Source organism: Oryctolagus cuniculus, chromosome 4 (genome assembly GCF_051225735.1).
Source record: "Oryctolagus cuniculus isolate XC-2025 breed Fujian yellow rabbit chromosome 4, ASM5122573v1, whole genome shotgun sequence".
Classification (NCBI taxonomy): Eukaryota; Metazoa; Chordata; class Mammalia; order Lagomorpha; family Leporidae; genus Oryctolagus; species Oryctolagus cuniculus.
Genome location: NC_142870.1, coordinates 44,632,373 through 44,776,551, shown reverse-complemented (window position 1 = coordinate 44,776,551; position 144,179 = coordinate 44,632,373). Strand labels below are relative to the sequence as shown.

Here is a 144,179-nt window from a genome sequence, read left to right as displayed (position 1 = left end):
TGGTCAAATGACCAATTGTGGGGGACTGTGAAGCTGAGTGTGCATGGACCCTACGAGTGACATGGGAGCCACCAGAAGTTTTGGAGAATGACCTAGATAGATGTGTGCTTCCAAAAGGTCTTTAGTAGTATGGAACTGAGATTATACTATAGAAGAGAAGGCGAGGATTCCTGAACACCTTTTAGGAGGCTGCTGCAGGGGTGTAGCTGAGTTAATTTACAAGGTACCTCTCTGTATCCTTAATATGGTCAGCTGTGGGTGGTAGCTTGTCATAAGTCTTACACTCCCAGCTGGGGTATGGCTTCCTGAGTCCCTGACTGACTCTATTAATTGGTAATTTTACATCTCTAGACATTTTAGTCATCATCTAACCCTAGTTAGACTGCATAATGCAGTTCTAGGAAGTGTTTCAATCCACTTAGAAGACATACACATGCTTGACTGTCACTGGTAGTGGATATTAAGATAAAAGTTTTATTTTTATTTACTTTGTTCCAGATGTAGTTGAAAAACTTTGGATACAAACTAAGATTAATTTGTATGATTATCTGTAATTCAGTGTACAACTGTAAATGATTCCAATTACAAATATCATCAGCATGATTGAAAACAAGGCCAGATTTTAATAAATTTTCATCTGTGAAGCAATCTGTAAAAAGCATACTAAATCTATGCTTTGCTCAGTGAATTATCCATTAGAAATTATTTAAATCAGTTTCAATGTCAAGCTCTTATAATACTTTATTCTGACTTAACTTTTTTATATTTTTTTATTTTTTTTTAACTTTTATTTAATGAATATAAATTTCCAAAGTACGACTTATGGATTACAATGACTTCCCCCCCATACCGTCCCTCCCACCCACAACCCTCCCCTTTACCACTCCCTCTCCCCTTCCATTCACATCAAGATTCATTTTCGATTATCTTAATATACAGAAGATCAGCTTAGTATACATTAAGTATGGATTTCAACAGTTTGCTCCCACACAGAAACATAAAGTGAAAAATAATAGATGATTTTTTTTTAATGATGATGAAATCAGATCAGACCTATTGTCATGTTTAATCCCAGTGAGAGTCAAGTTGGGAATTGATAATTTCTTTTTTTTTTTTTTTTTACAGAGGATCAGTTTAGTATGCATTAAGTAAGGATTTCAACAGTTTGCACCCCCATAGAAACACAAAGTGAAATATATTGTTTGAGTACTCGTTATAGCATTAAATCTCAATGTACAGCACATTAAGCATAGAGATCCTACATGAGGAGTAAGTGCACAGTGACTCCTGTTGTTGACTTTACCAATTGACACTCCTGTTTATGGCATCAGTAATCTCCCTATGCACCAGTCATGAGTTTCCAAGGCTATGGAAGCCCTCTGAGTTCTCCGACTCTTATCTTGTTTAGACAAGGTCATAGTCAAAGTGGAGGTTCTCTCCTCCCTTCCGAGAAAGGTACCTCCTTCTTTGAGGACCTGTTCTTTCCACTGGGATCTCACTCACAGAGATCTTTTGCCAGAGTGTCTTGGCTTTCCATGCCTGAAATACTCTCATGGGCTTTTCAGCCAGATCGGAATGCCTTTAGGGCTGATTCTGAGGCCAGAGTGCTATTTAGGACATCTGCCACTCTATGAGTCTGCTGAGTATCTCACTTCCCATGTTGGATCACTCTCCCCTTTATTTACTCCATCGGTTAGCGTTAGCAGGTACTAGACTTGTTTATGTGTTCCCTTTGACTCCCAGTCCCTCCACCATGACCAACTGTGAACTGAAATTGATCACTTGGACTGGTGAGATGGCATTGGTACATGCCACCCTGATGGGATTGAATTGGAATCCCCTGGTATGCTTCCAACTCCACCACTTGGGGCAAGTCAGCCTGAGCATGTCCCAAATTATACATCTCTTCCCTCTCCCATTCCCACTCCCATGTTCAATAGGGATCACATTTCAGTTAATTTTCAACACTTAAGAATAACTGTGCATCAATTACAGAACTCAACCAGTCATATTAAGTAGAACTGATAAAAAAACTACTAAGAGGGATAATGTATTAAGTTGTTCATTAACAGTCAGGGCTATGCTGATCAAGCCACCGTTTCCCATAGTGTCCACCTCACTCCAATAGGTTTCCCTCTTGGTGTTCAGTCAGTCGTCACCGATCAGGGAGAACATATGGTATTTGTCCCTTTGGGACTGGCTTATTTCACTCAGCATGATGTGTTCCAGATTCCTCCATTTTGTTGCAAATGACTGGATTTCATTGTTTCTTACTGCGGTGTAGTATTCTAAAGAGTACATATCCCATAATTTCTTTATCGAGTCTATCGTTGATGGGCATTTAGGTTGGTTCCAGGTCTTAGCTATTGTGAATTGAGCTGCAATAAACATTAGGGTGCAGACCGCTTTTTTGTTTGCCAATTTAAATTCCTTTGGGTAAATTCCAAGGAGTGGGATGGCTGGGTCGAACGGTAGGGTTATCTTCAGGTTTCTGAGGAATCTCCAGACTGACTTCCATAGTGGCTTGACCAGTTTGCATTCCCACCAACAGTGGGTTAGTGTCCCTTTTTCCCCACATCCTGGCCAGCATCTGTTGTTGGTAGATTTCTGCATGTGAGCCATTCTAACCGGGGTGAGGTGAAACCTCATTGTGGTTTTGATTTGCATTTCCCTGATTGCTAATGACCTTGAACATTTTTTCATGTGCCTGTTGGCCATTTGGATTTCCTCTTTTGAAAAATGTCTATTGAGGTCCTTGGCCCATCTCTTAAGTGGGTTGTTGGTTTTGTTTTTGTGGAGTTTCTTGATCTCTTTGTAGATTCTGGTTATTAACCTTTTATCTGTTGCATAGTTTGCAAATATTTTTTCCCATTCTGTCAGTTGTCTCTTCACTCTCCTGACTGTCTCTTTTGCAGTACAGAAACTTCTCAATTTGATGCAATCCCAATAGTTGATTTTGGCTTTGACTGCCTGTGCCTCCCGGGTCTTTTCCAGAAATTCTTTGCCTGTGCCAATATCTTGAAGGGTTTCTCCAATGTTCTCTAGTAACTTGATGGTGTCAGGTCGTAGACTTAGGTCTTTAATCCATGTTGAGTGGATTTTTGTGTAAGGTGTAAGGTAGGGGTCTTGCTTCATGATTCTGCTCGTGGAAATCCAATTTTCCCAGCAGCATTTATTGAATAGACTGTCCTTGCTCCAGGGATTAGTTTTAGATCCTTGATCAAATAGGAGTTGGCTGTAGATGGTTGGATTGATTTCTGGTGTTTCTATTCTGTTCCATTGGTCTATCCATCTGTTTCTGTACCAGTACCATGCTGTTTTGATTACAACTGCCCTGTAGTATGTCCTGAAATCTGGTATTGTGATGCCTCCGGCTTTGTTTTTGTTGTACAAGATTGCTTTAGCTATTCGAGGTCTCTTGTTCCTCCATATAAATTTCAGCACCATTTTTTCCAGATCTGAGAAGAAGGTCTTCGGTATCTTGATTGGTATTGCATTGAATCTGTAAATTGCTTTTGGGAGAATGGACATTTTGATGATATTGATTCTTGCAATCCATGAGCATGGAAGATTTTTCCATTTCTTGGTATCCTCTTCTATTTCTTTCTTTAAGGTTTTGTAATTTTAATCGTAGAGATCTTTAACGTCCGTGGTTAAGTTTATTCCAAGGTATTTGATTTTTTATTTATTTCAAATATAGAATTTTCACTGGCTTATTTGTAAAAAAACAACCACCTCAAATATTTAATGCTAATGTTGTTTACACTGGCCTTCCTAGATATTCTGGGTTCACCATCTTTGGATATAATATTGGTTTTCTCAGTTTCAGGTATTAGACCAGCAAGACCAACAGGGGTCTTGTCAGTGCAAATGATTCAACTGTGTTCAGTAAAACAGCTTTCTCCTTTTGATTAGATTTCCTTTTCAAACAGCTGATCCTTTAGCAACAAAAATCCTCTAGCTAGTCAAATTCCATCATTCCGGATTAGAAGGGACCCTATTTCTTATAGTATATTAACATCCTAATTTATGAATGAGAGTCTTGTGAATTTAGTTACAATGAAAACAATCCCACAAAATATGATATTTTAGATAAACTGAAAAGCATTATTTTTTAAAATATGAAAGGCAAGTTTATCAATGGAATAACAGAACTCTCTTTAAATTGAAGCTGTAGGCCATACCACCATTTTTCTAGTTGAAAAGGAAGAAGAATAACCTTAAATGATAGCTTTATAAATCTATATAAATCTGCCAGGAGCAATTGGTTGTGCCACATATTTCATGTATTTCATCAGCATAAGGAGAAAGTAAAAGGATTCTTAGAGGTATTTCTTATATTTTTTTTAAAAAATTACGTATTTCAAAGTCAGAGTTATAGAGAGAGAGAAGGAGGAAGGAAGAGAGAGAGAGAGAGAGGTGCCTGCCATCTTTTGTTTCACTCCCCAAATGGTTGCAATGGCCAGGTCTAGGCCAGGCTGAAGCCAGGAGCCAGGAGCTTCATCTGGATATCCCCAGGGGTGTATTTGGGCCATCTTCCACTGCCTTCCAAGGGAGCTGGATTGAAAGTGGAATACACAGGACTCCAATCAGTGCCCATATGAAACTAGCATTGTAGATGGCAGCCTAACCTGCTCTGCCACAGTTCTAGCCCTCTATTAGTGGTATTTCAATGTCCTATAATGAATTCCTGTGTGAGTTTCTATATATTGCTGGAATGTTGCAGGTAAAATATTTAAATTTATTTCATTATAGTCTCAAATGGGGTTGAAATGGATCAGGAACCTTTTTTTTTAATGATTTGCTTTATTTCTTTGAAAGGCGGAGTTATAAAGACAGTGGACAGACAGAGAGTGAGAGAGATGGTCTATCTGCTGGTTTACTCACAGAATGACTGCAATGACCAAGGTTGGGCCAGGCCAAAGCCTGAAGCTAGAAGCTTCATCTGGATCTCCCTGTGGGTGCTGGGCCGAAGAATTTCAGCTACTTTCTACTGTTTTCCTAGGCACATTAGCAGGAGCTGGATCGGAAGTGGAGCAACCAGTACTCGAACTGGTATTTTTATTGTATGCCAGCATTACAGGCTGCAGCTGAACACATTAAACCGCAACTCCAGCCCTGGGAAATGCAAATAACCAGTGAGCCAGTCTAATTAACCATTTGTGGAGACAGAAAGTTCACAATGAATCTGAAACATAGCATCACTATAAATGGCTTTTTGCTTCATCAAAGATTTCTTATATTCTACTCCAGTTTTATATATCATTCTTTATTTTTTTAAGATTTTATTTTTTTGATTTTTAACTTTTATTTAATGAATATAAATTTCCAATGTACAGCTTATGGATTACAATGGCTTCCCACCCATAACGTCCATCCCACCTGCAACCCTCCCTTTTCCCACTCCCTTTCCCCTTCCATTCACATCAAGATTCATTTTCAATTCTCTTTATATACAGAAGATCAGTTTAGCATACATAAAGTAAAGATTTCAACAGTTTGCTCCCACACAGAAACACAAAGTGAAAAATACTGTTTGAGTACTAGTTATAGCATTAAATCTCAATGTACAGCACACTAAGGACAGAGATCCTACATGAGGAGTAAATGCACAGTGACTCCTGTTGTTGACTTAACAAATTGACACTCTTGTTTATGGCCTCAGTAATCACCCTAGGCTCTGTCATGAGCTGCCAAGGCTATGGAAGCCCCCTGAGTTCACTGACTCTGATCATATTTAGACAAGGCCATGGTCAAAGTGGAAGTTCTCTCCTCCCTTCAGAGAAAGGTACCTCCTTCTTTGATGACCCATTCTTTCCACTGGGATCTCACCCGTCGAGATCTTTCATTTAGGTTTTTATTTTTCCCCAGAGTGTCTTGGCTTTCCATGCCTGAAATACTCTCATGGGCTTTTCAGCCGGACCTGAATGCCTTAAGGGCTGATTCTGAGGCCAGAGTGCTGTTTAGGACATCTGCCATTCTATGGGTCTGCTGTGTATCTCACTTCCCATGTTGGATCGTTCTCTCCCTTTTTGATTCTATCAGCTAGTATTTGCAGACACTAGTCTTGTTTATGTGCTCCCTTTGGCTATTAGTCCTATCATTATGACCAATTGTGAACAGAAATTGATCACTGGGACTAGTGAGATGGCATTGGTACATGCCACCTCGATGGGATTGAATTCTAATCCCCTGGTATGTTTCTAACTCTACCGTTTGAGGTAAGTCAGCTTGAGCATGTCCCGAATTGCACATCTCTTCCCTCTCTTATTCCCACTCTTATATTTAACAGCGATCACTTTTCAGTTAAGTTTCAACACTTGAGAATAACTGTGTATTGATTACAGTATTCAACCAAAAGTATTGAGTAGAACAAACAAAAAAATACTAAGCGTTTTTTCTCCCCCCTTTGTTTTGTTTTATTTTATTTTATTTTATTTTTTTTTTTTGGTGGTGGTAGTGATGTTTAAATGAAGTTGCTTTTACAGCACCAAAGACTTAATCATCCATTTCCTATATAAAAGGTAGCTACTTTTTGCATAGACCTCAAGTATATTGTAGTATAGAGGTGGAATTTAAGGAAAGGTATTAAACTGAGGCTGTGTTTTAGCTTACAGGCAAGTAATAAATTGTATCATTTATCTTGAATGTATCATAGATAAGCTGCTATATAACGATTGCCACTTCAGATAGCTGTGAAATTAGGTGATTAACTAGTTGTTATTTAGCCTTCTGATTTCTGTATAAGTCTAATTACATGAAATAGAAGTTTGGGTTTGATTTTTTACTTTGCTTTTCTGTTTGGAGTGTCATTGTAACTACTGTATTGTAAATGATGGAAAATAATTGCATATGTTATTTTGGGTGTGTTATTTGCATCAGTATTTTATCTCTTAATGTTTGTGCTCATCACTGCGTATAAAATCTTGGATGTATCAGTGTAACTTAATTTTTTATTTTCATACTGGCATTGTAGACACTTGAGAAAGCTGTATCTTGCAGGCTTGACTTAACTTTTTTCCTTAAAAATCTGGAATATAATCCTACAGCATTTACTGGAATAAATAATACAAAACATTTGAGTGTAAAACTCTCCAAATGTTTTGGATTTATAGCATTTCTTTGATAAATGAATTGCATACCACTAGTACAGCATTGACAATAAGCTAATAATGGATAAACTTTTCTTTACTCCATTAACACAAGCAGTGTTTTATTTAATAATCATCAATGAAATAAATGTGCCTGAAATTGATTTTAAAATTTACAGTATTAGGTCATAAAACAAAAACCAGCAGTACATTTTTAGTCACACTGAAAATGAAGGACTTAATTTTCCCCACAAGTTTCAGTGTTTTTAGTAATCAATTCTATGCATTTTATATAATATAGAAATATATATAATACACATAAAGAAGTAGCCTAAGATTAATTTAAAAGATTATTTACAGATGATAAATTTATGGAGTCACTATTTAAGTACATTTGCTGCCCTCCGTAGCCTTCTAATTTTATTTATAGTCCAGCAAGTTACTGGTATCTGCTCACTCCTTGGAAAAGAATCAGTGTTGGCAATGGATGTTTCAGAAACACCAAATACAAAAGAGTGCTTGTATCACAACAGGTACAAAACCCGTGCAGTTCTTTTTGTTCAGGGTCATGTTTATGACCTTAAAACGTCGTTTTTGCTGTATTCAAGTTCTAAGGCTGAGGTTATCTTGTTAAACTGACAGCGAGTCATAAACTTCATCATTTTTATAAAACCATAGTAATGTTTGATAACGGCATATCCCAGTCAAGTACATTGCTCTTAACTGACTACAATCATGGACTTTTAAGTGTGTTTAAAATTTTTAAGTTTCAAAAACTTGCTACGAAGTTTAAATTTAGCCTATCAACAGAAAAATCTGAACTTACTTAAGATCATTTTAGTCAGATTTCTTTGTTTTTAATGCTTTCTTAAATAAAACACTGCATGATTTCCACGTTGCATATTTGCATACTAGTTTAATTTGCAAATTGTTTGTTATCAAATATCATGATACTTAGTTGTTTTTCTTTTCTTCAGGGTGTTTAATTAAATGTTTTTACTATATTTGCAAAAGTTTTTCATTTTTAAAATATCTATTGCTAATTTTAAACTTGGTTTGTGTTAAGTAAAAGTTAAATCATACACTGCAAGGTGTAGGAAGATTTGTTTTAATGAATCCAATGATATAGATTTGATTACTAAGTTTGAACTGTTAACTGTTTAACAATTTTAGACTTGTGGCTTCCTTTCTTTGGTTTGTTTGTTTTTGCTTTTACTTCTATGCTACACTAGTTTGCCATGTAGCAATTGCACTGTGCAATATTTCAATAAGGACTGGGAAAATTTTTATGGATGTAATGTCTATTACGGTTTGCGATAGTATTTCTCTCTAGTTCTCAGTGATTTAAATGTGACCAAGCCTTCTGTACTTTGTCACACAAAGCGGGTTTTCCAGGTGACTATTTTGGTGAGTGTCAAAATAAGAATTTATGGTGTATTACTGTCGATTCACTTTGAATTAAAATATATATATTGCAGCAAAAAAAAAATACTAAGAGGGATAACATATTAAGTTGCTCATCAACAGTCAGGGTGAGGGCTGATCAAGTCACCGTTTCTCATAGTGTTCATTTCACTTTAACAGGTTTCCTTTTTGGTGCTCAGTTAGTTGTCACCTATCAGGGAGAACATATGGTATTTGTCCCTTTGGGATTGGCTTATTTCACTCAGCATAATGCTTTCCAAATTCCTAACAGGGATCACTTTTCAGTTAAAATTTAAACACCTAAGAATAATTGTGCGTTAACCACAGAGTTCAACCAATAGTACTAGAACAAAAAAAATACTAAAATGGATAAAGTATTACTTATTTGAGAGGTAGAGTCACAGACAGTGAGAGGGAAAGACAGAGAAAAAGGTCTTCCTTCTGCTGGTTCACTCCCCCAATGCCCACAACAGCTAGAGCTGCGCTGATCTGAAGCCAGGAGCTGCTCAGGAGCTTCTTCCAGGTATCCCACTTGGGTGCAGGGGTCCAAACACTTGGGCCATCTTCTATCGCTTTCCCAGGCTACAGTAGAGAGCTGGATTGGAAGAGGAGCAGCTGGGACTAGAACTGGAGCCATATGGGTTGCCGGTGCCGCAGGCAGATGATTAACCCACTACACCACAGTGCCAGCCCCTCTTTTCTTTTTTTAAACAAATTATTAATTTATTAGAAAGGCAGAGATTCAGGGGAAGAAACAGGGATACATACACACACACAGAGGGAGAGGGAGAGAGAGAGGGAGACGGGAGGGAAGGGGAGGGAAGGGAAAGAGAGAGGGGGATTGGAGGGGAGGGCAGGAGAGGGGAGGGAGAGAGAGGAGGAGGGGAGGGGAAGAGAGGCAGAGGGAGAGGGAGAGGGAGAGAAGAGGAGAGGGGAGGGGAAAGGAGAGGAGGGGGAGGGGAGGGAGAGGGAAGGGGGAGGGGAGGGGAGGGGAGAGGAGGAGAGGGCAGGGGAGAGGGAGAGGGAGAGGGGAGAGGAGAGGAGAGGAGAGGGGAAAGGAGAGGAGAGGAGAGGGCAAAGGAGAGGGGAGGAGAGAGGGGAGGGGAGAGGGAGAGGGGAGGGGAGAGGAGAAGGGAGGGGAGAGGAGAAGGGAGGGGAGGGGAGGGGAGGGAGAGGGAGAAGGGAGGGGAAAGGAGATGGGAGGAGAGAGGGGTGGGGAGAGGGAGAGGGGAGAGGGGAGGGGAGAGGAGAAGGGAGGGGAGGGGAGGGGAGGAGAGAGGGGAGGGGAGAGGGAGAGGGGAGGGGAAAGGAGATGGGAGGAGAGAGGGGAGAGGAGGGGGAGGAGAGAGGGGAGAGGAGAGGGGAGGAGAGAGGGGAGGGGAGAGGAGAGGGAGAGGGGAGGGGAAAGGAGAGGGGAGGAGAGAGGGGAGGTGGAGGGGAGAGGAGAAGGGAGGGGAGGGGAGGGGAGGGAGAGGGAGAAGGGAGGGGAGGGGAGGGGAGGGGAGGGGAGGGGAGGGAGAAGGAGAGGGGAGAAGGGAGAGGAGAGAGGGAATGTTCCATCTGCTGGCTCATGCCCCAAATGGCCACAACACCCAGGGCTGGGCCAGGCCCCAGCCAGTACCTGTGAACACCATCTGGGCCCCTCATATAGATGCAGAAGCCCAAGTACTGAAGACATCTTCTGGGGCTCTCCCAGGCACATTAGCAAGGAGCTGGATCTGAGGTGAAGCAACTAGAGCATGAATTGGAGCTCATATGGTATGCCCGCATCACAGGCGGTGGCTGAATCTACCATGCTACAGCTCTGCCCTGCAACTTTCATCTTTTAAAAAATCAGACAGAAAAGTCAAATTCCAGGTAAATAATTTCTATTAAAATAGTCACATGAGATTCCCTACTTTTCTGAAATTTAACAATAGCAGTCAGGAGGCAGGCATCTACCCTAGCTGTTAGGGCAGCAGATAAGACACTTGTGTCCTATGTCAGAGTACTTAAGTTTGGTACTTATTTCCTGCTTCTGACCCCAGCATCCTGCTAAGGTAGACACAGGGGGGTGGTGAGGATAGTTCAAGTGATAAAGTTTCAGTCTCCCACTTGGGAGATCTGGATTTAGGTCCTGGCTTCATTCTATCCAGCCTCAGCCATTGTTAGCATTTGAGGAGTAAATCAGAGTATAGAAGTTCTCTCTCTCTTTTTGTGTCTCTCAATTTAATAAATAAAAATTAAAAAAAAAAAAACAGCAGTTCAATACATTAGAAACATCACATTTAAGGCTGGTGCTGCGGCTCAGTAGGTTAATCCTCCACCTGCGGCGCCCGGCACACTGGGTTCTAGTCCCAGTCAGGGTGCCGGATTCTGTCCCGGTTGCCCCTCTTCCAGTCCAGGTCTCTGCTGTGGCCCGGGAGTGCAGTGGAGGATGACCCAAGTGCTTGGGCCCTGCCCCTGCATGGGAGACTGGGAAGAAGCACCTGGCTCCTGGCTTCGGATCAGCGCAGTGCACTGTCCATAGCAGCCATTTGGGGGGTGAACCAATGGCAAAGGAAGACCTTTCTCTCTGTCTTTCTCTCTCACTGTCTACTCTGCCTGTCAAAAAAAAAAAAAAAGGAAAAGAAAAGAAACATCACATTTAACTCATATAAACTGATAATTAACCGCGCTACTCAAGGCATCTGTATATAGTGTTGAGAGTGTTGCTCAGTCTTGGCACTTCTAGAGAAACAATACATAGGGCGTACAAATCATAGCCTTGGAGCAGCCTTGTGCTGCAGTGAGTTAAGCCACCACCTGCAACACCAGCATCTAGTCCTGGCTGCTCCACTTCCTATCCAGTTTCCTAATGCACCTAGGAAAGCAGGGGAAATTGGCTCAAGTGCTTGACACAAACATGAATGAGAGACTTGGATGAAGCTCCTGGCTCCTGGCTTCAACCTGGCCCAGATCCAGCCATTGCAGCAATTTGGGAAGTGAACAAGTAGACAACTCTCTCTCTCTCTCTTGCTTTCTCTTTCTTTTCCACCATCTCTATGTGTGTTAGTGTGTGTGTGTGTGTTTGTGTGTATGTTTGTCTTTCCCTCTCTCTGTAATGATCTTTCAAATAAATAAATAAATAATTTTTTTTTAAAAAAATCATTGCTTAGTGGACAACATAAATTCATCCAATTCAATGAAGATAAGAATGGTTTATCCAATGCTAGTCATGAAAGGAATAAAAACTCATTCAATCAAAATTTTCCATTCCCAGCAAAGACATGATCTGTAAATCACTCGTGAAAACATAATTTTCACATAGGATGGTATACAAAATTCAGACAAAATAAACATTCTTAGTAAAGAGAATAAACTCAGTTTGAGTCAATAATTGGTTATAGTGTGATTACGATTCTCAGGCATGACTACACAAAATTTTTAACATATTTTTCTGATGCAATGTCTGAATTCTGATAAAAATAACAAGATACAACTTAGAACACTGAGCACTTTGAAATCTGAAGTCTGAGATTTGAAAAAGAGAAGATTTGAAAAAGAGAATAATTATTTCTGTGTTGTAACAAATTGCAACAAATATGGTTTCTTAACACAAATTTATTATCTTACATTGTAGTTCAATATCATCAGGGCTGCATTCTTCGTAGGTGCTCCAAGGGAGAATACATTGCCTTGTCTTTTCAATCTTTTAGAGAATAACATCATTCCTTGACTCATGGACCCCCTTCTTTAATCTTAAAAGACAGGTCCATCCCATCATTCTGACCCTCCTTCAATTGTTGACTCTGTCTCTGTTCTAAGTAGAAAAGGTCCTCTACATTCAAGTACTTCTGGTTAGATTTGGCCAGCCAGGATAATTTGGGATGATCTTTTCATTTTTCAGGTCTTTACTTTTACTTGCATCTGGAAACCCAATGTTAAGGTACTATCTTCACTGGTTCTGTGGATCAGGATATAGACAGCTTTGGAAGGCCTAGAAGAAATGCAGCGCAAGATCAAGGCAAATTACAGCTGTAGTTTCAATGGATCTTGGTTGGCACCGTTACTCCAAATCTTTGACAGCATTATCTATCGGGTCTCTGTTTAAATTCTTACTGAGTTTATGCAGAAGTTTAAAAAAAATGAGTAAAAAACTGTGTATCTTTCACAGGATATGAACATTTTTTCTTTCAGTTCTGCAGAAGATCTGCAGAATTTTCTGCTTTGTTCTACAGATTAAGTCGTTTGGAGGACACTCTCAAATTCTCACCAGTGACTGAAACTAAGAAAATTTAGTAAATACTACTTTGTACTTAGAAAAGGCTTCTACTTTGCATTTAGCAAGTCTTTTCTTTTTGGAAATAACTTTAAAAACAGTATGCTGTATATACATGTATTTAAAACAGCAATATCTACTTAATAATTGTGATGTTTGTGTAAATTACATGAAATTAGCCAATGTACTTATTTGCCTTATGCTTTGTTTTCTCAATTATGCCCCTTCTGGGGGTACCTTATCAAATAGGTTTGAGGGTCAAATGTACAGATATTAGATTTGTAAATAATAAAATGCTGTTCAGATGTTAGTTAACAATTTATTCTCTTAGCACACATTTGATAGGGCATTATCATTTCCACTTTAATTTAAATAGTAAAGGCTACCAGGGAAAGACTGGTGATTTGATTCACTAAATGGCTCAAGACCAAATTCTAGAATCCTTATATTTTCTGGCTTTCCCTCTAGAGATTTTCTTTATATTGAGACACTTTTTAAAAAACTCTCTTGAGATGGGCCTCAGGGCTGCAACAGGAGAAAGCATTAAATACAGCACTGGAACAGCATAAAATCAATTCTCAAAGACCCTAGGATGAAATAAGTGAAGCCTGTGTTAGAAGAAAGTATCTCACAACAAATCACAGACACTCAGAAAGAGTTCTTTCCTCAAGAAAGTGCATTTGCCTTTCCAGTTTGCCTTTAAGTTCAGAGGTAAAGGGAGAGGAGGGACCAATTGAATGTGCACAGTGTCTTTGTGGTGCTCACTTCAGATAATCAAAATACTCACTTTTGAGGCTTTGTGTGTACAGGAAATATAATTGGCAATTTGATAAATTATAAGAGAAATGCCATGCAATTGGATTTTCATAGCACCTTTACATTGAGGCTCAGGGCACCTGTTCCATTTCAGGCTCATATGATCCACCCACACTGGCACATAATGCTTCCCAAAAGATCCCTCTGCCAGGGGCTAGCAATAAATCCTTTCTCAGCAGACAAGTTGGCCTTTATTTTTTGTATTGCTATGGACATCTCACATGACATTCCCAAATAAGGTATTATGCTACAAGCCTGCTATGATTACTGGTAATGACTTAACTGCAAAGGAATTATAACAGTATGAATAACAGTGGTTTGCACTGTGAATGTCCTAGCCACTCCAAAAATGCCACAGCAACAAATAGAAAACGCTTCTCATTCGGCAGTTTGAAAGGAGTAAAAGTCAGTGGGCTACAACTGCTGCTAATCTGTAAATACTGATTGTTCATTCAATAGCAGGAAGCAAAACAAATGTAAAACTAGTGATGACATTACTATTCTACAGTGTGTACATTAAGGGAATGAAAGGAAAATAAAATTTATACTCAAATACAAGACACCTGGGAAGGAGCATGTAGTTGTGCATTTGTTAAACAGGAAAATCATGTACATTTCAATGTTGGGTTTGAGAATGATCGCAGCAGCAGCATCATGCAGCGCATGTCTTTTCTCATATATTCATGTATTCATATCTAGCATTATAGATTAATGATATAGAAGTGCAAAATTAAATTTATGCAGTGAGCTTTATCTCTATATCTATGTTTTTTTACCTTTTATGAAGGATTTTAGTTAGATGGCAAAATTCAATATAGCCTCACTTTAAAACAAGTGTTAAAAACTAATCAAAAGGAGCAAATTTTAGTTGACATTATTTATTGAATGGCATATACTGTTAAAGTGAATTAAAGACTTTTATTTCTATTAGCTATGTCTACTTCAAATACTCATTTATTTATTGAAATTATTTTTGTCCTATAGAATTGTAATCTACAACTAAAGATTATAGATAACAGGCTTTTTATAACATTATAACCTAAGGCCGTGAACTTAGCTAAAGTTCATTTCACAGAAGGGAAAATGAGAAAGACCTTCCAGTCTAGTAAAAGAAGTACAGTTTCTTATTTTCTATAGTTTAAAAATTGGTAATACCATCAAATATAAGGCTTTTAATGCTGTAGCAAACAACTTTTAGTTTACAAATGATTGGATGCTGAATTCCATGAATAAAAGGGAAGCATATACTGTTGTGCCAGATTATCTTAAAGCATTTTTTGTGCTCAGAAGTAGAACAGCTTTGTGATCTTTGAAACTATTTAATAATTCTATATCCTGGGGTGTTCCTTTTACCCAGAACTGATCCCAATTGGATGAGGGTGCTCACTTGTATAAAGACCTATCCTTCTTTTCATATGACACATTTAAAAGCAAACATTGTAAAGCCTTGGCAAGCCAGATGAACGAAACTAGGAAAGTAACTAAGAGGATGGGCTTCTGCACCCATATGGGAGACCCAGACGAAGCTCCTAGCTTCCGTCTGACCCAGCCTTGGATGTTGCAGTCATTTGGGGAGTGGACTAGTGACTGGAATATTCTCTCTCCTCTCTCTCTCTCTGACTCTGCCTTTCAAATTAAAAAAAAAAAAAAAAAGATTATGCTTGTCTTTTAAAATAATAGTTACCTACAGATAGCTGTTGGTAGCTCACCTTCCAGGTGGATTCTGGTTTGGGAGTGTTTACTCAGCAGTTAGAACTATGTTCCACCCAGGCTCTTCCTCTCTAGGTTTAATGCTTGGTAGCTGCCACAAGAGATAAGAGAATTATACTTGGAATTCTTGAATGATGGCCAAAGGAATTAACTCTGAGAATTGCCATTTTCCAGGTTCCCATAGTGTGCAGCTAACACAGATTATCCAAGTTGTGGGGTTAGAGACTGGGATGACATGAATACAAGAGAAAAGATCCAGATACATATCATAACAAGCTAAACAGTTGTTTTATGATGGTCAGGGATAGAAGGATCTATTATACTCCATTTTGATGCTTATAGAGATGATTAAAATTAATTTACGTTAATAGCTCCACATCACTGATTTCACGTAAAGGCTATGCTATAAAATGTATCAATCAATTTTGAATTCATGTATAAGTCATGAAACATTTCCTAAGTATTTTCTCATCTTTTAAACCAAGTCAGGGGTTGGTGGACCACAGGCCAAATGCTGCCTGCTATCTGTTCTGTAGGATAATGGGCTATAAGACAATTTTTTAAGTTACTGAAAAAAATTACAAGAAGAATACAGTTTCAGGGCCCATGGAAATTATGTGTAATGTAAATTTCAGTGTCCATAAATAAATGTGCTTTGGAACAAAGCCACACTCATTCATTTATGTTGAGTTGGCTAATTACGAAAGAGACTATATGGCCAGCAGAGCTACAGATGTTTGTTATCAGATCTCTCATGGCAAAGTAAATAAATAAATGAAATAAAAACTTTCCAGCATCTGAACTGGATTATTTACTCTTTAGGGTCAGAGATTGTATTTTGTACATTTCTAATATCCCTTGGATGAAAGAAAACACAGCAAGTACTCAATGATAATTCATTGCTGCTCATTCCCAAGCATAACTGCCAATTCAAAACAGACATCAGCTAATCTTGCCATTAGAGAACATTATGGTCCAGAGGAATTTTATACCATGTAAGTAGGGTTCCTGATATTCAAGATTCAGTGTCTGAATATAGAGAAAATGCTGTGTATAATTCATTGCTCTATGTGATCCATGTCAGTCTACATATAGAAACAGTAGAAATTTGAAGGAGAGATAATTTGGAAAAAGAGAACATATTTATACACATACCCAATAATAGGAAAAAATTCAAAGTAACACAGAGCAAAAAACCCAAGGTATTGGAAAAAATGCTAATTTCTAATATGAAATGATGGCTGACTACTTTATATGTATGTATTATCATCTGTTTCCCTTTGATGCTAACAGAAACCCTTGGGGTTGCTTTGCTAGTTTCCATATTAATGATGAAGAGACAAATTCGTTTTGATTAAGTAGGTTCCACAAGGTTTGAAAATTTGGGGAAACTAGGATACAATGCAGCTTTCACTCTTCCTTATTCAATATCTGTTTTGAGTAGTACTGTGCTCCTCTTCCCAAAATTCAAATGCTGAAGTTCTAAACTCTGATACATCAGAATGTGATTGTATTTCCCAATAAGATATTTAAAGGTGTAAGTAAGATAAAATGAGATCACTGGGGTGGGCCTTGATCAACGTAATTATTGCCCTTATTAGAACAGGAAATTTGGATACAACCAAAACAGTGGGATGATCCTGTGAAGACAGGGGGACAAAGTGACCATCACACCAGGCAGAGATGCAACAAAACAAACCATCAGGCCTGCTGACTTTTCATGTCAGACTTCTGGCTTGCAGAACCATGCAGAAACAATTTCTATTCTTCAAGTTACATAGTCTGTCCTTCTTTACTATGGCAGACCTAGAACATTAATATGGTATCTACCAAAGTTTAAGAGAAATGGGATTTGTGTGAGACCAAATATCTTTCATTAAGTATTTTTTCATGATATTTTCAAAAATTCTCTTTTAGAATAATTTTAATTATACAAAACAGAAATTGTAAGGTAGCAATACAAAGAGTTCCCACTTACCTTTCATTCCATTTCCCCCATTAGTTTCTAATATTGGTATATTTGCCTCAATTACTGGAATACAACCAGCTCCCCCTACTTTTATCCAAAGAATTGTATTCTCCTCATTTATTCCAGCCTCCAGGAATCAACATTCTATGCTCAGATTGAGGTTTTTTTTTTTTTTGAGAGAGATTTATTTATTTGAAACCCAGAGTCACAGAGAAGGAGAGGCAAAGGCAGAGAGAGAGAGAGAGAGAGAGAGAGAGAGAGAGAGAGAAAGAGAGAGAGGGAGCCATCTATCTGCTGGTTCACTCTCTAAATGGCCACAACGTTCAGGGCTGGGTCAGGTCAAGGACAGTTGTCAGGAGGTTCTTCTGGGTCTCCCACATGGATGCAGGGCCCCAAGTGTTCGGCCATCCTCTGTTGCTTTCCCAGGTGAATTAACAAGGAGCTGGATCAGAAGTCGAGCAGCTGGGACTCAAATGGCACCCATAAGGGATGTCGATGTTTCAGGTGGCAGCTTTACCTGCTACGCCACAGCTCCGGCCCCCTCCTCCTATTTTTTTCAAAGCTGAATAGTATTCCATTGTATGTGTGTGTTTGTGCGTGTATGTAAACCTTAATTTCATGTTTTTGCTATTTTGAACAGTTCTGCTACAAACATAATGGAATGTGTATGTCTTTGATACAATGGTTCAGGTTTTTTGGTTATAAAGCCAGTAGTGAAACTGCTGAATGATACGGCAATCTCATTTCCAGATTCTTAAAGAATCCTCTGTTGGTTCTCATAATGGTGACACTAATTTACATTCCCACCAACGGTGTAAAAGAATTCCCATTTCTCCACATCTTCATCAGGATTTGTTACTTTTTCTTTTATAATATCAATTCTGACAGGGATGAGGTGATATCTCATTGCGGTTTTATTTGCATTTCCTTTACAGCTATTGAAATTAAATGCTTTTTCAAGTATTTGTTGGTCATTTGTATTTCTTCTTTGGCTACTCTATTCATGTCTTTTGCACATTTCTTAACTAGTCATTTTTTTAACTGTTGAGTATTTTAGTTGCTTACATATTCTGTATATTAGTATTTTGTCAGATAAGTAGCTTGCAAATATTTTTCCGCATTCTGTCAGGTGTCTCTTCATTCTATTGTTTGCTTCCTTAGCTGTGCAGAAGCCTCTGAGTTTTATGTATTCTAATTTACCACTTTTATTCAATACGGTATTGGGAATGTTAGTGAGAGAAAAGGGAAAGAAATAAAGGACACTGAAATTGGAACAGAGGAGAACAAAATACTGATGTTTGCAGATGGCATGGTGTACATTTAAAACCCTAAACATTTCCACAACAGCTGCTAGATCTGATAAACCAATTCAGTAAAGTTGCTCAATAGGATAGTTAATCAATCTATGAAAAACAACATTGTATTCACTGAAATAAAAATCAGAAGAGAAATCCCATTCATGATGGGTACAAAAATAATCAAATATTTAGGTATAAATTTAACCAAAGAACTGAAAGATCTCGATAATGAAAATTATAAAACATTGATTGATGGGGCTTATGTTGTGGCATAGTGGGTTAAGCCCCTGCCTGCAACACCAGCATCCTACATGTGCATGGGTTCAATCCCTGTTTGCTCCATTTCTGATTCAGCTCCCTGCTAACATTCCTGGGACAGCTGCAGAGGATGGCCCAAGTGCTTATGACCCTGCCATCCATGTGAGAGACCCAGAAAAATCTCCTGGGTCCTGGCTTGGGTCTGGCCTGCTCCAGTCTTTGTGGCCATTTGGGGAGTGACCAAGTAGATGGAAGATCTCTCTCTCTCTCTGTCTGTCTCATTAACTCTGCCTTTCAAATAAAATAAATCAATTTTTAAAAGAAAAAAGGCAAGCTGGCCCCATGGCTCACTACGCTAACCCTCTGCCTGTGGTGCCGGCACCCCGGGTTCTAGTCCCAGTTGGGGCACTGGTTCTGTTGCTCCTCTTCCAGTCCAGCTCTCTGCTGTGGCCCGGGAAGGCAGTGGAGGATGGCCCAAGTGCTTGGGCCCTGCCCCTGCATGGGAGACCAGGAGGAAGCACCTGGCTCCTGGCTTTGGATTGGTGCAGCGCACTGTCCATAGCAGCCATTTGGGGGGTGAACCAATGGAAGAAAGACATTTCTCTCTGTCTCTCTCTCACTGTCTAACTCTGCCTGTCAAAAAAAAAAAAAAAAAAAGGCAAAGAAATTTATTAAATAAATAAATCACTAAGAATGAAAAAAAATAAAAAAGTTATTCCTTGCTCATGGATGGAAGAATTAATATAATTAAAATGTGTATAGTACTTAAAGTAATCTACAATTCCATGTAATCTCTACAAAATAACAATGACATTTTTTACAGAATTAGAAAAACAGCGCTGAAATTCATTTGGAGTCACAAAAGACCCAGAATAGCCAAAGTGATATTGAACAACATCATAATAACTGCTTTCGAAGCATGCCACAAAGCTATAGTAATTAAAACAATATGGTACTGACATAAAAACTAGAATATAAATCAATGGAACAGGATATGCAGAAATTAGTCCAGGTACATACAATTTTTGATTTTTCACAAGTGTGACAAATGGTATTGTCCAAATCGGATGGGTATACCTAGAAGAATAAAATTATTTCCCTACTTCTCACCATATACAAAAAAAAAAACTCAAGATGGAACAAAGATGTAAATGTCAGACCAAGGGCTAGTGTTGTAGCCTAGCTAAATAACCCGCCACCTGTGAAGCTGGCATCCCATATAGGCTCTGGTTCGAGACCTAGCTGCTCCATTCTGATTCAGCTCCCTGCTAATGCTCCTGGGAAAGAAGTGGACGGTGGCCCAAGCGCTTGAGTTCCTGCATCCACATGGAAGATTCAGATGAAGCTCCTGGCTCCTGGCTTTGGCCTGGCCTAGAGCTGGTCATTGTGGTCAATTGTATAATACACCAGTGGATAGAAGATCTCTCTTTCTTTCTGGCTCCCCCTCTCTCCACCTATGTAACTGCCTTTCAAATAAAAAAAAAATTAAGAAAATAAGTATTGGGCCAGAAACCATGAAATCGCTGGAATAGAACATAGGGGAAACCGTTCAGTACATTGTTATAAGTGAGTAAGTGACGCCTTCTTGGATTAGACCTCAAAAGCAGAAAACAAAAGCAAAACTAGACAAGTGATATTAAGTATTTTAATAAAAACAATTTGATGTATGATGGGACATTTATGATCAAAACCTTTACACTTTTATCTATAATGGGGATAGATTGTTCTAGGCCTTCTTAATATATTGGCAACACAGTGAGGTCAACTTCCTGACACCGTGAAGCCTACATTTAACTGGGAGATAGTTAATAAATGTAAAAAAAAAAAAAAAAAAAAAAAAAAAAAAAAAGCTATGTGCCAGCCCTGTGGCCTCGCGGGTAAAGCTTTTACCTGCAGTGCTGCCATCCCGTATGGGCACCAGTTGGAGTCTCAGCTGCTCTACTTCCTGTTCAGCTCTCTGCTATGGCCTGGGAAAGCAGAAGATGGCCTAAGTCCTTGGGCCCCTGCATTGTGTGGGAGACTCGGTGAAGCTCCTGGCTTCTGGCTTCTGATCAGCACAGTTCTGGCCATTGTGGCCATTTGGGGAGAACCAGAGGGTGGAAAACTTCTCTGTCTCTTTCTCTCTCTGATCCTGCCTTTCTGTAACTCTCCTTTTCAAATAAATAAATAAATCTTTTAAAAAATCTAACTATCTATATAATCTAACTATATATATATATAATCTAATATATTTCATGCAGAAATTGAAATTTCATGGAAGGTAATTTATCCATCTTGTTGTAAAGAAGTATGAAGATTCTGAGGTGGACTTAAGGCTTGCGAAAGCATTTAAAATATTGAAGAAAAGTCTTCCAGAAAAATCCCAAAGGTTTCATGATACAAATGATTTTGGTGTAGATAAGTGATGACAGAATGGCCATTACTCATAAAACATAATGAAAAAAGGGAAATGTGTTGGGAGCTGTAAATGGAGAGTTAACCAAAAGGACAATCTGATAGGACCTTTTTCTTCAGTGAGAGAGAGGGTGGAGCTTTTAGCTATGGGAAATAATTACATAATTTACAATTTCAAAGTTTGCCTTGTCCACTCTTCAGGTCAGGTAGACACTGATAGCTTGGATTAGAGTTTTATCTGTGAAGATCCAAGGTGTGTGGTAGTAGTAATATAAATGACAATGATGATGCATCAGTTATCGACAATATGGTAAATAGAGGAAATAAACATAAGCATTATTTTTTAAAAAATGAACTATTAATGTTTTTTTAAAAATTTTTAAGATAACAATTTTATTTTAATTTACATTGTAGTGAAAGGCTTAGTGCTCCACTAAATAAAGAGTTCAACAAGTAAAAAGCAAGAAGACATAATTCAGCAGGAATATAGGCAAAGGCTATAAATAACAATTAAATGAAAATATGTCAAGCAATTCAATAATTTTATATTGATTATATGTTGAATGATAATGTTTGGAATATATAAGAATTGATGAGTAAATTATGCAACTAGTAAACAAAGTGAAATATCTTGAGGCCAGTGCTGTGGTTCAGTGGGTTAACGCACGACCTGCAGTGTTGGCATCCCATATGAGCACTGGTTTAAGTACTGGCTGCTCCACTCTGATCCAGTTCCCTGCTAATGACGTGGGAAAGCAGCAAAAATGGTCCAAGTGCTTATGGCCCTGTACCCACATGGGAGTCCAGGAAGAAGATCCCAGTTCCGGGCTTCAGACCATCTCATCCAGTTTGTTGCAGCCATTTGTGCAGTGAACCAGCGGATGGAAGATATCTCTCTTTCTGTGTCTCCTTCTCTCTGTCTACAACTCTACCTCTCAAATAAATAAATAAATAAATAAAATCTTTAAATAAAAGAGAGAGAAAGGTCTTTTACCCACTGGTTCATTTTCCAAATGGCTGCAATGGTCAGAGCTGGGCCAATCTGAAGCCAGGAACTGGGAGCTTCTTCTGGATTTCCCATGTGGGTTCAGGGAGGAAGCTTAGCTTACCATGCCATACCACTGGCCCCATACAAATAAATACATCTTAAAATAAATAAATACCCAAACTGTCTTTAACTTCTAGTGAGAAAATGAGAAGAATTATTTTTATAAGTTTGCATATTAAGTATACATGGTAAGATACGAAGTAGATAGTAAGATGTACAATTACGGAGGCTTAAAACACTAAAGATGGAAAAAAGATTCAAATGCATTTTGAGGCATCAATCTGAGTAAAATTCTACAAGGAAAATTGTAACATGAACAGAAAAAGTGGCTTTGAAAGAAGCCTGTAGGAACAGAGCATTAAAAACTACAGAGGCATCTGAGAAGAGATCTAAGAGGAGACTGGTGAGTAAAGAAGACACCAAGAGCGGCGCTACCAGAGCTTAGAGAGGAGATGGCCAAGAAGGAGGCAATAGACAACCATGAAAAAAGCTTATTGAGATTAGATTTTATGAAGTGGGTGTGTAGCTCAGTGGCTAAGTCACTACCTCCTGCATCAGGGTGTTTGGCTTCAGTTTCCTACTCTGCTTTGTCAATGGAGGGTATAGGTAATGTCTGCTGGCCCTCACATGGGAATTATGGATGAGTTTCCAGCTCCTGGTTTCAGCTCCAGACACTGTGGGCATTTGGGTAGTGAATTACCGGATGGGAGCATTATGTGTTTGAAGTGAGAAAAATATATGTAATGGTAATTTAAGAATTTGGAAAGTATACTAGAATATTTCCTTACTGAAATGAAGTTTATTGTTTTATAAAAATTGCATATATCTATGGATATCAAATACATACACCTTACATAATGTTCAAGTCAGGATAAACATATCTATCTTTTCAAACATTTTTCATCTGTTTGTGGTGAAGGCATTCAATGTTCTTTTTTTTTTAACTGGTACTTTTAATACATATATAGCACATTATTGTTATCTGTTATTAGCCTTCTGTGCTATGGAATGCCGGAACTTCTTTCTCCTATCTGACTAAAAGTGTTCTATAATTTGTATGTGTGCTGAATGTCCATTGAGATTTGCAAATATAAATCTAAAAAGAATCAATCTGCACAGTAGAAGGATTTTCTCCTTCCAGCTATATACAGCTGCTGAGAAGACAGTGGGTGAATGGTTGGATTTAACCACAGTTGGGGATTTGCCAACAAGTAGGTCAGAGGGTGAGGAGAACAAGGAAGACCAGGGCCTTAGCGACTCATTGGTCATGGTACCATGCAGCCATCCAAGGAATCTAAGGCATCTCAGTTGGGAAAGAAGGGTGGAGAGGACAGGGGTGGGGAGGAAGGTAAAAGAAAGATGGATTTGGAAAGGAAAATCATGGAGTCAGTTATTGGAAGGTCGTGAAATTTAAAACATAACGAGTGAAATCTCCATGGTAAAGTAAGCCATAAAGTTAAAATGTGCAAGTGAAGTGGAATATTTAAAATGCAGCTTTTAGTGGTGGAACAGACAGAGATGAAGACAAGATTCAGGAAGGAATAAGTTTAAGAGTTGAGGACATCAGAGATTTTGAATGGGTAGCTGTTGAATTTTCAAGAATGATAATTGGAGAAGCAATGGGAAATCAATGAGCCAGATGCTAAAGACCATGGCAAGTGAGGAAAGTTAATATGCACTTTCACTTTTAAAGTTACAGAATGAGAGATTCACTATATGTTAAGAAAGCACTGTTGGTTTTCTTTCTGGAAACTGCAGAATAATGGCTTAATTTTGAATATGAATAAATTCTGTCTTTTCATCATACCAATAAAGAGTGAACAAGAATTACATGAGTGAGTTTGTACAGCATGCTGATGGAAAGCTACTTATGAAACTTGACATTAATTGGCACATATACACATTTATGAGACACTCTGATTGCTTTGTTTCTTTTCTTTTTTTAAAGATTTATCTATTTGAAAGGCAGTGTTACAGAGAGAAAGGGAGAGAAAGACAGATCTCTGTCCATTGGTTCACTCCCCTAGTGGCTGCAACAGCCAAGACTGGCCAGTCTGAAGCTAGGAGCCAGGAGATTCATCCAGGTTTCCCATGTGGGTAGCAGTGACCCAAACATTTGGGTCATCTTCCACTGCTTTCCCAGCTGCATTAGCAGGGAGCTGGATGGGAAGTGGAGCAGCTGGGACTCGAACCAGCGCCCACATAGGATGCTAATATTGTTGCAGGCAGCAGCTTAGCCTGCTCTGCCACTACTACACTGCCTGCTGCTTGGTTTCTTTACCAAAAAGTTAGAGAACATTTCTCAGAAATAATCTGTGTATTTGCATGTTATTTGGATTTTTTCCTAATTTATAACTAAAGTTCAAGCAGGAGAGTTTTAAAAATTCAAATAATTGTAGTCTGGAATATAAAGTTCTCATATATGCATCTTTGTAAATAATCAATAAACTAAGAAATATCTCTAAAATACAGTCAACTTAGCTGTGTGTGGAAAGTTGAGAAAAGTGATAAGAGCACATTTTACATTGAAGAGTAGATTTGAATCACTTATTAACAGCTTACTGTGATCTAAAAATGTATGGCAGAGTGGTATGAGATAGGGCCAGAGAAAAAACTAGCAGTCGTATGAAAGGATATACTATGAAGAATCAAATATATATAACTGGATTGTGTATGCCATTATGTAACATTGTCTCTCTAAAGTAATATATAAGATATGGACAGAGCTTATTCAGAAGGATATCTCATTTCCTGATTGGCAAAAATATTGATATGGTTTACAACTTACTGCTCTACATATTGGCAGGTGATTTGATTTCTTTCAAAAGCAATCCATAAGGAAAGATAAATTTTCCATTTATAAAGGATAGCTTATTTGAAAACAGTGTCATATTCTAAAAGTTCCAGTAAATGGAGCCTTTCTGTAGGTAACTAGATTGTTAAATCATGAAACTATAAGCAATAAGTGTGCCATCTATTGGCAAAACAAGCACAGTGTAAGTATAGCAGGAAACTCACAGTTAAGGGCAAGTTGTGCAAACATGCTTTTACATGTCATACTAAAAAATAACATTTTATCACATAAAGATATCCTGATTTATCCACACAAGAATTGGGATCATTCCTGCTGTGCCATTATTCTAGTCACAGAAAGTACATAAAATCAGTAATGAGTGCATCACGGTTCATGTCTCAACTTTCTGCAATGTGTTGCATAAGTATACATATGTTGTTTAACTTTCTACAGCCCACATTCTTTCTCCATAAAAATAGATTATGAGCATGATAGCAATTATCTATCAGTTAATTTAAGTTCTAATATTTTGGAAATTTTATGTCTTGAATCTATAATTAGGGCAGAAATAACATCCAATGGAGTTTACCATGCTTAAAAAATATTTACGTATTTGAGAGAGAGAGGGAAAGGCAGAGAGGGAGAAAGGAAAGGAGAGGGTGAAGGAGAGTTTTTCCATCCTCTGATTTACTCTTCAAATGCTCTCAGTGGCTGGGGCTGGGTTATACTTGAAGCCAGTACTGGGAAACTCAACATAGGGACCTACCTATGTGAGCAGTCATCTGCTGCCTCCCAGGGTGCATACTAGAAGGAAGCTAAATTAAGCAGAGGAGCCAAGTATACAACACAGGCACTCAGGATGTGATATGGGCATTCCAAGTGGTATCTTAACAGATAGATCCATCACCCACTTCGTAATTTTTACTCTTAAGTTGATCACATACAATTTCCTCTGATATGAAGTCATTGCACACAAGATCTTAATTACAAAGGTGTAGAAATTATATATTTTAGTTGAATGGGAAAAATGGAGAGTCTACAAAATGAAGCGTATTCAAAAATTCTATGATTCACTATCTCTTCATGTAAAATTAACTTTTATTAATCCATGGAACAGGTTTACTGATTATTTCCCGGAGGAAAGATGCATTTTCCTCTTTGAAGCAGAAACCAAAGGAGAAATTAAAAATTTATTTACATTAAGGAAATCATTTATATAAGCTTTCATTTAAATTTAAAACAACAAGTGTACAGAAGCATTTCTGGTTTTGTTGTCAATTTGTTTTCTTTACATAAGTAATCAATTTGAGGGAGAGAGATGAAGAGACAGAGTACTCTTATCGTTCCAAATACTAGGAGGTCAAAGCTGGCAGTAGTGAACTCAGTCTAGGTCTCCCATGGGAACAGCAGGATCCACACTACTTGAAACATTACTGCTGCCTCCCAGGGTCTGAATGCAGGAAGCTGGAATCAAGAATTGGAGCTGGAACCTGAAACCAGCCACTCCAATATGGGATGAAAACATCCTAACTGATATTATTTAAAATTTATTTATTTTTAAATATTGATTTCCCACAATGTTCTTCAGATTATCTATTTATGTTTTTATTTGGAAGAGGGAGAGAGAGAAGGAGAGAGGGGTAGAGAAAGAGGGAAAGAGAGAAAGCAAGCTGCTAATGCTGGTTCATTTCCCCAAATGCCTGCCAACACCCAGGGAGGGCTGTGCCAGATAGTTACTAGGAGCCCGGAACTCCATCTAGGTATCCCAAGTATTTTTTTTTAACTTTTATTTAATGAATATAAATTTAGCTTATGGATTACAATGTCTCCCCCCCATAACTTCCCTCCCACCCACAACCCTCCCCTTTCCCGCTCCCTCTCCCCTTCCATTCACATCAAGATTCATTTTTAATTCTCTTTATATACAGAACATCAGTTTAGCATCTATTAAGTAAAGATTTCAATAGTTTGCACCCACATAGAAACACAAAGTGAAAAATACTGTTTGAATACTCTTGTTTATGGCATTCCTCCATTTTGTTGCAAATGACCAGATTTCATTGTTTTTTTTACTGCTGTATAGTATTCTATAGAGTACATGTCCCATAATTTCTTTATCCAGTCTACTGTTGATGGGCATTTAGGTTGGTTCCAGGTCTTAGCTATTGTGAATTGAGCTGCAATAAACATTAAGGCGCAGACCATTTTTTTGTTTCCCAATTTAATTTCCTTTGGGTAAATTCCAAGGAGTGGGATGGCTGGGTTGAATGATAGGGTTATATTCAGCTTTCTGAGGAATCTCCAGACAGACTTCCATAGTGGCTTGACCAGTTTGCATTCCCACCAACAGTGGGTTAGTGTCCCTTTTTCCCCACATCCTCGCCAGCATCTGTTGTTGGTAGATTTCTGAATGTAAGCCATTCTCACCGGGGTGAGGTGAAACCTCATTGTGGTTTTGATTTGCATTTCCCTGATTGCTAGTAATCTTGAACATTTTTTCATATGCTTGTTGGCCATTTGAGTTTCCTCTTTTGAAAAATGTCTATTGAGGTCCTTGGCCCATCTCTTAAGTGGGTTGTTTGTTTTGATGTTCTGGAGTTTCTTGATCTCTTTGTAGATTCTGGTTATTAACCCTTTATCTGTTGCATAGTTTGCGAATATTTTTTCCCATTCTGTCGGTTGCCTCTTCGCTCTTCTGACTGTTTCTATTGCAGTACAGAAACTTCTCAATTTGATGCAATCCCAATAGTTAATTTTGGCTTTGACTGCCTGTGCCTCCAGGGTCTTTTCCAGAAACTCTTTGCCTGTGCCAATATCTTGCAGAATTTCTCCAATGTTCTCTAATAATTTGATGGTGTTGGGTCGTAGATTTAGGTCTTTAATCCACGTTGAGTGGATTTTTGTGTAAGGTGTAAGGTTGGGGTCTTGCTTCATGCTTCTGCACGTGGAAATCCAGTTTTCTCAGCACCATTTGTTGAATAGATTGTCCTTGCTCCAGGAATTGGTTTTAGATCCTTGATCGAATAGGAGTTGGCTGTAGATGTTTGGATTGATTTCTGGTGTTTCAATTCTGTTCCATTGGTCTATCCATCTGTTTCTGTACCAGTACCATGCTGTTTTGATTACAACTGCCTTGCAGTATGTCCTGAAATCTGGTATTGTAATGCCTCCGGCTTTGTCTTTGTTGTACAAGATTGCTTTAGCTATTCGAGGTCTCCTGTGTCTCCATATGAATTTCAGCATCATTTTTTCTAGATCTGAAAAGGATGTCTTTGGTATCTTGATTGGTATTGCATTGAATTTATAAATTGCTTTTGGGAGAATGGACATTTTGATGATGTTGATTCTTCCAATCCATGAGCATGGAAGATTTTTCCATTTCTTGGTATCCTCTTTTATATCTTTCTTTAAGATTTTGTAATTCTCATCGTAGAGATCTTTAACGTCCTTGGTTAAGTTTATTCCAAGGTATTTGATTGTTTTTGTAGCTATTGTGAATGTATCCCAAGTATTTGAATACTATCTGTTGCCCTTCAGAGTGTGAATCAGCATCAAGCTTGATTAGAAGCTGTGCTAGGAGTGAAGCCCAGGATAGGATGTGGGCAATTCCACACAGTGGCTTAACCACAAGGCCCATCCATTACTGACATCTTAGCCAGGAGATCAAATGCCTAGCCTGATTTCTTCATTCTTAAAGGACATAAGGCACTAAACTTCTCTTTGAACTACATTGTAAATAAAATTAATCATCATTTTCCTATTCCATTTGAAAAATAATATCTTTACGAAGTCATGGAGCCTTGTGATAAATATTCCACAGATGCCAGTAGATGGAAAGCAATTGATACAATTTTTTGGTCAATATTTTCCTCCTTGTAAAATATTTTTTTATTTTTTAAAAAGATTTATTTATTTCCTTGAAAGTCAGAGTTACACAGAGAGAAGAGAGGCAGAGAGAGGGAGAGAGAGAGAGAGAGAGAGAGGTCTTCCATCTGATGGTTCACTCCCCAATTGGCTGCAACAGCCGGGCCTCTGCCGATCCAAAGCCAGGAGCCAGGAGCTTCTTCTAGGCCTCCCATGCAGGTGCAGGAGCCCAAGCACTTGGACCATCTTCTACTGCTTTCCCAGGCCATAGCAGAGAGCTGGATCAAAAGTGGAGCAGCCGGGTCTTAAACCGGTTCCCATAAAGGATGCTGATGCTTCAGGCCAGGGCATTAACACACTGCACCACAGCGCCGGTCCCAAAATATTTTTATTTATTTATTTATTTGAAAGGTAGAGTAACAGAGGCAGGAGAGAGAGAGAGAGAGAGAGAGAGAGAGAGAGAGACAGAGAGAGAGAGAGAGATTTTCCATCTGCCATCTGCTGGTTTGTTTTCCAAATGGCTGTACAACTAAGGCTGGGCCAGGCCAAAGACAGGAGCCAGGAACTCCATCCAGGTCTTACCCTGCTGTGTCACAATGCCAGCCCTTTGGGTCAAAATGTTTTAATTCAAGAATTACTTTTCCTTATATTTATCCTTAATATGTAATCAGAAATTCATAGAGTTAAGTACATACATGTTCAATATTATTTATAGCATTGCACATTTGTTAGCAATTATAACAAGGTAATTATAGCAATTGTGACAATAGGTGAGTGAATATAGTAGTCATAGCTCCAAAGAATACAGTCAGACCAAATGTTCAAAATGTGGCATATTCATCATTCATCACAGATGGTATCTTCAGTAACAGAAAAAACAAGACGGAGCCGGCGCCGTGGCTCAATAGGCTAATCCTCCACCTTGCGGCGCCGGCACACCGGGTTCTAGTCCCGGTTGGGGCGCCGGATTCTGTCCCGGTTGCCCCTCTTCCAGGCCAGCTCTCTGCTATGGCCAGGGAGTGCAGTGGAGGATGGCCCAGGTGCTTGGGCCCTGCACCCCATGGGAGACCAGGAAAAGCACCTGGCTCCTGGCTCCTGCCAGGATCAGCGCGGTGCGCCGGCTGCAGCGGCGGCCATTGGAGGGTGAACCAGCGGCAAAGGAAGACCTTTCTCTCTCTGTCTCTCTCTCACTGTCCACTCTGCCTGTCAAAAAAAAAAAAAAAAAAAAAAAAAAAAAAAAAAAAAAAGAAAAAACAAGACGTAAAAAGTCAGGGCTCTCAAATCAGAGAAAAATGGGAAAATTAAATTAAAATAAAAATCATCTATAATTTTTATCTGAATATTCGTCACATAAATTAATATGGCAATATTAAAATATTAATTAGTAATTAATGATTTACTAATATTTAATTAGTAAATTAAAATTTATTAACTTTACTGTGTTTTGTCCAAAAGTTATTGTAAACCATGCACTATTAAGGTCTGCATCAGTCACCCTGCTTTTCTGAAATATGGGTTTTCTTTTAGAAGTAAAAGCACTCACTGGTTAAAACTAAACAAAATAGTATAAGGAAATACACACTGCATCATTTTCTTAAAAAATCCTATGTATTTTAAATGGAAAAAAATGACAAAGGAATTATCATAGAGTTCTTTTTCTAACATTAGCACTTACATTTTATTACTTTAGTGTTTTAACCATCAGAATGTTAACAAGTTAACAATGAAGATCATTAAGATTCATTTTTCTTGGAGAACAACGAGATGGGGTTTATGAGGTGGAGGTGACAACATTTGCAAGACTCTCGAGTCTCCACACATGTTTCAGTCATCAAACCAATTCTTAGGCATAAACAAATTTAGCCTTTCTTTCCATACTACCTATTCACTTTTATTAAAAATAATTCCAGCACAATTTTTGGACATGATATAAAACCAAAACTTAAAGTAGATGTTTGCAATATCAATTCAAATGTCTATTCTGTAATGAGGAAAAAATAAGAACTACACAAGTTAGCAACTGAGCTTCTCCCAAGACCCCATTCTCTCTTGTCTAAGGATGTAACTTTCTGATCTGAGATCTGGAAATTCACTTATCTCTTATGCAGCACCCGTTTACTTGGCACCTATTTGCAATATTAAATTGATTGTTTTATTTTCCTTTAGGCTCACTGTGGATATGGTTTCAGCATACGTGAACATATAAAGAAATAAATAATTTGTAAAACAAGAAAAAACTATTTTCCACAATGAATGGAAATGTACATGTCCCTATTTGCACAGAATGCCAAATAAAGGTTCAGAATTTCTCTGTGACATTATCTTGTGCTGATTATGAAATCTTTTGAAATTTTGAATTATTACGACAACCAGAAACCCTCCCTTTTTCCAGAGTGGAAGTGTGGCATGAAAATATCTATTGAGACAATAGATACTGAATGTCCAATCTTCCACAAAATGTATCAAAATAAGAAAAGCTTTGCTAAAACCTCACCATAGGGATTTAAGATGGTTTCAGTTACGTTCCCTAATAAAAGTATGACAGGGACATAATATGAAAAAGAAAATTAGAAAGGACATTTGAACTGATGTCATATTTCCAAATACTGTTTTGGAGGAATGAGAGTCTGCATGTGTGAGGAGATAAACATTTATTTCCATATATTCACCTTTCTGAATAGAATTTATAATTAATTGGATATATTATTTGCTTCCTCAGATTCGTCCTTATCAGTTTCACTTTTCCTGCACTGATATCTCAAATACTCCAGTGACATTTGCTATTTAAATTTTCTGATTTCAAGTACTTTGTAACTTTCTGAATAAATTAATTTTTAAGTCAAAATTCATCATGCCATCCTCAGTTTGATTTTTCTAAATTTGATAAAAGTAGTTTGGCTACCTTAGAGTTATTCAAGCATGAGAGAGCCACATTTTTCATACTTTTAGATGTGTTAGGGAAGATTTGCCACCCTTGATGAATGCAAACTTACACAAAGAAGGACAAGCTGAGATTTGCATACCTGCTCCTGCAGCTGCTGATCTGTTACCAGGTCTCACCATCCATCTCAAGAGGCAGATGAAGACAGAGGATGGACTGAGGGTAGTGACTATGAATGTGAATTCATTCCAGGAGAGAGGAAAGCAATCAGATTGAAAAAGACCTGGAATATTTCCAGGGGGTTGTCAATCTCTCCTCCACCCCAACACAACATTAGAAGGAGAAAAGGAAAGGTGTGAGCAAAAGTGAGGAACTCTGAGAGCAAGTTTATCAGGTTAGTTTCCAAACACAGTTTCGAAGGAAAGGACTAGGAGTTGGTAGAAAGGGAGTAAGGTTGAAATGAAAATAGTCAATATTAAGACTTCCTAGAGCCATGTCTTTAGTTCATTACAACCCTGAAATGAAAGTTCATTATTTATTTAAAAAATAGAAAAGTAGCTTATGTAGCATCCCTCTTCAATAACTAACAAGTAAGAAGAATAAATGATTCTAACCAGTATAATCTAACTTTGAGTTCTTGGAAGGTTGATGAGTAACCTGGACGGATCAATAATCAATTTGGTATTACCTAGAAAATGAGGAATAACAAAGATAATAAACAGTCAGGCTTTGTAAAGAATAAGTTGGGCCCAAATAATTTTATTCTCTCCATGACAGAAGTGAAAGGAAGAGAGATATCAGTGACAGCATCTTTTAGTTTCAAAAACCTTTATATCCAAAATAGCATTCTGCCCCAAATAAGTAAACCTGAGCCTGTGGGACATGCACGTCCTATTCCTTGGTTCCAGCACGGAGTCATTCCCAGCTCATGAAGCATGTCATTAAATCCTGTGCTGTTATTTGATAATCAGATGTGTGAAAAACAACTGGCTACATGTCTGATGACTTGTGTGACATTAGAAAAAAATGTGTGAGGAATATGTACAACAGGTCAGAACACAGTAATGACAGTGTCAGCAACCAAAGAAGTTTTGTTGGCTTGATCATTGAGAATGAAATTTAGATGTGAAACTGTGTTGAGTTTCATTCATCCCAAGTAGAATGGAAGGGAAGACAAAGTCATTTTCTCTTCTATGAAAAAGAGGTCTGCCCTAAGATTCTCTAAGTGGAGCTAGACCTAAAAATATGTGCAATAAACAAGCAGTCCTAATGGGAGAAACTGGGTTGGGAAATTGGCTAAAAAATGTTCACAGGTATCCCAGGAGGTCATTTTATTAAAGTAGCATGGCTTTGTAGACCTCTCCTCAGAAGTTTAGAATAAAAGAGGAAACTTAGTTACTGTTCACCTTACTTTTTCTGAGCTGCTTCAGTAAAATAAAGAAACTGGACTGTGATTTTCTAAGTTCCTTTGTATCTTTACAAAGGGAATTATTATTTTTCTATAGATTATCACTTCAGCTCACTGAAGAATGAGCAATAACAACAAAGGTTTAATCTGAATATTGTGATCCTAATATTTTGATAATATTTACTTGAAACGTTCCTGTGGTTAATTTTGTACATTCAAATGTCCCAGATGTCATAATTTATGTCATATAGAGTATCACATTTTTATGTTAATAGAAAATATCATCTACAAATGCAGAACTGATTCTTGGGGCCTATATTGAATCTACCATTCCCAAGAGGAGTTAAAGGAGTTGGGAATTCTAGTGGTACAGTCACTGGGGTAAAGGAGGCACTGTCTTATGCTGGCCAGAGCACAAGGATGACAGATATTCTGTAGTTCATAAAAAAAATTCATTTTCACAGAGGAGTGTTCTTCAAATCTAATAGTGGTCTTGTTGAGAATGACTGAAGAAATTTTCTAACCAATTTTTATAAGGAAGAATGTCCAGGTGACTCCTTTCACCCTACAGCAGATATCAAGTAAACGATATAAAGATGATGAAGTTTCCAGAAGGCTAATCTTTTCATGGCCAACTCTAAGTCACAGCGAATATCACAAACTGATAGCAATGAGGCAACTTTACTTCATGCTGAACAGATGTCCAGCTTGAGTTTGGCATGTATTGCCTCAAGTGTTATTCTCGGAAGGGGATAACAATGTGGAAGCCGTTGACCTGTCTGTCCAAGGGCTGGTCTTTCTTTGCTATATAATGATTCTCTTTTGAAAACACTTTGTACTGATTATGTTGCAAGAACTTCTTGGACATAAACCATATAAACCCTTGTCAGCTGAGGAAGCCCTGGTAGGAAAGAAAATAAAGTAGTAGAAATTGCTTTCCTCTCTTGGGACAGTCGGTGGATGTTGAGCTGCAGGCTTCACGTGAATGAAGACCTTACCCTACAGCTCTTCGATGTTGTCTCCAGCATCTAGAAAGATTGTAAGTGATGACTAATATCCCATAAGACTTCTGTGACTCCAAACTTGACACACTCTCATAATAAGCTAGATTATTGAACCATTATGATGTTATTTTTGAAAATAAGCAGATGATTTTAAATTCTTAGTATTACAAATGGGTCATCTTTCAAAGGAATTTGAAATTTCCTTGAAAGTCAAGAGATGTAAGGTATCAATAAATGCAAAAAACATGGTAGAGAAATATAAGACAAAATATTCAGAATTCATATTGGCCATATTAACTACATAATTATAGGAGAATAAAATTGAACACTCCATAGTGGGACAATCTATTATGAATAATGTTGAGAATATCCTGGGCCACCAAAAGTGTTTCTTAGCACGGATTTAGATTGGAAGGAAATATCTTACTGAGATGTTACATAATGTGGTCGGGGCTGGCATTGTGGCATGGCAGGTTAAGCCTCTTCCTGAAATGCCAGCATCCTATGTGGGTACCGGTTCTAGTTCCAGCTGCTCCACTTCTGATCCAGCTGCCTGTTAATGCATGTGGGAAAGCAGAGGAAGATGACCCAAGTGCTAGGTTCCCTGCACCCCTGTGCGAGAACCAGAAGAAGCTCCAGGCTCTTGGCTTCCGTATGGCTAAGTCCCAGCAGTTGCTGCCATTTGGGTAGTGAATCAGCCAATGGAAGATCTTTCTATCTCTTCCTCTCTTCTCTTCTCCTCAACTCTCTATAACTCTCCCTTTCAAGAAAAAAAAGGCTCTGAACCAAAAGAAAATATCATTTTTTTCTCTTAAACATTGGTTAGAGTCTTAGATCTGATAGCTTCATAGTCATTATAATTGGATATAGAAAATGCAGACAACAAGTAATAAATTTTGTTAGAATAGGGTTGACACTGTGGCACAGTGGGTTAAAGCCCCAGCTTGCAGTGCTGGTATCCCATAGGGTGCCGGTTTGAATCCCCACTGCTCTACTTCGTATCCAGCTCCCTGCTAATGTGCCTAGGAAAGCAGTGGAGGATGGTCCAAGTCCTTGGACCCCTGCACCCATGTGGGAGGCCTGGAAGAAGCTCCTGGCTCCTGGTTTCAGATCAGCCATTACATCCATCTGGGAGAGAACCAGTGGATAGAAGGCCTCTCTATCTCTGTCTCTGCCTCTTTGTAACTCTGTCTTTCAAATAAATAAAATAAATCCTGAAAAAAACTTGTCAGAACATAAGTTTCACTGAAACTAAAAATAGGTTTGTTTCTTGGGGTGGATGTTTGGCTTAGCAGTCAAGAGGCTGGTTAGAACACCTGCTTTGCACACTGGAGTCCCTGGCTTTGATTGCTGCTTCCAGATGCTGAGTCCAGCCTTCTGCTAATGTGAATCCTGAGAGGCAGTAACCATGGCTCAAGTGGTTGGGTTCCAATCACCTGTGGGGAGCAACTCGGACTAGACTGTTACTTGAATTAAGACTTATTCTATGCATCTGCTCTCCCACAATATGGCGCTGAGAAGGGAGTAACAACTTCTATGCAGCTGCCTCTCGCCAACTTGAGTGATGACCTGCAGGAGCTGATCCTGCTCCTGATTGGAGGAGAGCAGCGTACTCGGCGTGTGGGTAGCAGAGTTGGGATCGGTGGAAGAGGACTATAAAGGAGAAGAGAGACAACATGCACCAGGAACATCTAAGAGGAACACCTGTGCAGCCCCCGAGAGAGAGCCAGCCGGCGGTGTGCCGCTCCCCCGCGGAAGTGGGGAAAGTGGCAGGGGGGAACCACCCTTCCACCTCCGTGGTGGTAGCCAACCTGGGAAGAACCAGCAGCAAACCCGGGGAGGGCCGAGCAGACAAAAGAACAGTGCAGGGTCCTGTGTCGTTCCTCCGCGAAGAGGGGGAGCGACATAATGGTGCCGTGACTCGGATATAAAGCCTAGGCAGGGTTTAGTGTCGTTCCTCCATGAAGAGGGGGAGCGACAATCACCCAAGCGAAATACCTGCGACAATTTCCTGGTTCCTTGCATCTTTTCAGGCTTTTGAAGTGTGAAGCATTGAATAGGAGTCCATTCTATCTCATAAATAAATAAATAAGTTTTAAAAAATAAACTTTTCTGATATTATAGTTGTTTCATTACAATGGAATGTCGGAAGTTTCTCAAATAGAAAAGCTTTTTACATTTCAAATTTGTAATTTTCAAGTTCATGTTAACTTCTAACAAGCAGGTGATATACAAAGTTTAATGGGCTATAATATAAACTAGTGTCTCTTTTGGTGAATTTTCTTTCCTACTTTCTTCAACTCTCTCAACTAGGAAAGCTGTCACAAGTGTCCAAAGAGGGTTGTGGTTATTTTTTCTCATTGAGTAACACTCTAAATGGATCTTTTAAGAAAAAGTTTAGCTGTACATGCCACCTTGATGGGATTGAATTGGAATCCCCCTGGTATGTTTCTAACTACCGTTTGGGGCAAGTCCGATTGAGCATGTTCCAAATTGTACATCTCTTCCCTCTCTTATTCCCACTCTTATATTTAACAGCAATCACTTTTCAGTTGTTTCAACACTTAAGAATAACAGTGTATTGACTACAGAATTCAACCAAAAGTATTAAGTAGAACAAACAAAAAAAAAATACTAAGAGGGATAACGTATTAAGTTGTTCATCAACAGTCAGAGCAAGGGCTGATCAAGTCACCATTTCTCATAGTGTTCATTTCACTTTAACAGGTTTCCTTTTTGGTGTTCGGTTAGTCACCGAACTAAGTCACTGATCAGGGAGAACATATGATATTCGTCCCTTTGGGACTGGATTAATTTACTCAGCATAATGTTTTCCAGATTCCTCCATCTTGTAGTCCAAGTGATCAATTTCTGTTCACAATTGATCATAATGATAGGACTAAGAGTCAAAGGGATCACATAAACAAGACTAGTGTCTGCAAATACTAACCGATAGAATAAAAAAGGTAGAGAACGATGCAACATGGGAAGCAAGATACACAGCAGACTCATAGAATGGCGGATGTCCTAAACAGCACTCTGGCCTCAGAATCAGCCCTTAAGGCATGAGGATCCGGCTGAAAAGCCCATGAGAGTATTTCAGGCATGGAAAGCCAAGACACTCTGGCAAAAAAAAAAAAAAAAAAAAAAAAAAACACTAAATGAAAGATCTCCGCGAGTGAGAACCCAGTGGAAAGAACAGGTCATCAAAGGAGGTACCTTTCTCTGAAGGGAGGAGAGAACTTCCACTTTGACTACGACCTTGTCTATATCTGATCAGAGTCTGTGAACTCAAAAGGCTTCCATAGCCTTAGCAACTCATGCCAAGAGCCTAGGGAGATTACTGATGCCATAAACAAGAGTGTCAATTTGTTAAGTCAACAATAGGAGTCACTGTGCACTTACTCCTCATGTAGGATCTCTGTCCTTAGTGTGCTGTACATTGAGATTTAATGCTATAACTAGTACTCAAACAGTATGTTTCACTCTGTGTTTCTATGTGGGTGCAAACTGATGAAATCTTTACTTAATATATAGTAAACTGATCTTCTGTATATAAAGAGAATCGAAAATGAATCTTGATGTGAATGGAAGGGGAGAGGGAGCGGGAAAGGGGAGGGTTGTGGGTGGGAAGGAAGTTATGGGGGGGGAAGCCATTGTAATCCATAAACTGTACTTTGGAAATTTATAATCATTAAATAAAAGTTAAAAAAAAAGAAAAATCTAAAAAAAAATAAAACAAAGCTAAAACAAACAAACAAAAAACAAACAAAAAAGAAAAAGTTTAGCTGGATTATGTGCAAGGCTTTTCACTGAAAGTATTTTCTCTGAGATGAAGGAATTAGTAGGGATTTTTTCCAGCTGTTGGAAAATTGATATGTGGTAAAATTAATTTTTGCAGGACAATTGTAGAAGTGAGCTAAACACAGTAAGGACAAAAGCCAAAATATTAGGAAAAATATGTTGTATGTATATATTATATGTAGAAACACATTTGTGCATATTAATACTTTACTCTCTTCAGCGCTACTGAAACAGGAGCTATCTCTTTGGCCTAATTCTCAAATGGGAAAAATGCTTGTGTAATAGCGTGGCAGACATTTTCAGCCTACACGTGACATAGTAAGAAAGCAATGTGGAGTTTTCTGAGGTTACCTTAGCCTAATCCAGCAGAGCCTATTACTGTTTTCTAACTGTTAGGCTAGTTCTCGACATTTGTATAAGGGATCCATCTGTGTTGGTGATACTGTGGTTGTGCTGTTGCTATCCGTAATTGGTGGGTTTTGCAGCAGTCTTCTGTTCTCAGAAGTAGAATTGTTGGAACCTAGAACTCCAGAGGATATTAGTGAACACAGACTTAGGAAACTTCTATTTACACTGATTACCACTGGAACGGAAACAGTCCTCAGGAGAGCTGAACAAGCCGACCGTCGTAAAGAGTACTTAGGAACGTAGCAGTCACGCTCTGTCAAAGAGTAAGCCGACTCTTGCTCTGGGTTTTTGGGGGTTTGTGAGGGAATTCCAATTCAGCCAGGAAATCAGAGGCTACTTAACCTACCTGTAGATGACCCTGTTTGTACAATTAGCCTCTCCTAGCTTAAAAATGAATAGTAAATGTCGCTGAAAATTTGTCTCGGAAAGTGGCTGGAGATTGTAGTCAGCTGCTTCCAGCGGCTTCCGGTGGTCAACGAGTCCTGTTTATGGTTGTCCAATGTGCTGCTTCAAGTCACAACCGGAACTGCTGATGATTCCCAAATACGTTTTAGGCAAAACGATGCTTAGGGGGCTAAACGAAACTTCTAAGGCTAAAGGGAGTATTTGATTGGCAATCACTAATAGGTAGAGGTGAAGCTACTTTTGGAAAGATTTATCAGAAGGAATAGATTTTTCTGAAGTTAGGTTACAAGGTAATCAGTAACTCCATAAATACTTATTTGATTACCATAAGGAGCCAGAAACCTGTATGGTCTCAGATACTGTGCATTCACAAACTGCTACAATTCTCACTGCAAAGAAAAAATACTTTGAAAATACACGTTTTTAACACATAACTAGCAGTGCCAAATGGATAGCACACAAGGTTAAGAACTGTTAGGATTTCAATGTGTTGACAATATATTGTGTTATTACAACTGAAAACATGTCTCAGTGTTTTGCAACCATAGATATTAAAACTAATTTCCCTACCTAAAATGAATGTATCACCCATCGAATCAAGGATAAAAACTTAACTGTTTTTATTTATTTTTCTTGGAATTACAGATATTTTACATCATAATAGCCTGTTTTTAAAGCATTAGAAATAGTCCCGTCAGCAACTCAGTCAGCGAGAATCCATACATACACTCTCTTTGTTCATGGGAAATTCATGCCAGGTCAATAACCCACTGTTTCCTAATTCCCAACAAATTGAGCAAAACAGGGCTACTTTGAATACCCATTCCTTCCCTCCCTTCACCAGCTAGTTCTAAAATGATAACTTCCTGATTCCTTTATATCTTATCTCTTTGTATTCCAGCCCATCCATCCAAATAATAAAAGTGTAGAGAAAACGAGGGAAGAGAAATAAAAGGTGATAAATCAGGAAGGAGAAATAAATAAGGAAAATAACGATCAGGCAGATGGACTGTAAGGAGAGCTCTGAAAAGTCTACCTCTGATAACCTAAACTCTAAAATCAAATCACAATAATAATTCAGGTAAGCTTTTCTGAAAATTGGCAACCTTAAAAGCTGCTGACATATGAAGGGGCTTCAGTAAGTGAATGGAAAAATGTGAATTATCTCTTCTTTATTTATTGTCCCACATATGTTGTGAAGCCCACATGTATCAATGAAGACAGTCGCATCTCCTTAATGAGAGTTTTAGGTCAGTAAATTCTTTTTTTTTTTTTTTAGATTTATTTGTTTATTTGAAAAGCAGAGTTACAGAGAGGCAGAGGAAGAGAGAGAAAGAGAGAGAGAGAGAAAGAGAAAATCTTCCATAATTGATTGACATCTGAATGTTGACTTAGCAAGGATCACGGAGTGTCAGAGGTGAGGGCAAAACTGAATCAAAGCTTAGTAGCTCAGACTGAAGCTTTCCCTAATTTTCTGTTTAGAAGAAGACTTGCCTCTCATTAGTCAAGAAGAGAGTAAGAATGATCAAAGAAGATATCCTACTCTTACCAAATTCTGCACATACTGGAAGTAGAAATATCCCTTCAAATATCAGGAGCTGTTTAGAACATTTGGTTAATCAGCAACCCTATGAACATAATGCAAATTTTAATAAAATGATTTTCAAAGTCATCTATGGTTAGCAAATTTTATTTATTATAAAGTAGATCAATTTGAATGCTTTCATATATCTAATGATATAATACATAATCTTAGTAGTATAGTTTATAGGCATAATAAGAGTCATACTGAGTTACTCCTGGTCAGAAAAAAATCAATTAATGAGACTTAAGCAAAAAAAGAAAATGTAAGATATGTAGACGATAACATAGTATTGACGATAACATAGTATTAGTTTACAGTTTGATTTTCTCTTAAATACTGTCCTATATAGAATACAAAATTTGCTAGTACCTAGGTAAATATATTTCACACACACACACACAAGCACACCTAATATAATACAAATAAAGTGTGAAATCCTCCATATTAAAATATGTATTTTACAAATGTAGTTATAAAAGTACATTTCTTGATCATTAAAAGCATATTTATTTTATATAAACATAATTCAAGGAATGCTTAAATGTATTATACATACATTTCAGTGAAGGAAGATGTATTGGAAATTATCTGATCTTTCTCTGCCATCTAGTGGTAAGTCTAAAACTTTTATTGAATTGAAATTACAGTGAATTACATAGAATAAAAATAAATTCAGTGCAGACACCATGTGGTATTTTATATAAATATATGTGTGTGTCTGTGTGTATATATTAGAATATATATATTCTAATATAATATATATATGTATATATATATATAACTGAGTCAGCTGCAACATTTTTTAAAGCTTCCTTCCCTACTTACAAAATTGAAAATGTCAAGGTTAGAATATACTGGATAAGCCGGCGCCGTGGCTCAATAGGCTAATCCTCCACCTTGCGGCGCCGGCACACCGGGTTCTAGTCCCGGTTGGGGCGCCGGATTCTGTCCCGGTTGCCCCTCTTCCAGGCCAGCTCTCTGCTATGGCCAGGGAGTGCAGTGGAGGATGGCCCAGGTGCTTGGGCCCTGCACCCCATGGGAGACCAGGAAAAGCACCTGGCTCCTGGCTCCTGCCAGGATCAGCGCGGTGCGCCGGCTGCAGCGGCGGCCATTGGAGGGTGAACCAACGGCAAAAGGAAGACCTTTCTCTCTGTCTCTCTCTCTCACTGTCCACTCTGCCTGTCAAAAAAAAAAAAAAAAAAAAAAAAAAAAAAAAAAAGAATATACTGGATAAGGCTGTTGTCCTAAAGCCATATTTCCAAAATCATCAGTGATCTATTTAATTGTATAGGCATCAACTGTAAATTAACTTTAAAATACTGTAATGTGAGGTTTTAAAATCTAACTAGCTATTCTGTATTATTTCAGTATTTATAATCACATAGCACCTACCACGTGGCTGGAATGTTTTAAGCACTTGTACATGTGCTGATTCATTTAGTTATGTCATATAACTTGTCTGAAAACATATATGCCAAAATTCATAACTTAAAGCTATAAAAACTAATTGCCTATTAAAGCAGAATAATACATTCAAAGCTATTTGGAAAACTAAAATTCAGACAATGAATGCTACTTGTTCAAAATCTCTTGAATCTGGCTTAGAATCTGTCTTAGTGAGAGGTGAGGTGGCAAGAGAGGGTAGGTATAAATAGTCTCAAAATAAATGGCAGAAATAGAGAAAGGTATGCATTTACAATCCATCAGTATGAAAAGTTCAGTGGTATTGCTTAAAATACTCAGTATCCTTAAGCACGATACAGACAAGTTAATACTCTTCTTCTGAAGTTTTTTGCTCAGTAAAAAGAATTTGTTATCAGCCTCCTTATTCCCTCCAGCTGCCAGTGTGAGTGTTCGCCTTCATGAACAAGAGCTAGTGTGAAAAGCTTCTTGGGTTTTATATTACAATCTATAGCTAAGTTAAATGACTTTTCTGCATAGGGTGAGAAGTGACTCACAGGAAAATTAAATTATGCATAAAAATGAATGTCATTCAAGAAAGCGGTATCACTATTTGAAGTTATAATTTGACAGTACCTGAAATAGACTAGATATTGCTAAGAGATATTTTGCAGAGGTCATTTTCAATGCATGTTATTTTAAAGATTCAATTGTTTATTTATTTGAGAGGTAGAGTGACAGGGAAAGAAAGAACACAGAAAGAACAGGAGAGAATGAGAGAGAGAGAGAGACAAAGAGAGAGAGAGATCTTCGTCTGATGGTTCTCTCACCAAATGGTTCTCTCACAACTGCTGAGGCTGAGTCAGTTCAATGTCAGGATCTGGGAATTCCATCTGGGTCTCCCATTTGTGTTGCAGGGGCCCAAGCTCTTGCACCATCTTCTACTGCTTTCCACACTCATTTTTCATTGCAGGGAGCTGGATCAGAAGTGGAGCCTCCAGGACTCAAATCGTTGCTGATGTGGGATGCTGGTGTCACAGGTTGTGGCTTAACCCGCTGCACCACAATGTCAGTCCCAAGTTTCTTACTTATTTGTTCCAAAGTTACCAGCAACTCTCAAAGCACTTGAAAAGCAATAAAGAAGTTTTCAACATATAGAATTATTGTATATAAGTTAAAATTGAATTGTTAATAAATATGGAATTATTAGTAATATTGCAAGGATAAAGCATGATTTTTCACCCTGAGAAGACTCATCTTTGTCTATTTTAAAACTTGGTGAACAAAACGTCATTTGGTCAAACATCAGAGTAGTTCATCAAAACACCAGCTGATATTATCTACCTCTCATGGAGCCATGGAACAGCCTTCAACCTTCACTCTTAGAAATATGCTTTACAAGGGCAAAGCCACTGAGAGTTACTTTTGAACACAACTGTTGTTTTCTTAATGCAGATGAAACACTTTTCAGAGACAAGATTTCTAAATTGAAAATATATATACATATCAATATTGCTTTCTTAAACCTTTAAAACCCAGTTGACCTCATAAGTCATAACATACTGCTATTTTAAAAAGTACATTAAGCATTAAAAGTACAGTGATGCGTTGTAGAAACAAGGAAACAAGTTACAAACTTACTTGCTTTCTCCCATTAACATTATGTATTTTAACACATAAATACATATACACAAAAGGATAAAAGCAATGTTTGAAAATGCATTCCTATAGGTCATTCTTTCTATATATGCAATATACATTTAAATATATTTGAACTACTATATATTTTTGTGCATATGCTTTTATATGTATATATGTTTTAATAACGTTTTAGCTTAATACTTTATTACAAGCAATTTTTGGCATTAAGAATATTCATCTACAAAATATTATTTTATAGATTGGGTTTGTGAGCTTTCGGTAATCAGCATTATTACTGGATTTTTCCTATTAAAATGAATAAAGAGCTGAGTATTTTAGCCTATCCATTATCATTGTTTTTTATAATAAATGTCTAGTAAAGAAGTTATATTTAGCAAAAGCATCTTAAAGATTTTGATATGTATTCTATATTGTTCCCCAGAGAGTTAAAACTACAAGAGGGGCCGGCATTATGACATATCAGGTAAAGCCCCAGCCTGCGGTGCTGGCATCCCATATGAGTGCTGGTTCAAGTCCCAGTGCTGCTCCACTTCTGATCCAGCTCTCTGCTGTGGCCTGGGAAAGCAGTAGAAGACGGCCCAATTCCTCGGACTCCTCCACCTGCATGGGAGACCTGGAAGAAGCTCATGGCTCCTGGATTCAGATTGGCCCAGCTTTGTGGCCATTTGGGGAGTAAACTAGCAGATGCAAGATCTCTCTCTTTCTATTTCTCTCTCTCTGCCTCTCTGTAACTCTGCCTTTGAAATAAATAAATAAATCTTTAAAAAAAAAACCAATGAGAAACAATTTATAATAAGGTATCAAAGACTTACTATTTTTTTCAACTTTTGTTTGATAAATATAAATTTTCAAAGCACAACTTTTGAATTATAGTGGCTTTTCCACACATAACCTCCCTCCCACCTGCAACCATCCCATCTCCCACTCCCTCTTCCCATCCCATTCTTCATCAAGATTTATTTTCAATTATCTTTATATACAGAAGATCAACTTAGTATATACTAAGTAAAGATTTCAATAGACTGCAGCCACACAGACACACAAAGTATAGAGTACTATTTGAATAGTAGTTTTACCGTTAATTTGCATAGTACGACACACTAAAGATAGAGATCCTACATGGAGAGTAGGTACACAGTGACTCCTGTTGTTGATTTAACAATTGACACTCTTATTTAAGGCGTCAGTAACCACCCAAGGCTCTTGTCATGAGCAGCCAAGGCTATGGAAGCCTCTTGAGTTCACCAACTCCGATCTTATTTAGACATGGCCATAGTCAAAGTGGAAGTTCTCTCCTCCCTTCAGAGAAAGGTACCTCCTTCTTTGATGGCCAGTTCTTTCAGCTGGGATCTCATTCACAGAGATCTTTCATTTAGGTCAATTTTCTTGCCACAGTGTCTTGGCTTTTCATGCCTGAGAAACTCTCATGGTCTTTTTATCCAGATCCAAATGCCTTAAGGGCTGATTCTGAGGCGAGAGTGCTGTTTAGGACATCTGGCATTCTATGAGTATCCTGCTTCCGATGTTGGCTCATTCTCTCCTTTTTAATTCTATCAGTTATTATTAGCAGACACTAGTCTTGTTTATGTGATCCCTTTGACAATTAATCCTATCATTATGATCAATTATGAACTGAAACTGATCACTTTTACTAGTAAATTGGCATTGGTACCTGCCACCTTGACAGGATTGAATTGGAATCCCCTGGAATGTTTCTAGCTCTACCATTAAGGGTAAGCATGTATAGTAAGCATGTGCTGAACTGTACATCTCCCCCCTCTCTCATTCCCACTCTTGTATTTAACAGGGATCACTTTTTAGTTAAATTTAAACGTCTAAGAATAATTATGTGTTAATTAAAGAGTTCAACCAATGGTATTAAGTAGAACAAAAAATACTAAAAGGAATAAAATAGTAAGTTCTCCCTTGACACTCAGGACAAGGTCTGATCAAGTCATTGTTTCTCCTAGTGTCCTTTTCACTTCTTTTTTTTTTTTTTTTTTTTTTTTTTTTTTTTTTTTTTTGACAGGCAGAGTGGACAGTGAGAGAGAGAGACAGAGAGAGAAAGGTCTTCCTTTGCCGCTGGTTCACCCTCCAATGGCCGCCGCTGCAGCCGGCGCACCGCGCTGATCCTGGCAGGAGCCAGGAGCCAGGTGCTTTTCCTGGTCTCCCATGGGGTGCAGGGCCCAAGCACCTGGGCCATCCTCCACTGCACTCCCTGGCCATAGCAGAGAGCTGGCCTGGAAGAGGGGCAACCGGGACAGAATCCGGCGCCCCAACCGGGACTAGAACCCGGTGTGCCGGCGCCGCAAGGTGGAGGATTAGCCTATTGAGCCACGGCGCCGGCTCCTTTTCACTTCTACAGGTTTCCTTTTAGGTGCTCAGTTAGTTATCACAGATCAGGGAGATCATATGATATTTGTCCCTTTGGGACTGGCTTATTTCACTCAGCATGATGTTTTCCAGATTCCTCCATTTTGTTGCAAATGACCGGATTTCATTGTTTTTTACTGCTGTATTCTATAGAGTACATATCCCATAATTCCTTTATTCAGGCTTCTGTTGATGGATATTTAGGTTGATTCCAGGTCTTATATATTGTGAATTGTGCTGCAATAAACATTGAGGTGCAGACAGGTCTTTCATTTGCCAATTTACTTTCCTTTGGGTAAATTCCAAGGAGTGAGATGGCTGGGTCATGTGATAGGGCTATATTCAGGTTTCTGAGGAATCTCAAAACTGTCTTCCATAGGGCTTTACCAGTTTGCATTCCCACTAACAGTGGATTAGTGAGCCTTTTTACCCATATACTTGCCAACATCTGTTGTTAGTTGATTTCTGTATGTAAACCATTCTAATCAGGATAAGGTGAAACCTCACTGTGATTTTGATTTGCATTTCCCTGATAGCTAGTGATCCTGAACATTTTTTCTTGTGTCTGTTGGCCATTTGGATTTCCTCTTTTGAAAAATGTCTATTGAGGTCCTTGGCCCATCTCTTAAGTGGGTTGTTTGTTTTGTTGTTGTGGAGTTTCTTGGTCTCTTTGTAGATTCTGGTTATTAATCCTTTATCTGTTGCATAGTTTGCAAATATTTTTTTCCCATTCTATCAGTTGCCTCTTCACTTCCCTGACTGTTTCTTTTGTCGTACAGAAACTTCTCAATTTGATGCAATCCCAATTGTTAATTTTGGCTTTGACTGCCTGTGCCTCTGGGGTCTTTTCCAAGAAGAAAGACTTACTATTTTATACTATTTATATGTTTCTACTGCTATATATTTGCCCGAAGGTAACAATTCAAAATTTATACAATGCTTTGTTTCACAACCATTTTTTGTCATTTATTACTTGGAAATATTGGACACCATGTAAACAGTTAAAGATATTATTTTGCTTAGGTTAAATGAAAGAGTATTTTCATGAGATGTTACATAACCATTATCACTGTAATAATAATAACATTTAGCCGGCGCCATGGCTCAATGGGCTAATCCTCCACCTGCGGCGCCAGCACACCGGGTTCTAGTCCCTTTCGGGGCGCCGGATTCTGTCCCAGTTGCTCCTCTTCCAGTCCAGTTCTCTGCTGTGGCCCAGGAGTGCAGTGGAGGATGGCCCAAGTTGTTGGGCCCTGCTCCCACATGGGATACCAGGAGAAGCACCTGGCTCCTGGCTTCGGATCATCGTGGTGCACCGGCCGCAGCACGCCGACCACAGCCGCCATTGTGGGGTGAACCAACAGAAAAGGAAGACCTTTCTCTCTGTTTCTCTCTCTCACTGTCCAGTCTGCCTGTCAAAAAAATAATAACATTTAATAATACAAAATGTGTATACTACAGCATGAAGCAAAAAATAAATACTTGTAATGTGTTAACACATTTTAAAGAAAAGGTACAAGAATACTAGATAATGCTCCCAATAACACTGGTTACCTTTGTTGTGGGGATAAATGTCACCTTTTCCTATCTTTTTTATTAATAGATTTTTTTAAGATTTATTTTATTTATTTGAAAGAGTTACAGACAGAGGTAGAGACAGAGAGAGAGGTCTTCCATCCACTGGTTTTACTCCCCAGATAGCCACTATTGCTGAAGCTGCACTGTTTTGAAACCAGGAGCCAGGAGCTTCTTCTGGGTCTCCTACACTGGGCCATTTCTACTGCTACCCCAGGCCATAGTAGAGAGCTGGAAGGGACGAGGAGCAGCCGGGACTAAAACCGGCATGCATATGGGATGCCTGCACTTCAGGCCAAGGCTTTAACCCGCTGCGCCATGGTGCCAGCCCCATTAATGGATTTTTTAAAAAATATGTTTATTTATTTAAGATGCAGAGAGAGAGAGTGAGAGATAGAGAGAGAGCTCCTATCCACTGGTTCATTTATGAAATGCACTTATGTCCCAATGCTAGAAGCCAGGATCCAGGAACGCAATCCAGGTCTCTTAAATGGGCAGGACGGAATCCAGCTTCTTGAACAAATCTGCCCCCAGGATCTGTATTGGCAGGAAGTTGCTGTCAGGAACCAGAGGCAAGAATTGAAACTGGTAATCTGATGTGGGATGTGGGTGTCTTAACCACTAGGCAAACGTTCACTCCTCTATTTATAAATTTTATAAACTAAGGGATATTGATACATCACTGAAAATATATAATCAGTCTTATTTTAAAATATTTATTATGTAAGTTTACCTTTCCTAAAGTGGAATCATTTGACTCTAGAATTATTTATTTAAAGTGATCTCTGGTAAAATAGAATTCTGATAATTGATCTTTACAATGGGAGAATCATGACAATGTTCTCATAATTTCCCTTAAAGAAGTACTCATATATGAACACATCTCACAACATGTTTCCTTCCGTTATGTTTCATCAGCATTTCATAGACAAAACTGGTTATAGCTACTAGAAAAGGATAAACATACTTATCCAGTGCAAAATAGGTAAGGAAACTACAATCATACATTACCCAGGGAACTCCAAAGAAGACTTCTTGTAAAGATTCACTGATCCACGGGAATTCTAAATATTTACAGATAAAATGTGCATTTCATATATTCAGGCAATGTAATTTTAAACTCAATGAAGGGATTGGTGTCAGACTCATAGTCATATGAATAAAAGAATAAATCAAATTTTGAGACAAATTAATATTAAAAATTTTCTTATAAGTGTGCTGCTGCTGCTGTTTTGTTCCATGACATGTTTTTTCAGTTAATGAATTGGCAGAATTAGTTATGATCTAGAGTGCCAATGTTTACATTTCATATTATGTGAGATGTTATATATAAAAAAAAAACTAGACAGGATTCTCAAACTATAGTGACTATAAGTGTCATTTGGGGATGTTAAAAGGAAGATTTCACTGTCCTGTACCAGAACTGGTGACATAGACATTATAAAAGAAACACTGCTAATAAACACTCCAGAGGATTCTGATGCATGTGATCATTGGAAAATTGTTCTTAAATGCTGGGACAAGCATATGCTTAGAAGACATAACAGGATTCTTCACTAGAGTAGAAATAGCATCATGAGCACCAAAATAAGCATTTGCATCTTATTTAGCAATAAGAACTAATATCCAGAGGACTAATATCATGTATTAAAAACTCTCCATGTGTTTCTATATGAATACATGAACATACACATATAGCACATTGTTAAGGTTTTTTTTAAAGATATTTATTTATTTGAAAGAGTTACACAGAGAGAGAAGGAGAGGCAGAGAGAGAGAGAGAGAGAGAAAGAGAGAGAGGTCTTCCATCTTCTAGTTCACTCCCCACTTGGCCACAATGGCTGGACCTGTGCCAAACCGAAGCCAGGTGCCAGGAGCCTCCTCCGGGTCTCCCATGCGGATGCAGGGGCCCAAGGACTTAGGCCATCTACTACTGCTTTCCCAGGCCATAGTAGAGAGCTGTACTAGAAGTGGAGCAGTGAGGATACGAACTGGCACCCATATGGGATGCGAGCACTGCAGGTGGCAGCTTTTCCAGCTACGCCACAGTGCAGGCCCATTAGGTTCTTAAAATCAACTTACTATAACTGTTTCTATTTTTGTTTATATTATCAATATGTAGGCACTCAGCACATTTCATATTCCCTCTTGGTGTCTTTATTCTGAATTTACTATGATAGGTAGATAAACATTGTATGATGAGTCATTGGTGCCTGATTTAGGAAATTCTTAAATTTCAAAATATGTCCATTTCTACAAAACCGTGCAAAACAAATCTTAGAACAAGAAATGATCCAATTAAATTCCAGCAACATCTGTATTGAGGCAGTATTTACATGCTACAAGTGCATAGACATTTTCTTTTAGTTACAGATTTGAGGTTTATTGTTGTTGTTTGTTTTCTGCCCTCATGTCTTCTCTATTTTCTTTTCATTCTGGCTTTCAGCCAGCAGGAAGCATGCACTTGTGGTGATGTGACTTACTCCTGACTCTTACTGTGACTGTAGATTTTGTAATCTAAGTCAATTTCACTCACAGCAGGGGCAGTGGTAAAATATTTCAGTTCAGAACAGCAAATTGGTTAAACTCTTCCATTTTGGGTGTCCAAGGGCTATCCATGGGTGACTGACTTCCAAAAATCCAAACAAAAAACTTCTAGTCTCAACATGACAAATATATACTTGATCAACTCAGCTGTAATATAGTAATACTTATAATTTGCAGACTCAAATATTTTTTCTTGCTTACCTCACCACTTTCATTATTACTTATACTCCAAGCAGTGTTCTATAAAAAGGCAACTTATCATTCTCAAGGAAGTTAACACATAGCACATTATAATAGATAGGACATCATATTATAGAAATTTTAAATTTGAGGTTGCAAGCAACAATTAGGTAGGCAAATCAAGCGTAAGCTATGCCATGTCTAAATGAACCTGAGAAGCAATCTTGTGGTCAATTTCTGAATAAAAATAACTTTTATTTCAACTAACTTCTTCCTCTGACATTTTTAGAAGTAAATATTCTCTAGTATGATTTATGAATTTTATGAATATCTTTAAGTCAAACTCTAATTTGGGGGAAAATTGCTTGGATTAGAATAGACATATGTTAGTTTTTGGGATACCCTGTTTGAATGTCCTCTAAGCCTGAGAAATTCCCCCATAAAAGATGACAGTTGTGTGCCCAAGTTTTCTGATTTGCAGTTCTGGGCAGAACACAGGAGCCTGTGTGAGGTCCTCCATGCCCAGCACTTGGCCAGATTTGGAATTAGAGTGTAGTGATGGGCAGGAAGACGGGCACGTGGAGCTTCAGGGGAAGCAGAGGTTGCGGTAAAACTGGAGTTTCTGTTACAGTAGTGGTGGCAGCAGTAGTGGAGACCCAACTCAGCCGTTAGAGCTTCACAATTCAGTGATCATGAACAACAGCAGCAGTTGCTGGCATCTTGCTGTTGATAGATTTGAGGTCCAGTTCCAAGCTTTGAAACCCTCAAACTGCTCTGCAGCTCTCTGTCACATGTTTGGAAATTTATTTATTTATTTATTTCAAAAGGCAGGGTGTCAGAGGGGTTGGGGAGAGATAGAGACAAAGAGATAGAGATAGAGATAGAGATAGAGATAGAGATAGAGATGAACGAAAGAAAGAAAGAAAGAAAGAAAGAAAGAAAGAAAGAAAGAAAGAAAGGAAAGAAGGAAGGAAGGAAGGAAGAGAGAGAGAGATATCTTCCATCTGCTATTCACTCTCAAATGTCTGTAATAGCCACAACTGGGTCAGGTGAAACTAGGAGCCAGGAACTCCATCAAGTCTCCAACATGTCTGGTAGGAGCCTAAGAATCTGGGCCATAATCCACTGCCTTTCCAGGCACATTACCAGGAAGCTGAATTGGAAGTGGAGCAGCTGAGACCTAAACTCCTGTATGTGATGCACCAGTTGCTTTACCTGCTGTGCTATAACACTAGCCCATATCTGTGATTTTTTAAAACATGCAACATTCTTTTAATAAATTCCCTTTCTGCTTATAACACTCAGAATGGTTTATCTGCCTTCAAGTAAGAACTTTTTCCAATAGATTGGGTAGATCAAAAAGTTAGTGATTAAAAAGAAACAAATGAATAGGAATAGTGATAGTGATTTGGCCTTGAAGGGAGTTTAATGACTCAGTCATAGGATCATTGCAAACTCTGGAGGTGTGAGGCATTAGATGGTATGAAGAACTTCTACCTTCATTCAGGAGATGTTTTATATGGGCAGAAAATAAGATGATTAAATCAACAGAGTATTTACAATAGGCATAAGTTTGGGGATTCCTTAAACACAAACTGCTAAATACACAAATGATTGTAATAAAATTTTTAAATATTTATTTATTTATTGGAAAGGAAGAGTTACAGAGAGGCAGAGGCAAAGGCAGAAAGAGAATGGTTCACTCCCTAAATGGCTGCCATGATGGGAGCTGTGCCAATCTGAAGCCAGGGGCCAGAAGCTTCCTCCAGGTCTCCAACACATATGCAGGGGCCCCAGGACTTGGACCATCTTCCACTGCCTTCCCAGGCCATAGCAGAGAGCTGGATCAGAAGTGGAGCAGCAGGGACTTGAACCCGCAGCCATATGGGATGCTGGCAATGCAGGTGGTGGATTTACCCACTATGCCATAGCACCGACCTTGGTAACTGAGTTTTTAAGAGTTTCTACAAAGTCAATTACAAAAGAATACACTATCATGAAAGTAAATTCTTTTTTTAAGTTTTATTTATTTATTTGAAAGGCAGAGTTGGAGAGAGGCAGAGGCAGAGAAAGAGAGAGAAGTCTTCCATCTGCTGATTCACTCCCCAGATGGCCGCAACCCCCAGAGCTGTGCCGATCTGAAGCCAGGAGCTTCTTCCAGGTCTCCCACGAGGATGCAGGGATTCAAGGACTTGACCCATCTTCCACTGCTTTCCCAGGCCATAGCAGAGAGCTGGATCGGAAGTGGAGCAGCAGGGACTCAAACCAGCGCTCATATAGGATGCTGGCACTATGGGCAGCTGCTTTGCCCACTAAGCCACAGTGCCGGCCCCAGTAAATTCTTAGTGAACAGAAGGAAAAAGGTGAGGTTTCATAGAACTGAACTTTGAAATTTATTTATAGTTGATTTATATAGAATTTGGTGTGTTCTTTGAATGTGCCATGGAGTTTAATAGTCTCCTGAAATCTACAACTGAGTCATAATCTCATGAGGCAAACTCTGTATATTAAAATGTTGAGTAAAATTACATTATTGTCACGTTAAAGTATACTTTTATGGTTTTAAGTGGAGTCTTTGGAAACAGAAAGTATTTTTAATTCATTTGAATTATGATTGAATTTCAAGCCCAGTAAAATTAATTGATTACAGAGAGAAAAGAATTGTTTGATTTGCATTACTTAATTTGTGATATTTGTGATAGTAAAAATGTAATGTTTTCTGGTGCATCCAAACCATACTCAAATCTTCCAAGAATACATAATTCAATGAGCTTACAAACCAGAAGGGAATATCATTATTCAAAATGGATTTTTTTAAAAAAAATTATTTATTTGAGAGAAAGAGAGAGAGAGAGAGAGATCGATCTTTCATCACTGGTTCACTCCCTAAATGGCCTCAACAGCCAGAACTGGGCCAGACTGAAGCCAGGAGCTTCTTCTGGGTCTCCCATGTGGGTGTAGGGGTCCAATGACTCAGGCCATCTTCCACTGCTTTCCCAAGTACACCAGCAGAGAGCTGGATTGGAAGTGGAGCAGCGAGGGGGGCCTAGGAAAGCTCACATGGAGGGGCTGGCGCTGCGGGCGGCAGCTTCATATGCTACCACAGTGCTGGACTCGGAATGCATAATTTTTTTAATACGCACTCTGAATTTGGAGAATAAAATGATTTATATTTATAAGCCAAAGTATTAATTATCAGTCTAAAGACAAAATTTCCTTTCACATAAGAATGCAACATGTTGATTCCAAAAGGAGTAAACATATTTTTGGCTACTTACAAGATTTATTTTCCTTTCTCTGAAGGGAGGAGAGAACTCCCACTTTGACTACAACCTTGTCTAAATATGATCAGAGTTGGTGAACTCAGGGGGCTTCCATAGCCTTGGCAGCTCATGACAAGAGCCTAGGGTGATTACTGAGGCCATAAACAAGAGTGTCAACTTGTTAAGTCAACAACAGGAGTCACTGAGCACTTACTCCTCATGTAGGATCTTTGTCCTTAGTGTGCTGTACATTGAGATTTAATGCTATAACTAGTACTCAAACTGTATTTTTCACTTTATGTTTCTGTGTGGGAGCAAACTGTTGAAATCTTTACTTAACATATGCTCAACTGATCTTCTGTATATAAAGAGAATCAAAAATGAATCTTGATGTGAATGGAAGGGGGGAGGTAGTGGGAAAGGGGAGGGTTGCGGGTGGGAGGGACGTTATCGGGGGGGAAGCTATTGTAATCTATTAGCTGTACTTTGGAAATTTATATTCATTAAATAAAAGTTAAAAAAAAAGAAAAAAAATTCTGGGTCAGAGTCTTTTCTGGCTCTGTATTTGAAATAGATACAATCCAAAGAGATCATTCCATCCTATATCCTCCCTATCCAGTTCTTATTTTCTTCCCTCTGTAACTCTCAAACCAGGACTTAGCAGTATGGTTAATTGTTCGACCATCATAATCAGCATAAAGGTGATTACTTTGTTGCTGAAAAACAGTATGTGCTGAACGAAGGCGTCAGAAGAGAGAATTCCCTCCAGTACGCACCGGAAAGAGAAGTAAACTTTTCAGCAAGGACTTCAAATCAATTGACTTATTTTTCCTGAAAAATTCCCATGAAATAAAAGCAATAATTGTTCTAATATATATGAGTATATAGGATGTCTAGGAAGGAAAATATGTGATTTCCTTACACAAAAACTTTTTTCCACTTACAGTGTAGTTAGGCAAAACACATGAATATTGAGATCAATTTACAGAGTTTGGTATTATTCTCTGGTCTGCTTATAATTTTCTGTAAGAAAGGTGACAATATATAGCTAAGACATATGTAGGTCTATAGGAATTAGTATTTAAAATTTCAGTTTGTGAGCATACTTGTGAAAATTTTCTTAAGATGTGTTATTAACTAAGAATTATAATGCCTAAAAGATAACTTTTTTAAATAAGTGTGTTATTTTCCTTATGGGAGTTGAATTAGTGAATGCATTTGTTCTCAGCTATCTCTAAATGAAGAAATTCTTATAATATTTTACAAGGTTACAACCATTTGAATACATAGTCTTGAATACATGGTTTCTGATTCACATAAAATAAGTCAGGAGGATGTAGAAAATATACTGATGGTTGTTCTTTTCATGCACATGCTACTGAATATTAATAAACAATGTTTGATCTGTAGGTCAAAAACTTTTTTTTTCATTTCCAGAGCTTTCTAGAGCTGTCTTTTTCATTTGGAAAAAGGAACAGTATATGGAAAATATTTAGCTGTTTGGGAAAAACAAATGCCACAGCCGCATAATACATCAGCTACCACACAAGTGTCATACAGACACTGAAGTGGTTAGCACAACAACACAGCTTAATTTCATTTGTTTATTTTATGCGCATAAATATTTTCCACATGAATAATGGCAAAGTATCTTTGGATTCAAGCAGAAACTTTCAGACATAGTTTCTTTTTTCTTCAGAGATTTTTCACATGTAAGATTTACTTAGAAGTTTCTGCTGAAACATGAAAGTTAAGAGGAAGCCTATGATATCATTTGCTCAGGTAAAATATTTTATCACAATCCACAACACTGCATCTACAATATTATCTTCTAGGAATATTATTTTTTAAAGATGTTTGAACTGGAATGTACCAGGATAACAAATATAGGAGTTTCAGAATTCTAATGTTTGGGAAAGTTACAGAAGACTGGGAGTTCTCAATGAGCTTCTTCTCTCTGCAAATGCTTAGAAAAGTATCATTGCCCTTTTGTTGAAAAGATAACCCACTATCAACATCTGTGTTGAGGTGTTTCTGGGATGTTTCCCTCCAAAAAGCTGATCCCCATCCCCCATCTTTTTCTCAAACATCAACACCCAGCCCTTCTTTTTCAGAGATATTTGGTGATTTCCTGTGAGTTGGATTTTAATACTCTTAAGATCAAGCTCACAAATCTGGTCTCATTAGAGTCATACTTTAATAAACTAAAATTCAGGTAAGGTTAAGCATCTAAAATTTTTCAGTGGTTTTTGGATAAACTTGTTAAGTTTTATTGAATTTGTGGCTCAGGTTTAAAGGTAAAGAATTATCCATTTCTTAACAAAATAGACATATACTACATATACATGTTTTGTTTCATGTTGATTTTATGTCAGATGTTCCTATATTTCAAATAATATCTTAATTGTAATATCACTGGGATCTGAAGTTTATGGAGAATATTTTCTACTCATTTAATAATTTTCCTATAAGAAAGTAATTCTTGATAGATTATACACAGTACTAAAGGAAAAAGCAAAGGTAAGGCTGTTTTAAAAATTGATAGGAGGCTGGCACCATGGCTCACTAGGCTAATCCTCCGCCTGCTGCGCCGGCACTGCTGGTTCTAGTCTCGATCGGGGCGCCGGATTCTGTCCCGGTTGCTCCTCTTCCAGTCCAGCTCTCTGCTGTGGCCCGGGAGTGCAGTGGAGGATGGCCCAGGTCCTTGGGCCCTGCACCCGCATGGGAGACCAAGAGGAAGCACCTGATTCCTGGCTTCTGATTGGTGCAGCGCGCCTGCCGTAGCGGCCATTTGGGTGGGAAACCAACAGAAGGAAGACCTTTCTCTCTGTCTCTCTCTCTCTCACTGCCTAACTCTGCCTGTCAAAAAAAAAAAAAAAATTGATAAGAGAAAATTAGTGAAGAGGTGGTGTAGAAAAACTCCCCAACATCAAGACATGTGATAAAGGTGGCATTACCAAAAAAAAAAAAAAAGCTGAATGCGGGTTGTATCATCAAGACTTTATTAAGTGTAGTCCCTATTGTCCCTATGCAAGAAAACTTTATATAAATGTGTTTAACTTTGGTTTTCCACATGTAACTAAATATCAAAACAAGATCAAAAGATCATTTCTTATGAAAACTTGCCTGCTGGACTTTTAAGTACATAACTTATAGACATGAATGAATTTATAATATATAAAATGAAAAATGTAAATAGTGTATGCTCATCTCAGTTCCTACAGAGTTTTGTGAATAAATTTCCATTAATCTAGTGGCAAATGCACTGTAAAATTGTATAATTCATGCCCTTTCTGGGTGAGTTTAATAAGAAAGATTCTTCTATTTCTCATTTTCTTTACTCTTTCTGCTCCAATTGCACTTCCGTAGAAGTCCAAAATGTTTATATACACACACACACACACACACACACATAAGCAGGCATATTTGAATATGCATATTGTCAGCATCTGTCAATCCAGTAAACTCATCACAGGATAGTCATTACTTCATTACTTTGAAGGAAAAACTGAGTTCATTGCAGTGAAACTAAATTTAGGAACTATTCCAATGTTAAAGAAATGTCAAATCAGAAATTTGGTTCTTGTTTCATTGATATGACCAGGATATCATTGGAAAATAATCGTTTGTATCATTTTACTTTTCTGAAAGTCTATAAAATGTTGTGAATGTATTTCTAAATATATTTGTGCATATATTATTTTAAAAGGATATATTTTAAATTTTAAAAACTCGAGGTAAAATATTATACTCAAAAACAGCTCAGTATTAAAATTGATTTTCCTCATCCATCTACAAGGTTCATTTTTTCCCTAAGTAGGTGCATCTGTTTACAACATAATACAAACAGCTATTAAATCTGCAACACTGAAGATAAAAATCTTTGGAGAAATGGCAACATCAGTTATAAAGAGATACTTTGTAGAAGTCATAGCAAATCATAGTCTACAGTTTTAGTCTGTGTGGAATGTTCTTGGGTATTCTCCAGAGATCTCCATCACTTGTGATGGTGACACGCCTTCTAGTACACAAACTCTTTTTCCTGCTAGCTTAGCTGGAACAGCACTCTTCTCACAGTGGCTGAAGGCTTCTCACAGTGGCAGAGATGTCTTCTCTGGAGTCATAGCCTCGGGCAAAAGGCTAAAGACAAGGGAAAGAATTCCTTCCTGCAAAGAGCACAGGGACCCATCTGGCTTTATCCCGAAGATGTCATCCTTATTTATCTATCTATCTATTTATTTATTGTGAAACACACACACACAAACAAATTTTTCACCTGCTGATTTCACTCTTCAAATGCTTGCAATGGCCTGGGCTGGGTTAGGCCAAGGCCAGGAGCCTGGCGCTCAATCCAGGTATCCCATGTGGGTGTCAGAGACCCAACTACTTGGATTATCACCTATTGGCTCACAAGGTCCATAAAGCAGGAACCTAGAACTGAGAATGGAGTTGCAACTTAAAGCTGAGAACTCTGATATGGGAGGTGAGCACTCCAGCCAGTTTTAACGGCTACTCCAAAGATCTGTTTTACATGGTTTTACATCCCTATCCACCCATCAATCACTCTTCCCATGGAGTCAAAGCATAATGGATGGATGTATCAAAAGGGTCACTGGCTTAAGATCTGTGAGTTTAAGTCTTTAATAAACCCCAATGCGAGCCCAGGAATGGATTTCATAATGTGCATGTGCAGACTAAAAAAGGCATCTTTTTGCACCAGAAACTCAAACATAATCAACGGCCTTCCTGAGTAATTAAGAGTCTTCAAAAACCATGAATAAGGGTAGCGAAGGCCTCACCTAGAAAGGAGTTTCAGATTTTTAGAGGAACTGTTTGTTGTAGAATTTACAGTGCAGCCTCACCAGATTTCTGCTGAGGTAGATCTCATTTATGAGGAACAGACTTGTGAGTTACTAAATAATAGATTTTAACAAATTTTTTAATGTATACATGTCACCTCAAAAATTAAAATAGACTCAATAAATGTTATCAAAAGTTTTAAAAGAGCATTTCGGTGTCTTTATGTAGACTGCATTGTGATTGAAGTGTTGTCTAAATAGTTTGTGTGTGATGTCTGGACTATCCAGGCATTATAGGATGTTAAGTAAAGATGTACAGTTTTCTTGGGAAGATGAACACAAAATGCAAGTAGGCCAAATATGAAAGCAAAGTATTTTCCGATGGTTAACTGAGTGACATTTGTTATTTTAACAATGTTCAGAACTAGAGGTTTACAGGAAGTATAGAAGTGTGGTAATTTATAGTTATGAACCATTCATTTTTATTTTTAATATAGCCTAAATTGGACTATTTAAGGGGAAATCCATCAGACTCATTTTCTTTTATTCTGCAAAATGTTGTAGGCTGGATTATAGATTGATAGAATTTATTGGTTGATATTGTGAGGATATCTAGGCAAATTTAAAAGATCTCATCCAATAAAATACATTCATTGGCTGAAGATTTAACTGTAGGTAATTTATTGCATTTCCAATCTTAGATGTAAAGTTAGTTTTTTTTTTCTTTTCTTTCATATTGTGAGTGTATGGTAAACTTTGAATTTCAACCTAAGCATTTTTATTTTGCAGAACTAAATATAGGCCATTATCACAACTTTTTTTCTGTATTCTCTATTATTACTTTTTTAAAAATTTATTTGGGTAAATTCCAAGGAGTGGGATGGCTGGGTTGAATGGTAGGGTTATATTCAGGTTTCTGAGGAATCTCCAGACTGACTTCCATAGTGGCTTAACCAGTTTGCATTCCCACCAACAGTGGGTTAGTGTCCCTTTTTCCCCACATCCTCGCCAGCATCTATTGTTGGTAGATTTCTGAATGTGAGCCATTCTCACCGGGGTGAGGTGAAACCTCATTGTGGTTTTGATTTGCATTTCCCTGACTGCTAGTAATCTTGAACATTTTTTCATGTGTCTCTTGGCCATTTGGATTTCCTCTTTTGAAAAATGTCTATTGAGGTCCTTGGCCCATCTCTTAAGTGGGTTGTTTGTTTTGATCTTGTGGAGTTTCTTGATTTCTTTGTAGATTCTGGTGATCAACCCTTTATCAGTTGCATAGTTTGCAAATATATTTTCCCATTCTGTTGGTTGTCTCTTCACTTTCCTGACTGTTTCTTTTGTCGTACAGAAACTTCTCAATTTGATGCAATCCCAAATGTTAATTTTGGCTTTGATTGCCTGTGCTTCTGGGGTGTTTTCCAAGAAGTCATTGCCGGTACCTATATCTTGCAGTATTTTTCCAATGCTCTCCAATAATTTGATGGTGTCAGGTCGTAGATTTAAGTCTTTAATCCATGTTGAGTGGATTTTTGTGTAAGGTGAAAGGTAGGGGTCTTGCTTCATGATTCTGCGTGTGGAAATCCAATTTTCCCAGCATCATTTATTGAATAGACTGTCCTTACTCCAGGGATTGGTTTTGGACCCTTGATCAAATATGAGTTGGCTGTAGATGTTTGGATTGATTTCCGGTGTTTCAATTCTGTTCCATTGGTCTATCCATCTGTTTCTGTACCAGTACCATGCTGTTTTGATTACAACTGCCCTGTAGTATGTCCTGAAATCTGGTATTGTGATGCCTCCAGCTTCGTTTTTGTTGTACAAGATTGCTTTAGCTATTCGAGGTCTCCTGTGTCTCCATATAAATTTCAGCATCATTTTTTCTAGATCTGAGAAGAATGTCTTTGGTATCTTGATTGGTATTGCACTGAATCTATAAATTGCTTTTGGGAGAATGGACATTTTGATGATATTGATTCTTCCAATCCATGAGCATGGAAGATTTTTCCATTTCTTGGTATCCTCCTCTATTTCTTTCTTTAAGGTTTTGTAATTTTTTTCATAGAGATCTTTAACGTCCTTGGTTAAGTTTATTCCAAGGTATTTGATTGTTTTTGTAGCTATTGTGAATGGAAAGCATTATGTTGAGTGAAATAAGCCAATCCCAAAGGGACAAATACCACTTGTTCTCCTTGATAGGTGACAACTAACTGAGCACCAAAAAGGAAACCTGTTAAACTGAAATGAACACTATGAGAAACGGTGACTTGATCAGCCCTCACCCTGACTGTTGATGAGCAGCTTAATATGTTATCCCTCTTAGTATTTTGTTTGTTCTACTTAATACTTTTGGTTGAATACTGTAATCAATACACAATTCTTCTTAAGTGCTGAAACTTAACTGAAAAGTGATCACTGTTAAATATAAGTGTGGGAATAAGAGAGGGAAGAGATGTGCAATTCGGGACATGCTCAAGCTGACTTACCTCAAACAGTAGAGTTAGAAACATACCAGGGGATTCGAATTCAATCCCATCGAGGTGGCATGTACCAATGCCATCTCACTAGTCCCAGTGATCAATTTCTGTTCACAATTGATCGTAATGATAGGACTAAGAACCAAAGGGATCACATAAACAAGAATAGTGTCTGCAAATACTAGCTGATAGAATCAAAAAGGGAGAGAATGATCCAACATGGGAAGTGAGATACACAGCAGACCCATAGAATGGCAAATGTCCTAAACAGCACTCAGGCCTCATAATCAGCCCTTAAGGCATGCGGATCCGGCTGAAATGCCCATGAGAGTATTTCAAGCATGGAAAGCCAAGACACTCGGGCAAAAAAAAAGACCTAAATGAAAGATCTCCGTGAGTGAGATCCCAGTGGAAAGAATGGGTCATCAAAGAAGGAGGTACCTTTCTCTGAAGGGAGGAGAGAACTTCCACTTTGACATGGCCTTGTCTAAAAATGATCAGAGTTGGTGAACTCAGGGGGCTTCCATAGCCTTGGCAGCTCATGACAAGAGCCTAGGGTGATTACTGAGGCCATAAACAAGAGTGTCAATTTGTTAAGTCAACAACAGGAGTCACTGTGCACTTACTCCTCATGTAGGATCTTTGTCCTTAATGTGCTGTACATTGAGATTTAATGCTATAACTAGTACTCAAACAGTATTTTTCACTTTATGTTTCTGAGTAGGAGCAAACTGTTGAAATCTTTACTTAATGTATGCTAAACTGATCTTCTGTATATAAAGAGAATTGAAAATGAATCTTGATGTGAAAGGAAGGGGAGAGGGAGTGGATAAGGGGAGGGTTGCGGGTTGGAGGGACGTTATGGGGGGGAGCCATTGTAATCCATATTCTGTACTTTAGAAATTTATATTCATTAAATAAAAGTTAAAAAAAAGAAAAAAATTTATTTGTTTATTTGAAAGGCAATTACAGAGAGAGGAAGAAACAGACAGAGCTGAATTGGAAGCAGAGTGCCAGGGACTCGAACATGAGCCCATATGAATTGCTGGCATTGCAAGTGGTGGTTTAACCCAATGTGCAACAATGCCTGCTCATATGTTTGCAGTAATTCATTCTTTTAAAAAAGTTTCAGAGGTAGAGAAACAGAGTCTGAGACAAATAGATACATAGACAGGAGAATAGCTGGCAATGGTTGGTTCAATCCCCAAATGCCTACAATTCCCAGGACTAGGCCAGATTGAAGCTGGGATCCAGGAATTAATTCAGATCTCACATGGGAGTGGCAGGGACCCAACTAAATAAATCATCATTGCTGCCTCCCAGGGTCCAAATTGACAGAATATAGTAATGAGGAGAAGACCCAGAACTTAAACCCAGATAATTCAGTACTTACTGCATTATGTGGCCACTTAACACAGTATCTTAACCACTGGCCAAACATACAACCCATGTTTACAATAATTATGAATGTACTTTTGTGTTTAAGAATATTTAGAGGAATAATTTTTTCTTATCTTGAGAATCAGATTAGAATATTGTACTAGAAGGAGAACAGTAAAGCCAACAGAAGCACATTTGATCTTGTAGATCTACATATTTAGAGTCTGAGTGCCACATCATGGTGATCACCTAAGGGATCCACTGATATCTTATACACAGTAGTCTAGAAATATGGGAATCAATGTCTGGCTATGATACATGATAATGGCCTTAGTCTCTCTAATCTTAGCCTCTATCCCCTTTTATGTTCCCAATCCTACCTACAATCAGGCTCTTTGCAGATTTTTCAGACTCATGAGATCCAGTTATGTGGTTAAATTAAAGAAGGTGAAATCCTAGCATATGAAGCATTAAGAAGCATAGCCCAAAGCATATGCACATTAGCTATTAGCTGCACCTGTTCAAGCCCACTGAGCTGTGTACTGGACCTGGTTAGTAACTCAAGAGGGAGAGAAAGAAGATACATCACATTTGTGATTATTGCCATGGTATTCTGCTTGCAGTGACAATGGTTTTATTAGGAAAACAAGTATTCTCTGCTGTACTTTAGGCAGGGGCTGCCCTCGAGTTTAAATATTTGTTTAAATTTATTTTGAAAGACATAGTTACATAGAGAGGAGAGGGAAGAGAGAGAGAAAGAGAGAGAGAGAGAGCTTCCATCTACTGGTCCAATCCCTAAATGGCCTTAACAGCCAGGGCTGGGCCAGTCATAAGCCAGGAGCCAGGAGCTTCTATCAGATTTCCCATGTGAGTGCAGGGGCCCAAGAACTTGAGCCATCTTCTGCGTCTTTCCACAGGTGCATTGGCATGGAGCTGGATCAGAAGGGGAGCAGCCTGGACACGAGCTAACTACCATATGGGATGATGGTGTTGCAGTCAGAGATTTAACCTGCTATGCCACATCGCTGGCCCCTGCAAGAAACATTTCCATTTTCCAAGTAACTGTTTTATTGATAAATAAATAATATACAACAAACAATTCTCTTAGTGAAGAAAATAATCCATTGATGTTAGTATATTAGCACTATGCTTACAGTTGTGCAACCATCATCACAATCAAAATTAGAACCTTTTTATTATCTCTAGATGAGACCTCATAACCATTGTTATACATCCTTTCTTCCAGCTATCTCTCAGCCTCAGGAAATGACTCTATATCTCTCTATATTAGCTATAACAGAATTGTGAAACATGGCTTTTTTATCTTTTTACTTTATGTAATGCTTTTTAAGTTCCATTTATATAGTTAGGTATGTCAGTATATCCTTTATGTTGTCAAATAATATTATATTGTATGAACATAGAATATTTATTTGCTCATTTTGATTAATTGATGGACATTTGGGTTTTGTACTTTTCACATGATAGGTAATAATGAACATTTCTGTAAAAGCTTTTAAGTGGAGGCCAGCTTCTGTGACATAGCTGGTAAAGCTACCACCTGCAGTGCCGACATTCCAAATGGGCACCCGTTATGTCTTGGCTGCTGTACTTCCAATCCAGCTCTCTGCTATGGCCTGAAAAAGCAGTGGAAGATGGCCTAAGTCTTGGGCCTCTGTATCCACATAGGAGACCTGGAAAACGCTCCTGGTTTCACATCGGCACAGCTCCAGCTGTTGCGGCCAATTGGGGAGTGAATTAGCAGATGGGAGACCTATCTCTCTTTCTCTACCTCTGCCTCTCTGTAACTTTGCCTTTTAATTAAATAAATAAATCTTTTTTAACTTTTATTTTGTAAATATAAATTTCCAAAGTACAGTTTATGGATTACAATGGCTTCCCCCCTCCCATAATTTCCCTCCCACATGCACCCCTCCCATCTCCCGCTCCCTCTCCCATTCCATTCACATCAAGATTCATTTTCAATTATTTTTATATACAGAAGATCAATTCAGTATATATTAAGTAAATATTTCATCAGTTTGCACCCACACAGAAACACAAAGTGTAAAATACTGTTTCAGTACTAGTTATAGCATTACTTCACATTGGACAACACATTAAGGACAGATCCCATGTGAGAAGCAAGTACACAGTGACTCCTGTTGACTTAATATTGTAGCTCAATTCACAATAGCTAAGACCTGGAACCAACCCAAATGCCCATCAACAGTAGACTGGATAAAGAAATTATGGGACATGTACTCTATAAAATACTATACAGCAGTCAAAAACAATGAAATCCGGTCATTTGCAACAAGATGGAGGAATCTGGAAAACATCATGCTGAGTGAACTAAGCCAGTCCCAAAGGGACAAATATCATATGTTCTCCCTGATCGGTGACAACTAACTGAGCACCAAAGGGGAAACCTGTTGAAGTGAAATGGACACTATGAGAAACAGTGACTTCATCAGCTATTGTCCTGACTGTTGATGTACAATGTAATACTTTATCCATTTTAGTATTTTTTGTTCTAGTACTAGTGGTTGAACTCTGTGATTAACACACAATTATTCTTAGGTGTTTAAATTTTAACTGAAAATTGATCCCTGTTGAATATAAGAGTGGGAATAAGGGAGGGAGGAGATGTACATTTTGGGACATGCTGAATCAGACTTGCCCCAAATGGTGGAGTTAGAAACGTGCCAGCGTGTTCCAATACAATCCCATCAAGGTGGCATGTACCAATGCCATTTCGCTAGTCCAAGTGATCAATTTCAGTTCACAATTGATCACACTGATAGGTCTAAGAGTCAAAAGGATCACACAAACAAGACTAGTTTCTGCTAATACTGATAGAATCAAAAAGGGAGAGAACAATCCAACATGGGAAGCAGGATACACAGCAGACTCATAGAATGGCAGATGTCCTAAATAGCACTCTGGCCTCAGAATCAGCCCTTAAGGCATTCAGATCTGGCTGAATAGCCCATGAAAGTATTTTAGGCATGGAAAGCCAAGACATTCTGAAAAAAAAAAAAAAAAAAAAAAAAAAAAAAGAAGACCTAAATGAAAGATCTCTGTGAGTGAGATCCCAGTGGAAAGAATGGGGCCATCAAAGAAGGAGGTACCTATCTCTGAAGGGAGGAGAGAACTTCCACTTTGACTATGACCCTGCCGGAATAAGATTGAAGTCGGCGAACTCAAAAGGCTTCCATAGCCTTGGCAACTCATGACTAGAGCCTAGGGAGATTAATAAATCTTTTTTTTTTAAAAAAAGGTTTTGGGTGGACGTATTTCATTTCTCTTGGATGTACACCTAGGAACAGAATCACAAAGACATGTCCTAACTCTACGTGTAAACTTAATGAAACTGTTAGACTCTCTGCTAACGCACTGAGTCACTCTACTTTTCCAAAAGTGTTGAGTGAATGTTCCAATTTCTCTGTGACCTCTCAGCACTTTTTTATTGTTTGTCTTTTTAATTATCACCATCTTAGTGTGAAGAACTGTTGATTTGCTATTAACTGATGTTTTTAATGAACTAAATTGTATACCATACCTGGGACAATTAAGAATTTTTTTTATTTTATAGGACTATGCAATATATTCACCTCATATGTCACTGAAAATACTAAGTATGGGCAATAATGGGAAATATGAAAATGCAGTTGGGGAAGTATCTGTATATGCAGAGTGATTCAGATGGCTTCTTCTCATTTACATTTCTCTGCAAGCCTCCACCTGTGGCAATCTCTACCACTGATGATAGAAACAGAGGCAACTGGAGGACACACTAACATTTGCTGTATTCCAAGCAGAAGCTTATGTAGCAAAAGCACAAATGGTATTTCTGAGTAGTTGTGATTATCCCAATATTTCTTCATATATCATTCTAGTGATGTACTTCAGAGTGATTCTATATGAAATTAGCTAGTCATTACCAAAAAGTCAGAAATTTGTATATTTCAAATCTATTCCCTCAGATGTGACCTCTATGATTTAAATATGTCCCCTCTATGCTCATGAGTTTTATCCCCAATATGACAATATGAAGAGGCAGAGCCTTGAAGAGATAGATAAATGCTGTTATTGCGGGAACGAGACAGTTAATATGAAAGTGGACTCCTGATAGAAACGTATCCTTCTGCTGAATTATAACGCAGAAAGAAGGCCCCCAGCAAACATAGTTTTCCTCCATTTTTTAAAAGATTTATTTTATTTATTTGAGAGAGTTATAGAGAGAGGTAGAGACAGATAGAGAGAGGTCTTCTACCCGCTGTTTCCCTCCCCTGATGGCTGCAACAGCTGGAGTTGCACCGATCCGAAGCCAGGAGCCAGGAGCTTCTTCCAGGTCTCCCACGCAGGTGCAGGGGTCCAATGACTTGCACCATCTTCTACTGCTTTCCCAGGCCATAGCAGAGACCTGGATCGGAAGAAGAGCAGCTGGGACTAGAACCAGTGCCCATTTGGGATGCCGGCACTTCAAGCCAGGGCTTTAACCCACTGCACCACACCCCTGGCCCAAACATAGTCCCTTAATCTTGGATTTTCCAGACTGCAAAAATGGAAGCCAAGTTGACTTCCATTGATTATAAAATACGCACTCTGGGGTATGTTGTTAGAGTGGCAGAAAATGTACTAAGACACTATTGTTACATCTTTAAAAATGTATTTAACCAGTGCTTAGCTGACAAGAAAATTCACAACTCTTTTTCAGAGAAGAATCATTGTGCTGCCTGTATTAAACCACTGTTGCTACAATGAAATAACTGAGACAGGTGAATTTTGTTAAAAAGCAGTTTTATTTAGCTCACAGTTCTGGAGGTACAATGTCCAGCAGCCATATCTGGAATAATCTGGTTTGCAGAGGTCTGAGCATCATAAGAGAGAGGGAGCATGTACCTATCTGTCTATATGTCTCTCTCCCTCTGCTTATAAAGCCACGACAGTTCAGCCATGGAAGCTTGACCTTAAGGATCTTATCTAATAATAATCACTATCAGAGTCTTCATCTCTAGAAACCACAGTAATATTAAGTTTCCACCTTCTTAATACTTCACAATGAGGATTAAAAACTATGGAAGACACTCAAATTTTACCCAAACCATAGCATGCTACCCCCTACTGCTGAAGACACACCTTTCTTGAATTGCACCATGCAATCATTCTGCCTCCACAAGTCTCAAAATCATGTCATCCCAGCCTTAATTTGAAAGTCCAAGACATGTAAAATCCAAAGCAAATCTCATTTTAGAATGACCCTATAAAATCAAAGCAAGGTGTCTATTTGCTGTAGACTATGGTGGGACAGGTTGCAAGGTATACATTCTCGTTCTCCAGCCCCCTCCCCCGCTCAAGAAAAAAAAAGGAAATGGCAAAGAGAAAAGAGGTATTGGATCACAGAAAGATAACTATTGACCAGGGCAGATATTAAAGCACAAATCTCCAAGGTCAGCATCTTGTGCACACTGCAGTGAGGTGCGGGCCCCCAGGACTTGGGCAGTCCCACCCTATAGATTTGTTGGTTCACGTGGCTGTTTTCATAGGCTGTGTGCTGACATCTGAGGCTTCTGCAATCTTACTTTTCCTCAGTAAATGTTTCAGGCTGCTGGTACCAACATCTTCCTGGGGTTTCTACTGAACTCCACTAGACTTAGTTTCATAAGGAACTCTGTGGAGTAGCTCCAACCCTGTCACAAATTTCCCTTGGTCTTTCAGGTCTTCAAAATATTGCTGGAAGCTGCCATGATCCTGTCACACTTGCATTGTGTGTGCCTGCAAAATCAGCTTCACATAAACACCATGGTTTGCCTTCAGCATGAGCTGCACCTGGGTCTGCTTGCATCTGTGCTTCTGCAGCTACAGAGCCTGGCTTTACTTGGCTGCAAATCCAGAATCCTGCAGCAGTCCTGGGCTTGGACAGCAAGCTCATTCTGAACACTCTGGATATTATGAAATGATTCTGCCCTAGAAGGTCTGTGGAATTGTGAAGGGGGTATGGTCTCAAAAATTTCTGAGAGACCCTGGAAGCCGTTTGCCAAATGTCCTGATATAAAGCAACAGAATACCTTTCATCCTTGATAATCTCTGAAGCAGGTGGTTTTCTGCCCTGTGCTTACATGCTTTTTTTTTTTTTTTTTTTTTTTTTTTTGGCTCCTTCCCTGGCCAGGCTGCTGATTTTCCAAATATTTTCTGTGTTTTTGTTTAAATTATACATTCCACCTTTAGGCCATCCATTGTTCCTGAATCTTGCTGTATTCAGTTAAAATCAACCAAGCAGCAGCTTGAATGTTTGCTGTTTAGATATTTCCTCTGCCTGATATTCCAGTTTATTGCTTTTAAATTTAGCCTTCCATAAAGGTCTGAGGGACAAATATAAATCAGCTACATTTCTGGCTACAGTGTAGCAAGGGTGGCATTTAGTCCAATTTCTAATAGAATATATTTCATTTGCATTTGAAATATTACCAGTATGGCCTTTATTTTCCACATTTCTAGCAGCATTCTGGTCAAAACTGCTTAGCCAAGCTCTGAGATGTTTTAGCTCTTTTTTTTTTTTTTCTGGCTCCCTCATCTCCTTTTGAGACCTTACCAGAATTGCGCATACATACTACTTTAAGTTTTCTAGGCTTTTTCTAGACTGTTCCTCCAGATCCTCTCAATCTGCAAGAAACCCAATTCTAATCTTGCCTCCACATTTTCAAGTAAAGTGATGATAATGACGCCCCCTCCTCAGTACTAATTTTCTTTACTACTCCATTTTTGGTTACTATAATTAAATGCTTGAGGTGAATTATGCATAAGGAAAAGAGGCTTATTTCATCTCAAATTTCTGGAAATTCAAAGACCAGGGGTTGCTTCTGTTTGTCTTCTTACTGACAGTGTCCTTGCAGCAATACATGACAATATGCAGGGATTCCACATGTGTATTTATCCGTGGGTACCTCTCCCTCTGCTTATAAAACCACCAGGATCCAATTGGGGAACTGTGCTTCAATGAACTTATCTAATCCTCATCACTTCCCAAATTTCTTTTTTTTTTTTTTTTGACAGGCAGAGTTAGTGAGAGAAAGAGAGAGAGAAAGGTCTTCCTTCCATTGGTTCACTCCCCAAATGGCCACTACAGCCCGCGCGCTGCACCTATCCGAAGCCAGGAGCCAGGTGCTTCTTCCAGGTCTCCCATGCGGGTGCAGGGCCCAAGCACTTGGGCCATCCTCCACTGCCCTCCTGGGCCACAGCAGAGAGCTGGACTGGAAGAGGGGCAACCGGGACAGAATCCGGCGCCCCAACCAGGACTAGAACCTGGTGTGCCGGCGCCGCAAGGCGGAGGATTAGCCTAGTGAGCCGCGGCGCCGGCCTCTGAAAGTTCTTATAACAATGCATCATATTCAGATTAAGTTTCTACCCTTTTAATATACCACAACAGGGCCAAAACTCAGCACATGAAGATTTTGGAGACACTGAAAATACAAACAAATATAGTATATTAATAGCAATGTATTTTTTAAGGATTTATTTATTTATTTAAAAGTCAGAGTTACACAGAGAGAGGAGAGGCAGAGGGAGAGAGAGAGAGAGAGAGGCCTTCCATTTGCTGGCTCACTCCGCAATTGGCTGCAGGGCCAGAGCTTCAAAGGATCCGAAGCCAGGAGCTTCTTCTGGTCTCCCACACAGGTGCAGGGGCCCAAGGACTTGGGCCATCTTCTACTGCTTTCCTAGGCCATAGCAGAGAGCTGGATTGGAAGTGGAGCAGCCGGGTTTGAACCGGCGCCCTTATGGGATGCCGGCTATTCAGGCCAGCGCTTTAACCCGCTGCACCACAGCGCCGACCCTAATAGCAATCTATTATTAGTAATACCTATTGCTACAACCTGAGAAACAGGCATTAACAAGGAAAACAGACATATATGTAGTAACCCAAAGTTAATTTATAGAGATAATCTTGTCTTTTAGTCTGTTTTTTTTTTTTTTTAATGAGCACTAAATTTAGTTCTTTAAATAATGTCTAGTCTTTACGGCATGATTTATGAGTGAATAATTTATGCAAGCGTATTAAAAAGGCCAATAACAATCTGATTTTAAAAGCTATACATTTTCCAATTTTTATAACCACAAAAATCTTGGGAGTTACATGTTTGTTGAATAAGTAGATTCAAAATGTGCAATTCTTTCAAAACTGTATTTTGATATGGCCAAAACAATAATTCTCAGCTTTTTAAATTTCGGGATTGTCCTGCAGTGCTGAAGGTTTTAAGTACAAGTAAGATGATGGACTATAATTAAGTGTATTTGTCTATGCCATCTGGAAACCTTTTACAGTCCATTAATTAGTAGGATTATAACAATGTTTTTAGTTAATGGATCCTGTCAAATTCAAGTTCCAGATATTTTTGTGTGTGGTTGAAGGGCTGTATGTGAATTTGAATTAAGTGCTTGATTATTTCAATGATGCATGTGACTATTACTAAATGCTGCTAGTCTTTTCCTTTATATATCTTTTTAAACAGATTGATACTCTGGAAATGTACTGAAGTTTTTTCAACTTTGGATCAGCAATCATGAAAAAGTGCTTATTTTGTGCACAGTTGCCCATGGTCAGTATTTACCTCCTTTTTAAGGCTACTATAGATCAAATGCCACACCTTCTTAGTATATAAAAAGCAGGTTTGGGGGGCAAGCAAAACACATCCCCTAACTCGAATTGATGATATTTTGCTAAAAAATGAAGAATTTGTCCAATCTTTGTTCATATTTCTGGGAGGGTACTTTTCCTTGAGAAATTGTGATAGGAGTAGCTTATTCAAAGTTGATCCTGAGGAAATGAATCAGGATGAAGACTACTCAGATCAGAAAGATTACCCTTGTGGCTAGGGGTTTAAGTCTTTGAGCTACATGATATCAACCTGACATTTGGACTTCTGGGGAGGAGGGATACTGGAGATTGAGTTCAACCACAGGTCCAGTGATTCAATCAATCATATCCACATAACGAACCCAGAAAAATCTCTGGGAACTGAGACTCAGTTGAGTTTCATGGATGATAGTGTGTTTGGAAGGTGACACATCCGAACTCCACAGCAAAAGTGATATGGCAGCACTGTGACTGGGACCCTCCAAGATCTTCTGCTCTGTTTCTGCATTTGAGACTCCTGATTTGGATCCTCTATAATAAAATCATAATCAAAATATGTTGACATAATGTATTCTTTGAGTCATTTTTGCAAATGAGTTAGGGACCCTGAATTTGTTTCCAGTTGATTAAAAATGCAGGTGGACTGGGTATTGCTACAGGCTTCTTTTTTCTGAAGTGAAATCAGACCTGTTTGGGACTGTGTCCTTATCGTGTGAAGTCTGCACTAAACTATGAGTGGTTATTGTCAGGATTTGATTGTGACATTGTAACCTTCCCAGTTCTTTCAACTTAGAACTCTCCTGTAAACCTCTGAGAAACCAGATTCTATACATTGTAAAAATAGCATTGGTTTTCAGTGGAATGACCTGATTTTCTGTATTCTGATGACTAGTACTATATCCTTTGTTATATAAAACCACACACAGATGATGATTCATAGATGTTACAGTGTTGTGGAAACAGAATATGGCTCAGTGAAACATGATACTGCTAGTTATTAAGAGTAGAGTGTTCTCAAATGGTTATAGCACTAACAAGGATTTTGATATTGGAAATAATTGATTAACCACTCTGGAACTGTTTATTCAGCCACAAAATAAGGTAGTTATACTGAAAAATCTTTAACATCTCTGGTGGGTCCCAGATAATAGGATTCTTTGAATTTCAATGCTGTAGTTTCCTTGTAAGCAAATGGGAGTCAATCTGAATCTCATTCAGCTATGAAAAAAAAAATTCTGAACCATTTCTACCTGTAGGAAGGAAATAGAGTTTATCCTTTCTGAATTTGTTATAGTTCTCTTAAAATTTCCATAGGAATACATGCTTCCAAAAAAGTAAGGCTACAAGTTTTTGTAGAAAGTTGTTTTTCTTCAGCATCATCGATTGGTGAGTCAAAATGTAGAAATTGAAAACAGACAAGAGACAAAAGTCTCTGTTTAATATTTACATGGAAATAATTTAAATTGGGATAACTGACATACTATTTGCTTTTGACTGAACAATTTCACTTTTTTGTTTTCTGTTTCGTTTAATAATCCATCCCCGATTTCTGCCTGCTTTTCAGAAGGAAATGACTCATATGCCAAAGTATGCGTCAGAGGGCTCAGTCACAGAATGACCACATGTCACACTGAGCAATATGACAAGGAGCTATGAACTTAGAATTTGAAGACAAATAAGACCAGATATCAGTCCCAGCTACATCAAATACAGTTGTCATGTTTTCACTATAGTCTTGATTTTTAGGAGCTTCAAATTCTCTTTGTTTTGGGCTGAGTTAGACTGTAATTGCAAAATAAGGTTTATTATGTTATAACTCTTTGTAACTCCTTTGTTGCACTGAGAGATGAGCCTACTGAATGACTTTTGATAATACACTTGAGGGACGGCAAACATTGCAAAGAGATGAATGTTTTCTTGTTATCAATTGTTAAAAATCATAGTGGAAATATTTGCTTTATTAATAAAAGTTGAATGGTCAACAAAAGCTGTAGAGGTGAAGTGGAAACATAACAATATAAGAAACTTGAGGAAAATTCTGCATTTTGTCCTATCACCTAAAGATTACTTCAGATAAAATACTAAAAATATCATAATTTTATATTTCCTAGGTTATGATATAAATCTGAGAAATAGGTCATATTTCAACTTCATTTATAACTTATTGGATTTTTATTATAAAGTCACAATTCAAAGACATGTGTAACAAATTTCAATTGACCTCTTTGGAAGCCTGTTTCCCAAGTAGAATGTTGGACAACTTATCAACTCACAAGTTATAGAGCTTTGCTTTTTTTACTTATTCATACATTTTACATGAATTACCAAAGATGATTGGTTAGCTCTCCACGGCATATTTTCCAGGTGTTGAAACAGGTTATGACTCTTTTCAGAAAGTAAGTGGCCTCAATTTTGGCCAACTTCAATCAGAATTTTCTTACTGCACTTCTCTTTATTTCCTGAAGTAATAACAGATCATAACACTCTCCCTCATAACCGCTGCTGTTAATAGAGACATCTGTTAACTATGTATTCAACAATGTGGCACGGTAATCAGAAAAAAAAAAATGGTTATCCTATAGTCTCAGATGAGAGATTTAGGGAGAGTTAATCCTAACTCTGTAGCTGTTGCTCCCATATAGCTTAAAACTTATCTCTAAGCAAAATCTTTATTTTAAATATTATAATAATGCTAGATATGGCTTCTGTTAAATTTGATGATAAGGTCATATGGGTAAGAAAACATATAAGTCTTCAAATATAAAACATAAAGAGCTGGCAAGATGAAATGCATAAGCATGAGATCACAAATTTCTTTATGGGTAGATGTAGGAACACATGAAGAAATAATTGACATGGACATCCAACATCCAGGGGACACAGTGAAAGCTGACCATTCAAACACAGAAAAATATATCTAGGGTGGCAGCATCCAAATTGGTTAAATCTTTCCTTTATGTAAATAAGTAGATATTCACATTTCTCTGTGCAATAGGCAGCCATATTTCCCTGTTCAATCATAACATTCACTGTTAACTAAAATACTGTAATTTTTTCCTTTTTGTTTATTGCTTGTATCCCTATATTTTTCCCATTAATGTAAGCTTCTTGATGGAAGGCTTTTTCTGCTTTGTTCATCACTGTATCTCAAACTGCTGGAAGAACAATTGCTCACTGCAAGAACTTGACTAATACTGGGTACCTACTGATGTGAGTCCCTTTTATTCCCTATTTCTAATAGGGCAATATTGATGCCATTTTTTATGTAGCCCTTCACGTTTGATACATTTTCTAAGCATCCAAGGTTACTAGGTGGTTTAATACATATATATATATTTTTTTCTTATGTAATAATTGAGAAAACAGAGAAGTAAATAGTCAAATATCCACAACTGGAATTGAATCTAAGTTATCGCACTAAAACAGCCTGTATTGTCTCATATGTTATATGATCCCAGGAAACTCCATCATTAAAGTTTTATTTCTAGCTTAAAGACTGAATGCATTACACAGGACAAATCAGTACATTCATGATAACAATACGGATTGGAAATATGATTTAATAATGAAGCCATCAGTTTGATAACTAATGCAGCAAGTCATAGTTTCCTGAGACAAATTAAATGTTAAATTCTTCTAGAAAGCTCTATCAACAGTATTTAAAAGAGCAACTTTGAACTAACACCAAGATACATTCAAATAATGTCATCATTTATTACTACAGTATTTTTAGATGTGGCTAAAGAATGGGTGAATCTCAAAGAATGCAATCTAACTTGTAAGTTTTTGTTGCAAAACCAACTAGAAGTTAGTGATAATGTAAATGTTGGGAATGGAAATTCAGCTTAGTAATTAAGATGCCAGTGTTGCAGAATCTGGGTTTGATTTCTTGCTGGGGTTCCTGATTCCAGCTTCCTCCCCATACAGACCCTGGGAGGCAGTGGTGGAAGTTTAAGTAGTTGGGTTCCTGCCACTCATGTGTGAGACCTGGATTGGGTTTCCAGCTTCAAGTTTCAGCCCCAGTGCAATCCCAGCTATGATGGGTATTTGAGGAGAGAACCACTGGATGGGCATACTCACAAACTCACTCTCTCTCACTCAAATAAATCAAAATTAATTAAAAAAGAAATATTTACTCATATCTGTGAGAAATTAATAATATTATTTTTAAGATGCCACTTGGAAGAGCTTCATCCTATTTTGGAGTACTGGAGTTGAGTGTGGGAAACTATTTTTAACTCCAAAGTTTAATAGAGATTCAAAACAAGTTATGACTCCAAATTGCAAATTTTATTTTTTACATGATAAATCAAGTGTGTGTGATGTGTTTTGATTGGGCAACCTGGATGAGAGGTGGGATATAAGGATTTGAAAATACAAAAAAAAAATTAAAGATTTTATCTGAGGTGCAATGAAGTGCTTGGAAAATTTACAAAAAATGTCAAGAGTTTGACATTTCGTATATCTGAAAATGAGCAATGTACTGTGCACTGCTGGTTTGTATGGAGGAGCTTTTGGTAATATACAAGTCTACTATTCTGTACATATAGTTTGCAATGGCTGCAGAGTTAAACTATGAAGTTATAAACAGGAATCATCTCTTATAGTTCTTTACTATGAGAAAATTTCAACATGTTTATTACTATTAAATTAAGTTGGACCACTTAGTACATTTTGATTATTGCACAGAACCAATGTGTTAGATAGACAGTATTAACATTTTGAAAGTAGAGCTTGGATGAAATAAAGCTGTAATAATTCAAGACAAGAATAATTTTTAAAGATTTATTAGCATAAAAAGAACAGATTTCATGTATTTCATAGGTAGAATTCTAAGATAATCATACTTCCTTCCATCTCCCTTTTCCTCCCTCAGTACTCCTCTTTTCTTCCTTTCTTTTTTTTCTTTAACTTTTGCAAAAAGGTAATTCCAGTCTACTCTATAATCAAATCTTAATGTACCACTAACCATAATATTCAACGGGTAAGAAGTAGAAAGACCATAGTTCCACAGGAATATGGACAAGGGCTAAAAACAACAATAAAATCACAAGACATCTGTTTTGTTCCAGCCCATCTTGTTGCTTTCTATATTAACTATCACATATCAGAGGAAACATGGTATTTTTCTTCTTAGGACTGGCTTATTTCACTAAGCACAAAGATCACCAGTTGCATCCATTTTGTTGCAAAGACAGGATTTCATTCTTTTTATGATTGAGTAGTATTCCATTGTGTATGTGTAATAATTTCTTTATCCAGTCATCAATTGATGGACATTTTTGTTGATTTCATACCTTAGCTATTGTGAGTTGAGCTGCTATAAATATGATGGTACAGGAAAGTCTTTCATATGCTGATTTCATTTTGTTTGGGTAAATCCCCAAGAGTGGGATGGCTGAGTCATATGACAGATCTACTTTCAGATTTCTGAGGCATCTCCATATTGTCATCCATAATGGTTATACTAGTTTATATTAGCACCAACAATGTATTTGGTTACATTCACCAACATTTACTGTTTTTTTTTATTTTTGGGTGATAGCTATTCTAACTTGTGTGATTTGAAAGCTCATTGTTTTTGTTTGCATTTATTGGATAGCTAGTGATCATGAGTATTTTTCATGTGTCAGTTGACCATTTATAGTTCATCCTTTGAAAAAATGAGTAAGGGAGAGAGGAAGAGAGAGAGGTAAATAAGTATTGTTATCTTCTTAGAATTGTACCTATGAAATACATGAAACCTGTTTTTGTTATATTAATAAAACTTAAAAAAGCAAAAATGAAGAAAGAAAAATTCCTATTAACATTCTTTTACCATTTCTTAACTGGATTGTTTGCTGTGTTGTTGTTGAGTTTATTGAGCTATTCATAGATTCTGGATAGTAAATCTTTATCAGTTGCATAGTTTGCGAATATTTTTTTCCCATTCTGTTGGTTGCCTCTTCACTTTGTTTAGTGTTTCCAAGCTTCTAAGCTTGATGTAATGCCATTTATCTATTATTGTTTTTATTGTCTGTGCTTCTGGGGACCCAAAAACTCTGCTGAGAGAGTACTGGAACTCCTGAGAAAGTTTGGTAAAGTTGTAGGATATAAGATCAACACACAAAAATCAATAGCTCTTGAATACAAAATGCCATGGCTTAGAAAGGACTTGTAAGATCAGTACCACTCACAATAGCTACAGAAAATTTAAATACTTTGGAATAAATTTAGCCAAAAACATGAAATATTTCTACAATGAATATTATTAAAAACTAAGAAACTAAATAGAAAAATAAACAAAAAAGAGAAAATCTTCCATGTTCATGGATTGGAAGATATAACACCATCAAAATTTCCATACTACCCAAAGGAACTTACAGATTGAATGCAATCCCAATCAAAATACTAATGACATCATTCTCAGATCTACAAAACAAAATGCTAAATTCAAATGGAAACACAAAAGACTCTGAACAGCTAAATGAATCTTAAACAACAAAAACAAAGCCAGATGTATCACAATACCAGATTTCAAGACATACTACAGGGCAGTTATAATCAAAATAGCCTGAAACTGGCACAAAAATTGATCAATGGAACAAATAGAAACCCAGAAATTAATCCACACAGCTATAACCAACTCATCTTTGACAAATGAGTTGAAATCAATCCCTGGAGAAAAGACAGTCTTTTCAACAAATAATGTTGGGGGAGAAATGGATCTATACGTGGAAAGGTATGAAACAAGACCTCTACTTAACACCTTATTCAAAAATCAACTCACAGTGGATCAAGGATCTAAATCTACAACCTGATACTATCAAACTGCTGGAGCAAAAATGTTTGAGAAACTCTACAAGACATCAGCATAGGCAAAGACTTCTTGGAAAAGACTCCAGAAGCATAGTAGTTTTTACTCTTATGAGGCAATATTTGTGTTCTTATGAAGTTTTTACTACATTCTGTTGCATATTTTAATTTTCAATATTTGATATGAGATCACTTTTTAATTCATATCCTGTTATTCCCAAACAGCAAGCAGAGAAGGTTTTATGGGAAGACAATTTGACGCTTGTATAAATGTTTTAATTATGCTTGTTGGTGAGATTGATCTTTTATCCAAATCTATCTTCAGAAACTTTACAATTGCTCATCTTATTTTTCTCTACTGTCTTGAGGAGGGAAGGGCATTAAAAATTAATTCCGTTCAACTATCTGTCAAAAGAATTATTACCCATACTGATGAGATATCATTTGTGTAAAGAAAATCTGTCCTTTAATGTAAAAACTCAAACACCTCTAGAGATTATATATTCACCTTTTAAATCCATTCACTTTTTTCCTGACACACTTAAAAAGCTAAGAGAACATGAACATTTTAATGAGGGTCATAGGTAGCAAAGAGAAGAGAAGAGCAGTCTTTCCAGAAACTGGAACACATCATAGAAAGACCGACATGGCTCTGGAAGTGAAAAGAGAATACTGTTTAAGGAAATGGGTAAATAACTACTGAAATGGTACCTGCAAAAGAGAAAGGGGAGGGTGAGCAGAGTTACCACCTTACCAAGAAATCTTGCTGAAGGCTATTCCTAGACAATTTTCTCCTTTTAGGAATCACTTAAGTTCAAATTTTTTTAAAAAAGCAGAGGGAACATTGTTGTAAGAAAGTTAAAGAGTTGCACACTAATAAACAGTAGTCAAGTAGGTTTCTCAAGAACTTTAGACATAGTCTTGTGATTATCAGTAATGGTAATAGCATGTATGGAGGGAGGAAACTAAAAATACACAGTATATTTCTTCCTGACCTCAGAAAATGTTTCAATACTTTAAATAGACTTTAACAATATTTCTAGAAAAAGAGTTCTGTTCATGCCAGTGGGTTTAATTAGTACAAAATGCAATTCATTTAATATTCTTCAGCCGTAGGACAGAAAGCCATTTGTTTCTACAAATTTATAAAATAGATGCTAGTTAATATTTTTGAAGCAATTCTTTTTATTCCATTTTTTTTGAAAGAGAGTTATAGCAATTTAAGAGGGTGTGGTAAAATGTTGTCATATTCATTTTCTTATCTCAATGTTGTACTGTAAGGGCAGTCATCCTAAGATTTTTTTTTTATTTAACAGGTAGAGTTAGACAGGTCTTCCTTCCATTGGTTCACCCCTCAAGTGGCTGCTACAGCTGGCACTGTGCCAATCCAAAGCCAGGAGCCAGGTGCTTTTCCTGGTCTCCTATGCGGGTGCAGGAGCACAAGCACTTGGGCCATCCTCCATTGTCCTCCAGGGCCACAGCAGAGAGCTGAACTGGAAGAGGAGCAACCGGGACTAGAACCCGGTGCCTATATGGGATGCCAGTGCTGCAGGCAGAGGATTAACCAAGTGAACCATGGCGCCGGCCCCCTTCCTAAGATTTAACACTTTATTCCTGTTTTGCAATTACTTACAACTCCTATGTGTGCAGAAGTGTCATTAGAGTTACATTTACAAGGTAAAGAAAATGAATATATATATATATATATAAATGCAGAACTTCTATTAGATATTGTATATGCTTACATCCTTCTATATTTTTGATTAACATGTAATAATTGTACATTTATATGGGGTACAGTACAATATTTTGACACATTGAGTATTGTGGGGAGCAACTCGGACTAGACTCAGTTACTGGAATTAAGACTTATTCTATGCATCTGCTCTCCCACAATATGGCGCTGGGAGAGGAGGAAACAGCTTCTACACAGCTGCCTCCAGTTCAACCAATAAACTGTAGGACCTGCTCCTGATTGGAGGAGAGCAGCGTACTCGGCGTGTGGGTAGCAGAGTTGGGATTGGTGGAAGAGGACTATAAAGGAGGAGAGACAACATGCACCAGGAACATCTAAGGGGAACATCTATCTGAAGGAACACCTGTGCAGCCCCGAGAGAGCCGGCCGGCGGTGTGCCGCTCCCCCGCGGAAGTGGGGAAAGTGGCAGGGGGAACCGCCCTTCCACGGAGGTGGAGGGATGGCAGCCAACCCGGGAAGAACCAGCAGCAAACCCGGGGAGGGCCGAGCAGACAAAAGAACAGCGCAGGGTCCTGTGTCGTTCCTCCACGAATGGGGGAGCGACAGAGTATAACCTGCTCATATGAAGTCATTAGTATTTCCATTTTCTTACCTTTTCCTTGTGACTGGGGCCTCTGAGCTCCTCCATTGAAGTTCTTTATAAAGTATATAATACTTTGGCTTCTAAATTTGAGAACATTGTATTCTTTTAATGGGTGTCACACTTTGCCCTAATGTGGCTGCATTTTAGAATCAATTTACTCCTGCTCTGTGTTAGCAGTGTAGCATTTTCAAGATAATGGCTTTGTCTGTTTTTGTAAACAATAGCATAACCCAATACTTAACAATCATATACAGTCTGTAAATGTGATTTCCCACACATTTATTCATATTTTGAAACAAAAAGTTCCTTTCAAAAAATCAACCAAGTTATTTTTCCAAATTTTTCTTTTTAACTTTTTTTTATGTTTACAGAAATGTTTGACAGACTATGTCCTTAAGTTTGAGTTCTTAACGAACTCCCTGTACTGATTCTAACATCTAATAAAAGCCCTACAACCTTGAATTGAAACAGAAATTACTCCTAAGTAAACTCCACATATATCAGCTATGTTCAATAATTCTGAATAAAGTCCATTGAGCCTTGTAAAATGTTCATGCATTTATTAAACACTTAAATCACACACTTCTATACCTATTAGTTTGCCCAGCTGTGTAGCTGTTTATCTTCTTGTACTGAATTCCTGAGAGAACAAGAGCATTTCTGTTGACATCTCTTAAACTGCCACTGTCCCAAAGGGGTTCAAAGCAATGAAGCAAGAAATTGAGTTGAGGGGTGGAGAGGACTCTTGACAATATCAGCAGCACACTGGTTGTACTAATCATGAGACATGGCCTTGGAGAATCCTGGATCCTAACTATGTCTCTTTCAATAAGTCTCTGAACCTGAAGGCATTGGTAAATCAGATTACCCAAGATAATCTACAGTTGTCAATTGAAAAGTGAAAGGAAAAAAATTAGTGTTATGTTTATGTGTAGCACAACAATCTGACAAGTATTTTTTTTCAATAGTTCAACTGGGTAGAGATCAAGTATACCTATATGTGTGCAAAACTGAAGAACTGTCTTTAAAAACTAAATATTAGAATGAAGCCAAACAAAGCAATGGGAGGGAGTTTTCTATATAAATCAGACACATGTGCATCATAACAATGCCACAAGGTTTGCTTGTATTTGTTTACTTGCCTTCATGTAAGTATTTATTCACCTAATATTTTAGAAAAGAGCTATGTTACAAACTCTCTGATGGATTCCGTGAGATACAATGGAGGGTGAAACAGTATTTCTGGGGGCTAGCATTGTGGTGCAGTGGGTAAAGCTGATGCCTGTGACTCCAGCATCCCATATGGGTGCCTGTTCATGTCCTTGCTGCTCTACTTCTGATCCAGCTTCCTGCTAATGACCTGGGAAAGCAGCAGAAGAGGAACCAGGTATTTGGGCCCCTGCACCCACATGGGAGACTTGGACGAAGCTACTGGATCTTAGCTTCAAACTGGTCCAGCTCTGGCCATTGCAGCCATTTGGCGAGGGAATCAGAGAATGGAAAAGATCTCTCTCTCCCTCTCTCTCTCTCTCTCTCTCTCTCTATATATATATATATATATATATATCTTGTCTGTCTCCCCCTCTCTCTATAACTCTGCCTTTCAAATAAATAATAAATAAAATCATAACAAAATGGTATTACAAACTAACACAGTAATAGAGATGGCACTAAGTATAGTAAATCCTGAAAATACAAATAGCGAAAATTTGTGTAGTCACTAAAGATGATCAATATAATTTCCTTGATTTAAAACAACAGTGTTTATTACTTTTAAATTCATCTGTCCTTATTTGAGAGGTACATAAATGGGCATTTGTATTGCCTTTTTAAAAATTATTTATGGGCCGGCACCGTGGCTCAACACGCTAATCCTCCGCCTTGCGGCGCCGGCACACCGGGTTCTAGTCCCGTTCGGGGTGCCGGATTCTGTCCCGGTTGCCCTTCTTCCAGGCCAGCTCTCTGCTATGGCCTGGGAGTGCAGTGGAGAATGGCCCAAGTGCTTGGGCCCTGCACCCCATGGGAGACCAGGAGAAGCACCTGGCTCCTGCCTTCGAATCAGCACCGTGCGCCGGCCGCAATGCGCTGGCCGCACCAGCCATTGGAGGGTGAACCAACGGCAAAGGAAGACCTTTCTCTCTGTCTCTCTCTCTCACTGTCCACTCTGTCTGTCAAAAAAAAAAAAAATATTTACTTGTTGGGGCTGACTGGTATAGTGGGTAAGGCTACCGCTTGCAGTGCTGGCATCCCACATGGGCGCCTATTCGAGACCTGGCTGCTCCACTTCCAATCCAGCTCTCTGCTATGGCCTAGAAAAGCAGTGGAGGATGGCCCAATTCCTTGAGCCCCTGCACCCACTTGGGAGACCCAGAAGAAGCTCCTGGCTCCTGGCTTCGCCCAGCACAGCTCCGGCCCTTGCGGCCAATCGAAAATTTGAAAGTCAGAGTTACACACAAGGAGAAGAGAGGCAGAGAAAGAGAGAGGTCTTCCATCTGATGGTTTACTCTGGACTTGGGCCATCTTCCACTGCTATTCTAGGCCATAGCGGAGAGGTGGATCAGAAGTGGAGCAACCTGGTCCCGAACTGGCACCCATATGGGATGCCGGTGCATCAGGCTAGGGTGTTAATCCACTGTGCCACAGTTCTGGCCCCAATAAATATTTTTAAAAAATTATTTACTTGTGCACGTGTATGTGTGTGTGTGTGTGTTATGCTTAGCAGTTTTAATTACAAGTAAAAAAGCTGAGTGTATTAGTATCTGAACACAGGTTGTTTATTTTCCCAAGTGGAATCCCCACAAAAGAAAATGGGAAAACCAGTTTCAATGATCCAATCTCTCCTGATGCTGTATTTTCCAGATTCGCTGTAGAGATATGTAACGATGACTTTATAAAAAATAATTTACACTCAGAGTTTCACCAGATGTTTTACAATGGTAATCTTTCTGGATGCATCTGTTCAGTGTGTTTTTCACATTTCCAACTGAAAGGTGACATTTTGGGCTATAATTCTGTCATCCAATCTCATGGAAACCCGCCAATTCTTATTAACATCTTGACATTTTATTGCTATAAACTTATCATAAGTCCTTCCAACATAAAATGGATTTAAATTCATGGAGTTGAGCCTTTTGTGGTGTACCTATTAAACACTTGATCCTTGCAACGTACATGAACAAAACTTTCAATCAAGTAAATCATCTGTTGGCCAGAATAAGAATTATAGAATAAGCCCTGAAAGGTTAACAGTTTGCCATTTGGAACACAGTAGAAAGCCTTGAGAAAACAAAGAAACTAAATATGTGTTAAACTCTTTCCTATTAACTTATATGTCAGGTAACTCTGGCATGTCAAGCTCCTTCTATTTAGACATTACCCTGTGGGGGTGCAATGGATTCTTACTACCACCGTCTAGTTCTTCTATTGTTCAACAGAAGGTGCTGACCTTTCAATTGCTACAAAATTAAAGGTTTAACCTGGAAAGTTACATCTGGAGAAAAAGAAAAATCATTATCTGATGTTGTAACCAGCCTCATCAAAAAGCTGAAAATTCTCCAGAGATTACTTTTAGGTGCATCAGGATATAGTCTACTGAAAATGTCAGCAAAATATTTTATCTGTGCTACAGATGATTAGAGGTCTATGAAATTATCTCTAATACAATATGTAATATTCACATTGAACACACATCAATGCGTGTATAACAAGAAGCTCCCTGTTTACTTAAAATCTTTTCTAGAAGAATAGCAATTTTCAATGATTTGTGTTATTGTTAATTGAATTTTTAAAATAACATATTAGAAATACAAAATAGCACACTTACTATTCTTATTAAACATTTGTGCCAAACACAAAACTGGGTTCAAGACCAAATTAACAAAGGCTACTTTTCAAAAAGTATGGTAAGGGACACCATCTGCTGGGAGGTTACTAAAGCCTATGATTGTGGCATTTGTTCCACTACAGTTGGGTTCAGTTCTCAGCTCCAGCTCCAGATTCCTGCCAAAGGAGATTCTGGGAGCCAGCAGTTGATGGCTCAAGTAATTGGCACCATGCCACCCACAGAGGAGCCCTTGATTGAATATCTGGTGCTTGGTTCTTGCCTCTGACAAGCCTTAGCTATTCCTGGCATTTGGAGGGAGAATTTGAAGATAAAGAGTGCTCTCTTTCTCCCTCTCTACCACACACACACACACACGTATACACACAAATAATTCTTGAATTACAATTTTGGAAGGGGATTTTAAGGGATTTCCAATGTTTTTGGTATATTTGACTGTCCTTGATTAACTATTAGAGAGCAGTTTGGGGATATGTCAAAAGAGAAAGTCTTATTCACTGTTGGAATCCATCTGAGGGTTTTCTATGATCAGCAATTTCTTGAATCAAAGCCCTATCAAGGGGGTGTGTCTTGGAGGTCAAACTCACTTAGCTATTGCAATAGGTAGGGAGATTCACTAAGTCAGAAATTTTCTTATTTGTTAAAATGAATTTGTGTTTCTTTTTAAAAAGATATTTATTTATTTTATTTGAAAGTCAGAGTTACACAGAGAGAGACAGAGAGGCACAGAGAGAGAGAGGTCTTCTACCCACTGATTCACTCCCCAGTTAGCCGCAACTGCCAGAGCTGCCCCGATCCAAAGCCAGGAGCTAGGAGCCTCTTTTCGGTATCCCACAGGGGTGTCAGGGGCCCAAGCACATGGACCATCTTGTACTGCTTTCCCAGGCCATAGCAGAGAGCTAGATCAGAAGTGAGCCCATATGGGATGCCGGCACTGCAGGCAGTAGCCCTACACCCTATGCCATGGCACAAGTCCCAGAGCCCCAGAATTGGCATTTCTTAACATTTATTTATTTAAAAGTCAAGAGTTACAGAGAGAGAGAGAGAGAGAGAGAGAGAGAGATCTTCCATCTACTGATTCACTGCCCAGATAGCAGTAATGGCTAGGGCTGGGCCAGGCCAAACCCTGGAACCAGGAGCTTCATCTGGGTCTCCCATGTGGGTGGCAGGGGAACAAACACTTGGGGCATCTTCCATTGCTTTATCCAGGCCATTAGCAAGGAGTTTGATTAGAAGTAGGGCAGCTGGGACAGAAACCAGTACCCATAGGGGATGCCAGCATCCCAGGCAATAGCTTTATTGTCTATGCCACAAGCAGCCTAAAATTTGTGTTTCTTGACCATGTAGCAATCAATTTGAAGCCAGCAGTTTGACATCTCTCTGAACCTGTTCATATCAAGGAAGACATTCTGAAATTGTCTTAGACATAGATTATCTTTTCCAGTGCACCACCAAAATGTACTTTAAATACTGTGATAATTGGAAGCTCATAAAAAACCACATGTTCTTGTTTGTGTTACACAAACAAGACTAGTAGCTGCTAATACTAACTCATAGAATAAAAAAAGGAGAGAATGATCCAACATGGGAAGCAGGATACACAGCAGACTCATAGAATGGCAGATGTCCTAAACAGCACTCTGGCCTCAGAATCAGTCCTTGAGGCATTCGGATATGGCTGAAGAGCCCATGAGAGTATTTTAGACATGGAAAGCCAAGACACTCTGGGGAAAAAAAAAAGAGGACCTAAATGAAAGATCTCTGCAAGTGAGATCCCAGTAGAAATAACAGGCCATCAAAGAAGGAGGTATCTTTCTCTGAAGGGAGGAGAGAACTTCTACTTTGACTATGACCTTGTCTAAATAAGATCGAAGTTGGCGAACTCAAAATGCTTCCATAGCTTTGGCAACTCATGACTAGAGCCTAGTCATGAGCCATAAACAAAGAGTATCAAATTGTTAAGTCAACAGCAGGAGTCACTGTGTACTTATTTCTCATGTGGGGTCTCTGTCCTTAATGTGTTGTCCAATGTGAAGTAATGCTATAACTAGTACTCAAACAGTATTTTGCACTTTATGTTCTGTGTTGGTGCAAACTGATGAAATATTTACTTAATATATACTAAATCGATCTAAGATAATTGAAAATGAATCTTGATGTGAATGGAATGGGAGAGGGAGCGGGAGATGGGAGAGGTGCAAATGGGAGGGAAGTTATGGGGGGGGGGAAGTCATTGTAATCCATAAACTGTACTTTGGAAATTTATATTTACTAAATAAAAGTTTTAAAAAACACATGTTCTAAAAATGTCTAACTTTGTTAATACTTTTATTGCTATGTGCTGAAATAAGAAAACTATATTTGGCTATCACATAAAACAAACTTCTCTTCATCATGAACACAATAAAAGGTTACTGTTTGAATGACCATAAAAACATGAAATTGAATTAGCCTATATCTCATGAATAGCTCTTTAAGTTTTCACACCCTTCTCCCTTTTCCTAAGCAAGTAAAAATCATTGCTCTTAATAAAATAAGAAAATAAGCAGTAGATCAACAAATACTTAATTGCAAGATAGATACTTTGATAGGTAAAGTAAGAATGGGTATGATCCTTGAAGCCTAGGTACTTGCCATCTACTAAAAGCCAATACAGGCAAGCACTAAAAAATAAGAAATATTAAAAAGATTAAATAGAGTGTAAGTGTTTCCTAAGGTTTCTAGTAAGAAGAAATGTGTTGAAGGGAAATAATAAAACTAATGTGTGACAGACTATGGGTTGGAAGAGTTGTTAATGAGTTCAAGTTTGTTTGAAGAAGCCATGAAATGGACTGTGAAGAACTGACCCTTTGATGTATGGAATGTTCTCAAGATTCCATTTAGCAGAGAGATGTCTAAAAGAAAACGTTGATAATTAAATAAGTTGCTATTTAGAAGAATGGTAGAATTCCAAGACAAAAGACCAAATGGAAGAGACAATTGTGGAGAACACAATATTTTCTTCTTGAGATAGATTACATAGTCTAGGTTACGTGGCATTGTCGTATAAGATCTAGTTAGGTATGTTTGAAAAAAGTGGGGAAATACTCCAGAATGGTAAATAGATGAGACTTAATCAAGGAGGGTGTCTTGTCTAGTCTGATTGCTTCTCTCATAGCCTGGCCCTCTTTTTCCACAGTACTGCTCTCCCTTGGTAATCCCTGCCAGAGCCCAAAGTTCAATTATTACCAGTCCTTTATCTCAGAGCTTACTATGTGTATATCTCTGGTGGATAACATTCTCTTAATATTTATAGCATATGATCCTGCTCCACAATAATGTTTTATAAATATTTCAATATTTATTTGCTCTTCTCACCTACTTCATAATTACTCTCCAATCTGATGCATTTCAAACTCCTGTCAACTCTGCCTCCAATAGGTACTTCAAATCCATGTGCCACAAAATTAGACAAGGTGCTTCAGTCTGCATGCCTTGTGTTGGTTAATGCAAAAGTTCCTCAGCTTTGAAGTTGGCCATCTGTCTTCAATCTGGTTCTTTTTCTCTTTCTTTTTTTATTTAGTAAATATAAATTTCCAAAGTATAGTTTATGGAATGCAATGGCTTTCCCCCCCATAATTTCCCTCCCACTTGCACCCCTCCCATCTCCCACTCTCCCTCCCATTCCATTCACATCAAGATTCATTTTCAATTATCTTTATATATAGAAGATTGATTTAATATATATTAAGTAAATATTTCATCAGTTTGCACCCACACAGAAACACGAAGTGTAAAATATGGTTCCAGTACTAATTATAGCATTACTTCACATTGTACAACACACTAAGGACAGATCCCACCTGAGAAGTAAGTACACAGTGACTCCTGTTGTTGACTTAACAATTTGACACTCTTGTTTATGGCATCAGTAATCTCCCTAGGCTCTAGTCATGAGTTACCAAGGCTATGGAAGCCTGTTGAATTCGCCAACTTCCATCTTATTCCGACAGGGTCATAGTCAAAGTGGAAGTCATAGCTCAGTAGACTAATCCTCTGCCTGTGGTGCTGGCACCCTGGGTTCTAGTCCCGGTCGGGGCACTGGATTCTGTCCTGGTTGCCCCTCTTCCAGGCCAGCTCTCTGCTGTGGCCCAGGAGTGCAGGGAAGGATGGCCCAAGTGCTTGGGCCTTGCACCCACATGGGAGACCAGGAGAAGCACCTGGCTCCTGGCTTTGGATCAGCGCGGTGCGCCGGCCGCAGCAGCCATTGGGGGATGAACCAATGGCAAAGTAAGACCTTTCTCTCTGTCTCTCTCTCTCACTGTCCACTCTGCCTATCAAAAAAAAAAAAAAAAAAAAAAAAAAAAAAAAAAAAAAAAAAGGAGAAGTGGAGCAGCCAGGACTTGAACCAGTGTCCATTTGGGATGCCAGCTTTGTAAGCAATGGCTTAACCTGCACCACCACAGTGCTGGCCCAAGACAGCAACCTTTTTCTCTTTCACATATGGATAAATTAACTTAGAAATACCAAATACAAGATTCTGATGAATAAATTAATAGATAAAATTAAGCATGGCTCTGTAGAATTGACCCATAGTAGTAGAATGAAAAAGGACTTATCGTTCCTGGTAAAACCTTCCTTCCTTCATACTTTTCAAGTTTCCTTACCTGTAATGCCTATTTGTGAAATATTTACCTCTTACGTAAGAGCTATAAATAATACTAAAAGTGACATTCAAAAATGTAATAATGGCACCCCCTAAAATTTTATGTGTTCATTTACAAGTCCCAGATGGTTTTTCAAAAATATAGACTTCTGAATCAGTCAGGGAAGACAGCATGAAAAATATTTATAAATGATATCACAACTCAAAGAAAGTAAATTGGCTGTTCAGGGTCACACTGCTAATTAAATGACCAATTCTGTTGCGTCACACCTCACCATATCAACTATCCTTTATATTTTCTACAGAGCTTTTTTATTTTGAAAATAACTTTTTTCACGCTAAAAATTTCTCTCTCATTTTAAATTTTTGAACAACATGTAATAGCCATACATTTTTATTGGACACAGTATAATATTTTAACATGTGTATTCAGCAATTAAATCTGGTTTTTAGCACAATTTGCATTGCATTATTCTTTTTAAATAAATATTCTATATTAAAAGTTTTAGATTTGTGGAAAATTGTGAAGGTTGTGCAGAAACTTCCCACAAGCATACATCCATTGCCTCTCATGTTAATGTGGTACATTTTTCATAATTATGAATAAACACTGATACAATATTACTAATGAATGCTGTACTTTATTCAAATGTCATTATATTTTAGAAAAAAAAAGATTTGTAACCTGAAGTATTTTTGGTTCTATAATGCCATCCGGGATACCATATAACATTTAATTCATATGTCTCCTTAGGCTTAGTTTTTAAAATAGAATTAATTAATTTGAAAGACAGAGTTAGAGGGAAAGGGAGAGAGAGACAGAGAGAGAGAAAGAGGGAGAGAGAGAGATCTACCATCTGCTAGTACATTCTACAAATGGCAACAACACCAGGGACAGGGCCAGGAAAATGACAGGAGCCATGAACCTCATCTGAGTCTTCCAAGTGGATGGACCATCTTCTGCTGCCTTCCCATGTGCAATAGCAGGAACCTAAAGAAGAAAAACCCATACTCAATCCAGTCCTCTGAAATGAGATGCCAGTGTTGCAAGCTATGGCTTAACCCACCGTGCCACAATGTTGGCCCCTCCTTAGGCTTCTTTTGATTGTGATAGTTTCTCAAACTTATGTTGAGTGAACTTAATGCTTCAAAGGAATACTGATCTAGTGCTTTTGTAGTACATCAAACAATTGGGATTTGTCTGATGTTTTTCTTGTGGCTATTCTTGGGTTATGGTTTTTCCAGAGGATCACAATGGTAAAACGTGGTTCAACATGACTTGTTGCTGATGATAATCTGATTACATGGCTCAGTTTTGCTGTTGTCAAATAGTTAAAGGAGTATTAGGTTCACTCTTTAATTGGCTGCAATGGTGGAGGTGAGCCAGTCCAAAGCCAAGAGCCAGGAGCTTCTTCCAGGTCTGCCACGTGAATGTAGGGGCCCAAGGACATGGGCCATCCTCTACTGCTTTCCCAGGCTATTACAGAGAGCTGGATAGGAAGTGGAGCAGCCAGGACTGGATCCTGGGTCTATATGGGATGCCAGCACTGCAGGTGGCAGCTTTACCAGCTATGCCACAGTTCTGGCCCTCTCAAAGCTTTCTTGAGATTACTCATAATGGTACTTATGACCAAGGAACATTGCATTTCCAGACTTTAAATTAAGAAGGTTATAGTTATGCTATTTAAGGACCTTTAGTCTGTTGAGTTTTTCTGGGTAATTGAGGCTTCTGCAGGAACAAGACTAAGATAGGCAAGTATTTCTACCAATTACTAATATGGTATCCCTTTTTCTTTTTTCCTCAGCTCATGCTCTGAAGTTTTTCAGGAAGCATACCATAAGTGGACATTTGCAATTTAAAAATCCAATCCTGTTCTATTCTGCTTAGGATTCAAGCATTATAAACTCTCCCTGTTAAATGCGTAGTACCAGGCCCATTAAAAGCTAAGGTGCTCTAAGTCACTAAGCCACCCTATGCCACTCTTGCAAATTCTGGTGGTTGTGACTTTTAAGGATTTCTCTTAACTTCTCAGATACCTCATTACATATGTGTGTGCCTTCATTTGTTTTCCTATTTATTTGGTATTCACATCAATCCAGCAAATAGGTATTCTTATTGGAAATTTCAGATTTCTATAATTTTTTTATTACTTTTATTCTTGCAATAAATCTTGAAACTACCATTTATAGTTTACTTCGTTAGCATCTTTGATGTGATTCTGCATTAAATGAGTGTGGAAGAGAAGCTAGTCATTACTTTTTTTAAACTATGCCTTATAGTTAGAGTCAGAGTTTGGCAGAAAAACTGCCGTCCTTGAGACCAGGGAAGAAAAGAGGCACCTCAGAAGAAGCATTTAAGAAGCATTTGTAAGTGTTAAAGAGAAGTCAATTAAAACTAATTTTGTTGCTTTCTGAATTTTGTCCATGTGCACACACGCACACACACACACAAGAATTGAAGGGATGGAAGAAGAGATGATCTATGTAGGACCCCCAAGAGACACTATGGGCTCTTTTTATTTTAGCTCCCAAATCAGTCACCACCAACTGCTCAAATTCAAGCTTCAAAAAGAGCCCAAAACAAGTCTGATTCTTTGCCCCAATTATGCCTGCCCCACCAATAACTATCACCTTATTCAGATTTTTTGCTTCACTATTTAGATCAGGAATTTGAATAGTATACTTAATTTTATTGTAATCCATAAAGATAAATAATCCTTTATCCTGTCATATAAGAAAAGATTTTCAGACTCCTTCCTTCGGCTGGTAATGTGGTACCTTTAACAGTCATTGTAACTTCCCGACATTTTCATATCCGACTATTTGTTGCCTGCTACCTAAACGCTGCATTCTCAACTTTTTACTATCCATCATGAGGCTAACCATTTCTAGCTATCCTCATTTTCAACTGCATCTCACACTTCTCTCCTCTGGTTATTTGATACTCCAAAAATCTAAAGTTAAATGTCTGGGAATCCACCATACTTGACACAGAGACCCTGATTCATTGCTTAACCAGAATTTTATCTTTTGGTTCCCTGACAACATTTTAATGATCTTTCAAAGTTTACCTCATGTAATTTATCCTGTCTTCCACTTTTTCTAGAAAGACAACAAAGAAAGTGATCCAAAACCTAGATTCATGAGTCACAGTTCCTAAGCTGGATTCCCAGCCTCATTATTCACTATCTGTGTTACCTTGAGCACATAACTTATATCTCTAATCCTCGGTGCTCTCCCCCTTTTTCACAAAATCAGGGTTCCCAAGAGAAGAAGAATGAAGACATTCAGTTTTTTTTTTTTTAGAAAGTTTTATGTTATTTATTTGAAAAACAAGAATAACAGAAAGAGGTAGAGCCAGAGAGAGAGAAAGGTCTTCCAATCCACTGGTTCACTTCCCAAATAACCACAATGACTAGAGATGAGCTTATCCAAAGCCAGGGGCCAGGAGCTTCCTCTGGGCCTCGCACGTAGGTCATGAGCCAAAGAACTTGGACCATGTTCTACTGCTTTCCCAGGCCATAGCAGAGAGCTGGATTGGAAGTGGAGCAGCCAGGACTCAAACCAGCACCCATAGGGGATACAGGCACTGCAGGCTGGGTTTTAACCCACTGAGCCACAGCGCCAACCCCAATATTCAAATTTAATGTGCCCTTCCTTTCTGCTCTCAAATTAAACTCAAGCATGTAAAAGTCACCACATTAAGAACATTACATGAGGACAGGCATTTGACCCAGTGATGGATAACTGGTCGCTTGAGGTGCTCTCACCCCATATCGGAGTTCCTAGGTTTAAGTTCTGACTCAACTTATGATTTTTGCTTCCTGAGAATGTGCACACTGGGAGGTAGCAGGTGATGATCCAAATATTCAGATCGCTGCCTAGATGGGAGAGCTCAGCCAAGCTCCTGGTTCCTAGTTTTAGCCTGACCCAGCTCTTGCTGATGCAGAAATTTGGACAGAGAACCAGCAGATGGAGTTCTCTCCCCACCATACAACTCTTCCCTATCTCTCTCTCTGCATTTCAAATAAAAAATTTTTAAAATTACACCAAAATTATACATGAATATCTGAAGAAACATGGCTGAAACAAAAATAAAAAGGGTATAAAAATATAAAATAAAAAGATTTCAAATGTGAAAAACTATTAAATCACATAGGAAAGTCTTCAGTTACATCAAGTAAAATATCTATTTGAATCATTAATAAACCATATTGTGTTTCTCATTCTAGTCATTGAACTTTCATTAACTTTTTATAATTGAAATTCATACTTAGTTTATTTGAAGGAGAGAGAGAGTGAGGATCTCTTATTCAGTTCAACAATGTTTACCAGTTTTACCAGTTAGGTCCAGGGTTTCAGAACATCTATGTATCTATGTATCTGCTATGTATCTATTTATCTGTCATCTGTTTGTATGTTTGTGCATGTATTTGTATTCTGTTTAAAAAGACCTAGGTTTCAGATTGTTTTCAATCTCTTCAGGTGCATAGACTAATATGGATGACCCTAGTTACGCCTTATACAATATCTTTGTTCCAAATAACTATTTCCCAAGGCTATTAAAGCTTTTTGTGGTTATACATTTGCATGATATCACACAGGTACACTCATAAGCCTATACACATGTTGGCATTCATCAGAATACATTATCTCTTTGCCTTTTTTATGCAAACTTAGTAATTTTGTTTTTTAATGTGGTTGGTCATGGGCCATTTCTGGCTGCCAAGTATTCTTTCCTTTAAAGGGGATAAAGAATTATTATTTGTTGCTACTTAAACTATGTTTACCAACTGATATAGCATCACCAGTATTAGGTAAATGATTTTGTAATGTGTACATAAACAGTGTTTTCCTTTCTATTATTCTTTTTATAGGTCACCATAAATATCTATTAAAATGTATTAAAATACCACATTGGTTCCAGGACTTCAAATTTTCTCTTTTCAATTGTTGGCAGTCATAGTTGGAACTCAGTTTATTTCTCTTCAAACTAATGGAAATGAATAAGAATAGAGCTCCAACTCAGACATATAAAAATCAGTGAGTAAAAGGAGAGTAGCTGTTTCAGAGGCAGTGTTACAACCACTTTCAGCAGAATCTATGAAAGTTATTTGGGTTAGAAGTTTAAAAAGATTCCACTGATTTCTGTGGAAAACTAAGGCAATAAATCTGTGATAGAGACAAAAGCCAGCTTCAAAGCTATTCTAATTTTAAATAAAGTAAAATATATGAAAATATGTAATACACTTCAACATGTTCTTTCTTGCAGATATAAAGAACTTTAAAAAAAAAAACTGTCGCTAATCATCAGGACAAGAATTCTTTTTTTTTCTTTTTTTTTAACTTTTATTTAATGAATATAAATTTCCAAAGTACAGAATATTGATTACAATGACATCCCCCCCATAACGTCCCTCCAACCCGCAACCCTCCCCTTATCCACTCCCTCTCCCCTTCCATTCATGTCAAGATTCATTTTCGATTCTCTTTATATACAGAAGATCAGTTTAGCATACATTAAGTAAAGAATTCTACAATGCCACTTGGCAGCTTTTCATTGGCTGCATACAAAGTGTCAGTTGTTTTACTTTCACCATAGCCAGATCTTATTACTTATTCATTATGAATGGCCCATGAGAATGTGTGGTTAGAATAAACTTCTTGATAGACTTGTATTAAGAATGCAAAATTAAATGGTGCTTTGTTGTTATCTTAACTGGCTGTATTAAGACCATATATGAACAATTGACCTCTTGATGAACCTAATCATCTGAGGGTAAATCTGGATTCTCCAGAGAACAAAGAAAAATGAAGATAAAAGGAAGAGAGAAAAATATTTTTACATATTTATTTTTTTAAACTTTTATTTAATGCATATAAATTTCCAAAGTACGACTTATGGATTACAATGGCTTCCCCCCCATACCGTCCCTCCCACCCACAACCCTCCCCTTTCCCACTCCCTCTCCCCTTCCATTCACATCAAGATTCATTTTCGATTATCTTAATATACAGAAGATCAGCTTAGTATACATCAAGTATGGATTTCAACAGTTTGCTCCCACACAGAAACATAAAGTGAAAAATAATAGATGATTTTTTTTAAATGATGATGAAATCAGATCAGACCTATTGTCATGTTTAATCCCAGTGAGAGTCAAGTTGGGAATTGATAATTTCTTTTTTTTTTTTTTTTTTTTTTTTTTTTTTTTTTTTTTTTTTACAGAGGATCAGTTTAGTATGCATTAAGTAAGGATTTCAACAGTTTGCACCCACATAGAAACACAAAGTGAAATATATTGTTTGAGTACTCGTTATAGCATTAAATCTCAATGTACAGCACATTAAGGATAGAGATCCTACATGAGGAGTAAGTGCACAGTGACTCCTGTTGTTGACTTTACCAATTGACACTCCTGTCTATGGCATCAGTAATCTCCCTATGCTCCAGTCATGAGTTTCCAAGGCTATGGAAGTCCTCTGAGTTCTCCGACTCTTATCTTGTTTAGACAAGGTCATAGTCAAAGTGGAGGTTCTCTCCTCCCTTCAGAGAAAGGTACCTCCTTCTTTGATGACCTGTTCTTTCCACTGGGATCTCACTCGCAGAGATCTTTTGCCAGAGTGTCTTGGCTTTCCATGCCTGAAATACTCTCATGAGCTTTTCAGCCAGCTCCGAATGCCTTTAGGGCTGATTCTGAGGCCAGAGTGCTATTTAGGACATCTGCCATTCTATGAGTCTGCTGAGTATCTCACTTCCCATGTTGGATCACTCTCCCCTTTATTTACTCCATCAGTTAGCGTTAGCAGGTACTAGACTTGTCTATGTGCTCCCTTTGACTCCCAGTCCCTCCACCATGACCAACTGTGAACTGAAACTGATCACTGGAACAGTGAGATGGCATTAGTACATGCCACCTCGATGGGATTGAATTGGAATCCCCTGGTATGCTTCCAACTCCACCACTTGGGGCAAGTCAGCCTGAGCATGTCCCAAATTATACATCTCTTCCCTCTCCCATTCCCACCACCATGTTCAACAGGGATCACATTTCAGTTAATTTTCAACACTTAAGAATAACTGTGCATCAATTACAGATCTAAACCTATAAACATTTGAGGTCTTTCCTCTATGCTTGTATTTTTTTGTAACATCAAATTAATTTCCAGAAATAAATTTGGGGGCAAATTTCAGCTCAAAGTATATTCTCTCCAGGTACATGATTTAAAAAAAAAAACACAGCATTTTGAGATTTAGTCTTCTCATTTTCCAAATGAGGTAATGCTATTTATGTCAAGGAGTTACTGCAATGCTGATAAAATGTTAAATATTTAGTTACTGGTGCTTTTCAAATCAGTGATTATAATTATGTAGCCTGATGTAAGGTGTTTCATTGAGATAGTTGGCAGTATAAATGCATTGTAAAATTTGACAAGTGACATAATATAAAAATCATTTAGTCAACTTGTCAAAAGTTATCAACTCTTTCCTTTCCTCCCTTCTCATGACAATGGTCTCTCATATACTCTATTTTAGTAAAATGCACACCTACCTTCTAGTTCTTCTACAAAAGCTTCACCCTCAACACAGCTCAACATGGTGAGCTTACTTGAGCAAACTGAAAAAAAAGCCTTCAATGCTGGCAAGACACATATAGTTGTCTACTTGAGCTGCTATAACAAAATACCTGAAGCTGAGTTGGCTATATAGCAGAAATTTATTTTCTAAGGTTCCAGAGGCTGCAAGTCCATGTCCAAGGTGCCATGAGAATCGATCTCTTGTGAGGCCTCTTTTTCTGGCTTGTAGTTGGCCACCTTCTCACTATGTCCTCTTATGGTCTCTCTGTGTCTGTGTGGGAGGGAGGTAAAGAGAAATCTCTAGTACATCTTCATCTTCTTATAAGGCTACTTGTACTATTGGATTAGGAACCCAATCTTTGTTTTAAAAAGATTTATTTATTTCAAAGGCAGAGTGACAGAGAGAGGGAGAGACAGAGGGAGATCTTTCACCCACTGGTTCGCTCCCCAAATATAGGCAACATCTAGGTCTGAGCTTGGCCATAATCCAGGATCCAAGAACTCCATCCTGGTCTCTGACTTGAGCATTAGGGGCCCAGGTATTTGCACTGTCTTCTGGGCACATTAATAAGAAGATGGATGGGAAGAAAAGAAGCCAGGACTCAATTCAGCACTCTGATAGAGGATACCAGCATTTCAAGTGGTTCTTAACACACTGCCTTAGTGTGCCAATCTTGACTGCTGTTAACCTTAATTACTTCCTCAAAGACATTATATCCAAATACAGTCACACTGGTATTTAGAATTTCAGCCTAAGAATTTTGGAGGCCATAATTCAAACCAGAACAGCTGAAAACTAAAATTAGAGGTATTTAAAGTTTGAAATTCATCAAGGATATTTCACAAAATGAAAAAAATAATGAATGCATACACCATTTTTACATCATCTTCAACATTAAACTGCCATGATTCTTAACATTTTTCCTTCTGTTCCCACAGAACTCATATAAAAATCTGTTTGTTGTGTATTCTTTTACAAGTAAAATAATTTTTTCTAAGATAATTATGAGATAGTCATAGAATACTTTAAAATAACCAGAGAAAAATATTCACAATGTATTCCACTTTTTAATGATATGTTGGTCAAGGAGACTGAATAGGAAGGTATATATGAGTAAACAGTTCAGTTTGGTATTAGATCTAAAAGTCTATGTTAAGAATCAAGACAGCTTTTATTTTCCACAGAAGTAGAAAACTATGAAATAACTACGACTTTTTAAAAATAAATAATTTTATGCACTGCTCCAAATAGGTTATCCAATTTAGAAGTCTAGAAATGTGGATCAAAGCATTCTGGTCCATAAAAAGTGAAAAATATTCAGTTTAACAAATATTTGCAACCTTTCCTTGTATTTTAACAAAAGTCATGTTTGAAATTTTGACAACATTGATGTGCCAGTATGTGTTTGCTACAGTTTTCAACATGTCTGAGGGATTTGAAAATCAAAGAGCTATGTTCAAGAATTTTCATTGATTTTCTTTTCAAGTTTCTGAAAATATTTGCGGATCAGAATTAGAATTTGTCAATTTTCATTCATAAATTTATTTAGCTATGTTTTCAATGCCAGGGATATTAAGCCTACCAAGTCAAGAAATAAAAAAAATATAAATAATAAAATTGATTGAATAGAGCCCAGATTAACTTTAACTAGGACAGTGAGGAATGAAGAAAAAAATGTATTATTTATTGAATTCTTCTCACATTAAGAAAAAAATGAAAGTCTTACCTTGGATAAACACCAGACATTAGTTTGGATAAGAACCATGCACATTCCTCTAATACGTGCCAGCTCTGAACTGGATTGTGTTCACAGAATGAGAGTCTGTATGGCCTCTGTTTATCCTGATTCAGTCTGCATCCTTGAAAAGAATAAATTCAGGGAGGAGTGTTTGGCCTAGTGCTGAAGATGCGGGTTAAGGCATCTGTATCCCATATCTAAGCACTGTGTTGAATACTAGGTCCCGACTTCTGATTGGGGATTTTTGCTAAAGCAGACCTTGAAAGACAGTGAGATGGTTTAAGTGTTTGGGTCCCTGACAACCATGTGGGAGAACTGGATTGAGTTCCCAGTTCCTGGCTTTAGCTCAGCCCAGCCCTGGCCATTGGGTGCATTTGATGCAGCAGATTTTGTGCACTGGGTGCAGAAGATGATAGCTCTCATTTTTTCTGTTGGATAAATGTAAGATTAAGTTAACATGCTCACTTCAGCTTTTTCTTTATTTAAAATAAAGTCCCTTTCTACAATTATTTTTTTAAAAATTTAGTATTTTATTTATTTGAAAGTCAGAGTTATAGAGAGAGGTAGAGACAGAGAGAGAGGTCTTCCATCCACTGGTTCACTCCCCAGAAGGCCGCAACGGCAGGGGCTGCACCGATCCGAAGCCAGGAGCCAGGAGCTTCTTACGGGTCTCCCACACGAGTGCAGAAGCCCAAGGACTTGGGCCATCTTCCACTGCCTTCCCAGGCCATAGCAGAGAGCTGGAAGGGACGAGGAGCAGCCGGGACTAGAATCGGCACCCATATGGGATGCCAGCGCTTCAGGCTAGGGCGTTAACCGGCTGCGCCACAGCGTCAGCCCACCCTTTCTACAATTCTTAAAACTGACCTAAGCCAATTGCATGCTTAGTACCACTTCATGTTGGATAGAACCTGGAAAAATAATCTCTCAGAAAGTTGACATACTTAAGCTTTTTTAAACAACGTATTTGCTGGAAAATATATGTTGATGAGACTATCCATTTTGTGGTCTGCTATTGGAATACCCCAACTGGCAGAAAGATAGTAGGGGACTTAAACAAGGAGTCACTCAATACATTTTTAAACTGTTTAGATAGACAACATTACTTCAAAAATTTCATGGAAAATAGAATTAAAAGATAAGTTTATTTTGGTGTGAGAAATACTGAAGTTCATGCATAGATGGAATCTTCAAAAAGTTAATGAAAAATGCCTATTTAAAAAAAGTATTAATGGCTTTCAAATATTTTCTTCATTGAAATCAGGTTATCTTTTAATTCAGTTTTCCGCAAAGTTTTTGAAATGTGGGTTTTTATTTTAAAGATTTATTTGCTTTTTGGAAATGCAGTGTTAGAGAGAAAGGAGAGACAGAGAGAAATCTTCCATCCACTGGTTAATTCCCCACATGGCTGTAATGGCCAGGGCTGGACCAAGCCAAGGTCAGGAGCTTCTGGTCTCTCACCTGGGTGCAGGGGTCTAAGTACTTGGGTCATCTTCCTTTGCTTTCCCAGGCACATCTGCCGGGAATTGGATCAGAAGTAGAACAGCCAAGACACGAACTGGTGTCCATGTGGGATGGCCCCACTGCAGGCTGCGGCTTAACCTACTATGCCACAATACCCACCTTGAAATGTATTTATTTTGATAAGTAGTTAGTCAAGTAAATCCTTTTGGAAAAGGTATTGAATTTGAAATATAAATACACATTTTAAAGATTAAGCTAATTTAATATTAAACTATAGTTGAAGAAATGGCAAATCAAGAAACTAGATAGGTGCGTAACATATTAATTAGTGCAGAACAGATTTTCTTATTCTCCAAAGACAAAATGACCCTAGAAGATACAACTCTATGAGTTTAAGTTTCTCTAATTAGGGAAATACAGGATAACAAAAATAATACGTTATAAAAAGTACAACCCTTTCTTATCAGTGACGGCTCACTCATGCCCAGTCTTTGTATGAGTGCCTTGGATGGGGACCTCAATCAGATCATTTTTAAGTAAAATCATTTGATGAAATCCATGTAGAAGGATAAGTGCTATACCCAACAGAGATCAATTCTGAAAACCAAAGTGTTGTGAGGAGAGAGCATTACTGTTTGAGTAAAAAGATATTTTCTGTGTATACATCATGTCTCTCTCTCTCTCTCTCTCTCTCTTTCTCGCTCTCTCTATAGAGGCCTTATTAGCAGAGAATAATGAGATAACACTGAGGTAATAAAATGAGCAGTAAGGTGCAAGAAAGAATTCAGGCTATTTAGGTTAGAATCCTAAATATGTGAGTATCCATCTTCTAGGTCTATAATCTTGGGCAAATTATTTAATTTAGCCTTTCTCATTCTCCTCAGCTAGTATCCTTATTATTGTTTTATATTATATTGTTATATTCTTATTGTCAAGGATCAGTAAATCTTTGCCACTCTATCTTTTTTTGAAATTTTAAAATTCCATTTTAAATAATGTCAACAGCATCAATGAAGAATAAATATAACATTGGGGGAAGACTTGCACACTGAAAATTACAAAATATTAGTGAACTAAACTAAATTAAAGAAAACCAAAATAAATACGAAGACTTATCATACTCATGTGATAGAAGATTTAAAAATTTTTAATATTGCAATATTGCGAGCAAAGTAATGTGCAGATTCAATGTGATTCTTTTTTCAGCCTCTAAGACCATGGGTCATATATTGGGACTATTACGCTGATTTGTATGGAATTTTAAAGGACACTAAATGGTTAAAGCAATCCTGAAAAAAAGATGGAAACATAAGCTGGGGGACATTTTTGTTAATGCACATGCCAGAATACAGAATGTGAAATTGTGAAATTTCTAACCCATTGTCATTGTTTTACTCTGCTCAGTGGATCACATTTGTGCAGGTGTAGCATGTTTGTGTGCCATACATTAAAATAAAAAAAGAATTATAATAAAATGAGTTCCAAGAGAAATCTTTAAAAGTAATTTAAGTTTTATAGTACATTCTGAAATGATGAGAAGGACATGGTAGTAACTTTTAGCTACTGAATATTGACTATTGAAACCATTGAAATGATAATCATGTACTTTCTGCATCCCAAACTCTGTAATTTTTATTTTATAGATCTGGAGGTAGACCCAGAAATACACTTAAAACAGATTTCTCCTGATTCTGATATTCACTTTAGTTAGAGAATGCACTGAAAACACAGTAAGAGAGATCACTAATCTTGTAAAGACTACGAGGAATGTTCACCAGAATATTCTTATCCACAAGTGATTCTTCACAGAGAAGGGTCATCACTGCTTTTCCCTTCTGTGTTAGAACTGAAGAAGAAATAAAATCAAAGCTACTGGCAAGATATTTCATTTCAACTACCAGAAAGAGAAAAATTATCTGAGGATTCATAAATACTACAGTCATGTATGGGATATCTGTAGCTATGGGGTGTCTTCCTTTGTCAGCTTTAAAAATATTCAAGGTATTTTATCATGTTAGCTACAAATGATTTAACTGTCTAGATCATTCACAGGAGAGGGAACTAATAAATAACAGTTAACTTAGTAGGCATACATTATTTTTCCTCATTTAAGCCTCACAACCTTTTAGGAAGGACTGATTCATTCCTATTTCATATGTGAGGATGTAACTTGGAAGCACTAAGAATCTTGCCCAAGTTTGTAGTGTAGGCAACTAATAAATTGCTTGTCAACTCAGGAACACCAGCTATGTATCTCTTTTTACAAATCTATTTTTTTAAAAAGATTTGTTGGAGGGGAGCCATGATGGCAGAATAGTGAGGGCGTGCACTGATAGTCTGGGAAAATTTAGTTTAATAAAAGTGGAGTAATGGTAGCCTCAGAAAAAGGATTAGGAAAAAAATTGCAGAGGAAACTCTTCCGGATCTGGTGGCTGTGACTCGCAGGACCTACGGGGAGAGCAAGGCTGCCCACCCCACGGAAGCCGAGCCATGGGAGCCACAGGGTCTGCGCACCAGTGCAGGAAGGGGAGTGGATGTGACACAGACGACCAGCGGGGAGAGCAGGGACGCCCAGGGCTCCGAGTCCAAACATCGCGCTGGAAGGGGAGGTGAGCTCAGTAACCCGAGACGTTGGTGGGGAAATGGTGGTCAGAATCTAGAGAGGAGCAGGAAAGTTCACCAGACTGACTACAGGAGAGAAGGAAAAAAAAAAAAAAACGTGTGTGTGGGGGGGTACTGGTACAGATGAGTTTCTCTCTCAGCCAACCTTACAAAGGCAAGCAAGAGACAAAGAGCAGGCCCCACTCTGGATATACATAACAGAAGGGGAGAGCTAAGGAACTAAGGCGCTACAATTCAGTAGCCTAGGCAACCCAGTGAGAGTCCACAGGAGAAACTGAGCCAGCACAGACTCTTTGGGTAGAAGCCAGAGATTGGAAGCTAAATACGATCAATTCTGCTCAGCCATGTGGTATTACTTACCTCCTGAATAAAAAAATAAATAAATAAATAGATGAATAAATAAAAAGAGAGATTTACCACACATAACCTGAGGGTGTCACCTTTGCACACCTGTAACCTGGAAGAACCAAGCAGAGGTCTCAGGCTACACCCATCTCAAGCTTCCAAGGCTCCTCCAACAGCAGACAGTACACTTAACACAAACATAGAATAAAATAAAAAAAAAAAACTCACAGTGAGGGAAGAAGAATTAACTATGCCAAGCAACAAACACAAAAATCGAGGGAAAAGATCAACGATGACACTATGATGCCTCCAAATAAACAAAACACCCCAAGCCAAGATTATTAAGATGATGAGATAGAAGAAATGCAAGATACGGATTTCAAAAAATTTATGATAAGAACATTTAGAAGTTTTCAAAAGCAAATCCTTGAACTACAGAAATCCTTATTGGACAGGATAGAAAATCTCTCTCATGAAAATGAAATTTTAAGGAAGAATCAAAATGAAACTCAGAAACTAGTAGAAAAGGAAAGTGTGATAGTGAAGAGAAATCAAAATGAAATGAAGAGCTCAATAGATCAAATGACAAACACATTAGAAAGTCTGAAAAACAGAGTCAGTGAAACAGAAGAGAGAATATCGGACTTAGAAGACAGAGCACAGGAAAACATACAGTCAAACCAAAGAAAAGAAGAGGAAATTAGAAATCTAAAAATATCATTGGGAATCTACAGGATACTATTAAAAAAACCAACATTCGAGTTCTAGGAGTTCCTGAAGGCATGCAGAGAGAGAAAAGATTAGAAGACTTTTTAGTGAGATACTAGTAGAGAACTTTCCAGGTTTGGAAAAGGGCAGAGACATCCTAGTACAGGAGGCTCATAGAACCCCTAGTAAACATGACCACAGTGAAACATAAAGAAAAGATCCTAAAATGTGCAAGAGAGAAACGTCAGATTACTCTCAGAGGATCTCCAATTAGACTCACAGCAGACTTCTCATCAGAAACACTGCAGGCTAGGAGGGAATGGCGAGACATAGCACAGGTGCTAAGAGAGAAAAAATACCAGCCCAGAATATTATATCCTGCTAAGCTCTCATTTGTGAATGAAGGTGAAATAAAGACCTTTCATAGCAAACAGAAATTGAAAGAGTTTGCCGCCACTCAAAAGATACTTAAAGATGTGCTACACTCAGAAAAACAGAAACACGGCCATCAATATGAAAGAAGGTAAAGGAAGAAAACCTACCAGTAAAAGAGCATAGGAAGCTCAAAGCATATACTAGAAAATATCTCTGGGAATATGTCAGGGCAAAGTCACTATGTATCAATAGTCACATTAAACGTTGATGGTCTTAACTCTTCAGTTAAAAGACACCGATTGGCTGATTGGCTTAAGGAACAAAACCCAACTATTTGCTGCCTACAAGAAACACATCTCTCTAACAAAGATGCATGCAGACTGAAAGTGAAAGGTTGGAAAAAGATATTCCATGCCAACAGAAACCAAAAAAAGCAGGTGTAGCCATATTAATATCAGACAAAATAAACTTTAATACAAAAACTGTTAAGAGAGACAAAGAGGGGCACTATATAATGATTAAGGGTTCAATTCGAGAGGAAGATGTAACTATTATAAATGTATATGCACCTAATTACAGGGCACCGGTCTATTTAAAAGATATGTTAAGGGACTTAAAGGGAGATTTAGATTCCAATACAATAGTACTGGGGGACTTAAATACTCCACTCTCAGAAATAGACAGATCATCCGGACAGAAGATCAACAAGGAAACAGCAGATTTAATCGACACTATTGCCCAAATGGATCTAACAGATATCTACAGAACTTTCAATCCTACATCTAAAGACTTCACATTCTTCTCAGCAGTGCATGGAACCTTCTCTAGGATTGATCACATACTAGGCCATAAAGCAAGTCTCAGCAAATTTAAAAGAATTAGAATCATACCATGCAGCTTCACAGACCACAGCGGGATGAAGCTGGAAATTAGCAACTCAGGAAACCCCAGAAAGTATGCAAACACATGGAGAATGAACAACATGCTCCTGAATAAACACTGGGTCATTCAAGAAATCAAAAGAGAAATCAAAAACTTTCTGGAAGTAAATGAGGATAACAACACAACATATCAAAACTTATGGCATACGGCAAAAGCAGTATTGAGAAGCAAGTTTATAGCAATAGGTTCCTATATCAAGAAATTGGAAAGGTACCAAAATAAATGAGCTTTCAGCGCATCTCAAGTACCTAGGAAAACTGCAGCAAACCAGATCCAAATCTAGTAGGAGAAGAGAAATAATTAAAATCAGAGAAGAAATTAACAGGATTGAATCCAAAAAATCATCATAAAAAAATAAGCCAAGCAAAGAGCTGGTTTTTTTTTTTTTTTTTTTTTTTTTTTTTTTTTTTTTTTTTTTTTTTTGACAGGCAGAGTGGACAGTGAGAGAGAGACAGAGAGAAAGGTCTTCCTTTTGCCGTTGGTTCACCCTCCAATGGCCGCCGCGGCCGGCGCGCTGCGGCCGGTGCAGCGCGCTGATCCGATGGCAGGAGCCAGGAGCCAGGTGCTTTTCCTGGTCTCCCATGGGGTGCAGGGCCCAAGCACCTGGGCCATCCTCCACTGCACTCCCTGGCCACAGCAGAGGGCTGGCCTGGAAGAGGGGCAACCGGGACAGAATCCGGCGCCCCGACCGGGACTAGAACCCGGTGTGCCGGCGCCGCAAGGCGGAGGATTAGCCTAGTGAGCCGCGGCGCCGGCCAGAGCTGGTTTTTTGAAAAAATAAATAAAATTGACAAACCATTGGCCCAACTAACTAAAAAAAGAAGAGAAAAGACCCAAATCAGTAAAATCATAGATGAAAAAGGAAACATAACAACAGACACTGCAGAAATAAAACAACCATCAGAAATTACTACAAGGACTTGTATGCCAGCAAACAGGAAACTCTATCAGAAATGGATAGATTCCTGGACACATGCAACCTACCTAAATAGAACCAGGAAGACATAGAAAACCTAAACAGACCCATAACTGAGACAGGAATTGAAATTTTTAATAAAGGCCCTCCCAACACTGAAAAGCCCAGGAGCAGAGGGATTCACTGCTGAATTCTACCAGACATTTAAAGAAGAACTAGTCCCATATCTTCTCAAACTATTCAGAACAATCGAAAAAGAGGGAATCCTCCCAAATTCTTTCTATGAAGCCAGCATCACCTTAATCCCTAAGCCAGAGAAAGATGCAGCACTGAAAGAAAATTATAGACCAATATCCCTGATAAACATAGACGCAAAAATCCTCAATAAAATTTTCGACAATAGAATACAACAACACATCAGAAAGATCATCCACCCAGACCAAATGGGATTTATCCCTGGTATGCAGGGATGGTTCAACATTCTCAAATCAATCAATGTAATTCACCACATTAACAGACTGCAGAAGAAAAACCATATGATTATTCCAATAGATGCAGAGAAAGCATTCGATAAAATTCACAACCCTTTCATGATGAAAACTCTAAGCAAATTGGGTATAGAAGGAACATTCCTCAATATAATCAAAGCAATTTATGAAAAACCCACGGCCAGCATTCTATTGAATGGGGAAAAGTTGGAAGCATTTCCACTGAGATCTGGCACCAGACAGGGATGCCCATTCTCACCACTGCTATTTAATATAGTTCTGGAAGTTTTAGCCAGAGCCATCAGGAAAGAAAAACAAATTAAAGGAATACAAATTGAGAAGGAAGAAGTCAAACTATCCCTCTTTGCAGACGATATGATTCTTTACTTAGGGGACCCAAAGAACTCTACTAAGAGACTATTAGAACTCATAGAGGAGTTTGGCAAAGTGGAAGGATATAAAATCAATGCACAAAAATCAACAGCCTTTGTATACACAAGTAATACCATGGCTGAGAAAGAACTGCTAAGATCAATCCCATTCACAATAGCTACAAAAACAATCAAATACCTTGGAATAAACTTAACCAAGGACGTTAAAGATCTCTACGATGAAAATTACAAAACCTTAAAGAAAGAAATAGAAGAGGATACCAAAAAATGGAAAAATCTTCCATGCTCATGGATTGGAAGAATCAACATCATCAAAATGTCCATTCTCCCAAAAGCAATTTACAGATTCAATGCAATACCAATCAAGATACCAAAAACATTCTTCTCAGATCTAGAAAAAATGATGCTGAAATTTGTATGGAGGGAAAAGAGACCTCAAATAGCTAAAGCAATCTTGTACAACAAAAACAAAGCTGGAGGCATCACAATACCAGATTTCAGGTTATACTACAGGGCGGCAGGGCAGTTGTAATCAAAACAGCATGGTACTGGTACAGAAATACATGATAGACCAATGGAACAGAATAGAAACACCAGAAATCAACCCAAACATCTACAGTCAACTTATATTTAATCAAGGACCTAAAACCAATTCCTGGAGCAAGGACAGTCTATTCAATAAATGGTGCTGGGAAAACTGGATTTCCACGTGCAGAATCATGAAGCAAGACCACAACCTTACACCTTACACAAAAATCCACTCAACATGGATTAAAGACCTAAATCTACGACCTGACACCATCAAGTTATTAGAGAACATTGGAGAAACCCTTCAAGATATTGGCACAGGCAAAGAATTTCTGGAAAAGACCCTGGAGGCACAGGCAGTCAAGCCAAAATTAACTATTGGGATTGCATCAAATTGAGAAGTTTCTGTACTGCAAAAGAAACAATCAAGAGAGTGAAGAGACAACCGACAGAATGGGAAAAAAAATATTTGCAAACTATGCAACAGATGAAGGGTTAGTAACCAGAATCTACAAAGAGATCAAGAAACTCCACAACAACAAAACAAACAACCCACTTAAGAGATGGGCCAAGGACCTCAATAGACATTTTTCAAAAGAGGAAATCCAAATGGCCAACAGGCACATGAAAAAATGTTCAAGATCACCAGCAATCAGGGAAATGCAAATCAAAACCACAATGAGGTTTCACCTCACCCTGGTTCGAATGGCTCACATACAGAAATCTACCAACAATAGATGCTGGCAAGGATGTGGGGAAAAAGGGACACTAACCCACTGTTGGTGGGAATGCAAACTGGTCGAGCCACTATGGAAGTCAGTCTGCAGATTCCTCAGAAACCTGAAGATAACCCTACCATTCAACCCAGCCATCCCACTCCTTGGAATTTACCCAAAGGAATTTAAATTGGCAAACAAAAAAGCGGTCTGCACCCTAATGTTTATTGCAGCTCAATTCACAATAGCTAAGACCTGGAACCAACCTAAATGCCCATCAATGGTAGACTGGATAAAGAAATTATGGAATATGTACTCTTTAGAATACTATACCGCAGTAAGAAACAATGAAATCCATTCATTTGCAACAAAATGGAGGAATCTGGAACACATCATGCTGAGTGAAATAAGCCAGTCCCAAAGGGACAAATACCATATGTTCTCCCTGATTGTTGACAACTGATTGAACACCAACAAGGAAACCTGTTGAAGTGAAATGGACACTATGAGAAACGGTGACTTGATCAGCATAGCCCTGACTGTTAATGAACAACTGAATACATTATCCCTCTCAGTATTTTTTTTTTTATCTGTTCTACTTAATACTACTGGTTTAATTCTGTAATTAATACACAGTTATTCTTAAGTGTTGAAATTTAACTGGAATGTGATCCCTATTAAATATAAGAGTGGGGATAAGAGTGGGAAGAGATGTACCATTTGGTACATGCTTAAGCTGACTTGCCCCAAATTGTAGAGTTAGAAACATACCAGGGGATTCCAATTCAATCCCATCAAGGTGGCATATACCAATGCCATCTCACTAGTCCAAGTGATCAATTTCAGTTCACAATTGATCATAATGAAAGGACTAAGAGTCAAAGGGATCACATAAACAAGTCTAGTGCCTGCTAATACTAACCGATAGATAAATAAAGGGGAGAGTGATCCAGCATGGGAAGCGAGATACACAGCACACTCATAGAATGGCAGATGTCCTAAATAGCACTCTGGCCTCAGAATCAGCCCTAAAGGCATTCGGATCCGGCTGAAAAGCCCATGAGAGTATTTCAGGCATGGAAAGCCAAGACACTCTGTCAAAAAAAAGGGGGGGACCTAAATGAAAGATCTCTGTGAGTGAGATCCCAGTGGAAAGAACGGGTCATCAAAGAAGGAGGTACCTTTCTCTGAAAGGAGGAGAGAACCTCCACTTTGACTATGACCTTGTCTAAATAAGATGAGAGTCTGTGAACTCAAAAGGCTTCCATAGCATTGGATACTCATGGCTGAAGCATACGGAGATTACTGATGCCATAAACAGGAGTGTCAAATTGTAAAGTCAACAACAGGAGTCACTGTGCACTTACTCCTCAAGTAGGATCTCTGTCCTTAATGTGCTGTACATTGAGATTTAATGCTATAACAAGTACTGAAACAGTATATTTCACTTTGTGTTTCTATGTGGGTGCAAACTGTTGAAATCTTTACTTAATGTATACTAAACTGATCTTCTGTATGTAAAGAAAATTGAAAATAAATCTGGATAAGACTGGAAGGGGAGAGAGAGCAGGAAAGGGGAGGTTTGCAGGTGGGAGGGAAGTCATTTGGGGGAGGGGAGCCAATGTAATCCATAAGCTGTACTTTGGAAATTTATATTCATTAAATAAAAGTTTAAAAAATAAATAAATAAAAATAAAAAAAGATTTATTTATTTATTTTTATTTGAAAGAGTTACAAAGAGAGGAGAGACAGAAAGAGATCTTCCATATACTTTTCACTCCCCAGATGGCCACACAGGCCAGGGCTGAGCCAGGCTGAAGCCAGGAGCCAGGAGTTTCTTCTAGTCTCCCATGTAGGTGTGGAGGCCCAAGCACTTGGGCCATCTGCTGCTTTCCCTGGTGCATTAGTAGGGAGTTGGATCAGAAGTGGAGCAGCCAGGTCTCAACACGCAGCATAGGCGGAGGCCTAACCTGCTATGCCACAACTCCGGCCCTTATGTATGTATCTCTGTTGTTGTCCAGAGGCCTTTCTCCATACCTAAATATTCCACAATAAACACATCTCCCTTCATTCAATCCCTTCCCACCGCATAGCACCAAGATTATTTTTTAGAACTGCAGATACCAGTCATTTGCCAGTTATAAAATCTTCAGTAATGTTGCACTTCTAATGAGATTAATACAAAATTCCTTGGGAAAGCACAGGTCTTATACAACTCCTTTCCACTCTTTCTTCAACCACACCCTGATCCCCTCTAGCCTCCTGTGACACAGAATTACCTTTCTTTGTAGAATAGCAGGAGGCTGGGGATCACAGAGTTCTCCCAGCCTGGAATAATTTTAACTGTCTTATCTCCCTAGCTCATTCTGAATCATTTCTGAGGCTTTGCCATAAATACCATCTCTCTGACATCTACAACAGAACTAATTTTCTCTCCTTTGTGATCCCACACTATATTCTATACAATTCCTCCCTTGTAATATAACCATTTGTTACATATCAGTACTGAGGACTGAAATATAAGTGACTTGGAGCAAAATCCTTGTTTTATTAATCATTCTGTCCCCAGTACTCACATATTAGTGGGTTCCCATAAAGTGTACTTAGATAAATTAAAATGTTATCGTAAAATAGTTAGTGATATTTTTAACTTTTTCTAGTAATATATTTCAGTTCACCATGGATGAGTCTTACAATTAAAATAAGAACTTTAAATTAGCTTTATATTTATAAGCATGGTAATTACAGTTCATTTTCATATTTTCATTAGCATACCAAGATATTTTCCTAATGAATAATTATAAAAAGTTTTTTTAACAATCTTCCTTATCAAGGGCAAAGAGATTATCTACCATTAACTAAAATATGGCTTTGGCTGATATTTAAAATTAATAGCAGGTATATTGTCATAATTAACATGCAGATATTTAAAATATATGAAATAGATATTATTTCCCAATACCAAAAAATAGATTGCATTATACATGAGTAAATTTTCTCCCTAATCATATATAACCAAATATAGCTTCAAAAATATCTATAAATTGTGCTCAATTTGTATTATTAGAAATATACAGCGATAGGCTGGCACCGTGGCTCACTAGGGTAATCCTCCACTTTGCGGCGCTGGCACACTAGATTCTAGTCCCGGTCGGGGCGCCGGATTCTGTCCTGGTTGCCCCTCTTCCAGGCCAGCTCTCTGATGTGGCCAGGGAGTGCAGTGGAAGATGGCCCAAGTGCTTGGGCCCTGCACCCCATGGGAGACCAGGATAAGCCCCTGGCTCCTGCCACCAGATCAGCGCGGTGTGCCCGCCGCAGCGTGCAGGCCACGGTGGCCATTGGAGGGTGAACCAACAGCAAAGGAAGACCTTTCTCTCTGTCTCTCTCTCTCACTGTCCACTCTGCCTGTCAAAAAAAAATTAAAAAAAAAAAAGAAATATACAGCGATAGAACAAAGACAGCGCTGCAGGCTCAACAAGTAGTAAAGTACCCTGGCGCTTCCATGGAATGAATTCAAAGCTATCTTTAATAAACTTGTATTTCTCTTTTATAAACAAATATAGATACCATTTCAAAACACAAACTGAGCTATTTTATGCATAACTTAGATATTTGTACATTTTTCTGGAGACATAAATGAGGACTAAAGAAAACTCCTCAACTCTCCTGAGTGCATACTTAGTATATGGGGTTTTGATTACTGAGTTTGATTTTGATAAACTTTGAACCTTTTATAATATTCTATTTCTGTTAACAATATATCTGCAATCCGTAAGCAGGCACTTCAGAATTTTAACACATTCTAGAATTTTAACACACTGTAGAATTTTAATGCATTCTTCCTGTCACTAACTTAATTTTTAGAGGAATTCTGAGTATGCAGGTAACTAGATCCTTCCTCTTCCATATACAAATTTCTAATATAAATTTATCTTTTGTTGATTCTCAGTATAGTAGGTCAAACTCATTTCATTCAAATTAGATTTCTATTTCCTTCTTAGTTTTTGTGGTTTTTTTCTGTCTATGTAATGTGGGAAAATCTCCCAATAGAGGACCTCATCATTAAAACCAGGTAGAGTGGTTTACTGAGGTAATGCGTCATTTTTAATTTATGTGTCAAGACAAAATCTTGACTGATGTTGCTGAAATTGTCTCGACCAAGGCCATTGACAGCTGCAACTCGGGAGTGATAAATTTCTTGAAGATCCTGATAAAGCCAAAAGCGGTGGTTTGGTTTGCCTGGCCTTGATGAATGTTAGCCAAACATTTGAGTTATTAGCTTCAGCAATATATCATTCTGAAAAATCTGTGAAAACAAAACCATTTTAGAAGATAGTCACACACACTTTCAAGAAATGGTAGCCCTCCCAGGATCCTTTCAAATAGAGTCTTAATTAAAGCATTTTAGTTCAAATACCTCACACATACTGCATTGCATTATGTGCAAATTTATAGCAAAAGCCTAAAAATGCTGACAACACTAAAGTGGTCAAAAGTAACTTTTTAAGTAGAAAAAAGTAATAAAACTCAAAACTATTTAAATTCCATTGAAAAATGAAATAGTATGCTTCAATAATAAGATTTCAAGTCTTTAGTTAATCAAATACTCTTAATATACTACTTTCATTATTCTTTCACTAATGCTATAAAATAAAATAATTCTGATTCATCTTTTACATAGTACATTGCAGTGATATTTAAGAGTTAAAAATGCTTTTCTCTATTGTTTCTATCTCCTTCAATAATTCTCCAACAATGATGCCAGAGATATTGGTTCCTCTGCTTTTAATATTGGCCTGACACATTCGATCTCTGAATGAAAATTCCTCTGAATGTTCAGAGCAGGAAACACATTGATCTGCAACATGAAATAGAAGCTGTATTGTTTGCCTTCATTTTGCCATATCTGTGAGATACGTGAATGCTATTATTCTCCCCTAAAGTTTTAAAGTTTTTTTTTTTAAATTTAGTTTTATTTTATTTTAAAGATAGACACAAACACATACACATGTACACAGGGCTTCCATCTGTGGTTCACTTTCCAAATGCCCACAACAGCCATGGCTAGATCAGGCAAGAGCCAGGAGACTTGAACATAATCTGGGTCTCACACGTGGATGGCAGGGACCCAAGTATTTGATACATAAGCTACTGACTTCCAGTGTGTGCATTAGCAGGAATCTGTAATTAGAAGCAGAGCTGTGATTAAAATCCAAACACAACCATATGGGATGTGGAAGTTCCAAGTAGCCTATTAATCTCCCTGCCTAATTCCCACCCTCCCTAAGTTTTTAAGATAGCAATTTTCCTTTCTTATATAATCCTTGTATTTTTATCTGAATTTTAGTGGTTTTGCTTTTCATTCCATTCTTTTTATTTATTTATTTATTTGACAGGCAGAGTGGACAGTGAGAGAGAGAGAGACAGAGAGAAAGTCTTCCTTTTCCGTCGGTTCACCCCCCAATGGCTGCTGCAGCCGGCATGGTGCGCATCGCGCTGATCCAAAGCCAGGAGCCAGGTGCTTCCTCCTGGTCTCCCATGCGGGTGCAGGGCCCAAGCACTTGGGCCATCCTCCACTGCACTCCCAGGCCACAATGGAGAGCTGGACAAGAAGAGGAGCAACCGGGACAGAATCCGGCGCCCCAACCAGGACTAGAACCTGGGGTGCCAGCGCCTCAGGCGGAGGATTAGCCTAGTGAGCCGCAGTGCTGGCCGCATAAATAACTCTTGACATATTTTTCAACTTACTCTACGAGGCCAGAAGAGCTAACAGCAAAGCGCATTATAAGAATTAATATTAGAGGGGGCTGGTGCTGTGGCTCACTTGGTTAATCCTCTGTCTGTGGCACCAACATCCCATATGGGCACCAGTTCTAGTCCTGGCTGCTCCTCTTCCAGTCCAGTTCTCTGCTGTGGCCCAGGAAGGCAGTGGAGGATGGCCCAAGTGCTTGGGCACCTGCACCTGCATGGGAGACCAGAAAGAAGCACCTGGCTCCTGACTTCGAATCAGTGTAGCTCCAGCCATAGCGGCCATTAGGGGAGTGAACCAATGGAAGGAAGACTTTTTCTTTGTCTCTCCCTCTCACTGTCTAACTCTATCTGTAAAATAAATTAAAAAAATGTAAAAAAAAATTAAAAAAATTATTTTAAAAAAAGAATTAATATTAGAGGTCCATCTTTCAGGGCATGAGTCCAGCTTTAGCCATACAAGTTCTAGTTTCTACCTGGACTAGAACCCCCTGTGCCGGCACCACAGGTGGAGGATTAGCCTATTGAGCCGCAGCGCCAGCCTCATTCCATTCTGTATAAACCATCTTTAAAAACAGACTTATTTTATTTATTTGAAAGGTAGAGTTACAGAAAGTGAGCAAGAGAAACTCCTTTAATGGCTGCAATGTCCAGGACTAGACCAACCCACAGCCAGGACCCAAGAACTTCTTCCAGGTCTCCTACATGGGTGGCAGAGACCCAAACATTTGGGCCATCTTCTGATACTTTCCCAGAATGAAAGAATGCTTGCCTAAGCAATGCAATGAATTTGAAGAAAGAAAATATAGGATAGCCTATGTGGGTAACCTATGTTGAAGTACTAAAGAGTTAATGAATAGCCAACTACCCCCTGATACCTTCCTTGATGACTCCCAACATTTTGCTGTTATGATACAAATGATCTTGGAAAAGAATAGAATTCTTTCCTCTGCCATTATGTGTACTGAGTTCCTCATATTAGTCATTATAAGGGATTAACAAGATCAGGCAACTAAGGAGATGAGCATCTTTGGTTGAGTAGGCCAACATGTAAAAACCAGGCCAAATCCAACCAAGAAATCAAATTTGAGAAGAAAGCAATACTGGCATAGAAAGATATGCTGTCTGTCTTCGCTCTAAAACAGCTCTTTCTCTCCACTACTTTATAGCACTCTCCCGAAAATACAGGGACAGTGGAGTGAGGCTTGAAACAAGAGCAGACTCGTGTTGTGTAGGACGAGCAGAAGGATGATCATAAAGCTAACACCATATTGAAATTCATTCATCTTTGCAAAGGAAGAGTAGTCAGTCTTGGGCCTCCACATCACGTTTCAGACCAGTGAGTTTGTATGATAGTAATTTTTTATTGTTTCTGGTACTTCTTTACAAATGTTTCTTATGAGATCCTTGTGAAAGCTTGTTTTAGTATTGAGAAGAGATGAGTATGGTAAAAGTTTTAAAGTGTGGTCAGTTTAATGTATCATAAGCCTTAGATCATTGCCTGGAAGTTTAAGAGTCATTTTTTCCTCATGTTTTGTTTACGGTCACATACTATATTTTTACTGTTAATCTCAGAGTTATTCATTATCTAAGAAAGATGCTGTCTCAATGATGTCAAGATGCTTTTACCTGGTCAGCTGTTACCTATAGTCCACTCTTTTATTTCTGACCCTTTTTATCTCTATTATGAATCTAAAGTTCCCAGGTAAAATTATATTAATTGTCTGATTTCCATTCTCTTAGTGCAAATTTAACCCTGAACGGTTCCATTTAATAATCCACCAGGGTTCTTCTTAGGCTAAGCAGGAAGGCAGACTAACTCAGACCTTGAAATATCATTCCACACACTGGTTGATGCCCTGATGGACTGAAGAAGTAGTATGCTTCTTCAACACCGAACCTAATACCCAGATATTAAGTCATGTTTTTGGAGAATGCATTTCAAGTTTAAAAATGTCTTGGTGTTGAAACAGAAGAGGAAAAGAAGTTTATGAAAAACAGCATTAAAATGTTTCCTATTAACAAAGTATTTTTTCCAAAGAATATTTGTTGTATACTAGTGACAAATTTATCAATTATAGTCTGCTCTAGGGTTATTTCCACACTTACTGTTAAGAATACTTTTGGCAAACTACAATTGAAAGAAGGAAGCAGACACTGTTAAGTATTCAAAGAGGACAGAGTTAAAGTAACAACAGTTGACTGCCCCTAAAGTCTTCCCTGTTGCACACCAACACTCCAGGTGGTAAGCCTGGTCCTCGCCTCTTTGGAAACAAGTACAGAGCTCCACTGTGAGGCCTTGAACAATGTTGAGAGGATACTTTTTTTTTTTTTCTTGTAAGCAAATTTTAGATGAAGAGAGCATGGAGACATTAATTTTGCAACACCTTCATAAAATAAAATGTCTCTTAGGATTACCACATAAACTAGGTAAAATACATTTTGAATCCATCAGCAGTAAAATTGGTCCATTAATGCAAAGCAACTGATGAAATTACTTTTTTAAAAAAGGAATCTTTATTAATTGCATAAGCCTAACTGGAGATTAGGAACTATAACCCAGATAATCTCATAGTTCATAAAACTTCCAATATAATAAAGACCTCCACTTTATTATTTTTCCATGGCATTTTATGCACTTGATATATAACCAGAATTATTTATTTCAAGGTTTTACATTTTTTATTCTCTCTATGAGAAGCATCCAACTCATGTTTCACATGGGAAACTTAAAGAGTTGTTACAGTACTACCGTTGTAGGTTGTAGATTATGATTGCAAATTGTAGGTTGTGATTGTAAATTGCTATCTCTCAAATAGGAGTAAGGATGCCAGTAAGAATTTATGTGGGCCGGCGCTGCGGCTCAGTAGGCTAATCCTCCGCCTTGCAGTGCCAGCACACCGGGTTCTAGTCCCGGTCGGGGCGCTGGATTCTGTCCCGGTTGCCCCTCTTCCAGGCCAGCTCTCTGCTGTGTCCAGGGAGTGCAGTGGAGGATGGCCCAAGTGCTTGGGCCCTGCACCCCAGGGGAGACCAGGAGAAGCACCTGGCTCCTGCCATCGGATCAGCGCGGTGCGCCGGCCGCAGCGTGCCGGCCGCGGTGGCCATTGGAGGGTGAACCAATGGCAAAAGGAAGACCTTTCTCTCTGTCTCTCTCTCTCACTGTCCACTCTGCCTGTCAAAAAATTAAAAAAAAAAAAAAAAGAATTTATATGTTACTTCTTAAGAAGGTGAAAGGGCGTTGGGGCTATCAAAGGGGAAACCTTATCTTTAGTGACATCTAGTGGACTAGTCCATAATGGCATTTTTTCAAATTGAATCGAGGGCAGATACACTGCTGCCTGAACTGCAGTTTTGTAGCAGATATTATGTTACATTTATGCAAGAATAATTAGCATCTAAAACAAAACATCTTTATGTAAGGAGTAAAGTTACTTGTTTTAAATCACAATGGAAATTACAGAGGGTATAGAAATATATTTAAATGAAAAAGTATTGTGGTCAGAAATTTTACAAGTATGTTGACAGAATATTTTAGGGGCTGATGTTGTGGGATAGTGAGTTAATATGCTACCTGCAACACTAGCATCTCACGTGGGTGATGGTGTGAGTCCCGGCTACTACACTTTCTGCTGATGTGCATGATGAAGCAGTGAAGATGCCAAGTACTTGGGCCTTGTACCTGCCTGGGAGACTTAGATGAAACTCCTAGCTCCTGGCTCTTGGCTCTGGCCTGGCCCAGTCCTGGCCACTGCAGCCATCTGGAGAGTGAAACAATGGGTGGAGGTATCTCTCTCTCTCTCCCTCTCTCTCTCTGTAGCTCTGCCTTTAAAATAAATAAATAAATATTTAAAATTTTATTATTGAAACCTTAATGCTTTTAACAATCATTAACAGTTAATTTCCTCCTATTTCATGTAAATTTAAAATATGTATTTTTATCTCAATCTTGGTACATTTACACTGTCGTTTCTTTGGTAAACTAAGAAGTTAGATCATTTTGTCAGAAACATTTATTCTTACTGTATATTTTCTTTTGTGATGATTTGGGTCCTAAAGACACATAGCCTTAAGTTAATAGTGTCTTAGAGTAACATTGAAATGTTTTCACACAGCTCCTTGACTGTCTTTCTTAATATTATGTAAATTATTTTAATATTTATGAATTTATCATTGCTTTATTTCTAATTAGCTTCATTGGGCCTTTGTCTGTTGTCGTGTTATTACTGCTTTTCATTTCCTTTTAAATCACAGAATGTCTGTTGGCAAAACATTATTTGATGCTTGACCTTCAATTTGTCTTAACAGTCCTATGTATAATCTTCTTCTATTGTATTGTTTGTATGCTTTCTCTCACCCTGCTCAGAATTATTTGTCTTGTTTGCATTCTTTCTCTAACCCTGCTCAGAAGTTGTCTTTTTCTCATGTTCCTTTTCTGTATTCTAAACTGCCTTTCATTGTTCGTACCACCATAATGCTCTCTTTGTCTTTTTAAACGTTTGTTTCTAATACCAAGCATTCTTAGAAGAGACACAAATTTTGTGATCTCTAATTATTTTCCTTAATAAATTCTTAGTCTCTCTCTATTGAAACATTGTTGATTCATTTGTCATATTCAGTTTTCTACTGTTCCTAGGGCTATTACTGGGTAATCCAAAAATGTAATTTTAATACCTCTCTTTAAGAATATTAATATTCACTTAAGGGAATATCCCTAATTAGCTTCTCACTATTGTTTGAAACTGGAAAGTGTTACTGGTTTTTGCTCAAGTTCTTTTGGAGTTACTGAAGAAAAGCAGCTTGTCTTCCATAACCTCAAATCATTACCTTAATAGATTATCATACGTAAAACAACAGGACAGTATATATTCAAGTGGTAAAGTTTGTGTTATTGACACACATGCAACAAATTCACAGAAAATGAAGAGTACTGTGTAACTTACTTGCTGTCATCTGCTATGGGCTGTTTGCATCCTTCTGTATTTCTGTGTTGAAATCCTCACCCTTAACATGTAAGTATTAGGAGAGGTTTGGCTTTGGGGAGGTGATTAGGTCATGAGGATGCAGCATTCACAAATGGGAAAAATGCTTTTAAAAAAGAAGAACCAACAGCAAAAGGAAGACCTTTCTCTCTGTCTCTCTCTCTCTCTCTCACTATCCACTCTGCCTGTAAAAAAAAAAAAAAAAAAAAAAAAAAAAAAAGAAGAAGAAGAAGAAGCTCTAGAGAGTTGCTGGTCTGTTCTACCATGTGTGGATGAAGTTAAAATGTTCCTCCTGTGACCCAGAATGCCCCATCAGACTGAATCCATGAGGGTTCTGATCTTAGATGTCCTTCCTTCTGAAACTATGAGAAACACCTCTGCTATTTAAAGCCTACCCAGTTCACACTACTTTATTATGAAAGCCTGCATAGATTAAAACATTACTTTAAAACATTTAAAAATAAACTATAGAAATATTTTGTATGATTTCTTTCTTTCTTCCATTTTACCTCTATTTTCTGATAAATGTTTTCTACAATAAACCCTGCTCAGTGATGCTAAATTTCATATTTCTTTAAATGAGGTAAAGAATCTTTTAAAAACTTGTATTTTGGATTATTTTAAGTAAAAACAATCAGAAAAGGATATGGAAAAAATCTATTGTCTTCATCTCCGCCCCCCCCCCTTTTAATGCTTGATGTGACTCTTTGTCCTAGACAATAAAAAGTCCTTTAAAATTCCTTGTCCTAGACAATACAAAAGAATAACACAGATTTGAGATTTGTTGATGACTAGCCTCTCAATTTAAAGTTTTGAGTACATTTGCACAGCAGTTGTAGAGAATGTAAGAAATTAGTGAGCTCATGGAGTCCAAGGCAAGTGAGAGATGAACTGGAGAAAAGTAGCAGTGAAGAAGCCACAACAACTTAATGAAATCCACAAGAACACCCAAGAAAGTCAAAGCAAAAATAGGAATGCTCTTAAGATTATGAAAATTTTAGTATGAAAAACTCATGTGGTTAAGTATTAAATATAATTATTGTTTTTAGAAGCATTTTATTAAAATCCAATATACAAAACAAGAAATGCACATAAATGTACAGATCAATGAAGTTTTATTTATTTTTGGTCATCTGATCATACTTACAACCAACATTCAAATTATGAATAAAACTTTACTGGCAACCTAAGAGTCCTCATCTTTCTCCCTCTTCCACATTTTTTAACATGTGAAATAGAAGTACACTGTCATTTACATTTTATGATTCAGGGTAGCAATATTAATAAGTGCATACCAAATGATCTGTCATCTACACATTTATTCCCTCTCTATATATTAACTACCACAGATTTGAGAAACAAATAAAGTGTTTTCTTTTTGGGTCTGTCTTATTTCACTTAGCACAATCATCTCCAGCTGTATCCATATTGCTACACATGTCAATTTTTCATTTTTATGTATGCCTGAGCAATATTCCACTGAGTATATGTAACAAATTTTCTTTATCCAGTTATCAGGTGAGGTGTATGTAGGTTGATTCCATAACTTAGTTCTGGTGAATTGGGTTACTAAAAATATGGGTGTGCATGTAACTTTTTCATATGGTGATTTCATTTCCTTTGGATATCCCAGAGATAGGATAGCTGGATCAAATTGTAGATCTGTTTTTAGTTTTTTAAAAATCTACTTATAGCCGGGCTGGCACCGTGGCTCAACTGGCTAATCCTCTGCCTGCGGCGCCAGCACCCCAGGATCTAGTCTCGCTTGGGGCGCTCGGTACTAGTCCCGGTTGCTCCTCTTCCAGTCCAGTTCTCTGCTGTGGCCCAGGAGGGCAGCAGAGGATGGCCCAAGTGCTTCGGTTCCTGCACCCACATGGGAGACCAGGAGGAAGCACCCGGCTACTGGCTTTGGATCGGCACAGCGCCAGCCAGGGTGGCCATTAGGGGAGTGAACCAATGAAAGGAAGACCTTTCTCTCTGTCTCTCTCTCACTGTCTATAACTCTCTCTCTCTGTCTCTCTCTCTCTTTCTTTCACCTGTGCCTGTCAAAAAAAAATCTACTTATTGCCTACCGTTATGGCTGTACTAGTTTGCATTCCCACCAACAGTGTACTAGGGTAGCTTTTTTCTCCACATCCTTGCCAACAGTTGCTATTTTTTGGTTTTTGGATGACTACCATTCTCATGGGATAGGTGGTATTTCAATGTGACTTTTGTTTATATTTACCTAATGGCTGGTGTTCCTGATTATTTATTCATGGATCTGATGGACATTTGTATTTCATCCTTTGAAAAATGCCTGTTCATATCCTTTGCTCATTTCTTAACTGGATTATTTGTTTTGTTGCTGTTGAGTTTCTTGAGTTCCTTATATATGCTGGATATTAATCCTTTATTTGATGAGTAATTTGAAAATAGTTCTTCCCATTCTATCAGTTGCCTCTGTACTTCGTTTTATTTTATTTTTTATTTATTTTAACTTTTATTTAGTAAATATAAATTTCCAAAGTACAGCTTACGGATTACAATGACTTTTTCCCCTCTTCCCCCCATAACTTCCCTCTCACCCGCAACACTCCCATCTTCCGCTCCCTCTCTCATTCCATTTACATCAAGATTCATTTTCAATTACCTTTATATACAGAAGATCAATTTAGTATATATTAAGTAAAGATTTCAACAGTTTGCCACACTGAAACACAAAGTGTAAAATACTGTTTGAGTACTAGTTATAGCATTAATTCACATTGAACAACACATTAAGGACAGAGATCCTACATGGGGAGTAAGTGCACAGAGACTCTTGTTGTTGACTTAGCAAATTGACACTCTTGTTTATGGCGTCAGTAATCACCCTAGGCTCTTGTCATGAGTTGCCAAGGCTATGGAAGCCTTTTGAGTTTGCCAACTCCGATCTTATTTAAATGAGGTCATAGTCAAAGTGGAAGTTCTCTCCTCCCTTCAGAGAAAGGTACCTCCTTCTTTGATAGCCCGTTCTTTCCACTGGGATCTCGCAGAGATCTTTTATTTACATGGTTTGTGTGTGTGTGTGTGTGTGTGTGTGTGTGTGTGTTTTGCCAGAGTGTCTTGGCTTTCCATGCCTAAAATACTCTCACTGTCTCTTCAGCCAGATCCGAATGCCTTAAGGGCTAATTCTGAAGCCAGAGTGCTATTTAGGGCATCTGCCATTCTATGAGTCTGCTGTGAGTCCAGCTTCCCATGTTGGATCATTCTCTCCTTCTTAATTCTATCAGATAGCATTAGCAGACACTAGTCTTGTTTATGTGATCTCTTTGACTGTTAGACCTATCATTATGATCAATTGTGAACTAAAGTTGATCACTTGGACTAATGAGATGGCACTGGTACAGGCCACCTTGATGGGATTGAATTGGAATCCCCTGGAGCGTTTCTAACTCTACCATTTGGGGCAAGTCAGATTGAGCATGTCCAAAATTGCATATCTCTTCACTCTCTTATTCCCACTCTTATATTTAGCAGAGATCACTTTTCAGTAAAATTTGAACACCTAGGAATCATTGTGTGTTAATTCAGAGTTCAACCAATGGTATTCAGTAGAACAAAAAAAAATTTTTGCTTCCTTTGCTATGCAGAAGCTTCTTTGTTTGATGTAACCTCATTTGCCTATTTTTGCTTTTATTACCTGTGCATCTGGGGTTTGATTTAAGAAGTTTTTTGCCTAGGCCAATGACTTGCGGTGTTTCCCCTGTGCTTTCCACTAGCAATTGATGGTCGCAAGTCTCAGGTTTAGATCTTTGATCCATTGTGAGCTGATGTTTGTGTGGTGTGTAAAATAGGGGTCTTGTTTCAAACTTCTGCATGTGGCAATCCAATTGTCCAACATGATTTGTTGACGACACTATCCTTTCTTCAGGTAGTGATCATTGGCTTGTTTGTCAGATTCAGGGGTTGTAGATTTGTGAATTAATTTCTGGGATTTTAATTCTGTTTCATTGATTCACATGTCTATCTTTGTGCCAGTACCAGACTGCTTTGGTTATAAAAGCCCTGTAGAATGACTTGAGATATGGTATTTTGTTATGTCTGGCTTTGTTTTTTTTTTTCTTTTGTTCAGGATTGCATTGACTATTAGGGGTCTTTTTTTTTTTTTTTTCAGAATTGCTTTTTCTAGGCCTGAGAAAAGTGTTCTTGATATTTTGTTTGAGACTGCATTGAATCTGTAAATAGCTTTAGAAAGTATGGACATTTTAATGATACTATATCTTCCAATCCATGAACATGGAAGATTTTTACTTTTTTGTTTCTTCTTTTTTTCTTTCCTCATTTTTTTTTTAGGGTTTTTTTTTTTTTTTTTTTTTTACCTCATTGATTAAATTTATCCCAAGGTATTTCATTTTTTCTTGTAGCTATTGTGAATGGGACTGGTATTACAACACACAGGGAGATCTGAGTTTCTGCACTCTGACCATATGGGTGCTCGTGAGCCTAACAAAGTCTGTGACCTGTGCTGAGAACTCTCACAGTCACAGGGTGAGGGGAACTGCTCTCTGCCCTTTGAACTGTCCTGTCCCCTATGTGAGCTGGGTGTCATTCCTCGAGCCAAGACAGAGATAGGCTGATCCTAGCCTCCTGATAAGGGATACCCTGAGAGGCAGTTGTGATTACTCAAGTAGTTGGGTTCTAACTCCTCATGTGGAAGGCCCTCCTTAAGTTTCAGCTTTGGCATGGCTCAGTCTTGTTTCAGTTGTGGGAATTTGGGGTACAAGGCGAATGAAAATGGCTGTTTGTCTCTACTCTTTTCAAATAATAGACTAAAATAAATAAATTTAAAAGCTCTCTGTTGCATAGCTATGTTATTGATGTTACTCCGTGAATCTTAGAAGAAATAGCTTCCTTCATAGTCAGTCTCCAGTAAAATACTTTTACGAGGTGTTTTATCTCATGAGGTTGATTTTCAAATTATAGCTGCACGTAAGCAAGTCTGATTGCTGACCCCTCTGCCATATGCTTTTATGTTAGCTACTGAGGACTGGGGAGGCACAATATTGATCAAATATAGAGACTCTTTACATTTTTAAATATGTTTTAAATATTTGTGAAAAATGTAGAATGCTAAACTGGTAGTTACTTATCAACAAATACTATTATGACTATTTTTATTGCTGTCATTCTGATAGGTTTATGCAACTCATTGTGGTTTAATTTTTATTTCTCTAATGGATCATGCTTTTTAACAACTTGTAATACATTTTATATCATTTTCATTAAAATTTCTGTTCAGTTAATTTGATATTTTTACTTGACCTCTTTCTTTAGTGGTCAATTTGATAGTTATTTATCAATTTTAAATGTAAGTCCTTTATCAAATGTGATTTGTAAATGTCTTCTCCTTTTCTGCAGTTTCTTATTCTTCAACCTTGTAATAAAATCTTGTACAAATGTTTTTAATTTTGAGAGAATCAATTTATCTTTTTTTTCTCTTTTTTATATTCATTTTTTTAACTTTTATTTAATGAATATAAATTTCCAAAGTAAAGCTTATGGATTACAATGGCTTCCCCCCCATAACTTCCCTCCCACCCGCAACTCTCCCCTTTCCCACTCCCTCTCCCCTTCCATTCACATCAAGATTCATTTTCGATTCTCTTTATATACAAAAGATCAGTTTAGCATACATTAAGTAAAGATTTCAACAGTTTGCTCCCACACAGAAACATAAAGTGAAAAATACTGTTTGAGTACTAGTTATAGCATTAAATCTCAGTGTACAGCACACTAAGGACAGAGATCCTACATGAGGAGTAAGTGCACAGTGACTCCTGTTGTTGACTTAACAAATTGACACTCTTGTTTATGGCATCAGTAATCACCCTAGGCTCTTGTCATGAGTTGCCAAGGCTAAGGAAGCCCCCTGAGTTCACCAACTCTGATCATATTTAGAAAGGCCATGGTCAAAGTGGAAGTTCTCTCCTCCCTTCAGAGAAAGGTACCTCCTTCTTTGATGACCCATTCTTTCCACTGGGATCTCACTCGCGGAGATCTTTCATTTCGTTTTTTTTTTTTTCCCCCCAGAGTGTCTTGGCTTTCCATGCCTGAAATACTGTCATGGGCTTTTCAGCCGGATCCGCGTGCCTTAAGGGCTGATTCTGAGGCCAGAGTGCTGTTTAGGACATCTGCCATTCTATAGGTCTGCTGTGTATCTCACTTCCCATGTTGGATCATTCTCTCCCTTTTTGATTCTATCAGCTAGTATTTTCAGACACTATTCTTGTTTATATGATCCCTTTGGTTCTTAGTCCTATTACTATGATCAATTGTGAACAGAAATTGTGTGGCAAGTCCAAAAATCTCTTCATTGAGCCTCAATTCTCAAATGATTTGTCCATGCATTTTCTTGCTAAAAATATATATTTTATATTTATTTTAAATGGATTTATTTATTTATTTGAAAGATAGAGTGACAGATAGGGAGAGGGGTATTTCATCCATGGGTTTACTTGCTAAACAGCCACAACAGCTGGGGCTGGGACAGGTGGAAGCCAGGAACTAAGAACAACATACATTGCACAGACTCTAGTACTTAAGTCGCCATCTGCTTTTCCTTGGGTGCATTAGCAGGGAGCTGGATTATAAGTGGAGCAACCAAGATTAGTACTGACACTCCAATAGAGGATGAGGACATAACAAGTGGCAATTTAACCTGTTGAGTCATAATGCCCATCCCCAAATTATATATTGTAATGCTTTCATTGAATGCTATGATAAATTTCAAGTTAATTTTTGTAGATGGAATAATGTAAATGTTGGGGTTCATGTATGTACTTCCACAGGGCCTGGAAGCCTGGGTATAGTCTTAGTTCTGGGTGCTATAACAAAATATTGTAGAATGACTGGTATAAGCATCAGGAACTTGTCTCTAAGGTTTCTGCCTTGCAGACAGCTACCTTCTCTCTGTATGGGGAGAGAAGGTGGGGGTGGGGAGAAAGTGCTCAGGTGACGCATTTTGTAAGGCCATTGATCTCAGCATGAGGGTTCCACCTTGATGACATCATCTAAACCTAATTAACTCCAAAATGTCCCGCATCCTCACACAATCAAATGGGGCTAAACTCTCAATATATGAATTATGAGAGAGCGCAGTCCAAAACATAGATTATTCCAGAATAGAAAAGCATGTTTACTTAAAAATTACACAAATGTATATCATAGTTTTATTTTAATATCTCCAAACTGAAAGCTAATCAAATAGCCTTCAATGGATACATGCTTAAGTAACTAGTTTATCCATATCTAGGAACACTACAGTGCAGCAGGGCAATAGGAAGGAGCAGGCTAGCAACACATGCAATGTCCTGATGAATCTCGAAGGCATTATGCTCAGTGAAAGAGTCAACCTTAAAAGGTTGCCTACAGTGTGATCCCATTTATATAACACTCATGAACTGACAAAATCACAGAGAAATAAAACAACAACAACAAAGTATACCAAAGCAAACAAGGAGTTCAATCTTTGAAAAGCTAAATACATCTATAAAACTGTGTCAAGACTAATCAGGAAGAAAGAGCATATCATTGTGAGGAATAGTGGGAAGATCGCTGTATATACCATAGATGTTAAAAATATTATAAGGAAACACAATAAACAGTTTGATGCTACAAATCATGGAAATGAGTGCTTAGAGAAACTCAGTTTGACCAAAATGTTTCAGTAAGCTATTTTTTAAAAAACTGAATAATCTTAAATCCATGACATAATTGAATTTCTAATTAAAAATTCTTTCACCAATAAACTTCCTGTTCAATTGGCTTCATTGATAAATTTGATCACCTAATGAAAAATAAAATAACTCTTGCATAAATAACTTTTCTTTTTTTGACAGGAAGAGTAGTCAATGAGAGAGAGAGAGAGAGAAAGGTCTTCCTTTTCTGTCGGTTCACCCCCCAATGGCTGCTGTGGCTGTTCACTGCGCTGATCCAAAGCCAGGAGCCAGGTGCTTCTCCTGGTCTCCCATGGGGTGCAGGGCCCAAGCACTTGGGCCATCCTCCACTGCACCCCCAGGCCACAGCAGAGAGCTGGACAAGAAAAGGAGCAACCGGGACAAAATCTGGCGCCCCGACCAGGACTAGAACCCGGTGTGCCAGCGCCTCAGGTGGAGGATTAGCCTAGTGAGCCGTGGCGCCGGCCGCATAAATAACTCTTGACATATTTTTCAACTTACTCTACGAGGCCAGAAGAGCTAACAGCAAAGCACATTATAAGAATTAATATTAGAGGGGGCCGGCGCTGTGGCTCACTTGGTTAATCCTCTGTCTGCGGCGCCAGCATCCCATGTGGGTGCAAGTTCTAGTCCTGGCTGCTCCTCTTCCAGTCCAGTTCTCTGCTGTGGCCCAGGAAGGTAGTGGAGGATGGCCCAAGTGCTTGGGCACCTGCACCTGCATGGGAGACCAGGAAGAAGCACCTGGCTCCTGACTTCGGATCGGCGTAGCTCCAGCCATAGCGGCCATTAGAGGAGTGAACCAATGGAAGGAAGACCTTTTTCTTTGTCTCTCTCTCTCACTGTCTAACTCTATCTGTAAAATAAATTAAAAAAATTTGTAAAAAAAAATAAAAAATATCTTTTAAGAAAAGAATTAATATTAGAGGTCCATCTCTCAGGGCATGATTCCAGCTTTAGCCATACTAGCAACTAAATTTATAAATATTAAAAAAGACATTTATATTAAAATGGAATTTTAGTTTCTGTTGTTTTACACTAATAGGTGGATTAATCTTACAGATGCATCATTAAGAAATAGAAGCCAGAGAAATGGAACAATGCCTACTGTGTGATTCTAATTACATAAAATGGGAAAGGAATTACATACAGGGAAAGTCAACCTTTGATTTTTAATGTTAGAATTGTGATCATCCCTGAAGAAACAGAGGAGAATCTTTGGCAAGAACCATAAAGGGGATTCTATAAATATGGTAAATCTGAATTATTAACCAAGACACTTTCATGTGAATATGAACAATGCAATGCTAAATTATACTTCAATTTAAATCTTTTAAAATTACAGAAATAGAAGCACCAGGCATCTAGAAAACTTGGCAAGTGCTTACTTCTAGTAGCAAGTAAAAATATGACTCAAGGATCATATGATTTTGCTATAGAGGGAATTATACTCGACAACTTCCTTTGGAGAAAAAAGTGAGTTTGACCATAGGATTAAGAGCTGAAATTCAACAAAGTGAGCTTTATATGTTACTCTAGTATCCTCAAAGACATATTCCTTGTGGAACACTAGCACTAAAATCAGAAAGTCTGTTTCTACATAAGGCAATGTGAAAAAAAAAAGTAAAAGTTAAGAAATTATCCTTAAAAATCTTTTCTTTAAGGAAAGAGGAGAAAGAAAATCAGCAAAGAAAGTAGTTCTTTAAAGTAAAATAAAAATCATAGCATCATATTTTATTACTCTTTTTATTCTAGGTTGTTAACTTACTAACGCACCTGGAATTAAGGGTTTCTCAGTGGAATATGGGATATACAAATGAAGGATAACTAAATGCACAAGATTTACCTATACTTGCCCAGAGACTGGTCTGCCATTTAGAACCTGTATTACAGAGCAAGTAAATACACAGTGTTGTGATTCTAGAAAACTTTTTGGGAGACAGAGGCAAGATTTGAGAGGAGTACCATTGAATATATGAAAAGAAGTAGAACATTATATATGATGACATTGTGTCAAATTTTATTTGAAGGACCGTAAATGTTACAATTGTACTGGTGCGAACATAGTGCTCATTGAGAGTAGTGGAAAATTAAATTTGCAAAGGATTGTAGAAAAGATATGCTGGAGTATACTATTTTTAACAGTTCTCTGTTTTGCTGGTGTTATTTATAGCTTTAGGCAAAGTGTCACTCATTAAGTAGCATAATGGAACTATCTTTGCAGAAGATATCATTTTTAATAGAAAATAGAAATATTAACTCTTGTTATCACCTTTCTTCCCTCTATGAAGCCAGATATTATACCTTTTCTCACTAGATTCTCAGAGATCTTATCTATCTTCAGGTACAGTAGAGGAAAATGGTTGGGAGAAAATAAGAGAAAATAACCTTTCTGTATATGTTTCATGCTTCCAAGACTAAAATCTCCTTTCTGTAGAAAGTCTGCTTTCATGGGGGGATTATAGCAAACCTTTCATCTTCTGGGCTCCATGGCCTCCATCCTCTGCCTTCAGAGTCTTCATTTTATTGACATCAGTTGTGTTTGGTCACTGATTATATTTGTCGAAATCTCCACCAAGACTCGGTAGTTTTTTCAAGTGATTTTCATTTTATTCTCAACTATCCCCACCTATAATTAAAAAAAATCATTTATCAAGATTATTTTTAAACTCAGTCTCCTTTTTCTATTATCTCTGGACCTCCAGCTGAATGATCACAATATGAAAAGGCCTTCATGCTTGTCTTCACATCTCCTCTCAACTTCTTATCCTTAAACACTGTCCCCTCCCCTTGCATGAATAAGATTGATAATTGTCTAAACTCAGTGCAACAGATGCATCCTAGAAAGCTGCCTAAGTTTACATGTTTTGTTTGTGTATTCTATTTGCTATGTTGAAAGAGAGGGAAAATGGAAACACACTCTTTTTGCTAAGATCCACAATTGACATTTTATTTCCAAAAAGCAGGGATCTATTTAATAATAGCTGCTCGATAGAATGACTCTAGAAGCATTCTGTTTGCTACCACTGTAAATCTTATCTGACGTTCTAACGCACTTCTCTCAATTCTAATTCTGAAATTAAGCACCATCACAGGGGTAGGCAAGAGCAAGTGCCTTACAAAAGGCAGCAAAAAGGGAGCCAAAAGAAAGTGGTGGACCCAGTTCCTAAGAAAGATTGCCATGATGTGAAAGCACCTGCTGAGTTCAACATAAGAAATATTGGGAAAACACTAGTCACAAGGACAAAAGGAACCACAATTGCATCTGATGGTCTTAAGAGTCATGTTTTTAAAATGACTCTTGCTGACTTGCAGAACAATGAAGCTGTGTTTAGAAAATTCAGATTACTGAGGATGTTCAGGGCAAAAACTATCTAACTTCCACGGCACGGATCTTACCTGTGACAAAATGTGTTCCATGTGAAAAATTTGGCAGACCGTGATTGAGGCTCATGTTGATGTGAAGGTTACCGAAGGCTATTTGCTTCATCTGTTCTGTGTTTGTTTTCCCCAAAAATACGACAATCAGATACAGAAGACATCCCACGCTTAGCACCAACAGGTCCACCAAATTGGGAAGATGATGGAAATCATGACCAGGAAGATGCAAACAAATGACTTGCAAGAAGTAGTCAATAAATTGATACCAGATATAGCATTGGAAAAGATATAGAGAAGGCTTGCCAATCTATCCCCCCACCCCCATGTCTTTGTTAGAAAAGTAAAGATGCTGAAGAAGCCCAGGTTTGAATTGGGAAAACTCACGGAGCTTCATGGAGAAGGTAATTGTTCTGGAAAAGCCACTGGATCTGAGACAGGTGCTAAAGTTGAAGGAGCTGATGGATATGGACCACCAGTCCAATAATCCATTTGAAGTTTAGACTTCAGTAGTAACAAATAAAAAGTCTTATTTGTGAAAAAGAAAACAAATTTAATAGTTTAAACTATAAACCTCTTCATAAGCATGTCGAAGTGATCAGATTGCAATAACCTCCCTTTCCACAAATAAGCAAAGACATGAATGTAGACATTATTTTTGAAAAAAAATATTTATTTATTTGAAAGGCAGAGTTACAGAAAGGAATAGAGAAAGAGATGGAGAGAAAGAGAGAGAAAGATTACTTACATCTGCTGGTTCACTCCCTAAATAGCCGCAACAGCTAGCAGGGCCAATCCTAAGCCAGGAGCCAGAAGCTTCTTCCAGATGTCCCACATGGGTACAGCAGCCCAAGCACTTGGGCCATCTTGCACTGCTTTCCCAGGACATTAGCAGGGATCTGGATTGGAAATGGAGTAGCTGAGACTTGAACCAGTGCCCATATGGGATGCTGGCAATGTAGGTAGAGGCTTAACCTACTATACCACAACACTGGCTGGCAACAGTTTTAAAAGTGAAATGACATTTAGTAAATTCACATTAATGCTCATAAAAAGCAGAAAGAAACCAATGAGGCCAAAAAAACCTTAAAAGGCCTGCTGTATAACAGGCTAATATGAGTACTTGCTTTTCCTTTCTTTCATCTACTAAGTTTTCAATGTACATAAAGGGAGAAAAGCTCACATAATTTGGGTGGATCTTGATCCTTAGAGACAAATGTTCAGATTTAGCATTGTCATTGTCTAGTTTTCCAACCTTCATTTAGTTAGCCAATATTTTTCGGCTTCATTTACTTCATTTGAAAAATGGTATTAATGATTGGCATTATCTCATGCCATAATTATAAAAATTAAATTAAATTTTGTATGAAAGATATGTTGGAATCTCTAATTCCTAGAATTTTGCTTTGCTGTTATTACTCTATTGATATCACTGTCTCCATAGTCACCAACAACATTCCATAATAAAGCCAGTGGATGTTCTTTCAGTTCACAATTTTCTGGGCCTGCTGATTATTCCATGCAACAATCATTGTAATCTCTTCTTGCTTGCACCTCTGTGTATTCCTTTTTATTCTTTCTCTCCTCAGCCTCTCTTAATTAAAACCGTAATTATTAGTTGGGTATTCAGTGTGAGCTGAACTTTCTGAGGAATCCACTGATACAGAACCTGGTCTCTATGAACCTAGTCTCTGTTCTCAAGAGGCTGCTTCTCCAGGGCCATATTTTGGAAAATAAGCAGAGTTGAGGATGCAAGGGGCTGGGTGAGGAGACACAAAGGATAGAGAAGGGAATGGATTCTTGAAATAGAGATATATGAGCTGAGATGAAAATATTAGTGATTGACTAGGGTAAGTAGGGTGGCAAAGAGTTTTCTTGGAATAAGAAGAATATGCAAAGCTTAGAGGAAAGAGTAAATATTGTGAATTTTAAAAAAAGGACTTGAATATCCAACAGAGTTAAATTTCTAAATATTATATTGATAATTAAAAGAGGATGCAAAAAATAGATTTGTGGCACAGCAGGTTAAGCTGCTGCCTACAATGCTGGCATCCTGTCTAAGTGCCAGTTCGAGTCCCAGCTACTCCACTTTCTATCCAGCTCCCTGCTAATCTGTCTGGGAAAGCAGAATATGGTCCAAGTATTTGGGCCCCTGTCATCCACTTGGGAGACAGGATGCAGTTCCAGGCTTCTGGTTTCAGTCTGGCCCAGCCACAGCCATTGTGGCCGTTTGGGGAGTGAACCAGCAGCTAGAAGATCTCTCTCTCTCTCTCTCTCTCTCTCTCTCTCCCTCCCTCTTTCTGTAACTATGTCTTTCAAATAGATTTGTTAAAAGAAAATGAAGATGTAGCTGGCAAAGATGAAGAATAGGATATAGGTGCCACATCTTTCAGAATTTTATTTCATAATTTTAAGACATTTAGATTTTGTACACATGATAATACAGAAAATTGGAGAGGTTTTGAGAACCATCACCGCCTTTGACTTGAATTACCACCATCAGATATCAACTCACTTCCTTACTTCCTGTTAGGCCAGAGTGATAAATTTAAAAATCTGAACTTGGGGGCAAGTTTTTTGCACAGTAGTTAAGAATCCAGGCAGCCTATGTAGAAGACCTGGTTGGGGTGTCAGGTGTCTTTGGTGTTTCCCAGTCATGGCTATTGTGGATGTTTATGGAGTAAACCAGTGGATTGCAAGATCATGTATTCATTATCTTTCTCTCTGTGTGCCTTTAATACATAAAATAAATACATAAACTCAAAATATAAGAAGAGAAACAAAAATCCAAGCCTTCATGTTACTCTGCTCTTTGAGAGTCCCCAGGAGCTCATCAGGGACTAGAGCCTCTGTGTACTTCCCTAGGAGAACATCACATGGCAATTCCCTTGTCAAATGAGTTTCCCACACGAGGTGTGGAACCCTCACAGGGCTTGATCTAATCAGTGTATCATGAATATGCGGCTCAATGTTTGACATATAGCAGTTTCTCAAATCTACTAATGAATCTAGCTCTCAAGGATGATTGAAATTTGAATCTGAGGAATGCATTTAATATTGTTACGGTCTTTTTTAAGCCACAACTACACAATTAAAATGGTTTATAACCAAAGTGTGATCCCTGAGTTAGCAGCATCAGCATTTCCAGGGAACTTTCTAGAAGAGCAAATACTTAAGCCTAATGCCAAACATACTGAATCAGAAACCCTGGGGGAGCTTCCAGTGATCTGTGTGTTAATAAGCCCCTCCAAAGTGATTCTGAGGCCCACTGGGGTACCAGACCACTCTCTGTACCACTGATGTCTCTGCAGGGGGTGGACTTGTTTGATGATACAAATAGGGGAACAGTTATAAAACTGTTGTGCATTATTGATATGACATTAATTTGTTTTTCATGCTTCTTCAAGGTTTAGCATATGATGGTTCTACTGGTGCTAATTGGGATATATTCTGTAGGTTCAGTAAGAAAGTCTTTTTATATATTTAAAATTTGCAGCTAGAGTTAATTTATTTGCTCTCTTCCATTATTAATAAAACTTCAAGCTGAGTTCAACAACTGCTAAAGATTAAGAATCTGCCATCTGTAATTCAGTGTTTATCAACTAATCTGGGCAAATGAATGGAGGAATTTGTTAAAGAACAGTTTCAGAGCTGTTAATTAACAACAAAATTCAGATAAAGAACTAGAAATGACAATTTAGGGCCCAGAAAGTGGAATAAAAATCACAATTTGAATTACTAACTGAGGCATTCTTTTGACATATGGGTCAGTGAGTTAGATAAAGCATAAAACTACAATAATGATTTTATTTTTCCTGTAACTACTGAGTGATATTCTTTAGTTTCAGTTGTTGGCCTCTTTTCATTCATAAGCAAGTTGTGCTTTAGGAATCTTGTTTAGAAAGATAAATACATTGGAATAAATTGAAAGAGCACTATCACACTGAGTGTGATGGTCAACATCCTGTTGACCAAATTCCTACTCCAATGATCTTTGCATTTAAGTAATTTCTATACTGGAAAGTCTTTTCAATGAAGTACCTAAAGCTTCTGTCAACATTCGTGAATCAAAATGAAAACAAAGCTAACAATAGAAGCAGCATAGATTTTTTATTCTGTATATTAACAAATTCTTTCAAATATACTGAACTATGATCCTTTAACTATTTTATTTATTTATTTTGTTTGAGAATACCAAATTATAAAATACTAGTTCAATAATTCACACATCATCTAAATAGATTCAAAATATCATAAATTGGAATATATAAAATGTAAGAAACAAAGTGATCCTCTGTTTCCTTATATTTTCAGTAAAAGGCAGAGCCCTAAGAGATTAAGTGACTCATCTGAGAATAGTTAAATTGCGTAAGAGTCTTAGGTAAAAAAAAATAACAACTGTACTGACTCTAAGTTTATCGTGCTTAAAGATTAACTTGAATGTGTGTGTATGTGTGTGCATGTGTGTGTGTGTATTTAGTTAGTATTTCCAATACTGTCAATAAGGTAATAGAAGAAAGTTGAGACAGCATTTTTAAAATATTGAGTGTTTTAATAATTGTTATAAACAATTGCTAGGATTTTAATTGTATTGACCATTCTATATTATTTACGTAGATATTTGGTGTACAAGTTAAGGAGATTAAGATGGAAGAAACTGTAGTTCAGAATATCATGTCACCTCTGTAAATAGCTAAGAAAAGAAGTTTATTAAATATGGCACCAAATTTTGAGGAAATAGTTCTTTAATAAAGTTCTTATTTGTGCTCAGAGAGGAAATATTATGCATTCAATATGAATTTGTAATAATCCCAAGAAGCCCTGGGTATTGCTCATGTCAATCAAGATAAAAAATTCCTGCCTTAATGGAGCTTGCATTCTAATGGAGGAAGTTAGATAATGGACAAGTCAAATAATGGACAAATACAATGTGATAGTGTATTACATGGTGATAGCTGGAGAAATTAAGGCAGAACAAAAACAATGAGAACTATGGAGTAAGGTGAGACATACCAGGAAGATACTTGGAAAGCACCTAAAAGAGGTATGAAATCAAGTCATAGGTACCTCCGGGATAAATGTATCTTTAAAAGAAAATCAAATTCAAAAGCCCTTAGGTAGAGGCCTGGTGTCCAGAATGGGTAAAGAGGAAATCCGTATGGCTAGAAAAGAGAGCACAGAAGGAGAGTGGAAAATGAGATCAGCAAGGATTTGATCCAGTACTGTCTCTCATACTTCTCATTCAGACCTTTACCTTAAGGTATTTGTTGCATAAAAACATTACACCAAGAGTGGCCCACTGGCATGGAAATTAGACAGGATAGGCATGGAAGCAATTGGAGTGGGCACAGATTCAACAAATTTTCCATGTTCTCCAGACTTTCAGAGTTGATCTAAAAGAATTTATAGGCTTATTTGCTATTTAGATCATATCATTGTACTCCTACCTAATTTTCTCCAGAGTGGAATCTCTGGACAAGCTTTAGAATTCCATGGATTTTTTTTTTTTTTTGAATTCCATGGATTTAAGACAGAAACAAAAAACCTAAGATAAAGAAAGTAGATTAAATCTACATAGCCTCCATGATAAGCTGGTTGCTGATTAGATTTTTAGAAAGGAAGCTTGGTAGCAAATTCCATCATGTTTTATATGTGCATCTGAAATGAAGCCCCAGAGAATTCAAAATTGGGTGAATGAAGAGAATTGGAATAGCATTTGAGATGCAGTAAAAATATTTGAACTTTATTTTCATATTACTTCAAGTATTTTCTTGCATGAATATAAATTCTGGTGAGGGCTGAGTATAATATAATCAGTTAGTATGAAAGTATTTTGAGAAAGAGTGGATCAGCCAAATTTTGATCTTATTTCTCTTATTATATTTGCCATATAATTGTTTTAATTGATATATTTCATTATTTTTAAATTATAAGGCCCTCAGACATGGGTTGCATGATTTTTATATTGTTATTTATTTTCATTTAATTTGAAAGGCAGAGAAACAGAGACAGAGTGAGACAGAGAGGGAATGTTCTATCCAGTTATTCATTCTTTTTTAAAGATTTATTTTATTTATTTGACAGAGAGTTACAGAGAAAGGTAGACAGAGGGGGAGAGAGAGAGAGAGAGAGAGAGAGAGAGAGAGGTTTTCCATCCACTGGTTCACTCCTCAAATGACATCAATGGCTAGAGTTGAGCTGATCCAAAGCCAGGAGCCAGGAGCTTCTTCCAGGTCTCCCACGAGGGTTCAGGGACCCAAGGACTTGGGCCATCTTCTACTGCTTTCCTAGGCCATAGCAGAGAGCTGGATCTGAAGTGGAGTAGCTGGGACTCAAAAATGAACCCATATAGGATGCCGGCACTGCAGGAAAGGGGATTCCAATTCAATCCCATCAAGGTGGCATGCACCAAGGCCATCTCACTAGTCAAAGTGATCAGTTTCAGTTCACAATTTATCATAATGATAGGATTAAGTGTCAAAGGGATCAAATAGACAAGACTAATGTCTGCTAATACTAACCGATAGAATTAAAAATGAGAGAACAATCCAACATGGGAAGCAGGATTCACAGCAGACTCATAGAATGGCAATAGAATGGCAGATGTCCTAAACAGCACTCTGGCCTCAGAATCAGCCTTTGAGGCACTCGGTTCTGGCTGAAGAGCCAGTGAGAGTATTTTAGGCATGGAAAGCCAAGACATGCTGGCAAAAAAAAAAAAAAAAAAAAAAAAAAAAAAAAACCACCTAAATGAAAGATCTCTGCGAGTGAGATCCCAGTGGAAAGAACAGGTCATCAAAGAAGGAGGTATCTTGCTCTAAAGTAGGAGAGAACTTCCACTTTGACTATGACCTTGTCTAAGATCAGAGTTGGCAAACTCAAAAGGCTCCCATAGCCTTGGCAACCCATGACATGACTAGAGCCTAGGGAGATTGCTGCCGCCATAAATAAGAGTGTCAGTTGTTAAGTCAACAACAGGAGTCACTGTGCACTTACTCCCCATGTAGGAACTCTGTCCTTAATGTGTTGTACAATGTGAATTAATGCTATAATTCGTACTCAAACAGTACTTTAGACTTTGTGTTTCTGTGTGGGTGCAGATTCATAGAATCTTTACTTAATATATACTAAATTGATCCTCTGTATATAAAGATAATTGAAAATGAATCTTGATGCGAATGGAATGGGAGAAGGAGTGGGAGATGGGAGGGTTGCGGGTGGGAGGGAAGTTATGGGGGGAAAAGCCACTGTAATCTAAAAGCTGTACTTTGGAAATTTATGTTTATTAAATAAAAGTTTAAAAAAAGAACATACATTGAAGAAAGGACAGTCTTCAATAAAGGATGTTGGAAAATTGCATATCTATGTGCCTAAGAATGAAACCAGACCCTTATCTCTCACAAGTGTAACCATCAACTCAAAATGAATTAAATGCCTAAATTGAATACCTGCAACTGGAAAACAGAGGAAATACTTGAAGACAGTCGAATGGGCAAGGAATTTTTGCAGAAGACTCCAAAGCACAGGGTGGGGGGAAGTAAAAATAGCCCACTGGGTTTTACTGAATGATAGACTTCCTTCACAGTAAATGAAACCATCAGAGGAATGAAGATAACATTCTACAGAATGGGATAAAATATTTGCAAACTATACATTGGACAAGGAGCTCATCAGACTTTTCTCAAAGGACGACAGACAAACGGCACACAAAATTGCTCAGTATCATTAATCATCAGGGAAATGCAAATCAAAAGCATAAGAAGATATCTCATCCAAATTAGACTGATGATTAATAAAAATAAATGTTCTCAGTGTGGAAGAGAAAAAGGGAACTCTTACACACTGTTGGTAGTAATTTAAATTAATAAAGTCAATGTGGAAAATAGTATGGAGATTCTTCTGAAAACCAAAAGTAGAGCTACCATATAATCCAGCTATCCCACTACTGGCTATCTGTATTCCCTTGTTTATTATAAACCTGTTCACAATGGCCAAGAGTTAGAATCAACCTGAGTGTCCATAAACTGATGAATAAATGAAGAAAATGTGGCACATATACCGGATGTAACTGCCATTCAGTCATAAAAAGGGTCAAAGTGTCATTTGCAATAATATGGGTGGATATGGTGATTATTATATTAAGTGAAATAAGCCATGCACAGAAAGGCAGTCACCATACAAGCTCAATCATTTGTGGAATCTAAAAAAGTTGATCCCATTGAAATTGAGAGTTAATTGGTGGTTACTGATGGATGGGACAGGGGACTTTGAAGGGGGTTGGGCAGAATGGAGAAAAGCCATTTAATGGGTACTAAATTAGATAGGAGTTATAGTTACATAGGAATAAAGAATTCTGGCATTCTATTGCACAGAGTCACAATAGATAATGATAATACATTGTATATTTTTCTAACAGCGATAGAAGAAAGGATTTTAAGTGGATTTGCTACAAATTCCAAATGTTTAGTAGATAGATATATTCACCCCGATGCCATATTATACAATGTATACACATTTCAAAACATCACATGGTATCCCATAAATATGCACAACTTAATGTGCCATTAAACCTTAAAAATAACAACCACAGTAGACTTTACTGTGTGGATACTAAATATGTATAGGGTAGATTTTTAAACAATACGAACTGTATAAGTCTTCTTTAATACATACCTGTATGTATTGATTTTCTTAGATTATTTTTCTAGTAATGGAAGGATAAGAATACACTGGGTTAAACTGCTAGAGTCATCCAACTCTTTAAAATATTTATGAAAAGGATAATTATAATGTTTATTGAAAATACATACATAGATATGAGCATATATTTACTTTCATGTAAAAACATATAAAGATAAAAAATTATGCATATTTGTACCCTCATAATGGATTTTTTCATTAATTTTGTTAAAGTTATATTCAGAGTAATTTGAAACTTGGAACTTTTATTATATATTTTCTTTACATAGATATGTTCAGGTATGTTTACTTATTGTAAAGGAGTGTCAGATGGGACAATTTCTTCATATGTGGGCTCGAGTATGTAAGTGTGTGAAAGTGTATACATTTGTAGGTTTGTCAGAATGATGGAGAAAAAGTACTTACTTAATACAATGGCAAAATTATGTTTAAAGAAATTAAGTATAAGTCCTATGAGAGAAGGAAGAGTAATTTCTTAGCGGTCTAGGACATGACAAATTTTGTAAGTAAGTGAAAACATGAATGAAATTCTTTTGCTAGCTTAGGAGATGCAAAAAATAAAAACAGGGGCTGGCACTGTGGCACAGTGGGTTAAAGCCCCAGTCTGCAGGGCGGGCATCCCATGTGGGAGCCAGTTTGAGTCCTGGCTGGTTCACTCCCTATCCAGCTCTTTGCTATGGCCTGGGAAAGCAGTAGAAGATGGCCCAAGTCCTTGGGCCCCTGCGCCTGCATGGGAGACTTAGAAGAAGCTCCTGGCTCCTGGCTCCTGGCTTTGGATTGGCCCAGCTCCAGCCATTGCGGCCACTTGTAGGGTGAACCAACGGATGGAAGACTTCTCTCTCTCTCTCTCTCTGCCTCTGCCTCCCTGTAACTCTGCCTTTCAAATAAATAAATAAATCTTAAAGGGAAAGAAAAACAATGAAACAAATTTAAAAAGCAGAAAAGAGAAGCAGAAGAGGTTTTAGTTTAAAACCGTGAATTCTAATTGGCTTTCCCCTTCCACACTATAATTATTACAAGCAGTTGACTGGGCCTGTGGTTAGTCGTGGTCTGCTCTGATGCAGAAGATAATCCTCCTTTCCTTTACAGATATGCTTGCTAAAATTACAGTTGATTCAAAACTGAAATACTAAGGCTTGATGTAAGTAGGTGAATTATGCAAAATAATATGTTTCTAAATTTATCTTTAAAAATCCTGACATTGAAAATACAAATAAGGAAAGCACAACTAAACACAGTTCTGATTGAATCTGTGACGCATAAACAACTCACACAGTGATTCAATCACAAGTCAGCCTACTGAAATTCTTAATTAAAATTATTTTTCATGACATGTGGTCATTGGAGCTTGCATGCATTCCATCAGTTAGAAAGGAATGGAAGGAATAGAAACACTGTGTAGGCTATGTAATTCTTCGATTTTTCCCCTTGCTTATATCTTTGCATTAATCACAATGGAGATATCTATAAATTGATTTAAAGTAAAGAAAAGTCACCCAATAAGCCAATTACTTAAATATTAAAAATTTTAAAGTGCTCAAAAAAATTCCATCAAATAACCCTTGAAGGAATAAACTGCATACTGAGAATTAAAAGTTCCAACAATACCCATTAGGGTATTCTGCTGCACCATTGATTCCCCTAGTATCAATTGCTTTCACTTAGCTGAAATTTTGAGTGTTTATTGGAAAGAACTAATAAACCACAGTCAATTTTCTTTTTAACCTCACAAGGGTAGCTTGAATGAATTAAATGCTCTCCCCCAGCATTCTATTCCAGATACATAACTAAAAAGAATATCTTGAACATTGATTTGTATAAGTCTCTGACTGAAAATGAATACAAGGAAGGAAGAACATGTGAATATATTCTACAGTGATGGAAATATAGGCACTTTATTCCCATACTTTAGATCATCACATACCTGTTAAGACTATGCCTCCCTTTGTTTCATGTTTAAAGTAACAGCAGGATGAGACTATTAAATGAATGTAATGCTTCCACCAACACATCCATTTCTCTCAGTTTTATTGAGGTATGAGTCTGTAGAGTTAGGAAAATAAATAAATAGATAGAGATGGAAAATAAATAAATAGATAGACAGAGATAGAAAAATGGCTTTTCTGCCCAAGATTACTACCCTCAGGTAGCTGATAATTACAGAGCACTATTGTTCTAAAGTTATCTTAATTCTTCCATCATATGTCTAAAAGTATTCTGTCACTGTATCAAAGAGTTTCTATTGTCTCCATATTTTAGTAAAATTAGGAGTAGGTGTTTGTCACAGCAATTGACACCACTTGGGATTTCCTTACTCCTTATCAAAATGCTTCAATTCAAACCCTTGATACACTACTGATTCCAACATCATGCTAATGCATACCTTAGGAAACAGTAGATGATGGTGCAAGTGGCTAAGTCCCTGCCACCCACACAAGTGACCTGGGTTGTGTTTCTGGATCTTGGCCTTGGCCTGGTCCAGTCCCAGTTGTTGCAGGTATTTGGGGAGTGAATCACAGCTGATGGAAGATCTCTCTCTGTCATCTCTCACTTGCAGTCTCTCTGCCTTTCAATTAAATTAAGTATATAAGCAAAATTAGTAAAATGATAAAATTAAAGTGTTTTGGGAATAGAATAAAAGAGTGGCTGAGCGTTATTAGATTATTATTGTTCACATGTTTCATTTTCAACTCAAATTTGTTCTATAAAAACAATATAAAAATTAAATAGTAAACAAGTTGCTTAAAACATACTTTATAAAATAATGAGGCTTAAAACAGAACTAACTGAACATTTAAAATTTTTAATAATTTTTATTGATATGGAACTAGCACATTTTTATGAGTAAAATATTATTTCAACATATGTGTATAGCATAAACTGATCAAACCACATATTACCATATCTAGTTGAGTGTTTTAAAATTTTGTCTTAAATTATTTAATTGCTGGATGAATGTAGCTGATGATATGAATTCAGTTATTTTCTGCCACAGTTCAAGTGATGGCTTCTTACAGAATTCGAGATGGAGGTTTTCCAAATCTGAAAGTATTTCTATAAAAGACAATACTAACACATTATTTATACATTGTATGAGTAATTATAAAACATTTTATTAATAATTTCAAAATAGGAAATAGCAACTAAAAGCTGTTAAAGTTCCAGCCAAATCTCAGCTGCCAACCCAGGATGCTTTATGATGGTAGACATCAGATTTACACAACATTTTCACGATTTGGGTGGAATGACTCTCATTCAGAACTGAGTGTAGAGATTTTACCATTCCACAGAACTGCACCCAGAATTTATTGAACTATTGAAGTAACTTGGAGGTGCTTACTAAGATGTCAAATCCTTGCAAGTGAGTATAAAATTTTGTGTTCCTGGGGTCTAGAATATCTGGAGCATAGTGAATTACTGTTAGTTACTGTTGGTTTGGAATCATTAAATCAGTGATTAGCAAAATAATTTTAGAATTTTGTGGGAGTGTGTGGTTCAAAATGATATACTGTAAAAATGAGACAAATTGTGAAAAGTAGAATAATAAATCATAATATAGAGTGATTTTCAACTGGTGAAATCAATGTGAGACATTTAAAAGTGTGATAGCTTTTTTTTTTTTTTTTTTGAGAAAGAGAGAGAGACAGAGAGGGAAAGAGAGAGAGAAAATGTATGTGTGTGTGTGTGTGTGTGTGTATTCCCATTCACTGGCTCCCTGGTTCGCTATCCAAATGACCACAAATAGATGCATCTTGGCCAAAGTCACGGCCAAAACCAGGAGTTCAATCTAGGATCCTCTTGCGGGTGGCAAGAATCAACCACTTGAGCCATCACTGATGCCTCTGTGTGTGTGTACAGCAGGAAGCTGGAATCACGAGTTGGATGTGGGTATTGAACCCAGGCACTCCAATACAGGGCGGTGGCATCCTAACTACTATTCCAAGTGCCCACCCCTGTGCTAGCAAGTTCTAACTGAGTCCCCTGCTTACCTCTTCCCTCTGATTGTTTGCTTTCCAGTTCATGATCCAGATCCACTCATTATTTATACAATATTGTATATAAAAATTTCAACTTATGTTGAAATTGAATCTGACACTGTGTTTCCCAATTGAGGTAATGATTGTGCCTCATATGTTTCAAGACATGCCCTGCAGAGACTATTTTAATCTATGGAGGATAACAACTTGCTGACCACTTCTCAATTGATTTAGAAGCATAATTTTGTATTATATTTCAACATCAGTTCATATTAAACATGGCATTTATTTATGATTATGTGTTACCTAAGCTCTCTTAATTGTCTTTTCATATGAGAATCATATGAAACCAATATAATGTACCAAATGTGTTAACAACTAACTCTGAAGAAAAATTTCAAGGACAGTAAAGACACAGGCCAGGCTTACTACTGAAAATTTGCTCATTGAAATTGAGAAACTTCATCCACTTTCCATAAATAAATATCACTATGGTGACCAACAGAGAAGTAAACTTCTATCCATACTGAATAATGACCTTTAGGAAAACTACTATGTGGTAAAATGTAATGTATTTTATTCAAAACAAACATAATTATAAGCTTGCAATTTTAGGGAACATGGTAGCAATGTCTTCAAATAAAAATTTATTTGGTTTTGATCTTCTAAAGCTTTTGTGTTTCCTCAGCCACAAAGACTGCTTCTGCCTGTAGGAACATTAGGACACCCACAGCATCCTGCACCTGCAAGGAATGGCTACTATTAATAAGTGAATGCCTGTGGTAACCCCACTCATGGTGTGCATGCAGGAAGACTGAATTGTGGTTGTGATAAGGTAATGATTTTGCTCACATTGTTTCAGGTCATGCCCTGCATAGACTCCCTTTTGCTTCATGGAGGCTAGCAACCCATGGACCACAGTGTCATCAGATAATTTTGCCTACTCTGTGTTGAGGAAGGGCAGATGGAAATAATAATTAATGCTGCATTTACAGTCCTTAAATGAAATGAGGATAGAACTGAATATTTAATACATGTCTAAATGCATTCGACTGAAAGCTTCATTCCAATAAATTATGTGATCCTTGTCCACGTGTACGTCTGTGTGTGCAAGCATTTTAACAAACTATGAAATTCTCATAACAAATATTTCTGCTTTCCTTGCTGTTTACCTTGTTTCTCCACCTTACACACAACAGACCTGTGAACATTTTCTCAGACTATTACTTGAAGTGGAAAATTAAAATCATAGATTTTCTACCATATTGTTACCAAGGCAATAATAACTCGGGTCCTAAAAACTGTCTCAGAGGAAATGCTGGAACTATTAAATTGGTAAGTTCACACAGTCTTCCACATGTAAATTTTTGAAGGCAAAAATCTGAAACAATGCAATTTGCATCATCAGCCAGGAAGCAGGTGACATTTAAGTCTTCTCTTTGTGCCTTAATTTAAATAAACTAATCAGCTCTTAGCACTGTAAATCATAGCTTTGCAGAATATATTTATATTTTATAAAATTGATGATGTATTAAGTATAATATGCAAACACATAATCCACTCATGTACATTTTATATTTATTAATATATAAAAATATATAAAAATTTAATTTTTCCTTATTTATTTATTTTAAAAGCTTTATTTTAATTATTTGAAAAGCAGAATTACAGAGAGAGATAGAGAGAGAGAGAGAGAGAGGTCTTTCATCTGTTGGTTTAAACTCCAAATGGCAAAATGGCTAGTATGGTGCCAGGTCAAAGACAATAGCCAGGAGCTTCTTCTGGGTCTCCCAGGTGGGTGGAGGATCCCAAGTACTTGAGTCATTTTCCATTGCTTTCCCAGGTGTGTTAGGAGGGAGCTTGATTGAAAGTGGAGCAGTCAGTACTTGAACCAGTGTCCACATTGCATGCTGATATCGCTGGTGGCAACTTTACCAGTTAAGCCACAACATATTTTAAACTCTTCTCCCAGATATTTCAATATGTTAGTTATGTAGCTGGGTCATAGACACTAAGCTTTCTAAGAAGACCCACCACAGAGTTAGGAGCACAGGGATACATGTGGGCATGGAAGATACATAGGGCATGTGAGTATGCTGCAGAGTTTCAAAAATATCTGAGAGGATTGGAAGAAGTGACGGACAGAGAAGACCTTACATAGGAGGTGATGGTAGAGTTGAGGTATGAAAAGGATTCTAGTAGTAGGTAGTCACATAAAGAAGGATTCTTGATAGTCAAGTAAAGATAACTTGGAGTAGGAGTGACACATTCAGAAGCTGTAGTTAGCTGACATTGGATCTGGGTCAAAAAAAAAAAAAAAACACAAGAGGACCATCTAGAAAAAGAGATCTCACTATGATTTGCATATTGGATATGATACTGTGGGTCACTGAACAACTGAAATAATATATATGTATTTTTTTTAATTTAAATTAATTGGAAAGACAGACAGAGATCTGTTTGCTTGTTCATCTTCAAATGCCCACAACAGGCAGGGCCAGGCTGAAGCCAGAAGACTGGAAACCAATCTGGATTTCCACATGGGTAGCAGGAACCCAAGTAATTGAGGCATCAAA

The 144,179-nt window shown here is 37.8% G+C and overlaps 1 pseudogene; it reads left to right on the top strand.

Moving 5' to 3' along the window:
• The first annotated feature begins 50,658 nt into the window (after nucleotides 1-50,658).
• LOC149126959 (small ribosomal subunit protein eS1 pseudogene) lies at nucleotides 50,659-129,422 on the top strand (annotated as a pseudogene).
• The last annotated feature ends 14,757 nt before the right edge of the window (nucleotides 129,423-144,179 follow it).